General features: G+C 43.5%; 1 protein-coding gene across 4 annotated transcripts; it reads right to left on the minus strand.

The window, feature by feature from the left end:
- Nucleotides 1-25731: 25731 nt before the first annotated feature.
- On the minus strand, nt 25732-108041 carry TNFRSF19 (TNF receptor superfamily member 19). Of its 4 annotated transcripts, none has more exons than XM_075592240.1 (10): nt 107881-108041; nt 100471-100560; nt 94052-94162; nt 71848-72026; nt 64095-64180; nt 40793-40957; nt 40276-40401; nt 38273-38366; nt 36576-36942; nt 25732-30088 (listed from the first exon to the last, which is right to left on the minus strand). In XM_075592240.1, the coding sequence occupies exons 2-10, from the start codon at nt 100552-100554 to the stop codon at nt 30080-30082; spliced, it is 1221 nt and encodes a 406-aa protein (XP_075448355.1). In that variant the 5' UTR covers nt 100555-100560; nt 107881-108041; the 3' UTR covers nt 25732-30079. The 4 variants fall into 4 exon arrangements, with proteins under 4 accessions (XP_075448355.1, XP_075448358.1, XP_075448357.1 ...); XM_075592243.1 differs by lacking the exon at nt 107881-108041 and adding an exon at nt 107717-107810; XM_075592242.1 differs by lacking the exon at nt 107881-108041 and adding an exon at nt 105108-107389.
- Nucleotides 108042-144179: the final 36138 nt, after the last annotated feature.

Genomic DNA, 144179 nt, shown 5'->3' on the forward strand with positions numbered 1-144179 from the left:
GTGAAAACAGCAATGCTCATGGACTTTCACGTCAGGACTGTCCCTCTGAGACTGAGTTCGTTAAGGATGCCAGCAGAGCCCCACTCCCCGTTAGGGCCAGTGGGCCACAGGTCACCCATTAAGAAGGGGAGGTGTAGAGGGAGAGGGGGGTTGGCCCGGTATTAAAGGGGTTGCACCCCATATGGCCACCCCATGACCTCACCAGGGAGGCAAGGGGTTAACTGGACTGCGGTCCAGGAATGTGGCTTACACCTTGTCATGTCAGGAAACTGTATGTTCCCCTGTCCCATGTTTCACTATAATGTCAGTGTCTGCACCACAATGGGGATTTAGTGACAAACTGTGATTTATTTTACAGCGGAGAATTTTGTGTTAAAGTATGAAATGGTTTAAGTGGTATTTGTGTATCTCCGGTTCTGAAGGTCACAGCAGGCTGAAACGTGGATCATATGTTGTCCCAGTTCCGGCATTAAGATCTGGAAAGCTTGGACCTGTTGGACCAAACAGAACCGGATATTTTAATATGTCTGTGTTTTAACTTTAATATTGTATTCCAAGGCGGGGATAAAAACCCGCGCAGATTCCTTCACACAAAGGAATGCAAATGGTCAGGGGGGCGACCCAAAGTCTAGGAACCAAGTACTGATCAAAAGACTCTGCCACTCTAACTGTTTACCTGAGGGTGGAGAAGCATCAAACTGGAGTGGTTTGTAAGTGTTATATCTACACCTACAAACAATGAAGATCCTGCCAGATACTTCATCTGGTAGACTGGTCGTCGCCTCTGATTTAATTATGGGGCTACAGAAATAAGACCCTCAGAGTCCCAGTACGCATGGGCTAACTAGCTGGGGGGCATGGGTTAAACTGTGTTTCCACGTTAGGGATTGGATACAGATAATTGTTCACCAATAGTCTGTATTCAATGTTAAGAATAGGGTTAGAAAGGTATATAAACTGTGTCAACCCTACAGTTCTTGTTCTTCTGATTTCATCTTGAATGTCACCGGATTGCTGGAGAATTGCTAGCTGATACTTCTCCATTCCCCAACCCTAAGTAAGTGTTACCTTCTTGCCTGTTAATTGTACTATATTGCTGTGTTCACCTATTTAAGGAATTAATATATTTTATTATATCTAAGCCTCGTTCAGTTCAACCCAGATATTTGGTGTTTATTATATCTTGTCATAAGTTACCGTGACAGGTTCAACAGGCATTATGGTCATACACATATAAACATTATTTGTCATGGTCTGCAATGTTTGAGGTTTGAAGACTCAAATTTATGCAACTTGCTAAATATCTGATTGGGAGTATTGCCTTTCTATGCTGGTGGATCATAGTTCCACACAGGGGGCTTAATTCTAAATGCATTGAGTGTTACCATAAGCTAGGGCCCTGTCAAGTGGGGGTTAATTGAAAAATTGGATTCAGGGGTCCCAAATTCTCGTGAAGCTATGCCAACTATTCGATGGGAAGCTTGTGAGCTTCTCCGTAGTCATTACGTGCCATATTGTATTTTTGATTCTGTCTATATGTGGAGTATCTAGTTACCTCCAATGTGCCGCCACACAACAGCTGCCATGATTATGTGTTTCATCAGCTTACATGCTCGGTTGGGGAACTTATAAATCAGCTTGTTAATGGATCTGTATGCACCGTTGTTCCTAAGATAGTCATAATTAGCTGAAGGATGCTGGGCCACAACCCTGTCACCCTGGGGCATTCCCAGCATATGTATTTAAGTGTGCCCAACTGTCCACATGCCCTCAAGCTCTTTCGTGCAACCTCTGGGTACATCTTGTGTATCCTCACTGGGGTTAGATACCATCTATGTAGGATTTGATATGCATTTTCTTTTGTGGTGACACATATGGAGCTTGTGTTTGTGGCCTCGCATATGTGTAGCCAGTCATCCATGTCAAGTGATGTACTTAGGTCCCTTTCCCATTGCAGCATGAACCAGCTTTCTGTTTCCCTATTAGGGTTGGATATTATGTGGTATGTTGATTAAATCAGACTGCTACAGCCGGCCCTGTCCTCACACATACTTTCAAAATATGTTGAGTAGGGGGTTGGAGACTGTGATGATATGGGCAAAGAGGCGCTTATAATAACGGTGAAGCCCAGCCATCGCCCTATTGTCTGGATGAATATACAGGGTTGCCCTGTATATAAATCCTATTGTGGCTCATCTGGCCAAATATATTATGTAAATGTATGTATAAACCTTTATTTTCTGTGTATTGTAACTGCAAGCATAAAAATGTGTTTTAAAGCATAGCCAATGTCTCTTTACATGCAGGGCTGAGAAACCCTTTGTTCAGCCCACATGTCTGGATAAATTGCTATTGCTGGGACGAGAGGGGTGGGGTGTGTACTCAGTCCTGGGGAACTGTGACTCTGAGGGCAGGTCATTGTTCAGCTCAGACCGAGTCATCCATCTCCACAGGAGATATCCAGCTGAAACTGGACCCTGAGGTTTTAAGACCCAACTGACTCAGGTCTCAGTGGTTAGTTAGTTTGAATTTCCCACAGCCTTGATTGGCCTATGTATCCCACATAGCATCTGTGCTGTGATTGATCACACACGCAGCATACACTATCTGATTTGTCGCCAGCTTTTCGCCAAGATTTCCTATAGGAGACAGGAATCTAGAAAAGGGGTGACCGATCTCGGTCCACAAATCATTCTTGGACTGGCGTAGAGATTTATTTATAAAATCTTTTACCAGGAAGTAACGAAGGGAAGAAAATCAGGGCTCCACAGATTTGCTCAATAAAATAATTTATTGCCAATGGACTTAACGTTTCGGCCACACAGGCCTTTCTCAAAAGCAGAAATGGCATAATGTGCACAATCACAAACTCAACCCTCTTATAGCCCCAAACCAGGTGTCATGAATAGTCTAATTAGTCCAATTCAGTCCCTCATCATCCAGCGCTGTCGCTTTGTTAAAGTCTCCTTCCTTGCTGACATCATGTGTTGGTATATCCTCCAATAGGAATCTTCTTCTGTATTCACGTGAAAGTTCCTGCACCAAATCTCCTCTCGTAAGATGGAGTGGTGTCAAAAGGGAACTTCCTTGTCATGTGACGTCATTCCGTTGGTGTCCCCATAAGCATCATGACGTCATCGCGTCCGGATCCCTGTGGTGCTCCCGATGTCTTAACTCCATATACAGATTGGCAGAGTAGTCTGCCATGCATCCTGATTGGCGACGTTCTAGCAGAGTGACATCATAGTGTCTGTCTCCTAATGCCATGTCCTTATTGATCCGCTGCCATGGCAACCATTGACTGTAAACAGAGTGAGAGGAATTGAGTACACAGTGTAAATAAAGTCCTGCGGAGTGCTGTCACATGTAATAGATGGATGATGGATTATAGTGCTTAACCCTATTACACCCACTGTAAATAAATAAAATTTAACATTTAACATGCTAACTGAGGCCTGTAGAGTCTGAGATGTAACTCTTGGGGTTTTTTTTGCAATTTCTCTGAGCATTGCACGGTCTGACATTGGGGTGAATTTGCTGGGACGTACACTCCTGGAAGTGGCATTGGGCTTTTTTGTTCTTTGTTTTATGCATTCGCCACGCTCAGTAGAACTCCTTTTTGACACTTATATACATATATATTTTTGTGGGGTCTCAGGGGTTCCCAAAATGAGCTTCTTTGGGTTCTGTGTGTTGTTTAATTTATTGTCAGCTGGTCTCAGCTGTTGGAGTCTAGTGGCTCCTCCCTCCCATGTGTCAAGCTCACCCCTCCCCACTGCCCTAGTTAGCAGGTCTCTTTCATTTTACTGGATATGGATCCAATGTTGGTCCTTCTCCTTCCTAATAGAGGTAAATGAGAATTTTAATCCTAGTATACTGCACCGACACACTTTATTCGAGCAAATACCCAGTATGTACCTGGCAGATACCTGGAATGCGCCGCTCCTCACCTCTTACAAGCCCCGTTGCGTTTGCCTTCCCAGCCTGGGTTCATGCCTGGCTGATGGGCGGCTGATCTGTTAAATGATAATGATTAGGATTTAATAGGCTGCAATGCTTCGCGTGTCTACCAGATGGCATAAATTCATGAATTGTAATGCAGTATATATATATATACTGTGCAGTATTGCAGCCAGCGGGAATAAAATGCTTCAATCCCTGCTTGGAAAATACCTCAATGCACTCGGGCAGAAAACAGTCACAAACCTCAATACACCCGGGTATACCCGAATTCGTGGGACTAGCCGAGCTCGAATAAAGTGTGTCGCCAGTGTAGGTGTATTAGTATTTTATCTGGTAGTGTTAGGACCTGTGAGCAGGGTCTACCTTGATGTGGCTCACAGGCTTACGACGCTTTGGCTAAAGGGTTAAACTAAATTACCCTTTTTCAAGAGAATATATAAGTATTTTACGGTGTATTTTTGTCATATTGGATGTAGCATTGGGCTTTTTTGTTCTTTGTTTTATTTGTGCTTTGTTCAAGTTTTTAAAGGCTGCAGATTCCATACCTGGGGCAAAACTAGGATTCTCGAATAGCGGTACCATCTGGGATTTTGAATTGGTCAGACCGTATTTAATTTTCAACGAGTTCCGTATTTTAAGCGAGTGTGTGATAGATTCCAGCGGAACTATCCGTTTGGATTTGTCCTGTTTAGGTAGCCATAATAACATGTCTATGTTTGAATAGGACATTGTGGCAGATTCTGTTTCCTCACATGCGTTAGTGTTGTTTTGGGCATGCCAATGAATCAGCTGGCAAGATCAACTTTTTATTGGTTCCATATGTAAACAGCAGAAAAAGCACCGTGTCAGTAAAGCATAGGGCTTATGTATCAAGGTAAAAGTGCAGCAATTCTGAGGCAAAATAACTGCCCCATACAGTATGTATCAAAGTCCCATTGAAAACAGTAGGATTTTTTGCTTTGTTACATTTTTGTGCCCCAGATTGGCTCTACTTTTTCCATTATTCATAGACCCCATGGTTGGTACTTTCCCGGCTTCCCATTGTACCCCACCAACGCCACATCCACTGTGGTTTTACAGTTAACAAAAAAAAACAGAGTAAACCAAGTAGAGATGTAAAACGTTGTAGCTGAAATTCACAAATCTGCTGTCATTTGCCTGTTTTCTTTCTTTCTTGCCTCTTTTTTTGCCAAGATAATAAACTTTACAAAAAAAATAAAAATTTTGGCAGAGCATAAAAAGTAAATATGCAAGGTCATGTGTCCCTTTTATATGCTTCCATTTACTACCAGCTTGGTAAAATGCTGAACGATATGAAAATGTTGTGAAGCAAATCGGACGACATTCACACGTCTCTGAAACCAGGGAGAACTTGGGAGGCGAAAAGAGGATTAGGATTTTCATATAACATTACTTGTTGTCATGGAAAGAGCAGATCCTGATTTGAGGCTTACTTTTCCCAAACGTAACATACATCATTATGTAACAATATAACAACAGCCATTCATCCATCAAGTCAATGCATTTGGAAAACTATTCATAGCATAAAGTTAGTGCGGTGATACCAGTTTTTCAATGCCCTCCTCTCATTGGTACACATAATGAAAGCATACAGTAGATCAAAAGAACTGCCGGGCCGCCACCCCTTCCGACCTGCTTTTGAGGGAAAGAAAAGATTTCTATAATAAGCTACTGTACAAAGTCATGGCACACAGGTGACCCCGACCACCCCCCCCCCCCCGAGCTTTGATCTCAACTTCTTGTCTAGGAGAAATTAATCAGCCATATGATTGGGCAGCACAATTAAACAAACACCATGTAACTTAGACAACCTTATTTCCAGCATTAACAAGAAGTTAGGTGCTGGCGTTGCGTCCCAGTTTTCATTAACGCCTCCGTGCATTGCCCCCAGCACTGAAAGGGTTAAGAAATAACAAGTTAAGCAACATCTTTGTTAGTGGCAAAAATGTTAACCCCAAAAGTGTCTCGCAAATGAGCCATTGGTAAAGTTTGCAGCCAGGGATGGACGAGAAATCGTATGGACAGACAGTGTTGTAATGGATCAATTGGAGAGTCTCCTTTCACCGTTTCAGACGGTAAATGAATTAAGCCTGTCTGTAGAGATAGAGGAAACTATTGTGTGCTAATTGCAATGATCTATGATTTATTTTTACTTGAATACTTTTATTCTTTCCCTTTCTAATGATGTTTTTATTTTCTAATTTGCCACTGGACCCCTGACATATCACATAACGTAGCTGATGCCTCTCTGTGTACAGGAAACAGAAGAGGAGGGTGCTCCACTTCCATTTTGATTGGAGCTGTCAGTTCGAGCACTTGCCCATACCGTACTAGGTATGATACACGGGCATTGAAAATGTTAGAGGCAATCGAAGCGGAACATTTTTATTATTTTTTTTACACAAAGGATTGAAGCAGGGGGTCTCTGGAGCTGAACCCTGTTACTTCCAGCTCCGGGGAGCCCCTGCATCCGGAGATGCTTAGCTCTGCAGGGGGCGCCAGTAGCACTATGGGGAGCCCCTGCTTCCGGAGATGCTTAGCTCTGCAGGGGGTGCCGGTAGCACTATAGGGAGCCCCTGCTTCCGGAGATGCTTAGCTCTGCAGGGGGTGCCGGTAGCACTATGGGGAGCCCCTGCTTCCGGAGATGCTTAGATCTGCAGGGGGTGGCGGTAGCACTATGGGGAGCCCCTGCTTCTGGAGATGCTTAGATCTGTACGGGGTGGTAGCACTATGGGGAGCCCCTGCTTCCGGAGATGCTTAGCTCTGCAGGGGGTGCCAGTAGCACTATGGGGAGCCCCTGCTTCCGGAGATGCTTAGCTCTGTAGGGGGTGGTAGCACTATAGGGAGCCCCTGCTTCCGGAGATGCTTAGCTCTGCAGGGGGTGGCGGTAGCACTATAGGGAGCCCCTGCTTCCGGAGATGCATAGCTCTGCAGGGGGCGCCGGTAGCACTATGGGGAGCCCCTGCTTCCGGAGATGCTTAGCTCTGCAGGGGGTGGCGGTAGCACTATGGGGAGCCCCTGCATCCGGAGATGCTGAGATCTGTAGGGTGTGGCGGTAGCACTATAGGGAGCCCCTGCTTCCGGAGATGCTTAGATCTGTAGGGGGTGGCGGTAGCTGCTCTGGCTCACAAGCAGGGATCACGTAATGGCCGCTTTTGAAAGCTCCTGCTCCCTGGTGGTCAATAGGAAGTCGTGATGTCATCCGGTGCGGCTTTCTACTAGCCCACATGATGCGGGAGCTTTAAAAAGCAGAGAGATACCGGCACCTCCCTGAAATGAATGAGGTTCAGCTTCAGAGACCCCCTGCTTCAATCCTATGTAGCCGGGTCCCCATTTCCCTCCCTTACCTCCAATGCAGGAGCAGAGAACAGGGAGGCTACGGCTGCATGGGGCTGAGAGCGCTTCGGTGTCACGGAGCTCCGCGTTGGATGCCCAGGCAGGGCGCCGCCATTTCAAATAGCTGCACATGCATAGAAGACAGCTCGCGCATGCGCAGAGTGTTCCCAGAGTAGTGACGGCCATTTTATGTTAAGCTCCTCAGGGGAACTACACAACCCAGAGTGCTCTGGGGCGGCCCAATCACGTGGGCAGTGTGGCCTGTGGACCACACCACTCACGATATAGACTCTTAAAGGTGAGACCCTCCCACGGAGTTCACCCCACGCAGAGGCGGACGCCTTCGTGGAACGACAATGTTGTTGGATCAGTGGATCCCCGTTTGTTATTCAGCAGTACCTGGGGGCTGGAGCGTCCGGGCAGGTACCACACCTAAGTGCACCAACGATTCACGGAATAGCGCTATTCCATACACTTTCGGGTGGGCCCTGACATTGGGGGCAACGGACATCAGGTATATTGGTGCTGAGCACCCTGTGTACTTTGGGGGACACTCACTTGGTGTATTGGGGTGGTGTGTTATATACTGTGGGGTACAGGTCGCATGTTATGTGCTCAGTATAACCCATTATTACTGTATATACCTGTGTAATGGAGGAGGGGTGCCAAGCGTGTAATAAAGGGGTAACCCCCATTAGGCACCCCCTTCCACCATCTGGGAAGTGAGGGGTTAACCAGAAATGTACGTATAATACATATGTTCCCCTGCTTCATAACCAAAAGGTATGTCCCTTGGTTATCCTATTCCCACATTTAGAGGGAATTAATGTATTTTTATTCCCCTGCCTCATGGCAAACTGTTTTATTTGCTAGATGTGTATATTGGTACAATTATTGGAGTTTGTACCTTTGCAGTGTATGCAGCAACCACATACACTGGGATCTATGCGGGAGGGAAAGGGTTAATGTTAATTTTGTGTTTATGGCCCTTTGTCCTTTTTCCGCCTTTGCAGGCTCCCTTTTGCAGTCTCTCCATAGGTCGCCATTACAGCCCATGTAACCCTATGGAGATTCCGGCGATTTGGGCCTGATATCGTAGAAGACCTGCAGGTGGCGCTCGAGAGGAGGAGCGGCGGTTCCCCATTGAAAGTGAATGGAGTAATGCATTTCAATGAGGATTCCTGGAAGCCGACCTCCGGAGACGAGCTGGCAGCCAGCCAGACCGCAAAACCGCAAGAGCATAAACATTGTCAAAAAAGAGCTTTGATCGCGCAATTGGCATGGGAACTAGGGTCTTGGTCAAGTTTGCGGCCAATTGGCGTGGGAACGTTTGTTCTAGGGCACCCAGAAATAAAATTCCTTTTGCCCCTAGATGCTAGGAACCCCCTCACTCGATCCCAACAGGGTCCGACAATTAATGGCGACGAGAAAGGGTTGCGCCGGCCAGGAGGGTCCTACCATTGACCGTAATGGCGGAGAAAGCCGCGTGGCTTTCAAACACTAAGTGTGAAACAGGGTAAACTGAAAACCCATAACTCCGGTTCCGTGGGGACCAGAGGATTGGGATTTGACAAGGATGTAGTCACTGCTCCGGCATGGCTGCATGGCAATTTCCAGCCCTCTCCCCTCAACCGAACGGGTTAACTGTAAAAAAGTGTGTGTTTCCCATTAACTTCAATGGTAGCGGAGGTCCCATTGAATCCTATGGCGGCGCCGGCCCATGCATTTCCTATGGAGGCGCCGGCCCTATTGATTCTAATGGAGGAAAGCCGCAAGTAAAAACGGCTAAGTCAGAGAGAGCAGAAACATGGAACCTATAACTCCGGTTATATTCAACCTAGAGGGCTGAGATTCGGTCACCATGTAGTCCTAGTTCCGGCAGGATTGCATGGCAAATACCGACCCTCTCAGAGCAACAGAACAGAGTCAGGGTAATTCTAAAGTTTGGGTTTCTGCCATTGACTTGCATGGCAGAAAAAAGCCTCTTTGGAAAATGTGCTTTTAAAACTGTAATTGTGTATCTCCGGTTCGGTGGGTCACAGCAAGCTGAAACTTGGCCACCATGGAGAGTCCCCTCCGGCATGAGGGTCTGGCAAGTTTCAACCTGCTCGGCCCAGCCGAACAGATTATTTTAATATCTGTAGATATTAAAGAATATACTGTTTTGCAAGGCTGGTATAAAAGCCCGGGAAAGTTACTGGCTCTGCTTGATGTTAATGCTCAGGGGGGCGACCCATTGTCTACAACAGACCCCCTGATCAAAGGCTCAACCATTCTGGTTGTATACATTAGGGCGGAGAAACGCAAGGCTTGAGTGGTCTGTATGTGCTGTAATTCACACTTACAGACAAAGGATTTCCTGACCAGATACCAGGCTGGTAGACTTTTAGGCGCCCTGACGTTTGTGTGGGGCTAAAGAAATGAGACCCCAAGGGCCAGAGGTGCGCATGTGCCAGCTAACTCTGGGCATGATCTAACAATGTTCCCACGTTAGCTGGCAAGGAGGGATTGGGTGCAGATAATTGTCATCCAATGTCTTGCACTCAATGCCAGGGTATGGGACTGGAATCCCATATAAACCAGTGTAAACCCTAAACCCATTGTCTTCGTGATGTCTTCATTTATATCCTGTATTGCTGAATGAATTGCCAATCCTGTACCTGATTGCTTCATTGTCCAACCCCTAAGTAAGTGCTATATTTTGTCTGTTATTTGTACCATCTTGTGTGTTCACCTTCTTTAAGGAATAAACTATATTTACTATATCCTAGTCGTGTTCAATTCAACCGAGAGATTTTGATGTATATTATATCCCTTCACAAGCTACCGTGACAACCTGTGTGTGCATTTACTATTTGGTTCCTGTGAGGGGCTTATCTCGCTATGGTGGGATCCCTCGCAGGTGGAGGCGCTGCACTGAGGTGAGCATGAGATCATCCCAGGCTCCCTGTGGGGGAGGCTCAGGCCTTCTGGAAGCCAACAGGTAACGGCAGCACCAGAGGTTCCTTTAGTTACGGGCAAAAGGGCTACACATATGTTTAAAAAAATTTTTAAACGCCAAAAAATGTGCCCGCTTGGATTGCTCCTTTAAGTGGAGGTAAAAACGGAGCTCTCCTCAGAGATCAGGTCAGCCTAAAGGTTACCATGGTAACCTCAGGAACTAGAGATTCGGAAAATCAGGATTTTTATCACAGACAAAAAAAAATGTTTTCTTTGATTAAGAGCAGAACATGCTCAGTTCGCAAGTTGCTAGCATTATATGGGTTAAATTTATTGGCTTCAGGAGAGACTTCTGAATGTTCTACTGTGTGTACACTATATAACATGTGTAGCACTTTGATTAAGGTACAAAGCCGTCTATTCAATATGCTGTGAAATACAGGAGTCCTCCTTTTGCTCAGAAAGATTTCAGCCCCATGCATGTTAAGAGCATATACTTAAATACAAAAATAACAGATTATAGGCGGATACAATGGAGATAAATAAATAAACACTTAGGTTGACACATACTATGCATGTTTTATGTCTTGTTATTTTTTGTTTTATCTTTTAGAGGTTTCATATTTAAAGTAGAGCAAGTGATAAACAGGTTGAGTTACAGGTCTCGTTCTCTTAATTCAATGAGCAAGATAATAATAAGACATTTTTTTTTTATTTGATATTTGAACTATGAAGCACCATGGATGGAATGTGCCATTCCACTATGAAGCAAAATGGATGGATGGGATGGAATGTGCCATTCCACTATGAAGCAAAATGGATGGATGGAAGGTGCCGTTCCACTTGATCCAAAATATATTTATTTGTACAAATTGCTTTTATTTTCAAGATAATACACATCGTTGTGAAATGATTCAGTAGTTTTCTAGTATTTGCTGCTCAAACGTAAAACGTGTTTTCATTATAATTTGTACACACTGTAATTCCCTCCCTATCTTTTTCTACTGTGCTGTGTAATCCTTCCCCAAATCACAGGGCACAGGGTAGATAAAAGGGTCTAAGTAGCGTCATACATTAACACTAAGAAAAAAATCATATGCTGCTACAGATCAATGGAAACTATTTTCGTATGGATATATGTATGATGATACCGAAATCAGGAGCTATAACCCTACACCATGAAACATGACTATAAGGCGTAAAACAAAAAGGTAGTTTCACTGAAAGTATATGGATCCATGTCCTCTTACCTCCCGGTCCGGGGCGCGTGGGGGGAGGCTGCAGGGAGACGACGGGTGTTGCCGGAGTGGCAGGCAGACCCGGCACAGATGCAGGGAGTGCTGTGGTGGGGGCTATCGGATCGCCGGAGTTCCGCTGCGCACCCGACAGCTGGGTCCGCCATTTTGAATGCACGTGCATGCGCACCAGAGACAATGCGCATGCGCAGGACACCCAGAGTTGCGGCGGGCCATTACAAGGCTGTGCAAAGGGACTACAATTCCCAGCAGCCCAAGGGGCTGCTAACCACATGCTAACCACATGTGCAGGACAGCCAATAGGGCTCTGAGGATCTCGGCAGGCTAAGGATACATTTTGGTGCACTAGACACCTCGCGCCGGTAGGAATCCCGTGGCAGAAGAGAGAGGTAGTGTCCAGGGAGCAGTGCTTCCCTGGACTATGCCTAGGTTTGCCCTGTAGGCCCCAGTTAGGCCCTGACCGCATGTAGCTTTTAGCTGCTGCAGGGAAGGCCAATAGGTAGGGATTCTTCCACAGTAGCTTACAGTTGTAGTGCTCCGGTGGAAGACCCTACGCGGTGTGTTTGGCCTGCGGTTTGGGACCAGACCCAGGCATGTATTATCATAGACACTATTATAGGGACACACTCCAGTGGGCGATCCCTCCAGAGGTGGATGCCTAAGGTTCCAGGAAGGTATCGCATCTGCAAGTGCACCAACAGCCATACACACAGTGGGTAGCGCTACTCCACACACACTTTTGGATGGGCCAGGTCTGTGGACATATTGGGTCAAGTGCCCAAGCACCTCAGTACTTTGGGGGTACCAGAGATGGGTATATTGATGACAGCCAGAGAGAGCGCAGTACAAGGCCCAGAAGGGTCCCACTGGAGATAGAGCATTATCAATGCTATACAGCAAAGGGATCGGTTAGGTAACAAATCATGAGACAAGCTATAGTAGCTCCCTAAAGGGCCATGAGTGGGGCAGCTAGGGAAACACATACAGACAGTACAAACCGTGAATATACCAGAGACTGTATATATATATGAAGATGTATATATATATGGAGATGTATGTTCTGATTGAGCACTTATCAATGACGGTTCATAAAGCTCCTGTTTGTATGAATAAAGTTCCTGGCACCCACATTGCAAAACAAACGCCCAGCCTGCATAGATCCAGCATCCTGACAAGGTAGGAAAGTCTGAGCACGCCATGAAAAAAGACACTTGATGGAAACACCTTAGGAGCTAGGCAAGGAAGGCTAGATGTATATGACAAAAAATGTCCAGGCTTAATAAAACAATCACATGATCCAATAATAATCCAATCACATAAAAATGATTTTAATAGGGTAAAATAGAGTAAAACTATAATTGTATAAACTGGTAGAGAAATAGCATTGCCTTTTGCTACTGCAACTACTTGGAGTTTCTATGTGTGAAGTAATACAGTTTTACTAAAGATAGTGGTTAAGCTGGACACTTTTCATGTACATACTGTGTTAATATTTTCAGTAGGGCTACCTTATCTTCTTCTCTCACTAATAGATGTGTGTTCAATAGGACTCTGTTAGTGTCAGTGGAAATATTGGACTTGATATATAGTACAGCCCCATACATGTATTTTTCCATAGAGAGGTACATGAGAATTATACCAGGTAGTGTTAGGACCTACAAATTGGTCATGCCTTGATGTTGGCTGCAGGCTTATAACGCTTTGGTCAAAGGGTTTAACTACTGTATATGACCCTTACTCATGAGCAGATTAGCACTGAAGTATTGTGCTATATGTTGTGTCACTTTGTATGTTGCGCTGGACCTTTCTGTTTTTGTATGTATTTTTCCATGCTTTATTCTTATGATTTTCAGTAAGGTTTTCCATTCTAGATTTGACTTCATTTAATATTAAGCATATCCTATTTTTCAGTGACTCTGTATCATTTTGAGAACAGCATGAGCCTTGCCAAAGACATAGAACTGCCGTGTGATTTTGTACCCTTTCTGTTTTTGTTCTACCCATTCTCAGGGAGCCACAATCAGAATGAACAAGGTGCATTTAATCCGAGGTTCAGGGCAGTGGAGATGGAACCCAGAGAACATGACATCTTGTGATGGCGTTCACATGAGCCTGGAGCAAAACGTCATGTTGCAAGTTCTGCTAAGAGCCATGATACTAAAAGTTTTTTTAATAAAATTGGAACGAGATGTCTCAAGGACTTGAACCACGCTATACTGAGCTCTGGGGACCAACTGTTTTCAAACATGTTTACTTTTTTATGTGCAAATAAAATGAAAGTAAAATCCAAGATGGCTGCCTGGGAGGGAGGTTTGCATTTTATTTTTTTAAGCAGAAAAAGAAGTACCTCACACATTTAAATTCTGCAATTACATGATAAACTTACAATGCAATTTGGTTGAATATAATTAATAATAATTGACTTTTCTTGTACAGCAGCGCTGTACATAGACTTTTTGCAGGCACAAGTCCCTGCTCCATAGAGCTTACAATCTATTTTTTGGTGCCTGAGACACAGGGAGATAAAGGGACTTGCTCAAGGTCACAAGCAGCTGACACCGGGATTGGAACCTTCAGCCTTACATATAATGTAAAGGCCATTTGTTGAAAATAAAAAGCAGAAATGACATGTACCATATTAATGCACCAACTGATCTACGTTACTCCAAAAATGTGGGACTGCTCCTTTAATTTGTTTAACCAGTCAATTTGGTCAAACAATATAGTATTGTTTTATTTGAACTTTAGATAGTGAGGATCAGGACAGAGTGAAGGAGTGAAGGAGGAAGGTTGGTTTATGCGTGTGTTTTTTGATCTCAGATCTCTGGCAGGATATAGAAGGTATAAGTGTAGAGGTTTGGGCTGGAAAATAGCTAGCAGCAATAATGTGGTGAAAAGGTTTAGCAGCCTATGGAGCTCATCAGATTGCTGCCCAATAAATGTTAGTCTTGTGGTGTGAGCACCTGTTATAGGTAACCAGCTGATTATACCTCTTTGTTGAGCCAAACAAAGTAAACCCACTTGAGATAGATCTGTTGTATGTTGAATAGACTGTATGGAAATCTTTTTGACTTTATTATCAAGACTGCCCTCAAAGCCCTTGATGGGATTATCTATCCAAGCACAATGAGAATAAAACAATATTCAAAACATAGGCCATTTGATCTCTGCATGAGAAACCCTTTGAAGTGAAGAGGTTACATTGGCTGTATCAGTAGCTCATCAAACTACATATTTGGTATTCTCTTCAAGAAACCAGGAGTGAGACTAAATGGAGCAATGAATGATTATAGTTATTATAAATATTAGATGTGTTTATTTTAAATTCTGTATTCAAGTGAACTTTTACTTTGTTGACTCTCGTAATATCTTTCTGTGCTACACTTTATATATTTTATTTAGTATCAGACTTTCCACGTGTGGCTGCCACGGTCTGATTCCAGAGTCATAGTGATCGGATATGTAGGAGCCCGCTAGCAATTGTTCCTACATCCATATTCCTGCACTATTTTTGCCACTAATCTTGCCAACGCCTGGTAAGAGGTCTGCTTAAATAAGGTCAAATAGGAACCGAGTTCAAAGCATTAGCGTGAAATAAAGCAAGCCGTCCATAAATTGATCGTTTAGGGAAACGGCATCTATACTGTAAAGGTCAATGTGACAATAAAAGGTTGTCCTCTGAGGGATTAAAAAAAAATACATCTGGGGTATCAATGGGATTTATTTAGCAATTGATGGGAAACCCCCATTCTCACAGGTCTCTTGGAAAAACTGTGCCACTTAATCATGATCCTTAAAGAGACCCAATCAAATGTCCTTGCTATCCGTCTACTATCAGAAAACATTTCCCCTAATCCTGTCATTCAGCATTTATGTGAAAAACAGCAGGATCGCTGGCAAATCCACTTGCCATTGTTTTGTCCCATTGAATTCACTGCATCATGGGACATAATCAAAATGGATCAGATTCACAGGGAAGGCCAAGTGGGTTTTGCCAACACTCATGCCCAAACCAAATATGGATTATATTGCACCCTGCTAGCACAAAGTGTGCTTTGTGCTGCTTTGTTACAAAGCACACAAACCGTGCTCTCAATCTTTGAAAAAAGCAGCATACACTATGTCCTTTGTTTTGTTTAAAAATGAGCCAGTGTATGAATTGGAATGTGCTGCAGGTAGTAATCTAGACTTCAGTCACTGGAGATGGAGGGGGGAGAATAACAGAGAATGAATGTAATGCATAGGAGTTGTTGCTTGGAGATACTTCACAGGGATGTAAAGCCAGGTCTCTAAAAGAGACCACAACAAAGATAAATGTCTCCTGATTGGAACGAACACTGAGAACTGCTGCAAGCATCACCCTCCAAGACAAAGCACCTGTGAGAAATCAATGTCTGTTCTACATGTTACTTCAATTTACTGCCATTCAGAGTCCTTATTTTTTTAAACTATTACTTTATTGAAAGTTTTGATGGGATACAGCGCAAAGACAGGCAGGACCAGGGACAACATAATTATACAGTGTGAAACACCAGCAAGGATTATACATATATACACTCATAACAGTGACAAAGTGATTATTAATCCCAAGCACTCTGATCGAACCCTGAAAGTAATATTTAGTAGGCATGTAACACGAAACGGACGAAAGACACGACTAACATTCAGACAGAAGGGGTGGGCGGATGGTGGTGGTGGTGGTAATATGAACTTAGTCCCTGCCAGATTGCCAGTAATTTTGAAGTGAGTAAATCACCCAGTCCCTCAATGTCTCTGCTGGCTTCAGGGGTGGGAGACGGTGGGGGTCTATGCTGTAGTTAAGTCTGCCACTGGAGCCTGTCTACCCTCAGATCTCAGCCAAGGACCCCAGACTAGCGCATATTTGTTGCATTTTTCTCTTTAAAAGGCTATACATTTGACTATAGCTCTTACATGCCATATGCTACTTTTAATACGTGGCTTCCTTTTTTTTCCATGCTGCTGCGATACAGCACCTCGTTGCAGATATGTGGGTTGTGAGTTGTGAGTTTTAATTGATGTTTGGGTATATCAGGAATTGGTTTGCCCAATGGCGCTATCAATGGGTCCAATGTTGTGATTGAGTTCAAAACCAAATTTACATATCTACAAATTTGTCTCTAGAAAGGGGCTTTCACAGGGTTTGACCACCAAATGTGGGTCAAGGACCTGTTCAGACCAAAACCCTCTAAAGCATGAGGGGTAGTGGGTAGTATATACGGCGTGAAGCCTGAGCGGGCTCAGAAACAATCTTAGGAGCAACTTATATGAGTTTTCTTTATATCCTGACAGTCTTCAATTTCTAGGCGTTTCCCCAACTTTTTGTCATGTAGGCTAACCTCTGGTTTGTCTCTACACATATTAGAGTTTGATAAATGTCTGATAGCAGTCACTTATTTAGATATTCAGTGTTGAACATAATTTTAAAGCCTGTTGAAGAGGGAGGGTCATGATTTAGGTAGAACTGCATGGTGAAATTCTTAATTTGAAAATAACGGAATATTTCCAAAGACGGCAGCTTTATTTTTTTCTTGTAAATCGGAGAATTTTCTAAGACCTGTGATTGATATTATATCCTTGATTCTTAGGATGCCTGCTTTTTTTCAACACCTGAAAGGCTCCGTTGGGCAGCCCAGATGCAAATTTTGGGTTATCAAAGAGTGGGGTCGTGTCTGTTCGTTTTGTAGGAAGCGTGAACTTAAATTTAGATGATCCCATAGGGCCAGAGTTTCTAATCACCGGGTGAGCATGCACCTGAGGGATTCTGTCTGTTTTCACTAACCACAAGAGAGCATCAATGTTGGCTGGGCCCAACTCGTAGCACTCATTCTCAACCCATCCCCTGGCCATTCTTCTGGAGCTCCATAAAAGAATCTCGGCAAGTTGGGAGGTATAATACAGATGCAGCGGCTGTTATCCGAACATTTCACGATTTGTATTCCTGGGCATAACCAGGTCGTGCCGCACGATTTCTTCAAACTTTCCCACGTTAAGACGTGTGTTTACTAGTGCCGGCGCTGGCACATTGCTGGATTGGGATAGGTGTGACTGTTGTGATTGGCGGCATTCACGGCAGAGCTCATGGAAGAATAACGACTGAATGCCACTTGGAATACAGCCGAGTTCATGAAAACGGCTCCGTGAAATGTTCGGATAACGGCTGCTGTATCTGTAGTATTTCATCAGTATTTAATCACCTCCTTATGTAGGTGCAAGTCTAAAGCCATTGACTTAGAATGATTAATTTTGAAACCTGAGACCATCCCATAGGACTCAAGAACTTGATATAAGTTGGGAAGAGATGTCAAGGATTTAGAAATAATCAGGAACATGTACAGTAGTCCACGAGAAGTGATACTTTATAATCATTTTCCCTCACTGTTTTACCCAAAATATCTTGTTTCAGTCTGATGTTAGCTGCGAGTGGCTCGATCGACAGAGCAAATAGTAAGGGAGATATGGGACAACCTTGCCTGGTACCGATTGTTATGTGTACTGCCTTGAAGAGAAGGCCTGCACATCGTACACTAGCTAAGGAAAAGTCATATAAACTACAGGCATACCCCGGTTTAAGGACACTCACTTTAAGTACACTCGCAAGTAATGACATATCGTCCAATAGGCAAACGGCAGCTCACGCATGCGCCTGTCAGCACGTCCTGAACAGCAATACCAGCTCCCTACCTGTACCGAAGCTGTGTGCAAGCGGGGAGACTATAGAGCCTGTTACAAATACGTTATTTACATCAGTTATGCATGTATATGACGATTGCAGTGCAGTACATGCATTGATAAGTGGGGAAAAGATAGTGCTTCACTTTAAGTACATTTTCGCTTTAAATACATGCTCCGGTCCCATTGCGTACGTTAATGCGGGGTATGCCTGTATATACTATATTTAGAAAGCTACCTGAGAATCCCATGGATCTCAGAACTGAAAACTCCAGTCCAGTCTGTCAAAGGCATTCTCAGCGTCCCGTCTGTATTAACTCTGTGAATGAGAGATGTAATTCGACGGACAATGTCCGAGGCATGTCTGATGCTAATAAAACCCACCTCGTCGTGATGTGCTAGAAATGGCATAACCTCGTTCAAGTGATTGGCAAATATTTTTGCGAACATTTTAATGTCAGAATTTATTTGGCCTCCACTGACCATTCATTCTGGGCGACGCTAGGTTTAGGATGTCAATTATAGCGTGGAGCGACCACGTTATACTATGCATGTTGGCTTCTCGTACTTTAGCTATCAAATGTGGATCTATTAGGAGCATGTCTATCTGCAAGTATGACCTGTGCGGGGATGAGTAAGGTCGAGACCGCGCGGAGTGTGCGTGCGGCGCGATCAGTAATATGATCCTCCGTGAGGATGTGTTTAGAGCGCGCATTGCCAGTTACTGTCTTAGACATAGATCACAAAAAGAACCTGAATGTACCACATGGCTTGTCAGCAACCAATGCCCCATGGTCAATCCAGGGAGGCCATGACTGGCCAACGAACTTAATAACTGGAGCAATAATATGCTTATACAGGCAGTCCTTGGTTATCCAACGGAATCCGTTCTGGAAGTAGCGTTGGATAGTGAAACCATTGTAAAGTGAGTCCCATGTTAATCAGTGGCATTGAGCGTTGGATAACGCATTCAGGCGTCGAAAAGGGGCCCTTAGGGTTGCATTGTAAAGTGTTGAATATGCCATTCGTTGTAAAGGGAAATGCTGGATAAAGAGGACCACCTGTACATAGCATAACTACCTGTTTTTTTTTTTTTTTTTACTGTAGCTGTTGGCGAATTGATTGGGCATTTTTTTATGATTTTGAGCCCCTCTTGTAATTTGATAAGGGCCAGGTGAGAAGTCCCAAACAGTAGGTGGATTGCATAATCTTTAATCCCTGACATAGTATTGGGTAAGTTATCCCTGGGGGTGAGGCTATCTAGGAAGGATATTGGTCCAGACTCAAAAAGTTGAAAGTCCATCCGTGAAGCTTAATGTTAGCTAGCCAGCATCCGCGCCGACTCCTTATGCATCCTCCTTAACTGAGAGGTCTCTCAACAGGGGGTCTAAAACAGCCCAATGATGACTGCAGGCCAGTCTAACCTCAAGGGCACGGGGACATGCCCACATAGATGAATAGTAATCTGTCTCCCATACACTGTTTGAGATAATGGAGTAATCTATTTCTTGCTACCAGCAACCACAGATGCTCAGAGTCCCAAACAAAGGTCACAATTGTCCCTCAAAGAAACCAGCTCATCAGGGTTCAATCAGGAGCGCTTCTGGCAGCGATCCCCACTCTGGCGATTCCCAACCTGTGGTTGGGGGTGAGATCGCCAGCGGTTGTGGCTGGCTTTTATTGTGCCCTCTCGGGACCAGTTTGTTTCTTATATCGTCAGACCAGGTTTCTCTCTCCGCGGAGGTGCCTCAGTTGTTGGTTGCAGGCTAATCTGGGTTAGAAAGGAGGAGGCCTCGTCAGGGTTCTTAATTGTGGGCTGGGAGACGTCCTTTTTTTCACAATGAAATCCAGTGTGGAATGGAGCGGGGTCAACTCACTGGTGCAGTATTCCTAGATTTTGCAAAGGCTATTGATACTGTTGATCATGCTATCCTGCTCAACCATCTCCAGAGCTCTGGAATAGGGAAGCATGCTTTAAACTGATTTCAGTCCTACCTATCAGGTAGATCCCAACATGTGTCCATCTCTGGCTCTAACTCTAACCCCATGGATATCACCTGTGGTGTCCCGCAAGGCTCTGTTCTGGGGCCCCTACTCTTCTCAGTGTTCATCAATGATCTTCCCACAGCTTGTCAGGAAGCCTCAATACACATGTATGCAGATGACACAATCCTATATGCACACAGCCATAGCCTCTCTGACCTTCAACACATACTTCAGTCTGACTTTTTCAGACTCGAAAACTGGATTACCCAAAACAAACTGTTTTTAAACACTGACAAGACTGTAACAATGGTGTTTGGGACCAAGACTAAATTTTTAAAGCTTCCAGCGACTGAGCTCCAGATTAGAACCAACACTAACACCACCCTAACTCCTGTTACTAGTTTTAAATACCTGGGCATATGGTTTGACTCCCACTTAACATTCGGGATGCACATTGATACCCTGACAACCAAGACCTATGCCAAATTAGGGGTACTTTACAGGAACAAATCCTCCCTAAGTCTCCTGGTCAGAAAACGTATCGAACAGCAGATGCTAATACCAATTATTGACTATGGAGACATAGTATATGGCTCAGCACCTCAAACCCACCTTGGAAAACTTGACACCCTCTACAATTCAATTTTTCGTTTTGTTCTCCAATGCAACTATAACACACATCACTGTGAAATGCTCAAAGGCGCAAAGTTCACCTTTCCTGTCTTGCCTTCAAATTCTTTATGGGCAAGCTACCCAGCTACCTGAACAAGCTCCTCACCCCTACCACATGCAGCACCTGGTCTGTAACTGTTTCATACGCCCATAATATAAATTATCTTTAACTGTGCATGCAATGTCTTGTATATAATGTATACCCAGCTCATTATGTAACTGTATTTGTAAACATGTATTATTTGTCTTAACTCTGTGCCCAGGACATACTTGAAAACGAGAGGTAACTCTCAATGTATTACTTCCTGATAAAATATTTTATAAATAAATAAATAATGGGAAACCCCATCGGTATTTTAAGCCGGCCTTACGTAGTGTTTCTGTCACAGGTTTTACGTTTCTTCTTTGAAGAGTTGCGGATGACAGGTCCAAGAAAAGCTGTAATTTTGACTCTTCCAATTTGACAACTTCCCGGTTCTAAGCTACCGTCAGAATGTCACCCTTGACTACAATAATGGAGTTTTAAGATTACATCCCTCGTCCAGGTCTGGTTCAGCGTTCGGGGCCTCAACGCTCTATGGTCCCTTTCCAGCAGTAATTGGGAGTTTTGCAGGTCTGGGCATAGAGAGAGGAACAAACACGTGAGGTAGTCCCCCAGATCTTCTACCGCTTCAGGGACCACACGCACTCAGATATTATTCCGGCGAGAGCGGTTGTCTTGATCTTCCTGCCTCACTTAGATTTCTGCAATGTGCTTCTTTATAATAGTTAATTACCAGCGTTGTGGAGTTTTGGGCCTAACTCCACTCCATTACTGGTACCTCCAGGACATTCGTCCTTTCTTCCGGGTGGGTTAGATCACCTCTAATCTCCTTCACCATCTTCTGTACCTCCAGCCGGAAGGCCGATTTGAGCCTGATGTATAAATCCTCTATCTTGTTTAGTTGAGAGTGGTGGGCCTAGCTCTTCCTCGTCATCTGATTTAGAACCCCAGCGTGCAGAGGCGCCATCTTGGTTTTCGTTAGCCGAGGCGAGTTGTTTTCTTGCTCTTTGGGGGGCATTATTGTGATCTGTGGGAGATCCCAAAGTGGAAGGTAGTTTTAAAGTCAGGTACGTTGATAAAAAAAATAAAAATAATCACTGAAAAATTTGAAGGATTGCCACCCTGGATCGGAGCAACATAATCAAACGTCCACCATGATTGGCGCCGCACATGCACCTCCTCTCTGCCATGTCCTTATTAATTTAAGTTGAACACTTACTATAATGGTTATAGAAATTTGAACTTTTGTAAGAGGAAGCATTTAGAGCTTTTTTTCCCCCTCTTCCCCAAACATTTCATGTTGCATTTCCTACAAATTACCTAGCTGCCTTTATCTCAATAATTCAGAGAAATACATTTTGATTGTCCAATTATGACATTGGTGTCGTTCTGTTACGAACCATAACATTATAAATCAATGCCTATTTTTCATGTTGTGTTAATGAATGTAAAGTGCTGTGTGTGTTTGTATTTACTGTAAATGTAACTTTAGAAAATATATTAATTGTACTATCAATTTCTACTTTTATAAGGTATCTTTTCGTGTGTATATACTTAATCCTCTCTTATACACACACCATGTATATAAAGTCTTAGCATTGCAAGCCCAGCTGCTATATTTTGCCTTTTAAGGCAAACAAACCAAGTCGAATGAAATCCCTAATTTCAATAAATCACTCTAGATGGGATCAAGTGTTTAGGATATATTTCAAGTGGTTGTTGGTCTGATATGTTACAAATACCTCAGATAATCCTGTTTTTTTTTTTTTTTACATTTTAAAGCAAATGAAAGGATGTGAACTCTTAAGTTAAGAATGTTTATTAGTTTGAGGAGAGCAGAGAAAGGCTAACCTCATAAAATTAAACAAAAGCTTTAGAGGGAAGCGGTTCAAGGAACTCCAAAAAATAATCTGCAGTTACATAGAAGGAAAAGGCAGAAGGAAAAAAAATGAATCGTATTTCTAGCACCAAATTGCATAAAAAGTACCAAAATTGGTTATTACTTGCTGTTTTGAATATATCTTTTTATTTAGGATTTCTTTCAAATGTATTTGCTGCTCAAAATTTTGCAATTCATTGTAACCCGCAAATATGTGAAAAGGGCCAATGAAATTTCCACTTTAAGAAATTCAATTTTTTTTGAGGCAAACAACGTGTGATTTTTTTTTATATACATAGGATTGAAGGGGGGTCTCTGGAGCTGAACACCATTAATTTCAGCTCCAGTGCCCCCCTGCTTCCGGTGATTTATACCTCCGTAGCAGCGGCCGGTAGCCGCTCTAGCAGGGTTCACATAATGGTGGTGTTTCCAAGCTCCCGCGACCTGCGGGCCAATAGGAAGCCGTGATGTCACCAGGTTTGGCTTCCTATCGGCCTGCATGATGCATTGGAGGCATTTCAGGATGCAGGGGGTCCCCAGAGGAACAAATTAATGGGGTTCAGCTTCGGAGACCCCCTGCTTCAAATATAAATATATACATAAAACATTAAATAAAAGCATGAATTGCACCTTTAAAAGAGCAATTCCTCCAATAAGTGGAATAATGGGAACAGCACATTTAGGGTGTTATTTATAAAGTTCAATTATGAGTTAATGCACCCAAAGGGCAGCTAAGTCCCATTCAAGTCATTTGAAGACGATGCTCGTTTGGGGGTTAACCCGTAACAGAGCTTGATCAATCTGGGAGTTATTAGGATAAATATTAGGTGATTAGCACCTTAGGAGTGCAAGTTACCCCAGCTAGTTTATTTTTCCAGGTTTTAATAATTCCTTGCCCATACAGTACTTTACGTGGTCCAATTCCAACTCACCATCTTATTTCTAATAAATGAGCCAATAACCTGAATTAATATAGCTGCAAAGCCTCTCTCACTTACACTTGGATCCACAAAGCTCCATTATGTCACTTTGTTTATTTTTTTAAGGGAGGGGCAAATATTAATGCAGTTCGGCACCGGTGGAGTTTTTTCAGCTCTGGGAACCCCTGCTACCTGAGATACTTACCAGGGAAGGCGACGCAGGTACTGGTCTCCTCCAGGAGAAACAAAATGGAGGTTTAAATCTCCCGCATCATGTGGGCGAATAGGAAACCGCGACGCATGACATCGCGGCTTCCTATTGGCCCGCGACATGGGGGGCTTTAAACCTCAAGGAAGAACTGCTGGCACGGTCTTCGGTAAGTATCTCTCGGGGAGCAGGGGGTCCCCGGAGCTGCAATTAACACGTCTCAGTTCTGGAGAACCACTTCTTCCTATACATGTACTACAATTAAAAATAAATAAATAATGGGGGTTGGAGCAGAGAGGAACTATTCCTTTAACCTAACTTTGTCACTTTAACACCAACGGTATATTTTCTAAGGACACCAAGTTTACGTTTTGAATAGTGACCAAAACTCACCGACAAGTGGAATTTAACCCAGTAAGGAGCATTTGGGGAGATTCATTCCAGTGCAATAGCCATCATTGGTCTTTTGCTGTTACTGACTCAAATGGCTGTTGACACACAATGGCAGTGCAATCCTGACTATTGTAATTTAATGAATCTCCCCCTTTTTGATAAACTGTAATGAAGTATAAAAGAAGTCTCATCAGTTGGTCATATGGCTGAGAACCTTTTATTTCATTGCGATGTAGTTATACTTTGGACTTCACTTCTTATTTATATTAATAGGACTTTGAATTTATCGCTCTACCCATCTACAGATATTGCCAACGTTATTACAATCCATAGTAAGCCACAACAGTGTGATAGCCCCGCCCCCTTCTTGCTCACGCCGATCCAAAACAATGGCCACTGCAGCGTGCCACTGGTTGCAGTTATATTGGCTACATCTGTAATTAATGATAAAGTTAGAATAAAAAATAATAACCCATGAAATAAGAACACATTTAAAATATGGTTAAGAATTTATTTACATAACACAAAAATATAACAATGATGCACTAATTTACAAATATGTAAAAAAAAACAAAAAAAAACAGTAACAGCTTTTAAATGCTATTTTTTGTATTCAAGTTAGCACTTCAAATAAATTTACTGCGCTAATAAAAAAAATATATACACACACGTTGCATAGGACTCTGCCAGCGATGTAGTTATACTTTGGACTTCACTTCTTATTTATATTAATAGGACTTTGAATTTATCGCTCTACCCATCTACAGATATTGCCAACGTTATTACAATCCATAGTAAGCCACAACAGTGTGATAGCCCCGCCCCCTTCTTGCTCACGCCGATCCAAAACAATGGCCACTGCAGCGTGCCACTGGTTGCAGTTATATTGGCTACATCTGTAATTAATGATAAAGTTAGAATAAAAAATAATAACCCATGAAATAAGAACACATTTAAAATGTGGTTAAGAATTTATTTACATAACACAAAAATATAACAATGATGCACTAATTTACAAATATGTAAAAAAAAAAAAAAAAAAAAAACAGTAACAGCTTTTAAATGCTATTTTTTGTATTCAAGTTAGCACTTCAAATAAATTTACTGCGCTAATAAAAAAAATATATACACACACGTTGCATAGGACTCTGCCAGCGATGTAGTTATACTTTGGACTTCACTTCTTATTTATATTAATAGGACTTTGAATTTATCGCTCTACCCATCTACAGATATTGCCAACGTTATTACAATCCATAGTAAGCCACAACAGTGTGATAGCCCCGCCCCCTTCTTGCTCACGCCGATCCAAAACAATGGCCACTGCAGCGTGCCACTGGTTGCAGTTATATTGGCTACATCTGTAATTAATGATAAAGTTAGAATAAAAAATAATAACCCATGAAATAAGAACACATTTAAAATGTGGTTAAGAATTTATTTACATAACACAAAAATATAACAATGATGCACTAATTTACAAATATGTAAAAAAAAAAAACAGTAACAGCTTTTAAATGCTATTTTTTGTATTCAAGTTAGCACTTCAAATAAATTTACTGCGCTAATAAAAAATATATATACACACACGTTGCATAGGACTCTGCCAGCTGGACTTTTAGATATTGGGAGGAGACCAAAGCAGGCACTGCAGAACACTTAAGTAGCAAAACATGGCCATACTAAAGAAAAGTGTGAAATGGTCCATAAAAATGTTTTATGAATGTGTAACTGGAAAAAAAATTATACAAAAGTGCCCTTAGGGGATGAAATTACAGTTTGTCTGAAACTGTATATTGAAATGTTAACACTGTAGTTTTGAACAAAGATATTTAGTCTAACCTCCTAAATATTAACATTGTTTGCTTCCAGATGGCCATAGCCCCATAGGCACTGAAGGGGTTAAGCAGGTCCACAAAAGTCCCACACTGCTGTGTTGTGAAATTTCCTTAACACATTTGCATGAACATTTAAGTAACACACTGGGAAAACATTGCGCATATCTCACACTGCTTGTAGTGAACGGTTTCCTCTCCTGAGTTTCTTGGCCCTCAGATTCAAGTTATTACTCTACAGATATTCTCAACACAGGGTTTGTTTTTGTTGGATGTCTAGGACACACATCTCGTAATAAAAAAAAGTTAAGGAAGATAAATTAATTTAATCACCCACCCATCAGTACAAATCATGGGTTGAAGAGAAGCCAGTTGGAGTGTGTAACTTCTCACCAAATCCATGCATTTCACAAGCGGGAATTGAGAATCTCTATTCTGTTTCCCAAAAGTACTGTAGCTGTCCAAACAATACTAAGGCTATGCTTATGGCGGCAAGTCGCTGGAAAATCAAATAGAGATGACTTCCAGCGATCGCGACCAATCCGTCGCTCCGTGCTTACTATAAGCGCACGCAACAGCAGCAAGGCATTTGTTTTGCTGCGACGCTGTCGCCGGCACTATAAGCACAGCCTAACTTGTTTTACCCGAGTCTGCAATGTGTGTATTCAGTTTACATGTAGATCACCTAGACCAGGATTAGCCAACTCCAGTCCTCAAGGGCCACCAATAGGTCAGGTTTTAAGGATATCCCTGCTTCAGCTTAGTGTCTCAGTCAATGACTGTGCCACCTGTTCTGAAATGGGGATAGCCTTAAATCCCTGACCTGTTGGTGGCCCTTGAGGAATGGAGTTGGTCACCCCTGACCTAGGCTGTAGCTACAATGAGTCATACCAATTCTCTCCCCTCCTCCTAACATGGATCCAATGTACTCCGAGTCCCGGAAGAGAACACAAGAGTCAGGAAGTGGTGCTATGCTTTTGGATGTATTGGGGCAACTTTATTATGCCAGCACCCATTAAATGCACTCACTGTACATATATGTTTGACATTCTATGTGGATTTTTTGGGGCCCACAACTAAACTCAATCACTACTGACTTCATGCGATACCTTGGGGAAAAATAAACTATTAATCCACCTACAAATTACTCAACAACAATGTGTACAGTGGGGCATTATATTAAGAATGTTGACATTTGCTCCAGAAATCAATGCAGAATAGCTACAGTACAAATATCAGTCTTGCAGTTTTTACATTTATGAAGTAAATCTTTTACATAACTGGTGTTTTATAAATAAACACAGAGAATGTTTAAAAAAAAAAAAAAAAGTGGGACTTGATGTACATCAGGCTGTTATTTTTTTTTCTGTGTCAAGTATTATAAACTTGTCAAATCAAGTATCTTATATTTGACACAGATCTCGTTGCCAATAAACCAGATCTGGCAAATTCTGTTGATGCAAAGAAAAGAGGGGGGAAATGACAGTGCAGACATACAGTACAGAATATGATATCTAGCATTAGGCTGAGTCCCCAGTCTTCACTGTGGCATGCGCGCCCGGCGGGGGGGGGGGCGGTGCGGGCACAGCGATGCACCGCGATAGGCGGTCTGAGGGGAGAGGGAAGGTTTGCGACGGGAGGGGGCGTGCCAGTAGGTTTGCGGGCGCGTGGCCATGACGTCCCGCGGCTGGTTCACCCTTATTGGCTGAACCGCCGGCGGGGGCGTGGCCACGCCTCCGTCGCGGATGCTAATTTCAAATTCCCCTGCCTCCCTAAAAACCTGTCACGCACCGCTGGGGAAAGGTGCGCGACAAGGTAGGGACTGGGACCGGCCGGACTGGGGGGGCGCGGCTTGATAGCACAGCGCACGCCGAGCCGTGCGCTGTAGAAGTGACTGGGGCCGCCCCCTTATAATGCACACTATGCTTACAAACTTGAAAGGTGAAATACCTTCATATTTTTATGCTATACACATTGCACAGATTAATTTTTTGTTATTGTCCGAGTACGTATAGCCCACTATTTCTTAGTTAATTAAGTCCACAACAAAGACACTCCATTTACTCAATACCTTCTTAAAGATTACAGGAAAGTGTAAATAATTTGCACGTGCATATGACTTACAAACAGTCTAATCATCAGAAAAGGACACTTGTAGTCATCAGTGGGTAAAATGAAGGAAAAAAAAAATAGACAACCATTTCAAACATAAGAATGCGATGGTCTTCTCCATAGAAAACATTTTGCATCTAAAAGAAGCATTTACCACTGTAGTTCCTCTATTCATGCTGGAAGAAGGTACTTCCAAGCAATTTCTGTGGAAGTCCCCTAACCTATGCATTTTACCACACAAAACACTTTTTGTTTAATACTGTAGGTACAACTGATCTTACAGTAACCAAAAACATGTAGGGTACCTGTTAAATAGGTACAGTTTGAGGGCGATATTGAATACATAATCTTGTTGAGTTGTAACTTAAAACGTGTCTTAATAGGCCCCAGTGTTTTGGGAGTAAACATAGCAAACCTCCATAGACATTTGAGAATTAGGCGCTATATAATTTCCATAATATAACACGCATTTATCAGGGGGGAAACAGAAACTTCAAATTCTGTTATTCTCCTATTATGTTGTGAAGCCAGTTTCCAGTATTGAAGAATAGCTCAGCTCTATTTGAATGCATTCAACTAAACATTTGTTCCAGAACGGGGAAGCTTATTGAATAAGGCCAGGATTTATCAAGCTGTGAGCTGGGGTATCCACTCGGATCAGTAACTGCTATTCAAATCAATGTCAATATCCAGCTTGATGATTTTCGGTCAAGGTGCCTTTAGGACATGGGAAAATTGGATAAACCTAGACGTAGCGTCTCTTGTGCATACATATTCCATAACCATAACTGTATATGTGGGAATAATGGTTTGTAACCAACACAGAAGAAAAAGAGAATCAGGATAAATAGGCAGGATGTTCTAATTATCCAAAACAAAACTATCCTATTAGGAAAAAGAAAAGTACATGTGCATTAGAAAAATAACACTTTGATAATATCTGTAGTACAATTTTATACACATAAGCTAATACTTCTGACATGACATATTTGGCATCTGCCTTAAGCACATATTTTTAAAAAAAAAAACGTTCATTTGTATGAATCTTCAATATTTTTCAAAAGTGCATTACATCACTAATATGTCACGTGTCATTCTCATTATCGTGCAAATACTTATATACATACACACCGTTTAACTTTTTTTTTTTTTTTTTACAAAAAAGTACTGACAAAAAGGTCTATTTTACGATGTCTTTCCCGTAATATACAAATCCAGACTTCGCAGAAGTCTTTGATGGAGAGCCTATCTATGCACACAACACTAGGACTTAATAAGGTCTAGGCTTTCTTAAATTAGCCAGATAAAGTAGGTCTTCTGTACAATACATTTCATCTTAACAGATGATGGCCTTCACATAAATAGACATTTTTCATTTTTTTTAGTTCAAATTAAACAAAGACATTTGGCAATATAATGAATTATAATTAGACCAAACAATTCCCCAATTTTACCCAGACATTTATTTTGGCAAAAGTAAAAAGTCTGTTGTACAACTCCTGTATTTTAGCAATGTGCCAGAGATCAGTCCAAAGACACGCAATCTTGTATCTTGTAAATATACACATGTAGATTACTTGCAATTTTAATCTACAAATGGTTTACGAAAGTTCCAACATGTAGCGTTTCTTGAAGAAAATGTGGTTTAAAGGCTTTTTCTTGGTTACATTTTAAATACATTCGTAAAAAATGAAAAAACCACGAGAAGTTTGCTTCTTTACTGTAGCTCTTCTGTAGATAGATATAGATACACAGTTTCTACTAAAAGCATCAGCACAGTTCTATTCATAATAGATAACAGAGTACTTCTTGTGGTGAAGATCCTTCAGACTTCCTGCAAATTAAATAAAGACCGTTAATTTTCATTTAAAAAAAAAAAAAAAAAAGTCATTTAAGTTAAGACTATTTTTTATATTGCACATGGTTGCGGCAAAAAAAATCAGGCGCACAAGTCAATCCAGGCGTATATAAAAAATGATTCAAAATAAATAAATAAATAATAATAAAAAAATATATATATATATATTTTGCAATAATTAATAAGAAGAGGTTTGTGAGTGTTTGAAGCAGTGCAGTTATTAGGAGTGACCAACTCCATGCTGAATCCGGACACCTAAATAATGGCGTTCGTCATGGATCACTCACTAGGGTCGTCTCAATCAACGCTCATCCCTTCCTCCGTTAACACACGAGAACACGTATCTGCTCACGGGATCACAGGCCTAGGTTTGAATCACGCATGTACGATATTGCACACGGTGTCTGCAAATGCTTGGTTTGTGGCCAAACTTTAGTAACTCAGAGTGAAAGCTATTTTGTTAGATTAGTAGATGAAACACTACCTTCTGTTCCAGGTTTGCCATTTTGTTACACTATAATTGATATTTCAATACTACTGCCAGAACTAAAAACGTGGACGTGGAGTATGTGACGGTAGGGGTAAATGTGGCCGCTTTTAATAAAGGTCAAGCCCTTCATTACCTTAACCTGTCAGTAATACATTTGTATGATGTTGTATGTGTATATGCACTCAGTAACCTGGTTCCAGCACTTCAGGGACCAGGGGTTAGTTTTGTTTTCAGCTGGACTGTTGTAAAGTGGGCTGTGATCTTCCCAAGTAACTGTGTTTGTTGTTGTTGCACTCCCTCCCCCCCCCCTCCCTTTCCCACCAATCAGGGGCTGGTTCATATTGCAAACACCTAGCTAGATGAGACAAGATCAGCTATTTGTTAGCTGTGAGGTCAGTGTTTTAGTTGTTGAAGGGAATTCTTAAGAAGCAGCAGTTTGGGAAGAAGCAACTGGGACAAGCTGCAGCGGATGCTGCAGGAGGAAAAACAGGATAAGTCTCTTTAGGGAGGTCTCTGTAACCTAAGTTTATAGGGTATCCCAGTTGTAAGTATAACACACACACACACACACACACACACACACACACACACACACACACACACACACACACACACACACACACACACACACACACACACACACACACACACACACACACACACACCTTTTCCCAATAAATACATTTTAGAAACGTTGCGTTTGTCTGGCGAATTGATCCCTGGTGTGGTAGTCCTGGTCTCCCATCACAGGAAATCTTTTTGGGAACACCTTAAATCTTTTTACCAAGTAAAAGTCACATTTATGTCAAAAGGGGGAACCCCTTCAAAGGATGTTTATAGGGAAAAACTGGAGGAAATCTAGGCACCAAAATCATAAAACGGATAAACAAAATATTAGCTAGATGAAATAAACATAAACATGTAATTTTAGTACTAAAAAGTAGTATAAACCTCCTAAAAATGTGCGGTGTGTGTGCAAAGGCATCATACATAAGACATCATCTGTGGGTTGAAATTGAGGGGTGGGGTAGAGTTTTTTGGGGGGCACGGCAAATGACTTTTTTTGGGGGCGAGTGTTTTTTTTTTTTTTTTTTTTAATTTGTCGAGACCTGACTATAATGAATTATTAAGACTCCAAGAAAAAAGTTAAGTGGATTTCTAATTGCATCACCTCCATCACTACCACTTCTTGCGAACACCTATACAACATAAGAAAAATGTGTCCATTCATTTCTCTCTCCTTGGCTTTTCATCCACTCCCTCATCATCTTTCTCTACTACTGTAACTCCCTTCTCCTGGGTTTCCCTCTGTACTCGTCCATACCCCTCCATGAACCTCCTACTCACCCCCTCCTCCACCATACCCGCCCAACGCCCATGATCTCCCTTACCCCAACCCCTTCCTAAAGTCTCTCCAAAATCCTCCAAAGTCACCCACCTCACCGATCCAATCACCTCCACTGTCCCTATTGTCAGACCCATCACCATGCCACTTGAAAGGCTAAATCCTGAGACCTGACCCCAATCCGTCCACTAACCAAGCAAATTTCACCAAGTAATGTACTTTTATATAGCGTCTTATCCAGGGCTCTATATAAAATGTAATACATAAAGTCGCATTCTCATTACCATGGAGAAGCTAATGCCCAGAGAATTCAGGACCAGAAATCAACCCACCATTGTTCGTAACCTTATTTTTGTCAAAATTGGAACAGTAACCTGAATAAGGCTGCGTCCATAGAGTGGGGAGCAGTGCTGAAGCGCGCCGACGCCCGCCTGCTGAAGCCTGTGCGATTTCATGCACATGCAGGCGAGCCAGCGTGCGCAATCGGGAAACGGGGCAGTGACGTCGCTGGGCCATTAGCCCACGACGCACCAACGTCAACGCTGCTGTGCTGTGATTGAAGGTTCTCAGCACACAGCGCGCTGAAAAACAGCTTTGGCTGTCGGCTGAATAATCCAACTCCTCAGCACGCCTGCGGACGCTCGCGTGAGTCCCCTCTAAAGACAGCTTTATTGAGAATGCTGGGGCTCAGCGCGGAGCGTCTGCACGGCTGAGCGCTGCCTGTCCTTCCATGGACGCAACTTAAGTGTTCTTTGGATTTGATACTTCGTCATTAAACAGTCTAGCAAAGAACTTGATCAGATTAAAATAGGAACCATAGACACCAAATACAAACAGACCCTTATTATCGACACTAGCACGGATTGGTTTAACAAACTGCAAAAGACTATAAGGACAGTGTCTCAACATGCAAAAAGGACAAATTAAAATGTGTCACCAACTATTACAAGAAACATTGGGTATACAGCTGGTTGCCAAGTAAAGCAGACACCTGCCCTGACCGTACCTATACAATACAGCCAGTCCTGTACAAGCAATATGGATTTCTCAGACATAGGACAGTACACCAAACCGTTTTTTTTGTAGACAGCAATAGTTAGATAACCGCTCCTACAAAAAAACTCCACTAGGGCAAATATAGGAGGGGAGGTATGAAACACATGGTTCCTGGGAAACAGGCGGGGCATCAGACAAAGGGTGAGCAAACCGTAATCTATAATCTTTAAACTGAAACGTTAACTACCGAAGAGATGTCTATTAGGACAAAGGAGAGACATTTACTAAGTAAACATAATGCATTTGACTGAAAAAAAATCTCTATATAGACTGCCTCAACAATTAGAATGAAAGGATTTTTTCAGTAAAAATCCTTGTATGAACCCCTACTACTACTACCCAACCTACTACCCTTTAGAACTGCCACCACATATCATCCCACAGGCACCAATGCCAAGATTAGCACATGCAAGAGATTACTCACACTTGATACCAAATCCCTTATGAAAAAGCACAAAATTAGTTGTCAAAATATTACCCAGAAAGAAATAAAATGCTATTAAAACATTGGTAAATAATAATTACTTATTCAGGATGCAGAAAAAGGTGGGGGAAATGTTATTATGAATTACATGTACATAGAGGACATTTCAGGCCAACTGAGTGATGCCACCTTCTATAAAAAGAATAGATTCTGATCCCACTAGGAAGTACAAGATCGAAATTGATGGAATCATTAACTTGGGTCTTAAAAAATGGCTGGACTTCAGAAGAGACAAAAACAGTGTTTGATACAAACACCCCCCATTAGTCCGATCCCATATAAACTCCAAGGTTAATAAAGGGGTAACCCCTTCTCCGGGTAGACCAACTATTTCAGGCCAGGGTTCTTTTTGCCCGCTGATATTACAATATGTACATTATTATCTACAACTCTTGGTGACCAATGAGAGTATCTACTGTACATCAAGGATTCGACAGATTTCATTAATTCATTCAAACCCATTCATGAATAAACCTTCCTTTTAATGTTGGACATAGCAAACCTGAATATAACAATTCCACACAAACTAAGCAAAGAGGCAATATATAGGCATAGCAGTAAGGATAGCTCACATATTGGCCCGCATTGGGATTACTTACTCTTACGGGTAGATCTGATCCCAAAAAAGAACTACAGATTAGAGGTACAGCGATCGGGTCCGCATGGCTAATCTGTTTATGGATTATTACGAACATCTGTATTTAGTTGCCAACTATCAATATTCCAGACAATTCTATGAATGTTTTATAGACGATATAAACATATTATGCAGTGAAGTGAACAGCCGCAAGCTAAATGGATCTGAAAACTGCAACACATTGGGCACTACAGAAAGGTGGTTTCCCCTACAGCAGCAGATATGCTTATTTGGCACAGCTGCGGGAATGACGAGCCCGTTTCGCTTTTCTCTCTAACCATGTCGCCCTGATTCAGCATTATTGGACATTGCATGAAGTCATTTCCGTGATCGATACAGGACTTCCTATTTGTGATAGCCATGCCGATGGGAGATGCACCAGCCCCCGGAGTAACGTGGCACTTATACATTTAAAACCTATTTGTATACCAGCTTAGTAACTACAGCAGAAAATAATCTGGTCTGGTGGATCGATCTATATCCTTTAATGAACAATTTTCTCAATATCTATAAGTCTATATTTAAAATCTTGTACGGTCCCCAATCTTGATTACCTGGGGTCTCGCAATAATGTTCTTAGGATGTGGGGTGATAGGGAAAGTATCATTTCCATAGCTTTCAGTCTGTTATGTACAGTAGGTACACATGCATGTAAGAGGGCTGGTGTGTGTGTGCACGCACTGCAGCATATATTCCGTGAGGCTTTTCTAGTTGGGTATGGTGTGTGTGTGTGTGTGTGTGTGTGTATACATGCATACGGTACATATTTTTTTATTTAATTACATCTTTCCAGTGATATTTGTATTTTCTTTTTGCCAGTTTTCATACACCCTCCCCCACCACCCCAAATATGGCGGTGGACTACAAACATGGGCACCACTGGACACCAATAGAAAAGCAAAAGTTGTGGCTTTTCTATATTGCCAGATGAACCCCCTCTGGTCCACCCCAGGCTCGTCACTCTGGAAGCCATGGCGTCCACCGATGTTGGGAGACCACCGGCGAGTTCCCAGGTTCAGGCTACAAATAAATCTTTATACCAGGAATTGCCGCTTTAACTGCACTTTATTAACTACAAATACAATAATTGCTATTTTATTCTGTGTATATAGCAATGTTCTATTTTCCCTTTACAAGAGGCATCACTCAGTACTATGTCTGAGAACAAGAAGAAATATGGCAGAAACTGGAAGAGTTTGATACAGAGCAAATACATTAAGTGGGTTAACTGGGAAAAAAAACCATGAAGAAAAATGATCTGTTCTGAGCGTGTTTAGACTAGAACCAAGAAGATTAAGGGGAGATACAGCAGGATATAGGATTTTAGAAGCGAACAGGACCAATCTGATTTATTTATGTGATGTCAAGTGGGATTAGGGGACCCTAAATTAAGAGGTCACACAGTAAGAACACAGTTTATAGCCCTTCAACTGTGTGAGCTAAAGTTCTTCTGAGTTCCATGTGAATTATTGTAAATTAGAGAGAAGAGAATATTTAAAAAAATTCAAATGAAAATGACAGAAAAAAAATGCAAATAAATGTGAAACTTGTGCATCGTGGTGTAGACCGTGCCGATTTGTGATTCAATATGTCAATATGTTATATGTTAATAAATAAGTGAGCATATACATCAAAAATTTAAGGAAAATTAGAGCTCTTTTGTACTTTATTGTTCTACTACATATTATGCATTTGCTATTAACTTTGCATGTCAGAGAAGAATCTAATTAATATACTAATTTTAGCTGTGGTGCTCTTGAAGAAAGGTAAAAACAAACAGTACAAGAACCTGAATAGCCAAAGAAAATTGAGAAAACAATATCCATTACACCTACAAATGTGAAGACCTTAAACACACACACACACACACACACACACACACACACACACACACACACACACACACACACACACACACACACACACACACACACACACACACACGTCTTTAATCTGGTAGTGTTAGGACCTGTGAACAGGGACTGCCTTGTCGTGGCTCACAGGCTTAAGGGTTAAACTAAATGACCCTTTTTCAAGAGAATATACAAGTATTTTACTGTGTATTTTTATCATATTGGATGAAGCATTGGGCTTCTCTGTTGCTTGTTGAATTCTTCTTTGTCAATAATACAAAACAGAGACAAGATAGAACAAATCCCAGATATAGTACTTGACCTCAGTAGGTACCACATAGTTATAATGTCTACTCACTTGAATAGAGGTTACATCAGTGGTCCTACCGTGCAGTCTAAAACTTAATGACCTTTTCAAAAAGAAAACGGGTATAGGTACACAACATTATGTTGGAAATTATTTTGCGTGAAACTGGCTTATTGCATACTAGTTTAACTTGTTGGGAATATGACATTAGGTTTTATCCAATTGGTTATCTTATTGTAAATGTAAAGAGATTCATGCAGGAATCCCAAATTATTATGATGGTTATCTCACCTGTTTATCTCCAGTGATGCTAGAGCCCTCATTTTGCTCTGACGGTTTCCCATCAGTTTGCTGATCGGCAGGACTTTGTAATAATTCCAGATGTTTAGAAGATTGCATATTTTGAGACTGCTTTTCATAGACTTCTCCACTTATATTGTGGTCCCTATGCGTGTACAAAATACTTGGCTTCTCGGTTTCTAAATTCAAAGAGTTTGTATCTCCTTCTGTAGGCTCCGGATATGGCTCACAGACTGAGATGGTATCTCTGCCAGAAGGTGTTTGCATTAGAGGCCAAGTTTCTGCAAGCTCTCTACAGGCTGAATTTGAACTGGATCCAAGAAACGATGGAATCATTTCTGCCACAGAATCTGCATTCCTGAAAAAACAAACGAAATTCGAAAATGGTTAAGAAAATAAAAATGCTAAAAGATAGTGTGTTTCTGTAATTATATCTTCTATGGTTATTAAAGCATGACATGCATGTCTATGTGATGCATGAGATTATTATTATTTTTTATATACTAATAATTTTAGCAATAAAAAAAAAAAAATCAAGATATTTGGGTGAAAAACAGGGTAAAGTTCTGAAACGTATGCTGATGAACTTAAGAGAAACAAAATACAGTATTGGCTTATTTGTTATAAATATTGTTTGGAATTATGAGCATCAACAATGTAATCAAGGTAAACTAACAGCTACTGTAGCTGTGCTGTGAAAAGGTAAGAAAGCCAATAACGACCGACTGCCAATTATAAAACAATAACAATAACTAGTAGCAATTATCACAGAATATATCATTCGTGTTAACTTAATTAGGATGGCCCGGTAGCTAAATATATTACATTAATATAGACCAGGGGTGCGCAAACTTCTTGAGCTGTGCACCCCTGCCCAGCAGCCGCAGCGTTCGCGTGCCCCCATTTCCAAGAACTTGGCGTCAAATGACGCCGCGGGTCATGTCACGTGACTCCGCCGTGTCATTTGACGCCGCATTGCCATGGCGACGCATCACCCAAGACCCGGCAGAGAGAAGGTACGGGAGTTACAGAGGCCTCACCGGCATTTAATTAAAATGCTGTGGGGAAGAGCGCGGGGCCTCTGTAACTGCTCGCGCCCCCCTAGAAATTATCACGCCCCCCAGTTTGCGCAGCGCTGATATAGACTACCAACAACCAGCAAGTAAAAATGTACTTTATTATACACACATCAATTATAATTGGTTCACTTGACTTTCGGGCCCCAGAGAAACCTTCCTCAGACCCGAGTAAAGTCCATTATTCAGGTATGCATAATAAATTAGCGTATTGTTAAAGTGCTGGTCACTAGTGGTCTCTCGTGTAACAAACTATTTATCTAATGGACTGTGCACATCTACATCCATATGACATTTTTTATCTTTGCAGTTTGTTATATTAAATTAATGTTGATATTTAATAAAAGATTGAGTTTTTATATAAAAAAAAGATAACTTTGGACTGGGTGACTGGTTCTGATCCTTTAAGGGCAACATCTGAAGCTATTCCTTGTCACGAAGATCAGTTGCAACAGGGTAGACTGGTTGGGGCGCTGGTGAAGTCTCACCCTGCAGGGGTGGTCTGTAGCTTTTGGGCAGTGAGCTGCCCATCACTGTTCAACAAGCAGCTATAATGAACCACTGATGGTATGACATTATTCTAGAGAGAGCGTCTATTAAATAATAAGTTACCCCTCGTGAAGAGTGCTATGAGAGCGGAATATGCAGCTGTGCTCCAGGCTGTATGTTTCATCACAACACATAGATGGAATCAAATGAACAGGCCCTAGGGGGGGAAAATAAAAAAATAAAAAATAAATCAGTAACGTTTTAAAAACACGTGTATGCTAGTTTTACATAAAAACCAATATAAAAACGTAGATTATTTATTATTTTATTTTTTTTAAGCTTTGCTTTTTAAAGCAAAAGTAATGGGAAATGTACAAATTGATAACTAATCTAAAGTTCTCTCTAGGGAGCAGTTAGCGATTGGGTCGTTAACTGTTTTTCATTATCAGCAGTTACCTGCAGATTTTAGGGCGATTTGGCAGACAAGTTACACTTCAGTTTTGTGGAATCTATTCAAGCTATGTTATTAGACCTTTCTGCCCTGAGGCGCATTGGAAAGCGCATCTGCATAACTCCATAACCCTCTAAGGCAGTCAAAAGCAACGTATTGTAATAAGATATAGTTTCCAATCATAACGGTCACAGATGAAAAGGCTATTCTCCAATGTTCTGCAGGTTCCTGGCACTGCAAAGAACTTAGAGAATCCAAGCTCTAAAGCACAGTCAGATACGATCTTCGCTAATTGGCACTTTATTACAAGACCTATTTTTAGGACAAACCAAAGATGGAAGCATTTAAAATGTTTTACAATGAGTTTCTTATCCTGTAAGCTGCACTGCCTTGTACTTCTAAGGCTAAGGCCCCGCTCCCTCCGTCAGCGCTCCCGCACTGCAGACAGGCGGTGCGCTGACACTACACAGACCGCGATATGCGGTCTGTAGGGAGCCGGAGCGGGAGGTGGGCGGGAGTGGAGGTTTGACAGGGAGGGGGGGCGTGCCTTGAGCGGAGGGACCCGCTACTCTCCCCCCCTCCCTCCACGGACTCGGGCTGGAGCTGCTGAGGGTAAGTAAAACACACACACACACACAGGCACTCATATACACACACACACACACACACACACACACACACACACACACACACACACACACACACACACACACACACACACACACACACAGACAGAGGCAGGCACTCACGCACTCAGGCACACACACAGACAGGCACTCACCTGCTTTCACTCCACACTCCTCCCCGCTCCCCGAAGCCTCTCCTCCTCCCGAAGCCTCCCCTCCCATTGGCTCACAGCCACACCACGTGACGCGTCAACGCTAGGGAACACCATTTTCTTGTGTCCCATAGCGGCTGACGCGCCACAGCGTGTAGTCAGCTGTGCCGCCAGGGGGGACCGGGACCGGCTCGCGAGGATTCCCCTGCTGGTGGGGAACTCACGACATGGCCGCCCGCGCCAACGAGCGCAGCGGGACCGAGGCCTAAAGCTGCGCTTACAGTGCCGGTGACAGCAACGGGACGTTGCAGCAAATCAAATGCATTGCCGCCGTCGCGTGCGCTTATAGTAAGCGTGACGGATTGGTCGCGATCGCTGGAAGTCATCTCTATTTGATTTTCCAGCGACCGACGCGGGCACTATAAGCGTAGCCTAAGGCTGCCTGCAGTGCCTCTCCTTCACTTCTCCTCCCTCCCCCCCCAACAAAATACATTAAATAAACCCTGTACCCTTGTACAAAAGTACAAAAATGAAGGAAAGGAGGAGCACACAGGAGACTTGATTTAAGTTTTGAAAAACTTCAATAAGGTGTTCACAGCATCAGAGCTTTAGTACAGATAACGTTTCAGGACTGAGGAAGGGACACATTAGTCCTGAAACGTTATCTGTACTAAAGCTCTGATGCTGTGAACACCTTATTGAAGTTTTTCAAAACTCAAATTAAGTCTCCTGTGTGCTCCTCCTTTCCTTCATTTTTGTGCCATTATCAGGTCCAGCCTTGAGACGCCGGGACCATTGGGAGGTAAGCACCAGAAGCAGAATTATACTTGCATGTCTTTATTAACAGTGGTGTGCCATTTATTTCTATGATTGCTCTTGTACAAAAGTATAACTTACCACAAGCCTGTGTTGGGTCTTGCTGGCACTGACAACATGCTCTGGGAGTGTGTTCAGTAATTCGTTGTCTGTCGAAACAGGACAGTTCTGAACCCGTGTACTGGAGATCTTGTGATCTGTTGGACCCTTTGAGCAAGAGGGATAAGAATATATTGGTTACACTCCCTTTCTTTCTGTCCTAACAGCAATTGAAAAATATGTTTTGTAATCTGTCACTTCACGAAGAAACTCTGTATTTAAAGAAAAAAAGAAATGATGATTGTTAATTTCTTCAATATTTTTTTATTGTACATTGGACTGAAGAATTACATTTTTTTTGGACGCAGACAATTCGTACCCTTGTAATACTGAAGCACAATAGAGTCCTTCACACAAAATTCAGCATTTAGTGTCGGTTTACCAGTCGTCATTATGCATTTTTAGGAAAATTGTTAAATACATAGATTATTGCATTAAAAATTGGAATAAATTAGCACAATGAATTGTGAAAAACTTAAATATTTAAAAAAAAACTTACAACTTGGCTTCTTTTCCATGAACTGTCTTTTACAGTAGATAACAGAGAGGATGAGCAGAGCTAAGAGCACGGTGGCCAATGCACTGCATATAACAGCCGCCAGGGCAGTATCTCGGGGACTAGACGCAGTAGAAGGAATTCTCACAAGATTAACTTTTGTGTTACCTGCAAACAATAGCAAAGGAAAGTTACAACAACATACAAAGCCATCTTGCATCTATAACTGATTAATATATTTATATATACATATACACATACACACATACACCTTGTTTACAGAGCTCTTATCCTATATTGTATTGATATATATTCAACAAAAAATTACAAGGATGATATGAGCCAATATAAGAAGAATTCAAGACCCCAATAATCAAACGATTAACCCTTTTGGGTGCCCTTGTAACATCTGCTGGACATTGACAGGGCGGGCAGCCCCCTTGCCGGTCCTTGTGATGTCCAATTAAAGCCATCACCATTATGCTCGCTACAGAGAAGATCACATGTGGAGTGGTGACCGTAATCAGAAAGGAAATGACGAACCCTCTCCCTTACGATCGGGCAATTGGGGTTGCATCACAATCACATTATTGCTACCAAGTGATCACATAGTCACGACTTTCTGTAAGGGTTAATAGAGTGCCAACAAAATATATAGTTCAATATAAACAAGAAAAACAAAATGGCATAATAAAGCAAATAAAAAAGTAAACTGTAATAAGCAGATCCCAGGCAGTATGGTGGGATCCTGAGCCCATGTGGGGAAAACGAAAGGCCCGAAACGGCATCTTAACTTGGGTGGTATAACTGTCAATTAGAACAGGAGCTTCCAAAGTCGCTCCCCACAATGCTTTGCATCCACAGCAGCAAGGCATTGTTAAAGCTCACGTAGTAATTGACAGCTACACCACCCATGCTGTCTGTACACACTGAAGGTGCAGTTTGGGGCCTTATTAAGCACAGGACAGTATATACTTACGGTGACCAGACGTCCCAGTATTTAGTGAGCTGTCCCGGTGCCCCCAAAATTGTGAAAATGTCCCGGTTTAGCTGGGACAGTCCCGGTTATTAGTGTGGTGTCCTACCAGTTTGGGTGGGTACGAGGAGAATGGAGGTTGGAGGAGATCAGAAGAGGATGCCGGCAGCAGAGTGCCGAGCCGATCAGATAAGAACAGCTGCAGCCGGAGTAGGGAGGAGGAGAGAAGGGTTTTGTTGGCTGCTACAGCTTCTGGGCAATAGGTGGCGCTGCAGAGCACTCCTGCTTTGAGCTGCTCCTCTATAGATCTCCTGGTTCCGTGTGTGTGTGTGTGTGTGTGTGTGTGTGTGTGTGTGTGTGTGTGTGTGTGTGTGTGTGTGTGTGTGTGTGTGTGTGTGTAAATCAATGTGTGTGTTGGTAGGTGTGTTTTGGCAAGTGTGTGCGTTGGTAATGCATATGTGTTTTTCATGCATTATGTGCATGTATATGTTGTATAGTGAGTGTTTGTATATGTTGAATATAAATGTGTATTTGTAGATGGTATGTGTGTTAAACTAAAGTTGCATGTTTGGTATGTGTGTATATGGTTTTGTGTTTGTGTGTATATATGGGGGGATAGAGGATGGAGAGGAAGTGGAGTGGGGGGTAGAGAGAGGAGGCAGTGGGAGTGGGGAAGAGAGAGGAGAGAGCAGAAGGGAGAGAGTGAGAGAGGGAGAGAGTGAGAGAGTGAGAGAGTGAGAAAAAAGCAATTAATTTGTTTTATATTTTTTTTTAATGTGTCCCGGTTTTTACATTTAAAAATCTGGTCATCCTAAATATACTGCCTGGGATCGGTCACAGTTCTGTTAGCAATAGTCTGTGTAGGCAATAAGAGAAAATATTTGTTCTGTGAACCCCTAATTAATATCAGGGGGTGCACAACGTAAAAAAAAAAAAAAAGAAACACTGGTAAAGAGTCGGTGAGAGTACAATAAAGAGACAAAACTAGTCTGACACAAAGGCACTTACTCTGAAACTGCGATAGTGCTGATCCGGATCTATCTCAACAAAAAGCCCCATTTACATTGGACCAGCGCTATCGCAGTTTATAGAATGTGGACTCGTGATGCAGGAGAAGGGAAGTTACTGAATACAGTAACTGTTTGAAAAGAAAGTGGGCATGTCTAGTTGAAGTATATGTTTAACGAGAATAGGTTAGTACATTATGATGGAAACCAAATATGTGCTGGAAAACCTAGCAAAGAAGACAGTAAACAAGTTCTCCATGCAGTGCTTAAAAGTACCCACAATACAGTATGTAGTACTTCAACTAGAACCTCTACACCTGCTGTCTTAGAACCCCAATCAATAGCAGTAAATAAGATGTTAGTTCCATTTATTTGAAGTGAAGGGAATCCCTCCCCCAGTGCTGGGAAGCAACTTCCCATTCCTCCCCACTCCCCTCAGCCAGTCAGGCCCCACTCCCCATCCCTCGCTCAACCGATCAAGCCCCACTCCCCATCCCTCACTCAATCGGTCAGGCCCCACTCCCCATCCCTCGCTCAACCGGTCAGGTCCCACTCTCCATCCCTCCCTCAACCGGTCAGGCCCCACTCCCCTTCCCTCGCTCAACCGGTCAGGCCCCTTTTCAGCACTGCATGAAGTTTACTGTCTTACTTACTACTTTGTGTAACACAATTCTGAAACATGAAGGAATGGTGATACAATATGCAAGCAAAATGCATAGTAAACACTAACAGATGCTATCCTGAAAAGCTTACAATCTAACAAGCTGGATGGGAGATCTACAAAAACCGTAGGGGAAAAAAATGCTTGCATGATACAGATGATCAGCAAAGTATAATTGTGCATATAGCAAGATGTATGTTCATCTGGCCAGATCAGCATTTTCAAAAAGGTGAAGTGGGCTGTGAATCTGATCGTTATGTCGGTATATATTCTGAGCTTTGATACAAAAGTTGTTACTTTAATTTCACATTTGTAGCTGGATTTGATTTCCACTGACATTTAGAGTTTTTATTCACCGCATAACAAGTAGGTTTGCTGAGAGAGACACAATCTCTAACATGTGCAATCAGATACATATTTTCAGCTGTGGCCAAAAGCCAAAAGAGTTTATGGGCAAACCACAGTATTTTTAAATGTGCTCCAAAAGTGGACTATAAAAATAAGCGGCACACCACCGTAGAGACCAAACCGTGTGCTCTAAAATTCTGTACCAAGTAAGCACATTTTCATACGTTTTTATTTTTAACTTCTTAAGTAACGGAGTGAGCCGTAGCAAATTAATTCACAATTCACTGCAAGAACCTTATGCACTTGCCAAAAGCAAGAACTTCCAAACAGCATGACGGACATAAAAGATCGGATTTCTTTGCAGAAACTCATTTGACAAGTATGTCTGCCATTTGTTCCACATGAATTTATTTTTTAATTTACTTAGTTTTGGTTCAGTTATATGTACATACAGCCTGCCTTATGACAAACTTTTCTTAACAATAACACTACTTCTCCTCACTCATCAACACTCACAAATCCAATCCATGCTGTCTTCTCTCTGTATTAGACTCCCTCCTCATCTCACTTTCCTTCCTTCTTTCACTTCTCAAGCCTTTGCCAACCTATTTAAAGGCAAGGTGGATGCTATGTGGATGTTATCCACAAGGATATTCCTTCTGTCCCTTCTTCCTCCTCTCTGCTTCTACCTATATCTCCTCCTTCCATTCTTGACGCCTTTTCTCCTGTTACAGAGTTGGAAGTTTCTAAGCGGATTTTCTCGTCTCCCTCTACCACATGCCCTCTCGGTCCTATCCCCTCACACAAATAGTAGAACTCTTGCTCCGATCTTCGTTCCCACAATCACCTATATCTTCAATTCCTCCCTGTCCTCTGGCACTTTCCCCTCCAAGCATGCGTTGGTCACACCTATTCTCAAAAACATCCTAGACCCTATATACCTTATTTATTACCACCCTGTACCTCTTCTGCCTCAAAACTGCTAGAACATCTCGTGTTCTCCCGCATGATCAACCTTAATTTTTCCCGACTTATCCTCCTCAATTGCTCTGCCGCCTTCGATACTAGTGATCTCTCTTCTCATTCATATTCTAAACTTTCTTGATATCTGCAACAAAGCCCTATCCTGGTTCTCATCATGCCTCTCCCATCTCACATTTTCAGTTACTGATGCTAACATGTCTTCATCTCCTGTATATCTGTCTGTTGGTGTACCTCTGGGCTCTGTTCTGGGACCTCTCCTTTTCTCTTTCTACACACTATCACTTGGTGGCATCAAGTCTTTTAGCCTTAGGTATTAGCTCTATGCAAATATACCTATCCACCCTTACCCTCACACCTTCAATCCAGTACCACGTGTCTGATTGCTGCCTGGCTATATCCTCGTGGGTGTTGCTCTGCTGCCTTAAAAACGTAGGCAATACAAGCAGTTAAAAAATAAAAATTAAATGTTTGTTTTAATATATGAAGAATTTGATTACCTTTATTGAAAACCAATTACCAAGCTGCCAATCGATTGGTCCTTCCGTGATATCAGCAACATTCGGTTTCCCAGGGTTCACTAAATGGCTGCATTTCAGTTTCAAATCAATCCTTCAGCCAGTGTAACTCAGCAGCTACAATGTATTCTTATATTACTACAGTAACATTATTTATGGTTACAGTTTACAGCTCAAACTGCTGGGAATATTGGCAACAAATTATCACACACAGGAAAGTGTTACAAAGATCTTGCACTGCTGGGGAGGTGTGCAAAAACCGGCTATAGAAATCAAAGGCTGCTCAGTATATTAAAACTCATTAAAAAAATGGCATTAATAGTTGAATTTTAAAATTAAAATAAATAAACAAACATGTAGGATATTGCTTGGATTGCTCCTTTAATAGGTCTAGAAATGAGCTCCTCATATTTTCCCCTAGACCTGGCCTAATATACCCTTTTCTACCACAGTAAATAGTTGTACCATCTATCCTGTCACAAAAACATGTTTAATGTTTAGCCTAGGAGTGACAATTGACTACCCTTTTATTGTCCATTCAAAGCATGGCTAACATTTTTCGCTTCTTCCTCCGAAATATTGCCATTCGCCATTTGCTCTATTAATCTACTGCTAAAACGCTATGCATGTCCTTATAATCTCCAGCCTGGATTCTTGTAATTTACTACTAAACAGGCTGCCCTGCCTCACAACTTTCTTCTATGCAATCTACCCCAAATTCTTTTACTAGAATCATTTTACATTCTCTTCCCATCAAATTTCAGATCACCTACAACCTCCTTACCGTCAAGACTCTCTACTCATCTGCTACTCCCGACATATCAGCTCTGATCTCTTGCTTTGCCCCTGCTAGTCTCCTGCGCTCCACCCATAACTGTCTTTTTGTCTCACTTTCACCTCTACAGTTCTTTCGCCATAAAACTTTTCCCCCTCACTGTCCCTTACCTGTGAAACTCCCGCACATTCCGTATACGCCAAGCACCTTCTCTCCCCACATTTTAGTCAAACCTTAAAACTCGCCTCTTAAATGAAATATTTCAATAACATAGACCCATGGCTACTGTCCCACACCCACAGTCACTTACCAAGCATTGTGGCCAAGCACTGCCATCTACTGCACTTATTCCCTCACCTGCAGTCTCGAAGTCTCCCAATATACCACTTAGATTGTAAGCTCTCCGGGGCAGCAAGTTCCTTTGCTATTGTCTGATTGTCCGATTGTCTGCTGCACCCATTGTATTAAAATTTGCTAAACTGTATTGTGTGTTTTGTATAGCGCTGAGTACACTGTGGTCGCGATAAAGCAACAAAGATGCACATACATACAAGAAATCAATCCACTATAGTTCTACCAAACACTCCTGGGCCTCCTAGAATCAGGCTGCTCTAGGATGGAGGAAGACCGAGGCAGAGAGAAAACAAGCATTGGGCTCCGAGTAACGATATTTGAGTCAGAATGCAATGTTCAACTCAAGGTGAAAAAAGTATACATAAATGTTGTCAATATTAGACAAACTTATTTTTGTGGTAGCAGCGATCCGATGTGTATCCTGGGAAATAAATTACACTACATGGTGTGCCATTATTTCAGATTTACACCGAATTTGGTAAAAGTTACGATACCTTTTACCGCATAAACATGAGATCCATGTAAACGTGTATGACGAGCACTCCCAACCTCAGAGGTCTCACGGCTCATACTGCCAATAAATCACATGAACCCTGTGCTCACCACAATTACATTTGAATAAATCCTGCACAAGAGCACTTCAATCATATGCAGGAAAAATGGTGTGGGGATTCCTGCCCTGCTTCTGAGACATTCACTAATAACATCGGTAATGCATTGATGTGCATTATACTTGTGCGTTTTCAACAAAACTTGGCATATTAATTCAATAAGCTGGACTGTAACCTCCGAGAGTCAATCATTGCATTGCTCTGCTTAACTCTAGCAATAAAGGAATGATACTCCACAGATGTAATAACCTTGAGTCTACCAATGAGTGAGGTAATAAGGACTTGAACAATGAAAGGCCACATGCAGCAGCTAAGAAAAAACTGTTCTATGTTGGACCTATTCTAGATTTCTTTTCTTACTCTAGACTGACTAAAATAGTTCTCTGGTCATATCTAGAAATGAATATAAATGGTGCTGACAGTTTTATGTATCTTTTCTTTCCGGCCTGGGATCTGTGATGGTACCGCCAAATATCTATGCAGTTCTGTGTAGGAAATAACGCTGCCAATAGCTAAAATGATGCATTTTTGTTTGCCACAATTCTCTTCTTTTCCTGGGCTACAATAAAAAGAATAAAGTGCGCATTGTCATCGTTATGGCCCTGCCCTGTTCAAGCCTGAAAAAGGGGTTCTCGTTTGGCGCAATACAGCATGAAATCCTACTTTGCTCTAATTCTTGTGGAAAATCTAACAATGAAGAACAGCTGCCCGGACTGCATGGGGAGGCATATTTTTTTTTTTTCATTTAAAAATGTATTAAATGAAAATCAGTACTTGGATTAGGAACACTTGTTTTCAAAACAATTACATTGCGTGGTTTGAAAGCTTATTGGCTGCACTAGGAACTAGGTTAAGACTTTTTTTCCCGTACATTAAAGAAGTGGCATTTTGCAGAGATTGCTAGAAGCATGGGAGTGTATTTTTCATGTATTCATTTACTAGCTAAAAGTACCCGGCTCTTCCCCTCTTTACACCCCCTCCCTCTTATAGAACGTTTGCGCTGTCAATGAGAGCTAGCGTCACACTCGGAGGATTGAGTTCATTTATAGGGTCAGAGCATGCAATTATAAACCCTCTGGTGTACACCACTAGGTTCCCCTTAATAAACGCCCAGGGTCCCCTTAGTATGCATGTAAAGTTTCAGGCCTCTAGGTTGGATGGACTTGAAGCTATGGGTCTGAGACACACACAGGCTCTTATTATTGTACATTAATCGGTGCTGGTAGTATGTTGTATGTTCTCAGCGGTATGGACACAGGATCTTAGCACCTTGTCTGCAGGACAAAGTACACGACCACTATGGAGGACCGGGTGAGTGCAAGTTCTATTTCCTTTTTTATTTTATGTTCAGAACTCATCAATGACACATCCTACCCACAAAGGAAAACATGGAATTCTTCTCTTGCAATAAAGGTGATAAGCTTAGCATACACAATAAGGTAATAGTCTGTATAAAAAGTGAGAGGAAAAAAAAACTCACTGGAGAAGTGCTTAAGAGTGAATTTACATATTGGTGGATAGTGCTAAATATTAAAAAAAAAAGACTCAGCTTATCAGTTAAAAAAATTTTTTTAAAATTATTTTTATCTGGTATGATGGTTCTTTTGGCCCTACTAAATGAATGCTTATCAGTTACTTACAGTATATTTATGTTTTCCTAATGATAGCATTATACTGTACAGTAATTACTTTCCAAACAAATGAAACAAATTGAACACGTAGATCTGAAGATTAAACAATAGCTGGAGATCGGGTAAAGGTGTAAAAGACCTGCCAGAGCTTTTGGTTGCAATAGAAACACAAAGTATTAAAATAGAAGTCTTTGAAAAATAAAAGCGCCAATCCGTTGCATTTAATCTATTAAACATGTCCCTTCCATTAGTTCACTATGGTGGAAGACAAGAATGCCCCTTCTACACATTTGAGCTGGGCAACTATTCCCTAATACAGCTCAACCACGTTGTAACGCGATCCGTTACGCAAATACGCTTACAGCGCGATGCAAGCGTGGCTCCCAATTTTCGTATTTATGAATACTTTACAACACTATTATTGGCATCTTAAATACTTTATTGTACAGTGCATCAATTGTACATTATTTCTAACGCGATCCCCTTATAACGCGATGTGATTCTTTGGACCCCAAGCACAGCGTTATAAGGGGGTTGAGCTGCAAATAGAAACAATACCGTATTTCCTCGATTCTAATATGCCATGGATTCTAAGACGCACTATTAATTTAATAAAAAATTTGGGGGAAGAAAAGGAAACACTACATTACATGTTTTCATCCATCAGAGCTTTTTACAACCAAGGCCATAAAAAGTAGCCGATTTTTAACAATAGTATTTTCTTTGATTTTATTTGTAATTGTATAAAGTTACAAGAAACTACATTAATATCCTGCAGGACAGATACTGTATTTAAAGAAACCGCAGCCATCGTATACAATTTTTTGCTACAAATATAAAAAATATAGTTGTGGGAAAATACCTTGAAAGACATTGAAATACCTTGAAAGACATTGAAGAAAAGCAATGCATGTGGAAAGGGATGTACTCCTTGCTATAAGAAATAATGCAACTGCATATAATACATACTGGATACATTAAGAAGTGTATAGAGAATGGCACACCAGTTTGTTATACAGGTAAAGCTCAAGTATTTTAAAAAAGGTAGATAGCAACCGGTCCCGTTAACAAAGAGTCGCGGGGTGGGGGTGAGGGTGGGGGTGGGGGGGTGAGGACTTAACGGCCGTGGTCAGAGCTGCTGAACTGCCGAGCGCTGGAAACCCTTTCAGCCTCGGCCTTTTTTTTTTTTTAAACATCGACTCTAAGACGCACCCCAATTTCAGACATGTGAAAATGGGAAAAAAGGTCTTACAATCGAGAAAATACGGTAATTATTGCATTCCATACATAACTCAATCTTACTAACCACAGAATTATTAGTTTAATCAGTGAGCTATACACAATAGCAAAGATAAGGTGTTGTTGATGCTAGATTAGTGATTTATAATAGGGTCAAGAGAGGATGTATGGTATTGCAAGTTTATACACTTTAGATAAGGGTTCAGTTTCAACAAATATTGATTCTGGCTAAAGCATCTTACCTTTTAATTTAAAATTTAAATCATTGTTCAATGTGTACATAAAACAAATATAATCACTGCGCTTCTCCGTATAAGGAGCATGCAGCTAGTGAAGGAATTGGCCATACAAATGTGCAAAACAGAAAGAGAATCCCTTTACACCATACATATACATACATACTTACATACGTACATACGTACATACACACACACCCCATTGATTGCTATACCAAAGGGAGAAGCGCAGGGATTCTCTTTCTGTTTTGCACAATGTGTACATAATCCAAACAAATGTCAACTAACTATGTTTTATACATTTTATCCTTGCACTTTGATATTTGTACTTCCACCTAAATATTAAACACTGAAGTCTTCTGATACACTGGCTTTCATTCACAAAAAAAAGGTAGGAATGTTTTAATGACTTTAATAAATTAATATTACAGCAGCAACCCATTTAACACACTTTTTTTTTTTAATTAAAAGCGTGGGGGTTCCCCAGAGCTGAACTACGTTACTCTTAAGAGTCAAAGGGTATTCAATCCACGCTCTTGCTCCCTAAGACAGTTTTAGGGCAAGTTCTCTCTCTCCTCTTGCAGCTCCTGTAGCGTGGAGATTTTCCCCTACTTCACAAACGTCTACCGCTGGAAACCTCCGTCGGTGGATCAAACACCAACAAAAAAGAAGCACAGGAGCGCACCAAGGTAAGAAAATGTGTATTAACCAAATACAAATAGCAAGCTGGTTGTCACTTACATGTGAATAAAATTCAGTCCAATCAATGAATTAATTAGACTGAATTTTATTCACATGTAAGTGACAACTTACTTGTTATTTGTATTTGGTTAATACACATTTTCTTACCTTGGTGCGCTCCTGTGCTTCTTTTTTCTTCACGTTACTCTTAAGTTTGGGGATTCCACAGCGCAAGATATTTCGCTTTTTGTATGTTGGTAAAATAAAAGTAAAAACAAAGATGGCTGCCGTCCAATAGCAAGCCAGAATATCAAGCTCTAAGGACATTGCAACTTCATATTGGCCAGTGGAAGTTAGGCAGTGGTTAGTGACCCTATTAATTTTCCAAAAAGGCACCAGAAGCACCAGCATACTGTACAAGAAGATAAATATATCCTCGAGATCATAGGGGTAGGAAGTAGAGCTATGAAATAACAGGATTCAGGCACAGAGAGGAGTCCTCTGATCTGATTCCGTGATAAAAATAAATTAAAAAACCTTGAAGGTAGTATCACTGCTTCAAACATTCTCGCTTTTACCAGTACTTCATATTAAAACAAAGCAAGCATTAAGGTACATATTTATTAAGTGGTGTTATGCCATAAGACTCATTACAGCCCATTCTCGGTTGTTTGTGATAAATTTTCTAGTGGACAGACAAACCCACAGTATATTAGCAAGCTTTCAACGGCTAAACTTCTATTCAAGTCAGAAATTATAATCATATACTGGAGATTCTTTGTATTTGGTTGAAAACATGAGAAAAAATCCATTTAACAGTTTGTGCATGTCACTTAAACATGTCTGCTGCTTAACCACTGTTGCACATAAGATTAGTGTAGGTGAATGAGTCAGGCCTGAAGAAGACATGCAGGTATATTCATGAGCATTTTTTGTTCTAGTCACACTTTGGGGTTTTCTGACATAGGTACAATTAACAGCGATTTAAAGCATACAAAGACTTGCAACAGTATTTTTGCATTCAGGATTGCATCTTTAAAGTAGCCAAAATGAGTGGGCAGGTGGAATCGTTGAATGTAATTGGAAGGAACCTGTGAAGCGCACGAGCATCTCCCATTTTGTGTACTAAAACACACACACACACACGATTTGAAACAGGGGCAGTCTCAGGTCTCTATTAGCACTTTATGATCCACTAAAGGCAAATGTGTAGGGTTCTTTAAAAAAAACAAAACCAATACTAGACTATAAAATAGTGATCACTACTATAGCAAAACAAGTACAATAGAATAATTTCTGAGACATTGTAATACTATTTAATTGTAATACTATTGCCATTTACTTTCTCAATAGCCACAGAGATTAGCCAAAAATAACACAGTATATTTAATTTCCACAACTGGCAAATATATTATAAAACATTTAAAGCTGCAGTTCAGTCAATATCCTGCATGTGTGTTTTTTTTTTTAATAAATCAGTTCTGTAGTCAGAAAAAATACTTTTAGCATTTTCTGTTTTTAAAAAAACAACTTTGAAAGACCAATTTTCTTGTATTCTATTTTAACAACCATTTGCTAAGGCACTGCCCCTTCCTGTCCTGTCACAAGCTCTGGCACACCCCTTTGTCAGCCCTGCCCTCCCTCTAGCACATGTCAGTGCAGGAGTGCTCATGGGTATTCATGAGATTCTACTGAGTGACAGAAGCAGAAGAAAAACATATGCCAGCTCTAATGATGTCACCAAATTTCGCCGATCAATACATGGAGAACGAATTGACCGGCAGCTATACAGTTCTTTAGGTAATTAGAGATTGCCCACGTGAAACTATTGAAGTAAAAAAAATTAATTAAAAAAAAAAAAAAGACTGAACTGCAGCTTTTAGTGTTATCTACTGGAAGCATAATGCCAGCAGACTTGTATCTCAGGAACTGTTGCTTGGTAACAGTCAAGTGCAGAAGATAAAAAAGGTACCTTGAAGAACAACCCAGCTTTTTGTGAATGCAGAGTCCCCACTTGCCAAACAAACATAACAAACCCATGACAGAGACAGGCAGACATACAGAGAGACAGACAGACATACAGAGAGACAAAATGGGCTGTACCAGGGCATGTAATAGCTGAAGTCCCACTTGTCTACCTCCTAAAAGCACAATGCCACAAAGTCTATTGGAGGCTCATGCAAGTCTAAGGCTAGGTCCCCAGTGGCTGCTGCGGCGCGTGCTACATACAGCGTGCGCGCTACACACAAGGCAGAGCCCTCTATGGGGCAGGCCCCAGTCGGCATGTGTGCATGCGCAAGCCACGATTCGCTACCGCCTTGGACAAAAAGACAAGATTTTTGTCTTTTGGTGCGGCGGCCTAGCATTGCCCACGTCACAGCGGCAGTTCAGTCAATGAGGGTGAACCAGCCATGTGATGTCATGGTGGCGCCCCCTCCACGCCCCAGTCGCGAGTGATCTGAAGTCCATCAGATCGCTCGGCTGGAGGAGAGCAGCAACCGGGAGGTGCTTTGTCGTGCGCGCACTGTGTCCGTAGCCTAAGGCCTCGTCCAGGGTGGGAGGGCGCTCTAGCGCCATGACGTCAGGCGATTCCTGGCTAGCTAGTTGCGCGCTCGGAGGGGACGTGGCTATGATGTCATGGAGCCGGTTCGCCATCATTGGACGAATGCTCACGTGACGCGCCAGCGAGCGGGAAAATCAAATTGATTGGTCTCGCCAAGCAGCTGAGCGCAGTGCGCTCACATGCAGCTTAAACACAACAATTTACTTTAATTGTTGTAAATCGTGCGCCTGGAGGAGGCCTAAGGAAGAAGGCAGGCGCAATTGCAAAGCTGCTAGGCTCATTTATCAAAGTAAAACTGAAGCATAACCAGCAGTCATGTGCAGATTTGGGTAGATGTATTAGACCTTCTGAAAGAGCGTATTAACAAAATGCAAACTACACTCAACACTGTGCTAGATCCTTTCTACATCTGCGCAGTAGGATAAACAAGGACTGAACTGCTTGTGTGTGTTAAATGTACGTTTCCACAAGACATGGCTGACAGCTGGGAGAAAAAAAACAAAGATATCAATTTGGGCCTCTGCCCTTCCTATTGCTATACACAGAGTCCTAAGTGTCCATATGCCAGAGACGCAACCTTTCTTCCCCAAAAACTCTGATCCCGGTGGCTGCTGTAACATTATAATTTTTTTAAAATTAATTACAAAATACAATGTTACCAAAAGCCAAGACAAAGGGATATAAGCTAGGAAATGCAGAGGTTTTGATTTCTGAAATGAGACTTCCCAATAAAGTATCTCTTTTTGGGGGTGGGGCAAGGTGTGTTTGACCTAACCTGGAACATTGTTCTAGTGTTGTCGATATTGCTATGATAATATTGTTTGCGGAGGCTGGAGCAGGTTATTTGTGCCTGGAATATGAATGTCTATAACTGCTGCAATTGGAGGCCCCCAGTGGCAGAATGGGACCTTTGGCTGCTACCAAATTGCCACCGGTGCTCCATCGCCAGAACTATTTGCCACAGGAGTAGTCGCCACAGGTCACCTCACCGTCACCGCCTCTCCCGCAACATGCCCTCAGCGCCTCTCCCAGCTGCAGGGCACCACCGCAGCACCACCGCCGCTCCACCAGCAGCGGGAAATTTAAAAAAAAGTGTCCTGCCTGCTGGCGGCCGCACAGAGCATCCTGCATGTCGGAGGTGCCCGGCTGGGAGAGGCACTGTGTACATGCTGCGGCGGAGGTGCCCGGCTGGGAGAGGCACTGTGTACATGCTGCGGCGGAGGTGCCCGGCTGGGAGAGGCACTGTGTACATGCTGCGGCGGAGGTGCCCGGCTGGGAGAGGCGCTGTGTACATGCTGCGGCGGAGGTGCGCGGCTGGGAGAGGCGCTGAGGACATGCTACGGTGAAGATGCCCTGCAGGTCGGAGAGGCGCTGAGGACATGCTGCAGTGGAGGTGCCCGGCTGGGAGAAGCACTGGCTGTGACCTGTGGTGACTCGCCTTGTGGTCAGTTATGGCGGCGGAGCGCCAGTGGCAATTTGGTCACGGCCAAACATCCTAGACCGCACAGTGGTACTGTAAGTGCAGAGAAGTTCACTCCATTTTCAGATCATGTATATGAAAAAGATCTGAACTCCAGAGGCTTGTTCATTGGTACAGTAGCTTTTATTAATCATTAACATTTAACTCTTCGTGACAGACCTATTCACCTTGAAAAAGATCCATGATGCCATTTGGTTTTTTGGCCATGCCGCTGGGGGCAGGCAGGTCTTCCTACATCTGTAAATGTAACGGTTTTAGCAATACCAACATTTAGCCTGATCATCTGTGGCTCCTTTACAATCGGACAAATTCTGATTTTTTTTTGTTTTTGTATAAAAATGGACAAAAGACAAAAAGCTTCAGTGCTTCATCCAACATGACAAATTATATAGTTAAATACTGATCTGTTTATCTTCTCATAAGAGAGGGTCATTTAGTTCAATCCTCTGGCTGAAGTGTTCCAAGTCTGCAAACCATGTCACGGTATCCCCTCTTCTGCAAGTGTGTGTGTATGTGTGTGTGTGTGTGTGTGTGTGTATCTATTTTAAAATCTTTTAATTAAGCTTGAACTCACTAAAATTTGTATTAAAACGGAGGAGGAATGTCATTCTTTCCCTTGTAAAAAGAAACAAAAGGCAAACTATGTCCAAGCTAAAGTTATGTCCAAGCCCTGTTTTTGTAAACACTTTGGACATTTGTCTGTGCAACATTATTGCTTTGTCGCTTTTCTGGTGCAGTCAACATTAAAATGTGGGAAAGTTCAATGGTGTTTGTGCTTTGGAGAGTGACTTTGCTCCGAGTCATCAAAATGCTTATTTTGAGCCATAACAATTCTCCAGAAAAGCCCTGAAGGTGAGAAACACATTTAATATGCAGAGCTGTTCCTACAGCATGTTCAGTGAACGAGCCAAATAGCCTGCAATTAAATATACATCCGTTTTATTCTCCCTCATGCACAATTTTCCCTAATGGTAAAATCTAAATTAGACAGCGGAGGCGGATGAGGATTTCTGTTATATTGTTGGAGTCAAAGCGCAATTATTTGGTACGAAAAACAGGCTTAGTCATAATTATTCTTTATTTTAACTCTATAATTGCAGATGTCAGGCTGATCTGAATAGTTATACATGCAGTACTAGCCGCAGGGCTCCTGATATCGTGCTAATGTATGCATTATTGCAATAATACACATTTATTCAAAAAGGACACAAACAAGATGCACAAATACTCTGCTAAATGTCCATTTACCAACATGTGTATGTTGTGTATGTTGTGTATGGGCAGCAAAACGTTGTCACATATCATTTCACTTAATCCCAGTGCACTTCAACCGCCGACAATTCCCAATTTGCTTGTAATTTTTGAAAGCGCTGTATACATTGTTGGCGCGATATGAATACAATTATACATACACTGCCAAATCATAAACAGCACAAATTGTTGCCTTAAAAATAAAATATATCCCCTCAAAAATGTTTTGCTCTGAAGCAATACCGCTCCTGCGGTTGCTCTGCATACATGGGAAAGCAACTCCAATACGCAACACATACTTTGTTCCCTGAAACACCATGGAAACAGTCAGACGTTGCTACACTCAAATATGTGCTATAAAAAATTAAAAAAAGCCCCCTCCTACCTATCTGCAAGTTATGAATGCTTGGCACACACATTGTTTAGCTTGACATTACATTTATGCCTTTTGTAATTAGATAAATACACACAGCTGAACGGGTCATGTAGGCACAAAGAAGCTATTTAAACATTTTCTCTCTCAACAAAGAATACGCCAATTGTTTTAGACTCAGGAGAAGAGATCAGCAATGAAACGTAATGCGATTCCCTAAATGCAAGATAGAGAAACACTGCGACGTACTTCATGCAAAATGTGAGCACATGAAATACAGTCAAGCAGCTTTGTTGTGTTTAATGTACAAAATGATCAAGTGGAAGATTGAGGGTTAGAAAGAACAAAAGACATTTTTCACTGCTCAGCAACTGCTGCTGAGGAATTCAGAGGCAGAGTGATTGGTGTTGTGATCAATATCTGTCTCCTCTTTACATCTACTGGCAGTGAAGACCGCACGTCAGAGACATAAATAAAATGTAAGAAAAAAAAAAAATATATATGTTATGCTACATCAGAGCTGGTTTTTGCAGAACACAAAATGTTATGTTTTGAATTTTTACTTTGCAAAGAGGTGACTCAAATAAGTTTTCCATTTAATACATCTCAATTCATTGTAAAGGTAAAAAAGCAGCAATCCCGCTTTCCCTAGCGTTATAGGTTTGAAGCAGGGGGTCTCCGGAGCTGAACTGTGTTAATTTCACCCCCGGGGGACCACTTGCTTCCCGAGATAACTCTGTAGGGGCAGCCGGTAGCCCCACAGCATCCAGCCCGAAGCGCTATCGAAATGATTTAAAGCTCTCGCATCATCCCGTGCGGCTTCCTATTTTCAAACCTAATTTATTTTTATTTTGTAAATATTAAAGGTTCCCCTTAACGGTGTGTGTATACACACACACACACACACACACGCACACACACACACGCGATCTCTCCAAGTACTGCAAGGTAAAGAATACAAAAAAAAAAAAAAGAGAAAGAAAAAGGCGATCAGCGCAGACTGCTATTATCATTCACGCGGTAAACCCCAATAATGTGATATAAATGTAACTTAAACATTTTTATTTTAGGAAAGTGTCAGCTTGCTTTAAATACTAATTGTTTTATTCAAATTTCGAAGTCAGATATTGATTTTATTTCCAATTGCGTTAAGTTTACCAATTATTATGGTCATTTAATTGTAAGATTTTGATGTCACAAAGTATTTTAAACTAATTAAGCCTCAATTAACTGCTAATTCCAGACATTTCACAATAGTTCAGTAAGCAAATCGGATGAACTTTTTATATGATCTGGAGAACTGTCCACAAGCAAAACTTTAAACATATACTTGTGTATGCACTCCAACTACACCTATTTATAGGTTACTGCACCTATTCAATACAGATGTACCCATCTCTGCTTATGAGAGAGCATTGGAGAGCTGCACTGCCTGTCTCCCATTGGTTGAAGCTCAGAACCTTCAGTTAATTATAGCAGCTTGAGGATCGATGACTGGAAATACCGGTGTTCAAAGCATGAAATGACTTTTGCATATAATAAATTGCATGGGTTCCTTTATAGGAAGTTCTTACTTGCTTCTAAGATGCTGTATTCCACATTGACTAAGGAACAAAGGTGTACTTATTTTCATATGCCCAATGTTGGGCTGGAGGTGCCATATTAGTTGGTCGCCCCACTTTGCGCTACATAGCCGAATCTTTTTAATTTATTTTAAATAGGAAGGTGCCTTCAGATGAATAATTTTATGGGAACCACTGCTAACCTCGTCTATGCAAGAAGGGCTTGTAATGCATACACAAGGGGTACCTTCTGCTCCTTTGTTGCCAGAGGGGTAGGAAACACATCGGTTTACAGCTCCCAGCAACAAACAAGACAAAACATGTCCAGTTTGGAAGAGAATAGGGACAATATGATAACTTAGAAATACAACAAGGGTATCAAAGTATAGGAGGGAAGCATATTTCAGAGAAGGAGAAATTCTAGAAGAGGTCATGCTCTTACAACTGGAGGGTGGCAGGCTCAGGGGAAATTAGAGGAATTTAAAGTAGTGGTGGATTCATGGAATAGTCTCCCAACAGACGTGGTAAAGGATAACACATCAAGGGAATTTGCAACTGCTTGGGAAAGGGTATCTAAGGGTATTCCAAATATGAAAGAAAACAGAGGATCTTATTTGGCCGGAGGTTTTCCAAGCAGACCAGGTGGGCAGAGTGATTCCTATCTAACATCAATTTCGGTTTCTAAAATGGATTTCCCCTCTTCTGCCTCAAATAATACTTTAGCATAAACATTTTAAAACGATCTCTGCAAAGTCTAAGGCTACGCTTATAGTGCTGGCGAAGGCAGGCTGCGGTCTCTGGAAAAATCAAATTGAGGTGACTTCCAGCGATCGCGACAAAGCCGTCGCGCTGACTATAAGCACACGCGACGGCAATGCATGTTTTGACGCGACGTCGTGTCGCTGTCGCCATCACTATAAGCGCAGTCTTATTCAGCACGGTGACATCAGTCAAAAAAGGAAGTAGTAAGAGGAAACCAAACTCCTCAGCTCGCCATGTTAACAAACATAACGTAAACATTTTGATTTCCAAAAAGGCATTAGTCGCCCAGCCGTAACTCCTTAAATATGTCATTATAGAGAAAGTCGTACATGCCATCAAAACCTGAACAAGGCCCCAGGTCCAGATGGGTTTGCAAATTCATATTACAATAAATTCAGCACACCATGTATTAGTTTTATTTAACAAGATTTTAGATGCAGCCCAATTTCCACCTCCCACGCTAGAAACTAAAATGATTTTAATCCCCAAAGGTAAAGATCCTGCCTGCTGTAAGAGTTATACATTAATATATGTGGATTTAAAAAATATTTTCCAAAATTCTGGCAACAAGGCTGAATACTTTCCTACTGGATTTAATTAATCTGGATCAAGTAGGCTTTATTCCGGGGATGTCAGCTAATAACACTCACAGGGCTATAAACCTCATTCAAATAGCTAGCAGTCGGTGGGGTACTACAATGTTATCCCTAGATGCAGAAAAAGCCTTTGACCACACTGGGCTTATATGTTTGAGGTTCTCTGAGCTTTTGGTCTTAGAGAGAAAATGTTTCCAAGTGGTCTCTGCCTTATACAAACAACCATCAGCTACAGCTGGCTACCAAAATATGTCCTCAGAATCTACATCTATTCAGAATGGTACTCGCCCGGGATGCCCTCTTCCGCCGCTTCTTTTCGCCCTAGCTGTAGAACCCTCTGTGCCACACATTAAATTCGATAATAACATTAAAGGAATCCAAATGAAAGACAAAATCTGCAAACCCTGTTGCAGAGGACATCCTGCTAACCATCTCGCATCCACTGACATCCCTCCTGAACCTTTTTGCCTTCATTAACTCTTTCCAAGCTATGTCAGGCTTTAAGACCAACAATGATGAGCCTGAAGCGGTAAATATAAATATACACCATGTAAAACTTATTTTTCTGAATGAAAGCCGTGTATCTTTCTTACACACTCCCCAGGGACCATCTATGAAGTCAACTACCCATGATTACAAAGTTAATAAAAGATTTGGAAGAAAGGTCTAGGTATCAGATCTCATTGGTAGGTCATGTCAATTTGGTAAAAATTGACCACCTGTATAGAATACTGTACCTATTTCACACACAACAACCTGTACCAGTTAAATGCAGTGATACCCAAGCTTTACAAAAAAAGATATGTCAAAATGAATCTGGAATAAAAAAAACAATAGTTAAAAACACCTTGCTACATCAACCCACCACTTGTGGAGGACTGGTGGTATCGGATTTAATGTCTTATTACAGAGCGGCACTTCCAAGTTAGCTAGTCTATCAATCACTAAACTGCAAGTGCTGAGTAGATAGAATTCATGTCCCTACCGCGCAAAGCCTTGGGCATGCTTCTTTGGCTACCCAACAAAGAACAACCATGAAATTCCCCCTGTCTACAATGAGTCACTAAAGACCTGGGACGCTGTCAAGCTAAATAACGCACAACCAAAAACTCCCCTATGCTGCCACTATATAATACATATTTTGTGCAGTCTCTCTCCTAGTGAATTTGGGAAATGGAGCCAAGGGACGATATAGAGAATTCCACACTCTGAATTCTTTAGGTTCCTTCAGCTAAGAGCGTTTGCGAACTCAAAAGCCCTTTTTAAGATTTAACACAGTTTGAGGATGTGTATGGACCCTGGAAGGGGCCAATTTCCCAAGTGTACAAGCACAGGCTGACTCAACTGTCACACCACACTTTATATCTAGATGTAATATCTAGATGATTTAGGGATAAAATTAGAGTCCTTTTAGGTAGAGATACCTTTGAGACAGTAGTGAAAATCGCAATCTGTGTGGCTATTAAAGAAAATGCTTCAACATCAGTGGTATGTTACACACCCCCCCCCCCCCCCCTCAAATTATCGTTTTTTTTACTGTACATCTAAATGTACCAGAGGATTTGGACAAGTGGGCTCCCTCCACCATTTGTGGTGGCAATGTGTAGGATAGTGCACAACATGTTACAAAATATCTTGGATGACAGCTGGATACCTGGTCGGCCTGGTTATGTAGACCCAATGCCATGCTTAAGAAATAGAATAAAGAGAATAAATGTATGGTCCATATCTACTCAGCCACCAGATGAGATAGCGGTGAAATGGAAGAAGCTTAATCCCCCATCTATGACCCAAATTTAGAGCTAGGATATAGAGAGTTTTTGTAATGGGAACAAAAAACAGACTAGCATATAAATGGGTTCTTTAGATACATTTGAAGAGATTTGGGAACCATGGTGAGTCTATATACTGTAGGTGTAGCCAATTTCCCCCAAAATTTGTTCCAAATGTAATTTCGAGTCGTGGAGGGCATCACCCAGCCTTTCAATTGTCAGTAAAGCTTGGACGTGCAGTTTTTGTAGTTGTTGGCAAGTGCATGTTGCATTTGGCTCTGGTCTACGAGGGGAGGGCAATATGTATGAACCGTTTGGTCAGACCACGTGAGACCTTAAATGTAATGTGTTTCCCTTTGTGTATTATTCCCTTTTTTACCTTCTGTAGGCCTTTTAATGTCTTTAGTTTCATATAAACAATAAAAATGAAGATTAAAAAAAAAAGTGCGTCATTTTGGTCTAAATAGGGACGGACCCTTTAAGGAACATTATTTTATCATTATAGGAGAAATGCCATTGTACTTTTGATTTTCCAATTGATTATCCTACTTATTCTTGTGAAACAAATGAGCAAACAGACATGGAAAGTTAGCTGGTTATTCCACATATCTGACTCCATCTCAACTTTACAAACTTGCTCATAACCCCAGCTTTCTGCTCCAACAAAAAGGTTTACTTTGTCTCTGCAGTGGTTTTTTGACAATCTACATAAAATAAATGTTTAAACCAATTTCTGTTTTCATATATCTGAAACAGGCAGTGGATAAAAGAGAGGAGGGAGATTTATTGCCAGCTGGGTAATAATCAACTGCTACTAGTTCTTAGAATTTCTGATCAAAGTCTTAATATACTTGTTACACTCTATAAGCCTTTAGCACAGGAAGTTCATGCCCCTTACAAGTGTTCACAGGCAAACAAAACACTTGCCAAAGTATCTCAATGTTACAAAAGACATTGTTAATTTATGGGGGCCCACAGGCATTGACACTTCTCCCTTCCCCACTAAAGCACTTCAATAGAGGCAACTGCATACAAATATGTCTTTCTACTTTTTTTTTATATGGATAAAGGGCTGAGACTGAAATAGAATATGTTTGCACTGTCCAGCAATATGTACACAACTGCTGGTTATATGTTAGACATTCCACAAAAGGGACCTGCTTAGTTTGTTCATTCGGCTATTAATGTCTAAGAAAGCTATATCTTCACAAGTAACAACACTGAAGCAGCCGAGTACAGGGTGTGGAGAATTTATCACGTTTAGGCATAGCTCTGCAGGCCAGGGCTGTCTGCTTTTATTTCACAAGGGGCTGTACTTGGTTCACACAGGAGTCAAACATCAGGTTTAGCAAAAATAATGTTTGTTGGTACTTTGCAAACTGAACTGCAGAATATATTATTCCCAAAACAAGGATGAATATTTCATAACACAAGTCTTTTAATTGTTACTTGTTTACTACTTTTGTCCACACAAGATATGATGTTAGCTTATCTTTTTCCAGGTACCATTTGACTTTTTGGAGTGAATAAGATAAGAATAAGGTATACATAGATGTATACTGAAAACACAAACGAGAGGCCAAATGAAAATATTTTTTTTTCCGTGTGAATTAAAAGTGGAAACTAGTCTGCTTTATATGCTGCCAAGATAATAAAAATACAATTGTCTAGATAGTCTTTTCTATTAGCCGCCAAGAAATACTTTGTTCTAACCTTACAGTAACCAATAATTTATATAATCCATCACCCATTAAAACCTTGGGGGTCCTGTGACGCTGAATGAGTTCACAAAGGATTCCATGGTGTCTTGGCACTAAGCGCTTCCAATGGCTAATGCAAGGCTGTGGGGTGAGGTTAGTCTAGGGTTACTACCATTGTCCTTCTGTCATAGATCACGTCTATTGAGACCTGAATTAACACCTACCGCACTGCTCAGTTCCAGACTTACTACGGACAGTCAGTAAAAAAGTCTGTTCTGTTTAAGTGTGGCATCTTCTGTGTGAGAAGTCACTACATTCGGTTAAACAATTGTTAGAGCTTCCCCTTAGCAACATTTACTGTAAGTCCAATAAAAATAAAGCGCTCAGCCGTATAACGTCTGTACAAGACGACACCAAAAACAGTATGACGGAATATACAATACACATTACTTGCATTGTTCAGTGATAAACGTTGCATTCCAAAATGATTATTTAAAAATCCATAACTTTGGCAAATCTTGAAAATGCCCTAAAAACATTTCCCTAAAAATAGAAACCTACTCGATGATTTCACATGAAATATGTGAAAAACAAACATCTGGATCAAATATGTTGTACAGCACATAAAAATACCACTTGTGAGCACATTCACACGTCTCAGACAGGCCCACAAACTCGCCTTTCCCCATAATCACTCAGCATACAATGCTTCCACTGCATGGGGTTCTGGGTACGGACATGCAAATGAGCACTTAAGAGTGATCAAAGATGTTGGAATATATCTTTAAAGCAGTAATCCCAGAAGCCTACGTGTTAAAAATTGTGATTTTCTTACTCTCTAGGTATAGGTTAATGTGATCTATAGATTGAAATATTAAGTGTTTGGGAGGTTGCAAACGTTTATATCTCCTGAGTGGAGCATCACATTTAAAAAAACAGAAACCACGTTAGAGAGTTTAGGAAGATATCTCTAAAAGCAAGTAAAATTCCCAAATCAATAAAAACACCGACTGCTATATTAACAGAAACAAAATAACAATCACGTAGAGATTTGCACAAGGGCGAGTTACACTGGAAAAATTAAGGTTTTGTTTTTGTAATAGTAGTTATGCTTTCAATTAAATGGATGTATGCCAGCAGAACATTGTTGGTGCCTTGTTATTGTGGGCAGGAAAGTATGAAGCTATGGCAAAGTGCAATTAATACATACGTATGAGTGTGTACTCACAGTGAGGTTCATAAGGTGGAGGCGGATCTCCACATGGGACACACTCCATATCTTGAAAGCCACCAAGCTTAGTCTTTCTGTAAAAACTGGAAAAAAAAAAAAAAGGATTGAGATTCAACAAGGGAAAGAGACATAGTTTATAACAAATCAAAGTTAGTCCACGTATTGCTATACAGTCTGAAAAATGACAGCCTGTAAAACAAATTAAAGTTTTTTTTGTTATCTTGAGTAGTGTTTTATGTTTGTACTGCGAATCCCCTTCCCGTTTCTTTCCTACAACGATATCTTATTGCAGGGGTGGCCAAGTCCAGTGCTCAAGGGCCTCCAGCAAGTCAGGTTTTAAGGATATCCCTGCTTCAGCACAGGTGGCTCAGTCAATGACGGATTAAGCCACCTGTGCTGAAGCAGGGATATCCTTAAAACCTGACCTGTTGGTGGCCCTTGAGCTTTGGACTTGGCCACCCCTGACTTTTCCCCGTGCGCACCCCTCCCTCCCCTCCCCCAATTTACTAAACATGGCTCCTATTTCTTCTTACAGGAAATAGTGGATTTTCTTATAAAAGCTGCAGTTCAAGCAATATCTTACGTGTGTGTGTGTGTGTTTTTATAAATAAATCAGTTCTCTACTGTGGAGAAAATACTTGTAGCATTTAAAAAAAAAACATTTTTAAAGACATGTTAATGTATTCTAATGTAACAAGCATTTTTGTTTCTATTGCAACCATTTACAAAGTCACATCCCCTTCCTTTTCTGACAGGCTCTGGCTCGAGCCCCGCCCTCTCTCTAGCAGTGCACCAACTATATCTAGTCACATGATCTTCCACACAGAACTTTGCATCTTGGGTACTTCTGTAGCACTAAGATTTAATGAACCCCCGAGACGAATCTTTTCCGATCGATCACAGGAGAACGGATTGGCAACTTAGCTAATCACTTGTCAGTGTGCAGATTGTATTAATGCACATATTGAATGGTTTTTAAAATGGCAGCTTGCACATCGACTTTAATGGACATACTTTATAGGATATTACATGGAGTGGTTATCTGCACTGCTGACACTTGGTTTCTGTTAATAATGTATATTTTTTTCCAGCAGTTTCCTTTTTAATTATGCGTGCCACAATTCTTTAACGCTAGAGGGGCTAGAATACAGTACCCTAAAAAGGGGTAAATTACAAAAGGTCATACCAAATGGCCAAGTCATACTTCTTCAGAAAATATCTTGAGGCACATTATTGCATAATAAATTATGTTCTTTACATTGAAAAATAAAGTGTGAGGCTTCAAATGGAATAGTATAAAATGTAAAGAAGGGCAAAAAAAAAAACTAGTGATATGCACTAACATTTCTCAACTTGCCTCTTCTGTTATCTGAAAATGCACTTACTTGATCTTAAACAGACAAAAGAGAAATCTACAAATTATAGTCCCGTCCCCCTCTCCCCTGGTTCGGTAACATGTATAAACATTTTGCTGGATTTCCTACAAATGGATGTTGTGATTTTCCAAGACTGGGTTTAGAACACAGCCCTGGACACTGCAAATTTAGATTCCCAACCACATGCTTTCTTTAGAGCGTGTATGGGCAGCTAAGATATACCCATATATACACCTGCATTGCAGGCCTCTTTTAGCTAAAGGGTTATAATTAAGCTTTGGGTCAGAATACATTCATTTAATAATTGTAGACATTTTTATATATTGTTTAGTGTTTGCACTATAGCAATTCTAATATGTGGGTAAGTGAAAGTGTACTTTTAACCGAGTTAACGCATGCAGCTGTTTAATCCTTTTTTTCCTATTGTAAAATACACTAAGTAGTTATACAAATATAGACTTAAGAGCTTATTTCTGAACAGCAAAAGGCTACATGGAGTCTCATACCACAAAACAAGAAAAACGTGCAGCCGTCATTCCAAAGTAGTGATCCGGGTATTTCTTCAGAAGTCCTTACAGGAACATATGCTCCACAAAAAAAATGTTTTATCCCCCTAGGTGGGAAGCAGGGTGTTTCGGGAGCCGAACTCCATTCATTTCAGCTCCTGGGTCCCCCTGCTTCCAGAGATACACAACTCCGTACAGGGTGCTGGTAGCAGCTCCGCAGGTTTAAATCTCCCGGTCACGCAGGCCAATAGGAAGTCGCAAGGGATGATGTCAAGGCTTCCTATTGGCACCGCGGGAGCTTAAAAAGGCGCCATTTTGAAAGCCCTACGTAGCAGCATCTCCTACGCAGGTAAGTATCTAGGGATGCAGGGGTCCCCGGAGCTGAAATTCCCGCATCTCAGCACCGGGGACCCCCTGCTTCAAACCTAGAACTATTTAAAAAAAACAAAGAAAGGAAAGCAGGATTGCTGCTTTTTGAAACATTTATTAATGACTGTTTCTCTATGCACAACCAATGACAGAAAGAATTACCGGCAAAGTGTTTGAACAGGATGAAGAATAGAAAGTAAAGAAACTTTCCACCGTAAGAGGCCAGAGAAAGCATTAGGGCACCAATACACAAAACAAAGAACACATGTCTTGTTTTTGAGTTTTAAGGATGGATCTTGTTTAATTTATTTGTTCAGCTACAGTGAAGTTATTCACATGGTGTATTGAACAATATGTAATGTAGCTTACAGTTTGAATTGTAGCAATAACACAAGTTTAGTTCATTCTCGACTGATTTTATAAGGAAACTGTTTTCTTAGCGTCGGCTTTCATTTTTGTAATGAGGCATACAATGTTTTTTTTGTTTGTGAAAACAAGTCATTACTTGGGAATGAATACTTCCAATTCAAATCAGATGTTACAAAAGAGGCAGAGTATTTAACTTAAAATTGTGGCTTTCTAGTAGCATAACCTACACTTATACGGCAATTGATTTGCTGTACAGACTTCATAAGAATGTAACTTTTTGGTATTTGCAAATCACATTCAAATCTCATCTTTAGTTAACTCCTCACCTTCTTCTACGTGTCACATGAACACTGACCGACCGGTATGACACGAATTATAGGTTAAATATCTGAAAGTTGATTGGCTAATTTCCGGGTGTTATTCTCCCAGTAATGGCTGGAAACATGGACACCTTTTGAATTAGTCATGCCCTCAATGTTCTCTTACACACCGTTACCCATTCCAATGAATTTATTGTGATCCTAGAAGGATTGTTTTCTTCTATGATAAATCCCTGACCACGAATTTTTATTAAATAACTTGCTGGTTTGACTGGCACCTACAAAGGAGTCCTCCTGGTCTGAGCTCATGTACCCGTCACTGCCCTCTCTTTGTTAAGGACTTGCCCCAGCACAATGGATAGGAGCAGCAACCGGTATATGAGCTCAGACCAGGACTCCTCTTCTGTAGATCAAGGTTTGCAACACTCAAAATAACAGTGTTAAAGGCTCCTCCGGACATTACTGGACTAATAATGAATGACCTGTTTTTGTGGGATTATTACTTAAATACAATAAGTACCAGTGCTTGTTAGTAGAAAGCAGTAGTTTACAACCTACATTTTAGGTAAAAGGACAAAGGGCATAAAAATGTTTCATGATACCACCTGTTTTGTGAGTAAATATAAATAATATAATATATACTTTTGGGGACTTTTTATAATATACTGGCAGAGTCCCGGAAAATCCCCCAATACAGAGAAGTCACTCATAGCAATAAAAGGGACCGGATCATGTTGTACAAGTACAAACATTTCTGAAAATCAGTGTGACATTCCACAAAGCTCTAATTTCCTCACAATTTGGATACCAACGAAAAGTAGGTGGGGGAGGTCATTATTGAAAATTTGACAAGTATAAGTATTTTTATATCAGTTTTGACATTTAATTTAAAACAGTCTGATTGCTGGAAATGGGTTACGATGTTTGAAAACACTGTCTGGCAAATGCTTTAAAACAATAGGCACCCCAAGTTTTAACCAATTATACATATCATGGTGATTGTTCCATTTGGTCCTAGGTGGGACTGCACTTATAACCCCTTCAGCACTGGGATGACCCTCTGCAACACACTGCCTGGCTCTTGTCAATAAGGAAACTAAAAACTGGAATATGTTGCTCTGTTCCACAACCATTTTAAACAAAATTATTTTATTAAGGTTTACTTTTGTGTCATCTCATGTCCATAATAAATGACAATACAAAAAAAAGTCAAGATCACGCTTACTGACTGGTACTTTCCAATCTGTGGCCATTTCAAGCTCCAGAAAATTTGCATCTTTCAAGATCATCATCATTTACAAAACATATTCTCAATAGAGAAGATGGAAATAATAACATACAACAATATTACATTTAAACAAATGGGTACAACAGGTAGAGAAGTCCATGTTCCAAGAAGCTTAAAAAAAAAAAGGAAGAGTGAAAACACAAGGTGGGGGGAGAGAGAACTTGCTTGTGTGGAGTTGCTGCTCAATGGTGTGTCTAGTACATGTTTTGCTCTTCCTTGGGTATTTAGTAACAGGTGTCATGGTGTTGACTACAGGAGGTGTAAGTATATCAAGAAGAAGTTGGCTTAAAAAAAAAAGCGTGTTTATGAAACTTTTAAGTGTGCAAAGAGGGGGGGGGGGGGTGAGAATCTGATGTTTTTGCAGGGTATGGAATAAAATAGTTAAGGAGTAGCTCTTCAAATATCTTGAGGCATGGGTGAGAAAGTATTATGGAAGAAGAGGGAAGGAGGTCGTAAACAGACGTGGCGATATTTGGCGACGAGGTGAAAGGTATAAAGATGTACAGTGTCTTGAAGAGCTTTCTTGGCAAGGACAAAAATAAATAAATTGGTTCTGGGTGAGTATGGCAGCCAATCTAGGGACTTGCACATGAACGCAGCAGAGAAGGAGCAGTGTCTGCTTTTAGTAGGGAGTGAAAACGCAAGTATAGGAATGAAATTAAAGGGAGGCGAAATTAGACATTCCATTTTGGACATGTCGAGTTTGAGGTAGCAGTGTTACACCAACATGGAGATGGAGATTGCATTAAGACAGACACGCACTTGGAGAAAGGGAGAAACGTGGGAATCAACAGAATACTGCATGTGATTAATATGTGATTTCAACAGAGGTGTGTTTTTTGACCAAACATGTGATTTCTCATGTCTCTGTCAGGAATCGGCGTTCTCCTCGCTCCCCACACAGAGCACTCCCTCCCCGCAGGGAGCCCCTGGACACACAAAACAATCCTGCCTCACCGGCCTCCACGGCTCCTCGCGAGGTCGCGGGATCACTCCCCTCGGCGATTCCTCTGCTCAGCGCCGGGCGCGCCCACGCCCTCCTGCACGCACACCTGCACCATCCACTGGCTCGGTTCACACGCGTACATGAGTTACGGAGCACGCTCAGTCTGCACACTCTTATTCCCGTCCCCCGGACCTCAGGCTCCGCCCCCGCACACTGCACGGGCATACTCAGGTTACTAAAGAGACTCACCTGGCTTGTTATGCCTGCACCAATCTGCAGTGTCTCCCTCTAGCTCTTCCTGTCCCGCCTCCGTTCCTAATTGGACCTTCCTGCTTTATCTAGCTCCTCTCTGCTCTCAGTCTTTGCTCGACATAGTCTCTGTATGGAAGTACTTCTGGATTCTCTCAGTGTTTTCACAGGTTCTGACGCAGCTCGTACGACTACCCCCTCTGGCTCTCGATCTCGGCACTCCTTGGACAACGCTCACTCTGGTAACCCCTTGAACACGGCTTGGACTACGACCTATCTCCACTCTCTGACTTCGGCGAGGCATCATTCACTCTATCTCTACAACTGGTACCGGCAAGTATTGTCTACCTTACTACACCCGGCCTGGCAACGCTTCATACCACACTCCGGACACGCTCCCTTTGCTGTGGGTGCGTGTATTACCACTTACCCCTTCAGCTCAGGGGACGGGTCTGGTCTGCGGGCAGCACCGGCGTAACAGTCTCCAGTGACCTCTCAGAGGAAAGCTATGACATTTGGTAATGTACTGTACATGGATTTCTATTTTATGTTTTACTCTGTTATTTTAAGAAACTGTCCTGCATTTACTATACTTGTATGTTCTTGTAACACTTTCTGTAATCAAAGCACTGTATTTTTATATAAAATGAAAACATTTAATAAGTGATGTTTGGGCTCTTAATGAACCGATTGCACGCTCTGGAGAGAGTATTTACATTTTCTGACATTTTGCTACAACAGATTGCATGTTAAGTGCATAGTTTTTCTATCAAACAGGGACCCGAGACCACGGCAAATGTATTAATTTAGCATATTTTATTTGCATTTCTCGGGTGGTGGAAGCATATACAGTAGATATGATTGCAATTGTTTAAGGGGTTAATATTAACTAATTTAAGGTACTATGCGCAGGTGAAAGGTGAGTTGGCTAGAGTAGCCGTGTGTATTAACCCTGGTTGCATAAATCACGTGTTCACTTGTGTACTGTTCGTGACAGATGGTACATGGGGGCAGATTGAGGGACCTTTGCAAAGGTGAAGAGTGGGACAGCTTGCGAGCAGAGTATTAGGCTGCCGCCAGGCATAGAAAAGGCGCTCGTGCGCTGCACCCTGCTCGTCCGGGCGATTCGTGGCTAGCTAGGCGTGCGCTCCTGGGGGCACGGCCATGACGTCACAGAGCTGGTTCGCCCTCATTGGGCGAACCGCTCATGTGACCCGCTTGCGAGCAGAAAAATCACATTTGCTTGCTCCAAGCGCCGATCGGGCGCAGGCGTTTGCTCACGCAGGCCACACACATTGCCGCAATGCGTTTCATCACGGCCAGCGTGAGCGCGCCCGCCCGCTCAGCACCACCCTGGAGGAGGCCTTAACACTTGTCCCAAATGCAGGTCACGTGCTCACATGTATGCCATACCTGACAAGTGGAGATAGATATACAGAATATATATATAACTCTGTGCCAGGACATACTTGAAAATGAGAAGTAACTCAATGTATTAATTCCTAGTAAAACATTTTATAAATAAATATGTGCAGTGAAAAAAACAAGATAGTGTTCTGGTGCAAAAGAATGTCTAAATTAAAACAAACATGATTGAATAGGCTTGCTGCTTTCATTCAGCTTTCTTTTTTTTTAAATGTCTAAGAATAAATCATGCCACACAAGAGTACAGGGGAGACAATTTAAAGGAGTATTTCCATTCCGTATGTTTAGTTCATTTACCATGAAGGAACTAGTGAAATAATCCATTCACAAACAAAGGGTTAATGAGCAGCAAGGAAGCCTGTCTAAGCTGTATTTAATTGATCTCCATTTGTTTGAATGGAACACAGCATTCTTTACAGCGGAGAACCCGGAATGCATCATTCAAAGCAGTCGCTTTATACTGGACAAGCATAGGTTTAATAAACAGATCCTGAAATCACTGAATTAACATGGTCCAGAATTTAAGGGTGCCGATTTATCCAATAAAAACCTATTTTGATATTTTACAAATCATATTATATTACATTTAAAGGTTAGGAATGCAAGTGTTTTTATAAATACCTAGATAAATAAACCAGTATTCCCAAAGTAAATTAAATTGGTGTACAACGTAACCTGGTCATTTGAGGACAGTTTCCTATAATATTTCCTTTGGTCAATGAAAATGATGGTGTCTCTTACCCAAGTCATTTAAAATCAATAAATATTCCCTATAGAATTTATTTTCAAACTTTTACAAAAATAAAATATACATCCATGTGCATGGATGAACACCATGTAATATAAGAACCATATTTTACAGAGACCATTTGAAACAGAAATTAAGCCATAGAAATACTCACCCGGGTAAACAATCTCCACACATTGCATTATTGTTGGCTGTACAGTTGGCTTTCTGGAAGCGGTTAACTGTAGCACAATCCAAACAAGGTCTGCACTTTTGAAAGCCCCAGTCCTCCTTGAATCTGTTAGGCCTACACGGCAAACACTGCGCGTCCTCTCCAAGTCCGAAGCCGCATTCCTGTAAACAAAAATTAAAAAGCAAAAAGCCTGTCAGTGGTCACCAAGCAATCTCGTCACATCTTCAAGTTTCAATAGATACCCCTGTCATAATGGTATTTACAGTATTTTACACCTGGGGTACAGAGCGAAAAGGGACTTTTCCAAGGTCCCAAGGAACTCAAATACAAAACACGTTCTCCCAAAGACCATGTCATTGCCATTGAGCTTCCCCTTGAATACAATGTTCTGAAATGAGTCCTACTTGGTTTAGCCATTTTACCAATACGATTTCATGCTTTTTACTTAATTTGGCCCCTGCTTGTATTGATCACACCACTGAGTCCATCTCTCAATTTCTTACCGGTATTCTATACATCTGTATCTTTTATACACCCATGATTTATTTAAAAATGTTTATCATATGCTCTTGATTCCGTAGTGCGTAGACCACTGCCTTCTCAACAATAACCTAGCCAATGACAATCTAGGCCAGTAGTCTCCAAACTTTTCAGTACTAGGGACACATTGTATATTCTACACATTTTAGTGTGCCAAAGAAATGATTTTTAAATTATATATTTTTTATATTTTATAAATGAATTAAGTTTTATTTGAATCTTTTTGGGATAATCAGCATCATATGATTCAGAACAAAAGAGAAATGTGACAATTACAAAGAAAGGATGCTGTGCGTACACTGGGAAATATGAGCAAAAATATATATATTTCAAGTTGCTGCCGGACGGATAAAATCTTGTGGGGGGCCTGATGTGTCCCCCGGGCTTAGTTTGGAGACCCCTGATCTAGGCTAATGGCAAATGCCTTCTTTATGGAATTTCTCCAATGGGAACCAGCACTCATGGTATAGGACAACCACTGTCCTATTCAAGGAGAAACCCGTCCTACATATTTTGGACGACTGCCTTGCAGAAATACTAATGATCGCACCCCAATGTCTTCAAATATATCATGCACATTTGTAATACATTATTTTATTCTGTTATTGTGTATGCCCTACAATAACAAATAGATATTTTTCCAAGGATTTGCCTTACCGAGCATTTACTTTTATATCTGAAAACACACCTCTAAGGATACTCAACACCCCCTCCACACGAAGCTATCCTCAGTTTTACAATGAGCAGCCACTCATACCTTTGGTTTCCACATTGACCCTTATTCCCTCTAGACCAAGCTCTCATGAGCAAGGCTCCCAATCCTTACTGTATCGGTTTGCATTGATTTGTTCTTATCCTGTGTCATTCTGTTTATGTAACTACTGTTCCTACATTGTAGCGCGCAGCGGAATAACTCAGCGCTTTATAAACAAAAGGTTAATAAACTCTGGTGCTCTTACCCATCTCCTTGAGTAGGTAAAGACCCTGTCTTACAGTGACGTAAAAACACAGAGCCATAGCCTCAATAAGGTTTCAGCTGTTTCAAATGTCATGTTGCATAAGGTTAGCTCCAATGACGCACAATAACTGTACTAAAAAGGGCATATTTGCAAGATCATTGTTATTTTGACTCATTGGAGCCAACTGCATGCAGCATGAAATCCTATCTGTACCATGTCTCTGAAGGCTAAATCCTATCAGCAACATCCCTTCTTCAGTGCTCACAATGCTGCAGTAACTGGGACATATTCATAATGAATACTGGAGAAATCAGATATTTTAAACTAGCCTTGTACATTTTATATCATATTTAGCAGGAACAGAGAGTCATTGTTTTATTGTCAAAAAAATATGTATCCCATTTATGTGAACAGTAAAAACCAATTGGAAGCAAAAGAAATGAACAAATACACTTTTTTTGGATCAAGTAAGTAGGACCAGTGCTTTAATGATCACGGGGCTTATTGAAAACAAAAAGCAGCTCTTTCAGCAGGCTCAGATGTTTTTCCCAGTGCTAATAATCTCCCTTACTTCTGTAGGCAACAGCTAGTCATCCACTTTATTCGAGAAACCCCCAAGCATTTGAATGATAAAAGGTTTTCAAGGACTCCCACTGCTGCATTATTACAAGCTTATGGTAGAATTCTGTGAGGCATCTGTTTTCTAATTAAGCCAGGCATGTGAACGTTCAGAAGCTAGAGAGAAGCGTATACAGTGGTTTTCCACTTGTATGAATATAAAACCATACCTTTTACATTCATCACTTGTCTGTTGCCAAATGAGCCTATTGCAGTACTGTACATGCCCCTTGCAGTAAAGGTGTTAAAGCACTATATCATCTCCACTTAACATAGGTATACTACAATGAAAAACAACGCTGGGGATGATTACAGCTTCTTTTGGACAAGAAAAAAAAAAGTGGTGTTTCTGCACTAATTACGATCAAAAGTTGCCTGTCTCTACACTTTCTAAATCTTTACAAACACCCAGAAAAAGCATGCAATGCCCTTTCCCTACAGGTTTCCATGGTAGCACACGCTATGGGACGACTTCCTATAGATGGAGACCAGTCACATTGTGTAGGCAGAGGGTAAACCCTCCTACCTACAGTTTTAATTATTCCCTTGGCTGACCTACTGTAGAGAAATTAAAACAGAGACAAATATTGCATGCTATGATGGTTATTATGGACTAAATGCATACAAATTCAGAGCATTTTGAAATACCTGGTCTCCGATTGGACACATTTCTGGGCATTAGTAGTTAGTAATGCCCAGAATTTTTGGCACCTTGCCAAAATCAGAAAGCATGGATTTAATTAATTATGTTGCTGGTGCGTGTAGGTGGAAAGTCCGTAGACGGTCTAGGGAAGTGGGTGGTAGTCCGGTTTGGAAGGGGAGATCAACCAGTAGGAAGGAGGGAGTGGAGATCATCTGGGAGGCTGGGTGTGAGATTCTCATGGGGGGATGAGAGGGGGGGGGGGAGGGTTTGGCATTAGTGGCCAGGTAATGTCTTGTTCTTCATGGATTATTACTTCATTCAGAAACACCAAAAAGGGAACTTTCATAATTGGGAGGGAATCATGTGTCGGAAGCCGACAGGAACAGAGTAATTTCTCTTTTTTTCCTGGGTGTCTTCCAATGGCAGCACATGCCATGGGAATTACCGTAGCAATATAAACAAAGTGCATACATTCTTTGCAGTTACATCACTGCTGCTTGCAGAACATTTCTCCCAAATGTGGCCCCTGCAGAAGCTTGTACATCACTAATTTAATATGTTATGAAAATGTGAAGCGCCCAGCAAACAGCAGGTGCTCGTGTGATACCCACTGGGACTGCCTTACATGCTTGTTGGAAAGCTTCTCGAACGCATTCTGTAATGTATCCCGAAATCGCAGATTGACGATTGAAATCCTTTTCTTGGACAACGAAATAGGACAAACAAATTATCTGTCTGAATTATTCTCCATTTTGTAGATAACATTTAAGTGCCCTTAGGAGATCTAGGTTATGACGCACGGATACTTTCTTGTTGCACTCTGTGGCCATGAGGTCGAGATCTGGCGTATTTCACTGGTGACAAACCTGAGCGATAACATCCTGATCGAGGAGTCCCTGCACTCCAGGCAGGATTTCGTAACAACTTAAAAAACTGCTTTGATATTTATTTGCCCTGGAATATACTCCGCAAAGATAGCTTCCAGGTTATTTTCTGCCTGAACAAGGACGCCAATAAAAGGGGAAAAGAAACAAGCGCAAAAAGACTGAGTTTAAAAGGATACGATAAGAGTCCATAAATAATGGTTTCTTTTGATGGGTGCCGCACCGGATAGCAAATGGGTTCGTTCTAAGCCACTTGAGTAGTTGAAGGGGGTTTCCAATGCACACAGTCTCATCAAAGTATAAAAAAAAAGGGAAACCTCTTACTGTTTGAAATGATAATTGATTTCAGTTTAAAATCTGATGCCCTGTTCTGAGACCACATAAGATTACGCTCATCTCCTGCAGATTTATAGGCAAGCTGCCCTGAAATGCTGCCCACTGACCTTGGGCTACAACTGTGTAGTTCCCAACCAGCCTGCCTTGCATCCATAGAGACTCCGTATTTGTCTTCTAGAGGCACCGCTGCTGAACCCTGCTCACCTGGTTAAATGCATTACTTCCCCTGATGAGATATTCTTTTGGTACTGTTCAAATTGCCATCCTAGGTTTTCAAAAATGTGTTTTAAGCAGGAAGCATGTACAACCTTGCACACTGCACTGTTTATAGCCATGGACATGAAACCCTGGAGCCTCATACCCCTATGTTTACTTTTTATGTGCTATACATAGTGTATTCTCATTCTTTGTGACACAAAGAATACATACTTGCTGCTATGAAAATGGCAGAAACGCACTAATCAGTACAAAGTACATGTCCAGAAATAGGAAAAGAGGGGGTTACATTTTAAATGAAACACTGCTTTAGAAAAGGCTATAGCGGTTATACGTAGCTGGAGGTTTGATTCCTGTCTCTGCAAATAGTCATCTGTGTAATTCTTAGGCTATCATCTTCCATCTAGACAGAGCTAGAAATGTGCTTCTACATTCTACCCTGGTAGTAAATGCATGCACGCCTCGGAGGTACACTCTACCCTGGTAGTAAATTCATGCACGCCTCGGAGGTACACTCTACCCTGGTAGTAAATTCATGCGCGCCTCGGAGGTACACTCTACCCTGGTAGTAAATTCATGCACGCCTCTGAGGTACACTCTACCCTGGTAGTAAATGCATGCACGCCTCGGAGGTACTTTCTACCCTGGTAGTAAATGCATGCACGCCTCGGAGGTACTTTCTACCCTGGTAGTAAATGCATGCACGCCTCGGAGGTACTTTCTACCCTGGTAGTAAATGCATGCACGCCTCGGAGGTACTTTCTACCCTGGTAGTAAATGCATGCACGCCTCGGAGGTACACTCTACCCTGGTAGTAAATGCATGCACGCCTCGGAGGTACACTCTACCCTGGTAATAAATGCATGCACGCCTCGGAGGTGCACTCTACCCTGGTAATAAATGCATGCATGCCTCGGAGGTACACTCTACCCTGGTAATAAATGCATGCACGCCTCGGAGGTACGTTCTACCCTGGTAATAAATGCATGCACGCCTCGGAGGTACGTTCTACCCTGGTAGTAAATGCATGCACGCCTCGGAGGTACACTCTACCCTGGTAGTAAATGCATGCACGCCTCGGAGGTACACTCTACCCTGGTAATAAATGCATGCACGCCTCGGAGGTGCACTCTACCCTGGTAATAAATGCATGCATGCCTCGGAGGTACACTCTACCCTGGTAATAAATGCATGCACGCCTCGGAGGTACGTTCTACCCTGGTAATAAATGCATGCACGCCTCGGAGGTACGTTCTACCCTGGTAGTAAATGCATGCACGCCTCGGAGGTACTTTCTACCCTGGTAGTAAATGCATGCACGCCTCGGAGGTACTTTCTACCCTGGTAGTAAATGCATGCACGCCTCGGAGGTACTTTCTACCCTGGTAGTAAATGCATGCACGCCTCGGAGGTACTTTCTACCCTGGTAGTAAATGCATGCATGCCTTGGAGGTACACTCTACCCTGGTAGTAAATGCATGCACGCCTCGGAGGTACTTTCTACCCTGGTAGTAAATGCATGCACGCCTCGGAGGTACTTTCTACCCTGGTAGTAAATGCATGCACGCCTCGGAGGTACTTTCTACCCTGGTAGTAAATGCATGCACGCCTCGGAGGTACTTCTACCCTGGTAGTAAATGCATGCACGCCTCGTAGGTACTTTCTACCCTCGTAGTAAATGCATGCACGCCTCGGAGGTACTTTCTACCCTGGTAGTAAATGCATGCACGCCTCGGAGGTACTTTTTACCCTGGTAGTAAATGCATGCACGCCTAGGAGGTACTTTCTACCCTGGTAGTAAATGCATGCACGCCTCGGAGGTACACTCTACCCTGGTAGTAAATGCATGCACGCCTCGGAGGTACTTTCTACCCTGGTAGTAAATGCATGCATGCCTCGGAGGTACTTTCTACCCTGGTAGTAAATGCATGCACGCCTCGGAGGTACTTTCTACCCTGGTAGTAAATGCATGCACGCCTCGGAGGTACTTTCTACCCTGGTAGTAAATGCATGCACGCCTCGGAGGTACTTTCTACCCTGGTAGTAAATGCATGCACGCCTCGGAGGTACTTTCTACCCTGGTAGTAAATGCATGCACGCCTCGGAGATACTTTCTACCCTGGTAGTAAATGCATGCACGCCTCGGAGGTACTTTCTACCCTGGTAGTAAATGCATGCACGCCTCGGAGGTACACTCTACCCTGGTAGTAAATGCATGCACGCCTCGGAGGTACACTCTACCCTGGTAATAAATGCATGCACGCCTCGGAGGTACACTCTACCCTGGTAGTAAATGCATGCACGCCTCGGAGGTACACTCTACCCTGGTAATAAATGCATGCACGCCTCGGAGGTACGTTCTACCCTGGTAATAAATGCATGCACGCCTCGGAGGTACGTTCTACCCTGGTAGTAAATGCATGCACGCCTCGGAGGTACTTTCTACCCTGGTAGTAAATGCATGCACGCCTCGGAGGTACTTTCTACCCTGGTAGTAAATGCATGCACGCCTCGGAGGTACTTTCTACCCTGGTAGTAAATGCATGCACGCCTCGGAGGTACACTCTACCCTGGTAATAAATGCATGCACGCCTCGGAGGTGCAGTCTACCCTGGTAGTAAATGCATGCATGCCTCGGAGGTACACTCTACCCTGGTAGTAAATGCATGCACGCCTCGGAGGTACGTTCTACCCTGGTAATAAATGCATGCACGCCTCGGAGGTACGTTCTACCCTGGTAGTAAATGCATGCACGCCTCGGAGGTACTTTCTACCCTGGTAGTAAATGCATGCACGCCTCGGAGGTACACTCTACCCTGGTAATAAATGCATGCACGCCTCGGAGGTACACTCTACCCTGGTAATAAATGCATGCACGCCTCGGAGGTACGTTCTACCCTGGTAATAAATGCATGCACGCCTCGGAGGTACGTTCTACCCTGGTAGTAAATGCATGCACGCCTCGGAGGTACTTTCTACCCTGGTAGTAAATGCATGCACGCCTCGGAGGTACGTTCTACCCTGGTAGTAAATGCATGCACGCCTCGGAGGTACTTTCTACCCTGGTAGTAAATGCATGCACGCCTCAGAGGTACTTTCTACCCTGGTAGTAAATGCATGCACGCCTTGGAGGTACACTCTACCCTGGTAGTAAATGCATGCACGCCTCGGAGGTACTTTCTACCCTGGTAGTAAATGCATGCACGCCTCGGAGGTACTTTCTACCCTGGTAGTAAATGCATGCACGCCTCGGAGGTACTTTCTACCCTGGTAGTAAATGCATGCACGCCTCGGAGGTACTTCTACCCTGGTAGTAAATGCATGCACGCCTCGTAGGTACTTTCTACCCTCGTAGTAAATGCATGCACGCCTCGGAGGTACTTTCTACCCTGGTAGTAAATGCATGCACGCCTCGGAGGTACTTTTTACCCTGGTAGTAAATGCATGCACGCCTAGGAGGTACTTTCTACCCTGGTAGTAAATGCATGCACGCCTCGGAGGTACACTCTACCCTGGTAGTAAATGTATGCATGCCTCGGAGGTACTTTCTACCCTGGTAGTAAATGCATGCACGCCTCGGAGGTACTTTCTACCCTGGTAGTAAATGCATGCACGCCTCGGAGGTACTTTCTACCCTGGTAGTAAATGCATGCACGCCTCGGAGGTACTTTCTACCCTGGTAGTAAATGCATGCACGCCTCGGAGGTACTTTCTACCCTGGTAGTAAATGCATGCACGCCTCGGAGGTACTTTCTACCCTGGTAGTAAATGCATGCACGCCTCGGAGATACTTTCTACCCTGGTAGTAAATGCATGCACGCCTCGGAGGTACTTTCTACCCTGGTAGTAAATGCATGCACGCCTCGGAGGTACACTCTACCCTGGTAGTAAATGCATGCACGCCTCGGAGGTACACTCTACCCTGGTAATAAATGCATGCACGCCTCGGAGGTACACTCTACCCTGGTAGTAAATGCATGCACGCCTCGGAGGTACACTCTACCCTGGTAATAAATGCATGCACGCCTCGGAGGTACGTTCTACCCTGGTAATAAATGCATGCACGCCTCGGAGGTACGTTCTACCCTGGTAGTAAATGCATGCACGCCTCGGAGGTACTTTCTACCCTGGTAGTAAATGCATGCACGCCTCGGAGGTACTTTCTACCCTGGTAGTAAATGCATGCACGCCTCGGAGGTACTTTCTACCCTGGTAGTAAATGCATGCACGCCTCAGAGGTACTTTCTACCCTGGTAGTAAATGCATGCACGCCTTGGAGGTACACTCTACCCTGGTAGAAAATGCATGCACGCCTCGGAGGTACTTTCTACCCTGGTAGTAAATGCATGCACGCCTCGGAGGTACTTTCTACCCTGGTAGTAAATGCATGCACGCCTCGGAGGTACTTCTACCCTGGTAGTAAATGCATGCACGCCTCGTAGGTACTTTCTACCCTGGTAGTAAATGCATGCACGCCTCGGAGGTACACTCTACCCTGGTAGTAAATGCATGCACGCCTCGGAGGTACTTTCTACCCTGGTAGTAAATGCATGCACGCCTCGGAGGTACTTTCTACCCTGGTAGTAAATGCATGCACGCCTCGGAGGTACTTTTTACCCTGGTAGTAAATGCATGCACGCCTAGGAGGTACTTTCTACCCTGGTAGTAAATGCATGCACGCCTCGGAGGTACACTCTACCCTGGTAGTAAATGTATGCATGCCTCGGAGGTACTTTCTACCCTGGTAGTAAATGCATGCACGCCTCGGAGGTACACTCTACCCTGGTAGTAAATGCATGCACGCCTCGGAGGTACTTTCTACCCTGGTAGTAAATGCATGCACGCCTCGGAGGTACTTTCTACCCTGGTAGTAAATGCATGCACGCCTCGGAGGTACTTTTTACCCTGGTAGTAAATGCATGCACGCCTAGGAGGTACTTTCTACCCTGGTAGTAAATGCATGCACGCCTCGGAGGTACACTCTACCCTGGTAGTAAATGCATGCACGCCTCGGAGGTACACTCTACCCTGGTAATAAATGCATGCACGCCTCGGAGGTACACTCTACCCTGGTAGTAAATGCATGCACGCCTCGGAGGTACTTTCTACCCTGGTAGTAAATGCATGCACGCCTCGGAGGTACACTCTACCCTGGTAGTAAATGCATGCACGCCTCGGAGGTACACTCTACCCTGGTAATAAATGCATGCACGCCTCGGAGGTACACTCTACCCTGGTAGTAAATGCATGCACGCCTCGGAGGTACACTCTACCCTGGTAATAAATGCATGCACGCCTCGGAGGTACGTTCTACCCTGGTAATAAATGCATGCACGCCTCGGAGGTACGTTCTACCCTGGTAGTAAATGCATGCACGCCTCGGAGGTACTTTCTACCCTGGTAGTAAATGCATGCACGCCTCGGAGGTACTTTCTACCCTGGTAGTAAATGCATGCACGCCTCGGAGGTACTTTCTACCCTGGTAGTAAATGCATGCACGCCTCAGAGGTACTTTCTACCCTGGTAGTAAATGCATGCACGCCTTGGAGGTACACTCTACCCTGGTAGAAAATGCATGCACGCCTCGGAGGTACTTTCTACCCTGGTAGTAAATGCATGCACGCCTCGGAGGTACTTTCTACCCTGGTAGTAAATGCATGCACGCCTCGGAGGTACTTCTACCCTGGTAGTAAATGCATGCACGCCTCGTAGGTACTTTCTACCCTGGTAGTAAATGCATGCACGCCTCGGAGGTACACTCTACCCTGGTAGTAAATGCATGCACGCCTCGGAGGTACTTTCTACCCTGGTAGTAAATGCATGCACGCCTCGGAGGTACTTTCTACCCTGGTAGTAAATGCATGCACGCCTCGGAGGTACTTTTTACCCTGGTAGTAAATGCATGCACGCCTAGGAGGTACTTTCTACCCTGGTAGTAAATGCATGCACGCCTCGGAGGTACACTCTACCCTGGTAGTAAATGTATGCATGCCTCGGAGGTACTTTCTACCCTGGTAGTAAATGCATGCACGCCTCGGAGGTACTTTCTACCCTGGTAGTAAATGCATGCACGCCTCGGAGGTACTTTCTACCCTGGTAGTAAATGCATGCACGCCTCGGAGGTACTTTCTACCCTGGTAGTAAATGCATGCACGCCTTGGAGGTACTTTCTACCCTGGTAGTAAATGCATGCACGCCTCGGAGATACTTTGAAGTGTTTTATCATTGAAAATCCCCGTGTAGATTATCATACATTGCTAAATCCAAAATGTCATTTGATAAGATATTAGGTGAAAATCACTATAGGATATTGCATGGATTGCGCCTTTAAATTGCTTTAATGCAGTAGGACACCAGATATGCAGCACTCTTTACAGTCCTGGACAGCACTAAATAAATTAATAACATTGCCACATATACATATGTAAAATGTAGCATGTAGTATCTTGCATATGCAAACAAAACTTTACCAATAAAGCTTGGTTTGAGTTAATGGTTTCCTAAAAAGACGGTTGTGTTTGCAATTTACAGAGCATGGAGCACTTCCGTTTGCAAATAAAAGAATGTTGTTTTCAAAAGTCTATTTTGCAGATTAAGAAAAAAAAATACAATAATTGGTTCAAAGGGCCGACTTTGATATGTGTGCCAAGGACTCAGGGTCTAAATGTTTAAAGTACTTTGTGCAAAAAGCCAATTTCCTGGTTTACTGCTGAGAGAAGATCATGTTAAAAGCAAAGCACTGGCATTCTGACCTAAAATGAGATATGGAGTGTAATGAGGCGAACATGTCTTAATAAAGAAAGGACACTGAGCCAGACACAGATATCCTATCCCTGGGAAATGTGTGGCTTGTATTTTAAAGCATCACTCATGATAACAGGCAAAAAAAAAAAAAGTTATTTTTTTACCCTTATACTAAAAAAATTGAAACAAAATAAATGTTCCTCAATTCTTATATCTATTTTTCACAATTGAAGAGAGAAATCCACATAGAATTAAAAAGGATAAGGAATGTACCCAACAATTTCCTCTCCAGCAGTCTAAACCATACAGCAGCTAGTCAACTCCAGTCCTCAGCGGCCCCCAACAAGCCAGGTATTGGGAATATCCCTGCTTCAGCACGTGGCTAAATCAGTGGCTCAGTCATTCTGACTGGAGCTACCTGTACTGAAGTAGGGATATCCTTAAAACCTGGCCTGTTTGCTGCCCCTTGAGGACTGGCATTGGCCATCCATGCCCTAGAGCAGGGGTGGGGAACCTTTTTTCTGCCAAGGGCCATTTGGATATTTATAACATTGTTCGCAGGCCATACAGACACAGACAGGCAGGCACACAGCAGGCATGTAGGCACACAGAATCCTGGCCCCCTACCTCTGGTAGTTGCTGCTGCTGGGGGGATCGTGTAGGGCGGATGCTGGGGTAAGTGCAGGGGGAACTGCTGGAGAAGCATGGGGGAAGGCTGCAGGGACTGCTGCGGGGGAAGTACGGTGGCTGCTGGGGGATTGCTGGGGCTAGTACGGTGGCTGCTGGGGATCGTGTAGGGCTGCCGGCGCCTCACACCACCTCCTCCCGATCGGGCGCGCGGCGGCCATTTAAAAAAAAAAACATTAGCGCGACCCCGGTTATAGCAGTTGCTTTAGCAGGGCCAGACCAAATGATTTCGAGGGCCTTATACGGCCCTCAGGCCCGAGGTTCCCCACCCCTGCCCTAGAGCATAGTAGTTGTAACACAAAAGGTGGAATACTTTCCTTCATAAATCGTAGAGGGCAGCGCAGTAAGGGGGTTTCCATTTAGGATGAAGTGTGTCTTTCATAGAATCAGATCTTTGCACTGATAACGTTTCACGTTAACGATCTTAAAAAATAAATAAATAAAAAAGCCACCACGACGTCTGAGCTTTGATTCCAATTCCTAAGTAAAATCGAAAAGGGACGGTCTCTGTAAGGGGGCCTAAGCAAATTAAACACATATTTAATGCAACAATAGTCTTTTGAAGCCATTTTACATTGAGCAAGATCTGCCCTACCTTTCCACAAGCAGCAGAGTATCTTCCCTCTGTTATCCTACTTCTGCTAGGAAGAGGATCATGCCCAATTATGATGACATCATCACTGGCCAAGGCCAACCTAACCCAAAGGGCTAATTTATTCAAGAAAATAACGCTTGTGATTACTGATCAAAGTCTCTGCAGAAAAAGACAACTGGACACTCATGAGCACAGTTGTGTAGAGTTTATTACAAAGGTCAGTATTTCAGTCCCACCCAGAAACCTTCAAGGCAACCTCACCTTGATAAACATCACTGGAGTGACTGAAACGTTGGCTATGTCGATAAATTTTTCACAGACACATTAATGCCTGCGATGTCCACTGGGAGAACTCCTGGCTGGGGACAACAGTGGTATCGGGTGGCAGGGCACTTTTTTTTGAAGTCCATATCTTGCAAACTCTTAAGAGAACGGACAAGGCGACGCCTTTCTTCATACTGTACCTTCCTTGTCCCTCTGAACATCCCACAAGGCTGTTAGTAAACAGAATATATACATACCATACATACGAATACTAGTTTGCTCTTTATTCAGGACAACTGTCTAATCAGATTAAATGAGGCTATACTGTACCCTACAAACTGTGGAAAGCCCTGATGAATGAAACATACTTGCATACAAAAGCATGATAAGTAAACTCATAGAAGATAAATGTAAAAGTGAAAGAAGATAAATGGGCAGTCTTTAAAACATTGTTAGAAAAGCACCCTTGGGTAATAAGTATAAAAGAAATAAGTCAAAACCAATGTGGCTAAATAAACAGGTAGGGGAGGAAATGGACAAGAAGAAGAAGGCGTTTAGATTTTTTAAGTCAGAAGGGACAGAGATATCATATCAGAATTATAAGGAATGTAACAAAAATTGCAAAAGGGCAATCAAATTAGCAAAAATGGATAATGAAAAAAAGATTGCAATAGAAAGTAAGGTCAACCCTAAAAAGTTCTTTAAGTACCTTAAAAACAAAAAAATGAGAAAAGAAAATATAGGACCCTTTCAGTGTGAGATGGTTAGGCAGATTATTGGAGATAAGGAAAAAGCTGAGGTATTAAACAAATTCTTTGCCTCTGTGTTTACCAGGGAAGAATCAAGTTCAATAGTAGTGCCACAGGAGGAAGCCACAACCTCCATATTAATGAACAATTGGTTAACTGAGGAAGAAGTTCATAAGCGACTTGAAAAAAATTAAGTAAATAAGGCACCTGACCTCGATGGCATACATCCAAGAGTTCAAGGAGTTAAGCTCAGTAATAGCCAAACCATTATATTTAATATTCAAGGACTCCATTTCCACAGGCTCAGTACCACAAGATTGGCGTAAAGCAGATGTGGTGCCTATATTTAAAAAGGGAGCTAGATCACAACCGGTAAATTACAGACCTGTAAGCCTGACTTCAATAGTACGGAAACTACTTGAAGGTTTAATACGGGATAATATTCAGGAATACCTAATGGAAAACAAAATTATTAGTAATAGTCAGCATGGATTTATGAAGGATAGATCTTGCCAAACTAACCTTATTTGTTTCTTTGAGGAGGTAAGTAGGAATCTAGACCAGGGTAATGCAGTTGATGTGGTCTACTTAGATTTTGCAAAGGCTTTTGATACGGTTTCACACAAGAGGTTGGTGTACAAAATAAAGAAAATTGGACTCAGTAATAATATATGCACTTGGATTGAAAATTGGTTAAAGGATAGACAACAGAGGGTTGTCATAAATGGAACTTTTTCAGGTTGGGCTAAAGTCGTGAGTGGAGTACCTCAGGGATAGGTACTGGGACCCCTGCTTTTTAACGTGTTTACTAATGACCTTGAGGTTGGGATCGAGAGCAAAGTCTCCATCTTTGCTGATGATACTAAATTGTGTAAGGTAGTAGAATCAGAGCAGGATGTAATTTCTCTTCAGAAGGACTTGGAGAGACTGGAAACGTGGGCAGGTAAATGCCAGATGAGTTTTAATACAGATAAATGTAAGGTTATGCATTTGGGATTCAAGAATAAAAAGGCGACTTACAAATTAAATGGAGCTATATTGGGGGAATCCTTGATGGACAAGTATTTAGGAGTGCTTGTAGACAGCAGGCTTAGCAATAGTGCCCAATGTCATGCAGTAGCTGCAAAGGCAAACAAGATCTTATCTTGCATTAAACGGGCAATGGATGGAAGGGAAGTAAACATAATTTGCCCCTTTACAAAGCATTAGCAAGACCACACCTTGAATATGGAGTACAATTTTGGGCACCAATCCTAGGAAAAGACATTATGGAACTAGAGAGAGTGCAGAAAAGATCCACCAAATTAATAAAGGGGATGGACATTCTAATTTATGAGGAGAGGCTAGCTAAATTAGATTTATTTACATTAGAAAAGAGGCGTCTAAGAGGGGATATGATAACTATATACAAATATATTCAGGGACAATACAAGGAGCTTTCAAAAGAACTATTCATCCCACGGGCAGTACAAAGGACTCGGGGCCATCCCTTAAGGTTGGAGGAAAGGAAATTTCACCAGCAACAAAGGAAAGGGTTCTTTACAGTAAGGGCAGTTAAAATGTGGAATTCATTACCCATGGAGACTGTGATGGCTGATACAATAGATTTGTTCAAAAAAAGGTTGGACATCTTTTTAGATTGGAAAGGTATACAGGGATATACCAAATAAGTATACATGGGAAGGATGTTGATCCAGGGATTAATCCGATTACCAATTCTTGGAGTCAGGAAGGAATTAATTTTTCCCCTTAATGGGGTTTTTTGCTTGCCTTCCTCTGGATCGATAAGTAAGTATAGATATAGGATAAAGTATCTGTTGTCTAAATTTAGCATAGGTTGAACTTGATGGACCTGCGTCTTTTTTCAACCTCATCTACTATGTAACTCCTTCACTTGGTTGCATATTCCAAAGTAGCACTTCTGCTCTAAAAAAGTTTCCTTGTGTAAATATCCAACTAAAATATTTCCTGAAATTGTACTTGTTTAAATCCTTGTGTTTTTAATAAAGTACAGAGCTCATATAAAATAAAGCAGCGCTCCATTTCACAGCGTGCTTTTATCTACCAAAAAGAATGCTGCGGTTTCCTGAGGAGGACGTGATAACGATCGTGTGCTTTTGTGGTGACAGTTGCTACCCCTTCTCTGCCAACTAAGTTTAGAATCAACTGCAGGTTACTCCAGAAGTGACAGCATTACCATCCTTCTGCGTCTTATACTGCCAGAAGCACACGTGTACTAAATGGAGTCATGTCCTTAAAATGTGGAGGATAGTGCAAGAAGTGCAATATTCCATTCAGTAAATGACATGCAAACATCATGTAACACAGCGGTGCGCAAACTGGGGGGCGCAAGATTAGTTAAGGGGGGCGCGGTGGTTACAGAGGTCCCGCGCCCTTCCCCATGGCATTTAAATTAAAAGCCAGGGGAGGTGCGAGGCTTCTGTAACACACTTACCTGCTGCCAGCCGAGGTCATGTGACGTGACGTTGCCGGTACGCGGCGTCAAATGACGCAACATCACATGACTCGCGACGTCAATTGACGCCAGGTTCAGTCCGAAAGGGGGGGTGGGGGACTTTGCGCACACCGGATTTAATAGCTGAAGGCAGGAAAAATGAAGAACAAGGCTGTAACCCGATGTAGTTACCTTTACAAACAGGTCACAGATATTATGATGGGGAAAAATGTTTACATATATTTTTACATGAAGTGGCTCCATGTTTTGTCAACAAAAACTCAAACTTGAAGTTGGAAAAAAACAAAAACAAACAAAAAAACAGGAAGTTCTCAATAGGGCATCTACACAGCTTGAACAGGTTCAACCAGGACATTAGATTTACAATATGTTACTCAGCAGAACTGCACATTTAACACCTTTTATAATAGGCTTAGAATTGCACATTTAAAGCCTGTATATTAATAATAATATTAATATTGTATCATTGTTCTCTTTAGAGACTTTCATAATAATAATAAACCACGGATAAGGCAAGAAGGAGGTTCTATCCCAGTTACAGTGTTACTTGATAACTTTCCCCCCCCCCCATTAATAATGTACTAGTCAAATTTATGGTCTGAAATCCAATTAGGGAAAATGAGAATGATAAAGGAGAGAGGAGGCAGAGATAAAAGCATTAAACCTACACTAAACTTCAAGGGACCAGGATTACCAACATTTAAAAAAATGAAAAATAACTAAAAACCTTCTGCTTGCCTGATATTTTTAGATCACCTACTATTAAATATAGTTACTGTCTACAGCGATGATCCACAAAAAAAATGCCCCAGTTCCTTAATACTTGGGGTCCATGGATCAGACCACAGGGCCTGGGCCTCCACTAGGCCCAAACAACACAGAAAAAGGCAAGCGCGGAAGTTGGAGACCCCCCCCCGCCTGTTCGTAAAACCTCCCTCCCCCCCTCCCCCACTTTTTCCCCTCCCTTCTTTACCCTCTACAAGAAAACCCTATTAGTCATCACAGTATTTTATTTAACTAAACTTGTTACTATGCGTTTATGATATTACTGTACCCATACCTGTATGTGATTGTTACCAACAATAAAAAAGATTGATTTAAAAAAATATATAGTTACTGTCATTAGGTAAATTAGTTCCATGTGGGATTGAATCTTAAAGTAGCAATCCCTCCCTTTTTTCTACATTGAATCTTGTTTAAAAAAAAAAAAAAAATCAAATTGGCCCGCGGTAATTTCTGTTCTGTGACCCAACAGTTCCAGAGATATATAACGGTTAAGTTATGAGTGTTGAAGCAGGAGATTTAAATGGCCACCCAAAGGGAAGCCACAAACTAGGATGTTGCAGACACCCATTTATCTGGGGCACCTGCAAGATTTGACTGGCCATTTTGTTTCCCATGGAGGGGTTTCAACACTGGAAATTTCACCAGGAACCTTAGGACCAACTGGTTTGTGAGGCAGGATACCAGCTTAAAAAAAAAAAAAATCTATATAGTACACTATATTAATGTAGTGTAGACAGAATATATTGCACATGGGCATACACGGAACACTTGTGTTAACACTAGTTTACACTGTGGCTGAAACCAGCTGTAAAATTGGGGCATAGTCTGTTTTAGTCCACAATAATTAAAATAAATAAAATCGATCTCTTGCGATTAAATTATTTTAGTAATTCAATTCTGTGGCAAACAGAAATAACAGAGACATAACATAAAACACAGACAAAGCTCAGTGCACATCCAGAAAAACTTATATACGGTACAGTGCCTAAATATACATGTATAAATAACTAATAAATAAAATGGTCTTTTAGTTTAACATTTTGGCCAAATTGTTGTAAGCCCTTGAGCCAAACTTCACGGCAGACCACGTTTCAAGGGTCCCTACACTAATATAAATTCTTAATAACCTGTGCATTGCCAGGAAGAATGATTTATAATAAATCTGTCAATATAAGTTGCAAAATGTTCTAAGTCTGATTGAAGCTTTTATTAACCTGTACATTACCAGGAAAAGCACTGTAATAGATTTGTCACAATCACACTGCATGCAGGCAAGTTCCCCTGATAGTTGGAGATGCCATGGAGTGAGCTTTTAACCATTTAAATGTGGGAGGGAGTGAGCTTCAATTGGATAGGAGGTTGCCACCCTCCAAAACAGCCAAGACTAGCTGCACAAGAATTATAAAACATACAGAACACCTACAAGCTCAAATTGAACCTCCATGGCATCTCCAACTATCAGGGGAACTTGCCTGCATGCAGTGTGATTGTGACAAATCTATTACAGAGTGCTTTTCCTGGTAATGTACAGGTTAATAAAAGCTTCAATCAGACTTAGAACTTCCTGGCAATGCACAGGTTATTAAGAATTTATATTAGTGTAGGGACCCTTGAAACGTGGTCTGCCGTGAAGTTTGGCTCAAGGGCTTACAACAATTTGGCCAAAATGTTAAACTAAAAGACCATTTTATTTATTAGTTATTTATACATGTATATTTAGGCACTGTACCGTATATAAGTTTTTCTGGATGTGCACTGAGCTTTGTCTGTGTTTTATGTTATGTCTCTGGTTTTAAATACATATTGCCATGCTCAGTAGCACTCCTCTGTGAAACTTATATGCTTATATATATGTTGTGGGTATTTTGGGGGTTCAATTTGAGCTTGTAGGTGTTCTGTATGTTTTAAACAGAAATAACAGCCCAACTTTAACATGTCTCCTATAAAAACGTAACACAATTATCCTCAAAAAGCATTACTTTTTTGACTCACAAACTTTCCACTTCCACAGAGTAATAAAATAAAAGCATGACAAGCCATGAAACATTTTGTTCTAATCTGCACTGATGTAGGATTTACAATATATGAGTTAGTAGACTGGACAAAACTCAAAATTCAGTGATTGATACAAATATATGATATTAATTAAATCCACATAAGTCCTTTTACTTAAAGTAGTTGACGGTGTTTTTCCTTTTGAGTATATATTTTTACATTACCCACATACCACAATCTTTTCCTAAAACGCAATGGCAACATTTTGCTGAATAGGCAAATAAAAATCCCCAGGAAAATCAATTGTGGCCGATTAGCAAGGGGAAAATAAACCTACTACAGTATATAGAATATAGCAGCGGTGCGCAAACAGGGGGGCGCAGGGTTTACAGAGGCCCCACGCGCTTCCCGAAGGCACTTAAATTAAGTGCCAAGGGAGCAGCAGGGCCTCTGTAAACCTTTACTTACCTAGGCTCCGGCGGCTTCCTTCCTGCGTCGCCATGGCAACGTGGCGTCACAATGACGCCGCGAGGTCATGTGCCGTCACGTTGCCTTGACGCCGGAGCGCAGGTAAGTGGGGCCGCGGGAGTGAGGGGACCGCCGGCAGGGGGGCGCAGGGAAAAAAGTTTGCGTCCCCCTGGAATAGAGCATCTGTCGTCTAAATTTGGCATAGCTTGAGCTTGATGGATGTATGTCTTTTTTCAACCTCATCTATGTAACCATGCAAGAGCCATCAATTCATTGCACAGCCATTTAACTAAGGTCTCTCGAAAATCCAAGAGTAAAAGGTAAGAGTTCCACCAAGTAAAATATATTGGAGATGCAATACCATGAAAGCATGGACTCATGCAATACATTCACTGCAATCTACTGTATTAGCGCTACCCTTTTTTAACAGCGATTTCTACTTAATTCAGGAGTTTAACAAAAGATGTAAAAACCAAGATAACAAAATCGGCAGATGAGGTAGAGTGAGAATGGTAATTGAACAGACAAGGCAATAGACGAATGAAAGGGATAGTTGCAAGTAGGACCAGACATCCATCAGCAGTGTGAGGGGGGAGGGAAAGAAGGGGGCAAATTGTACAATTAACAGAGAGGCAGGGAGAAACATTACAGACAATTCTGATGTGTAAGAAACCCCATATCAGGTTTAGGTCCTCTTTTTTTGTTGTCAAAGAGCATTATCGTTTTGGGTTCAAATGTTTTCCGTTATTTACCATTCCCTCTGCCAGTCCCTCTCCATCTCATCTGTCTTAGATTGTTATCTTGTATTTTACATCTGTGTTAAACTCGTGGAATATGTTGTAAATTTGTATTGCTCGACCCGAGAAACACAGAAGTCTTGAAAACGTGTCCTAAAATATTAGTGGTTACTCCAAATAAAAAAATATCACCTAATACTAAACTACACTCGATATTTCTGCAAATTAAAAATGCTGGAGAATTTTATAATGAAATATGATAAAATAAGAGGAAATCTAAAAAGCTACTCAATTAATCTTCAGTTAGTGAATACACTTAAGAATAGTAGAAAGGGTGTAGCATAGTATGTTGCCATACAAGTGGTAAAATTACAGGTCGCTATACTTTTTAATGTAAACGGAGGAATATATTTGTGCCATTTTAAACAGTTAACAACTTGTCAAGGAAAACTAAGGTTATTAAATGCCTCCCACAGCACAAAAGTAATTTAATGCGTATCCCCTCTGGGTGAAATGTAGTAAGTATCATTTTTATTTGGATATACTGGTTTCTTAGCCAGACTATTATGATTTCAGTTTGATGTAGCCTTATTCTAAATTAGGGGAGAACAATTACAGCAAATGAGAGAAAGCCTGACATATGCCATTTTCTTATGTTTAAGTTCTCCCCTAGCTCCAAACTCAATACAACCACATCCAATACTGCTTGCTGCCGAAACCAACCAAATCCAACACTTGCAACTCTATACATGACGTAGAGGGACACATTCTACATTACTTTTTAATTCAGGGTCAGGCTAGGTTGAAGGCTCACAGGTGAAAACAGAATGTCTGATATTACTGTGGTGCTACAGACAAAAAAAAAAAGTTATAATACATATATAGGCTCAGAAATGCATTCACTCATGGATACATACACTCAGACTGGCCAAGTCTCCCAGAATGACCGGTAGACTCCTGAAAAGCAGGGCAGTCTCCCGGCAGACTGGCCAATTTCTCACAATCCATGACCTTGGAGAGAGTAGGAGAAGTCTTTAGAATATGGCTGCTGATCAACTGTGGGTCACTCCTGCTTTATAACAATAGACCAAGACCCAATGCTAAATCCAATATGACAAATTATTTCGTTCATTACTATCTGTTTTTTCTCTCAGTTTATTAGTTTCATAAATATGAGTAAGAGTTCAATCCTTTGGCCAAAACATTTCAAGCCTGCAACTACATCAAGATAGACATCATCTGCAGGTCCTACACTACCAATTTTATAGTAGTAGTAGTAGTACCTGCTAATAGTGTCTACCTTCACATGGTTACAGGCTTGAAATGTTTTGGCCAAAGGATTGAACTAAATGATCAATACTTATGAGGAGAAGAATACAGAGAAAAAACAGATAGTAATGGACTAAATAAGTTGTCATATTGGATGTAGGATTGGGGCTTTTGTCTATTGATGTATACTTGGTCACTCCAAATGACACAAATATATACATATATAATGCAGTGGGTTTTGGTTTTGAGCTTACGAAGACTGGATATGTCCCTTCCTGCTATACTAGTGTGACTTTCCATACCCTGTGTGGAAAGCGGAATACACGCAGGAGAAGAATAAAGCAAAGGGGTGGCCGGGAGCAGTTCCCACAAGAGAGGAGGTACGGCAGGAAGCAATTATGTTATTATGGAATTATGTAAAATTAGGAAAATTAGGCAAACACCATGCATACGCATACATTTAGTGATAGAAGCAAAGCAAACTGACTTAAACACATACATTTACCAACAGACAGAGAGCACAGACTGTCTGCGGTTGCACTCACAGACTGTCATGGGAGATTTGACCAAAATGGAACTTGAGGCCCCAGCTGATGCTGGGAGCCCCTCTGGGATTTTCCCAGGTACCCAGTAGGCCCGTACAAAGAAGTCCTTTCACACTTTGTTTCTTCACCCAGTATTTATTTTTTATTTCACAAAGTAACAAAAAGTAATTCAAGTATCTTGGCTTACATAGGACTGCCACAGTTTGCAGAAGTCTGTACATCAGCACAAATATATCTTGCATACTGTAACTACCAACATCACTAGTTTTTTTTTTTTAAGTCACAGACCTTTCCCAATTGAGCCTTCCAGAAATGTGGTAACTGGACAGCAGTAAAGAGGACACGTCTGTAATGTTCAATAAGAGCCATAACCCAGCTGATTGTAGTTCGACATTTATGTTTTTCCAACATTGCAGATGTTTTCCCCCAAAATACTCCCACGTTAGCGCCCATCGTACAATTTGTATGCAGAAATTACAAAATTAAATGCTGAACATTAAGAGTACTCCGACTTTCTCAAAGACTTTTTTTTACACGGTAGACAATGAAAACCTTTTTGGTTACCCAGCACATACCCAGAATGTAACCAGGCTAGTTTAAGGCAAGCTTTAGAACACTCGTGGTCTCGTCTGTAGGTTACAGCCCATGTAAATAATTGGGTTAGCTATATTGTACCTTAGACAGCTCCTTTCCTGGGCCACACTGCTTGCAGGGTATACAATTCCCAGCACTGTCCGCAAATTCTTGTTCCCTGCAGTCCACAACGTTACAAAACGCTCTGCCCGTCTAGAGGAAAAACAAAAATAAATGATTAGCAATAAAGGAAAAATAGACAAGAATGTGAAAGTTAAGAAATGCAAGACTATACATTCTTTAAAAGTTTACTTTCATGAAACATTAATATATTTATTCTTTAAGTTCGTGACAGTGTCTCTGATGGCATAAAAGTTTCTGGAATTAGAAGCGAACATTGACCAGGTGAAATGTCCCTGGGGCAGCCCACAGAGCAGTTGTATAGTAGTAGAAAATGTTTTGTTTATTTAAAAAAAGTACATTTATTAATTAACCAATTAATGTATTCTAGAAACATGTAAGCAATAATAATGCTGCAAACATGAAAAAGGGCTCCTATTTCGTTTTCTTAATAAATATAAGTAGAATTGGAAGTTTGCAAATAAAACATTTTTAAAAAAAAGTGATGACACAAAGTGTGTAAATAGAAAGCCTGGACCATCACACTTACTACTGGTCTAAGCTTAAGATTTAGATGCCCACGGTCTTGGGTTCAAATCTCACATGACTTAATATTAAATACAATCAAAGAACTCCAGGAAGCTTAACACAGGCAAGGGAACTCTATGGATGTAGGAAATACAAAATAAAAAAAGAAGGAAGAGTCTATTACTTTTGTAGCAAGTAGGGATTTGGCAGCTAACTTTTATTTATTTGGAAAATGTTTTACCAGGAAGTAGTACAGTACATTGAAAGTTGCCTCTCGTTTTCAAGTATAACCAGGGCAGAGAGTTAAGGTGGCAAATACATAAACATAGGCTCAATTACCTGTACTTGCAGCCAATGTCTTTTTCAATATAGCTTACGTTTGCTCCACCCTTGTAGAACTAAAATTAATATATTTACACAGCAAATGTTGAATTCTTTGTCAGTTTTACAGTAGCAGAAAGTCTTGCCTGTTAATGACACTGACAGAGACACTTCAGTGCTCAATTCCTGTGCCTATCACAAGGTTTAATATGAGAATTAAAGGAGGAGACTAAAAGGATTTTTTGGAACTCAACAGGATTAAATAAACAGGTTATGAATTAAAGAACAGAACAAATAAAGAAAAAAAAAGTGTCATTTTTATGACTTGCTATATTTACTGCTAGTTTTCAGTTTCTTTAAACTAATTTTGCCTTGTTTGCATAATACTTTTAAGAGGCAGCCGCATATGCACAAAAAAACAACCACATACGTTGATTCAATTCAACCCACAGAGCAGAAAACATTTAACACGAAACTTGGTTTCACTGCTTGGGGGACCAACGACCCATTGCAGAGCTTTGCATGGCTGGCCCCTGTGCTAAGAAGCAAGGATTGTGCTGCTTTTGTTACAGTGGACATTTCATTTCTTAGGGTACTTTTAATGGGGGAGTGTTTTCAGCCATAGGAAATCAAACCAGTCACAAAGTCTCAGCTAAGGTAAAAAAAAAAAAAAAATTAAGTGTGAGACAGACACACACACACACACACACACACACACACACACACACACACACACACACACACACACACACACACACACACACACACACACACACAATCACCCAGATGTAACCCCTAAAAACGTGTCACTGCCATTAGTTCACTTTAGTTCTAGGATTGACTGCCCCTTTGAAAAAGATGAAAGGTTACGCAAACCAAAATCAACCATGGTGGTCCATTAGGAGGTGCAAGTTTGTCTATTTTATGATATACAAAAGGATTGTAGTATTTAAGACGGCTAAATTAAGAATGTTGGAAGATCAAGGAAAGGCGATAACATTCCTAGTACTCTAAATATTTAGTACTCTTTACAGATTCGATGAGGAACTTCCAAGAACGGAAAACCATTATTTCGATTACATTCTAAATAATGTTTAAAATTAAGATTTTAGATTTGATTTACACAAGATTATTCATATAGTCTTCTGCTATTCTGATGGTTTGTTATTTTACAGATTGTGAATTCTATTTCATTATTAATTTCCTACTTGAATTGATCCTTTCTGAACATATTTATGGCATAACACTGAACTATTACACCTCTAATTGATTAAGTTGTTCTTCATAACAGGAATATGTTCAACTGGGATTGTAGTACAATAGAGTTGGCAATTTTTGGCGGGGCAGAACAGCCGGTTCCTTTGGTCCATTTCAGCAGATCAATCTCAAAAAAGGGCGATTAGCGACTTGCGAATTTTATTATTATTGCCAATACACTCAACGGATTCCGCAGCCCCATGACAGATCTTTAAGAATTTGCCAACGAGTTGCTGAATCTGCGGATTGGATTCCACAAATCCGTCAACGTATTGTATCCAATGGCTGTTTTTGTTGAATCCCCGCGGATTAAAAACAGCCAAATCCGTTTGTGGATTTGACACTGCGAAACAGATTTTGAGAGGAAAATGCAAGAACATCTGGGCAGATTCGCTCATGGCTTTTAAAAACGTATGAAGAAGGGGCCGTGTCTCCGAAACGTTATTGCAGCTCTGCCTATTACAATGCAGTAAAACTCAGCACGCTTTTCCAGTACTACGTGTGTCGCCATCCTTTTTCCAACTATTTAAAAGATAGAAGGCCCATACTTACAAAAGCGGTCCAATACATAAGACATCTTTCTGGGCCAGAAGGTATCTTGCGGACATGTATAAAAGATTTACCAAAATATAAATAATCTAAATATTTTTATGATACTTTAATAAATGGGACCATACAGTCACAGAAGTGATCTACCACAACCCCCCGCCCCCCCGAATAGCAGAGTTAAGAGGTTTGTGAGAAGGTGGAGCACAGAAAGCAAAGTGAAGCTGCTAACTATGAATCTTAGGCTAAGGCCCCGCTCCCAAAGTCAGCGCGCCCGCACTGCAGACAGGCGGGGCGCTGACATACACAGACCGCGATATGCGGTCTGTAGGGAGCGGGAGCCGGAGCGGGAGGTGGCCGGGAGTGGGAGGCTTGAGCGGGAGGGGGGGCGTGGCTTGAGCGGAGGGACCCGCTAATCCCCCCCCCCTCCACGGCTCGGGCTGCTGATTGAAGGTAAGTAAAGCAACACACACACACACACACACACACACACATACAGACACACACACACTCAGACAGAGGCAGGCACTCACGCACTCAGGCACACACATACACACACACACACACACACACACACAGACAGGCATGCACGCTGCTTTCAGTCCACACTCCTCCCCGCTCCCCTAAGCCTCTCCTACTCCCGAAGCCTCCCCTCCCCATTGGCTCACAGCCACACCACGTGACGCGTCAACGCTAGGGATCACCATTCTCTTGTATCCCATAGCGGCTGGCTGTGCAGCCAGGGGGGATCGGGACCGGCTCCGCAGGATTCCCCTGCTGGTGGGGAACTCGCGTGGGACCGAGGCCTTAGGATCCCAGACCTGCTTCAGAAAATATAGATCTTTTTCTGGAAAGTGAAGGCACCTTTACACATTGGCCCCCTATTAGCTGCTTTACCATGTCCGGGAACATTTTAGCCTTATTCATTTGAACGAGGCTATAAAAATTCCCTGACAAGGAGACAGCTGTTTTACAGCATAATGAATACAGGCCATTGTGTTTGCCTTTTTGAATTCTGCCTTTGAACTATGAAACGCAGTTCCCTGTGCTCCTTTATTTTTTTACATATATTTATTCACCATACTAGACAAATAGGGCAGGGGTGGCCAACTGCAGTCCTCAAAGGCCACCAACAGGTCTTCAGGATATCCCTGCTTCAGCACAGGTGGCTCAATCAATGACAGTCACCTGTGCTGAAGCTGGGATATCTTTAAAACCTGACCTGCTGGTGACCCTTGAAGACTGGAGTTTGCCACTACAGCAATAGGGTATCTGTCGCTATTTCATTCTCTGCACACCGATTTTAATTTAGGCTCAAAAGTGTAACTCTAAAAACACACTCCAGGGGATGTTCAACACATTCTTCTGTAAGGGGCCAGTGACTGGGTCATATCTAAGTGATGTACACATGCTGCAGGCATTTCAAACTCAGCCATTTTGAGGGCCTGGACGTGCTTTCAAAATTCACAATGCTGCAGACCCGAGGTACTATTTTACATCCATGTCTCCCTGAAAGTGAAAACTGCTTTAGGATTTTTCAGTCAAGTATATGATTAGGGGTTGGGGGGTGGAAGAAAAAAAAAAAAAAAAAAGTGTATAGGAAATATTTTAAAAAAAAATCTCTTTTTTTAAATCTAAGTGGGACTGGGATTTTAATTCAATAAAACTACACACATGTATAGTATTATTCAGCTTCAGAATATACCTGAATACCTGCAGAGTGGAATAGTTATTTTTCTCCCTCAGGACATCAATTGTTGCCTTCAAATACCATTTGAAATGCCATTTTAAAAATGATGCATTCATGCATGACATTCAAATTCAAACCAGAAGACTGGCGCAGACTTATAACAACACAACGTGAAACAGTCTGCACTCCATCTAGTTAGCTAAAGAAAAAGATGTAATAAATCATCTTTATTTTATTAGCAGTGTACAAAACCGTGAAACATATTTTGGTTGTTATAACCCCTTTTGTCAGGTGTGGGGGATGTTTAAGGGTCTCGCTAAATCTATGTTGAAAAAAATATGTTTGACTGACTGACTTTCTTTCCCCAAATCAATTTTTAGGTGATTGAGTGCACAGTAAGGGAATTCAGCAGTGCTCAAGAAAATATGCATTTATTACAGGTGTGTCACATCTCACCGATTTGGAGTTAATCTCATTAATATTTTGCATCGGGAATCAATAAAGTTCCATTTAAAAAACACTGAACTTTTTCCATTAAACTGCCATTTTTGGGGCCAATCTCCCTGATTTGGATCTTTGCAGATAGACAATAATAAGAATGGAATACTGTGTCAAAGAATACACTGAAACTTTCCCCAGAATTACACAACATATCATTTGAAAAGCCAAGGAAAGAATTTAGCAGAACTTCCAAAGTTGTGGTAATCAAAGCTTATACCGGTTCACTTTAGGAACTAAAAAAAAAAAAAAATTTTAAAAAAGAGGGGCTGTTTAAGAGCTTTAAAAGGATAATTGGTCATTAATTGTGTTTTCAAAATATGAGTCATAAACATGGCCCCTCATGAGACGTTATTGCTTATTCTGATGACATAAATGATCATTATGAGCCATCTTCGACTCAGCCACCTGTGCTGAAGCAGGAATATCCTTATAACCTGACCTGGTAGAGGCCCTTGAGGACTGGCATTGGTCACCCCTGTCAAATGCGCTGCTGAGCCCCTGGCACATCCTTCAAAATGGACTGCTGACCCCGAGCACCTTCCCCTAACTTCCTGTAAGCACTTCCAAAAGTGATCTTGTGAGACAGAAGGCAGATTGAAGAGGTGCTCTCTAAATGGCATATGCTATTCATTCTTGAAAAAGGCCTACTGAGGCAAAAACGTTGATCTACTGGCAATAAATCCACTTTATATAAATCTGAAGTGCCTTGCTTCTTGCATTTATCTAGACTTCCTTAGAAATTAGTGCTTTGTGAAAGATGAATATATTTTTTTCCTTTCCCGTCTGTAGTTCGAGCTGGTCACATATTTCTTGCCCAAGCAATTTACATGCAGAATCTATTTTTTTTTTAAATTAAGATAAATAGACAGTCTTTTTATTTGCAAAATTATGGTGAAGAAAAAAAAAAAAAAAAAACTAATATTGCAAAGCAAGTATAAACCACCCTCACACTGATGAGACCAAATAAGGTTGAAACATGTCTGTGAGTGGTTTGACTTGCTTTGCTAGTCCCATGCTGTGGTTAAAAGCTGTGTGAACGGCAATGCATTTGCTTAAAAAAAACACACACACACACACACACACACACACACACACACACACACACACACACACACACACACACACACACACACACACACACACACACACACACACACACTTACTTGGGAGAAAAACTTGTAGCATTATGATATATTTGGAAACTTATTTTGCTTGGTGTGTCCATGCAACTTCTACAGGTCATGTTTGTACGTTTGTTTAATTCATTTTCATGTTTTTGCAGAGAAACACTGCAGGCAATAAGAAACCATACAGAAGGACTACTCAGGAGTGTTCTATTCTCTCTAAGATACAGATATACCACAGATATGTATTGCATGCTGGAACAAGAAGGCATGTTCCAATTCCTTGTCTACTGTTAGACAGAATTCTGTAATGCACTATATTCTGTTTGGGAAGATGCGAACCACTCTGCGGTGAGTTGAAGGACCCTCCAGTGCTAAAGAGAGCTAAAAACAATTGGAAGTAAAATGCGGAAAACTGTTCCCAGACTACTTACCAAGCATGCCAGGATAAGCAATAACATCTTGAACAAATAATCTTTCTTCTGTGATACTGCACAGTCCATTTCTTCACACAGCATGCAATTCTTGATGGAGAGATAAGCATAAGAAAGAGAAAATTATTTAAAGAAATAAAATGTGAAAAATAGAAGCTATTGATATTTGCAGAGATCTAACTTGTGTCCGGTTGGGTATGACAAAGCTATTGTATGTTCCTCAACAACAACAAAAAAATTATAATAAAAACATGCAATACATCTCGACAGATCTAACAACTACTGTTCATACCTCAACTTTCATCTTGAATGTACCAACAACACAAAATGACACTTTTTATTCAGCAGCAAATTGTATTTTCTACAGAAAGAATTTGCACACAAAGACACACTCACATCTACATACTTAGATAATTGCAAGGTCAAAATTCAAAGGACCCAAGGTTCAAGCTTCTGAGCACAGTGTCAGGACCTGCTGCTAAAAATATTCCCCTGCTGGCTGTATCATCTGAATGTTCTCAGCCTCTTTTCATTCAGTTCATGATGATCACTTTCATCTCACATCCCCAGGCTACTGGAACAGCGGCCCTTGACATGGAGTCCGGAGGCTTCAAGAACAGGTATTTCTTTTTAAGTTCAGAAGTTCCCTCCCCACAAAATTAAATGCACTATAAAATAAACAGTCTATGCCATGTTTTTTTTATATTTTAAATAGACAGTACCACAGGGTGAACCTTATTTTTTTCTTCTAAATCACTCTTAAAAATAAATGTGTTACCCCTTTGGAGCCCGTGAAATAGTAATGTTTTTATTTTTACGGTCTCCTCTGAATTCCTAAACGTTTATGGCGATAATGGCTTAATAATTATTTTACAAAGTAAAGAAAAAATAACCTGTAGGTCCCAATTGCCTGCACGTGACCTATCAAAACATGCCACTTCAATTAAATCACTTTGGTACTGGGAAGGACTGCCCCCTTACCCTTTTGCTGCTAGAATTATGAAAAGGGTATTTAAAAATGTAAAAAAATAAATCTAACAGTCTAAACTCTGATACGTTGACAGTATATGCTTCAAAGCAGATGAAAATAAAGTATAGTAGTTGTACTAATTATTTTTTAGATAGAAATCTTATGATAAAGAATCCAGATAATAAATCAGAAAATTGACAACATTTGAGACCTTCAATTATTCTAAGTTTTTAGCTATCTTCATCGTTAATATCACAATGGCAGCCTCAAGGTGAGATCTAGATCAAGCACAGACATCTTTTTAAATCCTCAGTCACTATACAGTAGACTTTGCCATACCAACAATAAAAATAAAAAATAAAAATTAAAAATTTAATCCTAAATCACTGGAATTTTGGAAACAGAAAAAAAAGAATAATAAATGGAATGCAAAATAAGTATTAAAGGTTTGGATCTGTGGATTTGAACAGTGACTTATTGCCACTCAAACATTGTTGTAGCTTCTCAATATATATATATATATATTGCTTAAAATATGCTCAAAATACATCACAGTTCCTTTGTAAAGGGATTTTTCTTTATAGTACATACCAGGTTTAGATGAAATAGTTTGAGTTAATCAAACTGTGAAAGAATAAGAATATCTCCAACTCAACTTCACTTTAAGGAAAATGTTGACATTCCACTATAATAAAAGTTTGATTTGTGGTATCATACTGGATGAATGTACATTTAGTTTGGAGCAAACCAGTGAAAGTTTAGTTAAGAAGAACACTGTGCCTCTGATTTTAGGGATGAAGACTACATGTAATTTCCAAGACAAAATCAGCTAAAATTATATGGGGAATGAAACACTGAAGAAAATAAATACAAATTAAGGGTGCCAATTCCTGGTGTGGTTTAATAGGTTTGAATAAAAAATTGCATACAGCTAGAGAAGGCTAGTTCTAGTATGCTCAGCTTATTACAGTACTCGACTACAGGGCTTTGCAACTACTTTTAGTTCTCCAAGGGGGCCAAATCAGTAAACAATTAGGTGTAGAAGGGCCACAAGCATATTGTAATATCATTTTAGATACATTTAAAGACCTGAAAAATGTTTATAGTTCAACATTTTGCAAGCAGTTAGAACATCTGTTCCACATATATTTACATTACCTTAACTTACAAGCGAGTTTAGTGTGCCAAATTGCATTTACAGTAGCTAGTATGAAATTAGCAGAGTCCAAGGGTAAGATCAAAGTTGAACATCACTGTTCTACCATGTTATAATATTGGACATTAAAAAAACTAAATTCCACTGCAACAAAAGGACCAGCATGTGAATTACTTATACATGTCTTTTAAACACCACAAAAGAATCTTTGCCCTTCTGCAGACAAAAACGCAAAACTTGAATTCCATTACCCACCAATATCTGAAATACATTCTATAAAAGCGACTTTAATAGTAAACAGCCATCGCACACAGGTTAAATTGTACTGCCACCGCTGTAAAGCTTCTTTTATTCCCACATCAGTGCAGGTTAGTTAATATTAACCCTGTGTGCAGTTACCGTTTACTATTAAATTGGTTCTACAAATGTGCATGTTTGCGGGACATAGCGAGGAACTTACACCAGCAACAGCAAGTGGTGCAAACAAGATAAACGGAGTGGACCAGTATACTATCTACAGACATCCTACACCAACACAGTCATTCATTAATACACACACACACACACACACACACACACACACACACACACACACACACACACACACACACACACACACACACCTTGTAGTGATATAACATGTCTGGTACAGTGCCAAACATAGAAAACTATACAAGCAATACACGATGAAACATAGAAGCTGTTCAAAATAAACTACATCACGCCAAAAATACATTTTTGCAATTATATTTTGAGTCAGAAGGCAAACATGTTTTGCATGGACTTCATGACTGAGCTTTCTGTATGTTTTGGGGTTAATAAAAGTACAATAAAATGCACATTAGTGATATGAACAATTCTAATAAGCTAGATTCAGTTAAAAAACAGATTTCATTTTTTTTTTTACAGTAAGCTTTATTAAGGAATCACTGCCAAGCTTATAACACAGAGCACATGGTAAAATAATCTTCTTGACTCACACAATACCTTTTAAACATCTATATAAACAAATCAGATTTAACTCAGCAGCACTCATGAATCTCAAATAAAAAAAAAAAAAGATCACAAACAATAAGCAAATTAAAAAAATAATGTAACTGGCAGTGATAATCATGTCTTCTTAATGAATGAACGTTGCACACAAGCTCCCTCATGCAGCCAACAAAAGGAATGGATTTCAATAAAGCTGGAAGAGTTAACATACCGTAGATCTGCCAGCTTACAAGGCCTTTGTTGTATCGCACAACCAATTATAAACGTATCAAGACAGAAAAATTTAATTCATCTGGACAGCTGGCTGAGTGTTATCATATCTGCCTCTATGAACTAGTCACAAGATTGTACAAGTGTTGCCAAATTATATTGTGTTCAACCTTCCCCTTTGTTAAAAGGAGCAGAAACCATAGTTTGTATATACTGTATATACAGTATATACACACACACACACACACACACACACACACACACACACACATTATTATTTTTTCTCCATCACTGAAGTCTTCCATAATTACACATTTTGATGCACCATTGGTCAGCTCTTATGTTGTTGAGCTTGCTACATTTATATTAAAAATGTCAGATTAAAAGTCTTAATATTGCTCCAAAAAAAGGTTCATCATTCAACCCGAAGAACCATTTGTTCAATGTCGTTTGCGTGTAATTCTGTGATGGCAACATTAAAGTTTAATATATAGGTTTTCAAAAGTTGCACATAGCCAAGTGATAAACTGCAGTGGTTGGGTTACCATATCATATAATAATCAGATATTTGATGGTGACTTATTTAGGGGTAAGCACGTCCTTAAAACGAATGTTCATGCAAGATCAGTTAATTATAACTGGTAAAATCATAAAGAACTAAATATCTAGAGGCTCAATCCTTGGGTGTCTCTTTAATATAAACCCATTGGATCCTTCGAAAACATGTCAATAAGCAGCAGCACAATAGTGTGTTCAATATTAATCTACTGTATATCGGTCATAATTAGCTCATTGAACAAGCAGTATTTGTTGAGGAATTACTGTATTGTAGGTCCAGCAGCATCCAACCTAACCCTTACAGTGCTGGAATAAAGTTCACGATATGCCACCCTTGCATCTGATGCTTAACAAAGAAAAGGAAAAAAAAAAAAAAACACTAGCTACCTTACCAACGCCTACTGTAGATGGTCTCAATTGCATTTCCTTAAGAAATAATTGCAATAATTATTTTATATAATCTTTATTTTTATATAATTGTACAATAGCTATGCCAATATAAGCATACATTGTAATTTTTCTGCATGTAAGGCACACAAAGAACTTGCTTCTTTCAACTAGTTCCTTCCATTAGCAAAAAATAGCCACAAAGCACACTACGTTATATAAACATCCTTTATCCTAGAGCTCTTACTAACCTGAAAACCTGATCATGTCAAGTCTGATAGTCCACAACACTTTGTACTTCCAAGCTTTAGTCCAGCTTTTCTGCCATGGTAAAATAACCACCAAGAGTTGGCAGATACATACCGAGTGAAATCACTTGCTGGTAACAATATCCCAGTTTTCTTTATTGTAATGCAAATCTGATATGAGCACAGAAACACCTCCTCTCTCTCAGACTGTTCCAATTGCAGAAACAGTGAAATGTAATATAAATGAGACACGTTTAAGACTGTCAGCTCTTCAGGGCGGGGCTTGTCTCTCGCTACATTGTATGTTCTTATCAACATGTTGCAATATACTCCAAGTCCCAACAATTAGAAGGTGCAGTGTTTGCATTTATTCTTTATGGGCTTATGACACAAAGTGAAATAACCATATAGAATAGTGAGCACCTATGTTTAATTAACTTAGCAATATAATTCCAGTGTATTTTATTGAGTCTCTGCCGATATTACGGTCATGAAGAATACGTGGTTGATACTGTTAAAACATAATAGTGCTCCAGACAGAGTAAAAGGTTTTAGGAACATAAAATTGGTTACTTAATCATAGAGTTCACAGCAAACAAAGCCCGCAGACACCATTCTGCCCCTTATAAAAATTGTCTGGAGTTGTATAATTATAGTGACCAAGCACCGTAAAGTTTTCGCTTGTATGGGAGACAACAAAATGCAGTTACAAACTCTTCTTCTATATTTCCCTCTGTCTCACACTGCTCCATACAGTCTCCTCTGTCACTGTTAGTAATCATCCTTTCATTGCAGATCCATCCAGCAAAGAATGGTTAAAATTATATAGGAGTTCTTGAAACCACCCTTTCATCTATGACTTCCTCTATAGCACAGATTTTTTTTAAAGAAAAGAACAAAATAGGGATTTATCTGCCGGTTCTGAAAACGGGATAAAATCCATGCCAGTCTCATGGACATGCTTTTGCAATGTGTTCTCTGTGACAGTGATGGAGTTAGGAAAATAAAACAACCCAGAGACCCAACCTTTCCAAGACTGACCTATCTACATAAAAATTTTCAAAAAGAAAAAACAAAGCCCTCACATCTATCTAAGACAGAAGGAGGAAGATACCCTCACAATGTCTGTTGGACTTCTCATTTACGCTCATAGGCTTCAATAAAAGAAATCACATTCATATGTGAACGGTTAGGGCTGGAAGCAAAACAGATAACCGCATCAGGAGTAAAAAGTAAGCAATACCATGCTTTTATCCTACCGCAAAATCAGTACCAAAATATAACGTTTCCAGCGTGCTGGTGGCTGCCCCACGCAGTAATGCAATCACATGGCTGCAGATGATTAAGGGGGCCACCATTAGGTCTTGTTAGATACCACACACCCAAACATCCCAGGAAAAAACATGCTGGCGTTTGGAATAAAAGCTCTTGAACCAGAGCAAGCTTATTGGGATCCTTATCATGTACAGCACCCGGGTCACCTTTAACCCTATCGCTGCCAAGCATCCTTACAGCACAATTAACTTAATGATTTCTGTCAGGAAAGGGGTAACACACAGACAATACTGTATGTCACCAGTAGCCCACTGGAAATGAGAAGTCCCCAAAGGTTATAATCCTGATAGCAACATCCTTCTAGTACAACAACCCATGCCCCCCTACTTAGGCACAGGAAATATTCGTAAATGCAGAAAAATGACAGTATTGCAGAATACAGAGCCTTATCAAAATAAACACATGTAGCACACAGGTACAATCGTAGGTACCAGTGAATCCTTCATGGAATTGTTGACAGGCTACAAAGAAGTTATCTGTAGAACAGACTTAGAAAAATACATGCTCACTTAAGTGTATGAAGGACTGTCAGTGTTCACAAGTACAGAAACAGCTCAAGGCAGTGGACCACCAACTAAGTCCTCCAGGACCACCAGTTGTACCCAACCAACTCACAAGTGGGAAACTACAGTAGTGCATTTGTACAGCAACAATACTGGGATTGTACCTACCACTGAATGCATTGTGCATTTCACCTTGGTAAAGATCCTATAGAAAACCAATAAATCAGAGAGTGCCAGGAGATATTAACTACTACTAACTGCAATAAGCACATATAACCTTTATCTTCAAGCCACAAATATATTCCTATCGTATCAAACACAAATCCATACAAATATATGTTTAACAAAGATGCACATCCTCAAGCTGCACTGGAGGCAAACACAGGTGTCACTACCATTTCAATGGCACATCATCTGCTGATAACAGATACGCTTTTGGTTTGAACTCCCCTAGAAATGTTGATCCAGCTGCAGCTCTGACACAAAATGAGCAGATGCAGACATGTTAACCCAACAGAAACTCATCTTCATTGCAAAGAAAAACCATCACCATGTCCCTACACACACCACAGGCTCCAACAGGACCCCCCTCTGCAACATTAAGAGCCCCCCAAAATCTTCAATGGGACCCCCTCTAAAAATACACATTCCCCCACCAATAAAAGAGGAGGTGCTCCCACAGACTTCATGCCATTACACTATATTTAAAGGAAAATCTATACACGTTTATGGGATTGGCTCATGTTTTGGGGAGATCCCAGAAAAGTCTATGGGATGACCCTTTGTAAACCTTTAGGTACTCACATTATATTCTCATCACATCACTCCCATAGACTTTAATAGGACCTCTAGCAAAACATTGGGTAGGTCTTCAAATGGGACCCACCCGTTTACAGCATTAAGATCAGCTCTTCCCAAGCTCTACACAGAGGATCTCCCTCCAGCCAACGTGACATGTCCCCCACATGAGCTGACACCCGCTGGGGCAGCGTCAGATCCGCCGCCGGTGTGCAGTGTACATGTCCATCTATCAGCCGCCGGCGCCCGTACCTGTACAGGCAGAAGCCTCCCCCTGCTCCTGAGCCTCAGCTCCCCGGGGACGCCTGCCCGTGCTGTTGTGCTAGAGACTGGAAGTCACCGCAGCCTCCCCACTGCCCATCAGCTCGCGCGCGGCCGCCCGGAGCAGTGACACAGCTGCCAAGGCAGCGGAGAGCTCGGGGGGCTCTGACGTCTCCTAGGATACAGGCCCCTCCCCCTTGCGCACGCCCCCTCCCCCTTGCGCACGCCCCCTCCCCTTTGCGCACGCCCCCTCCCCCTTGCGCACGCCCAATGCCATATTCTCAGGACCAGGGAGGTGGGGGGGAAGAGAGGGGGCTGGGTATCCCAACCAATCAGGAGGCGTTCCTTCATGTCACGTGGGGGGGGACAGCGGCCTATCAGCGTGCAGCGCGGGAGTAGGCGTGGGTCCTGCTGCATTGAGAAGAGTGTTATTATGTGGGTAATAAGTTATTATGAGGGGAATATAACCAGATATCTTCATGAGAAAAAAATATATCTTATTGTAGTGGTCGAAGTGACTTCAATAAAGCAGGAGTACTGTGCGTAATTAAAGTAAAATCTAAATGTATTAAACACTGGCAGTGCTCTTTGTGTTTTATTTTGTAGTGATTTATACACGTAATAATATTATTATCTTATCTAGCACTAACTACACAGTGCAGTACATAGACTTGTGCAGACATAATTAGTGTCTGTCCCACAGAGCTTACAATCTAATTTGGGGCGTGAGACACTGAGATAAAGTTAATTGACTGCAGTCACAAGCTAACTCTGGGAGTTAACCCTTTGGATGCTCTATAGCAGGAGTGGCCAACTCCAGTCCTCAAAGTCCACCAACAGGTCAAGTTTTAAGGATATCTCTGCTTCAGCACAGGTGGCTGAATCAATGACTGAGCCACCTGTGCTGAAGCAGAGATATCCTTAAAACCTGACCTGTTGGTTGAGGACTGAAGTTGTCTACCCCTGCTCTATAGCTTCGACGTCATTGGGTCTAGCTCTCCAGGGTCCCCGAGGCATAGTAGCTATGTCATAATCTTACTGCTTCTTCTTGTAGGGTAGTTTGTGTTCTGCGCGATCTATGAGGGGGTGGACCGTACGAGATGGACTCTTAAGTTATCAGTGACGGAGCGATCACATGATTACGAGTACCAGTGGGGTCCCTCCAGCAAGCTCTGCCGACTGATTTCACGGAGCCACACTGCGCATGCGCGCCTCTCTCCAAGATAGCCGCCCCCTGCCAACTCCCCGATCGCGCAGAACTCCGCCGATCAGCCGAGCAGCTACCCCTCACCGGAGGTAAGTAGGGGGACTCTGCTACACTTACAACACTACCTCCCCCAAATACATACTACCAACACTACCCCCCAAATACATACACTACTCCCCCCCCCCCACCCCCAAATACATACTTACACTACCAGTGCAACTGAGACATGATACCTGCTCGACCTTGAATTTACAATGGAGGTTAGGGTCGGTGAACTAGGGGAAACATAATTGAGGCAAAATAAACCCTGTCAAAGAGGTGTCTCCTATGGTGGGGAGATAGGCAGGAAAGCGCCAGATTGTGCGCACTCAGTTACCCAAACTTCAATAATTAATCATCAATTATAGATAGGCTGAGTTAATGTGTCAGGAGACTGTATAGGGTAATGGGTTGCCCTAAGGCTAGGAGGCAGATTGTCCCCGGTGGGTAATGAATAGATAAATTAACAAATATAAAAACAGTATTTAATGATAATCAGCAGATAAAATAAATTGGGGACAGTCCACAATGGCAGGTCCGTGAATGAGTAATATCAGTATATAAGTACTCAACACACATGGAAGTTCAGGGTATTCTACATGGGAAAAAAGGGCAATGGTAAAAAAACTTATCTGTCGTGGTGCTAAGCAGTGCAACCAGACTCACCATCCAGCAGCAAACATATACAAAGCAGAGATCCAAAGAGTCCGCAGCACTCACAGAATGTTGTCAAAATGCAAAAAGATTTAATGGAACATCACAAGCATCAGGGGTGAAAACAGAAAAATGGAGCGACGTGTCGGACCTCACGGTCCTTTCTAGGGGCTTGAGAAAGGACCGTGAGGTCCGACACGTCGCTCCATTTTTCTGTTTTCACCCCTGATGCTTGTGATGTTCCATTAAATCTTTTTGCATTTTGACAACATTCTGTGAGTGCTGCGGACTCTTTGGATCTCTGTTCAGTATATAAGTACTCCATATATGATCAGATCGCGAAGGGTCCAAATATGACTTCTAACGGGTATCTATAAGGGTATCACAATTTTAAAGTCAATATATGACTAGTGTGAAAAGGACATGGCTGTCGGGTGTCTTAGAGATTTACCCAATACGTGGTGCCAGGACTGTGCTACAGTTTATCACTGAAAACCACTGATGGCAAATGTGCCCTGTAAATGCCACCTATAGATGCAGCCAGCTTTATCTCCAATCTGCACCATCACATGTGCTGGTGAACCGCAGACCAAGAGGCTGCAGCGCGTGAGGCACCAGGTAAAGAGAATAGTGTCTAATGGTGGTACACACACTGCAGACAACCAATAGGTTTCCTGCTCTGGATGTTAAATGAAAGGGGCGCAGGGTCACTTGTAATTACAACTGCTGCCTAGCAAAAACCCCTCTAGATGAGCCGTATCTTACATAAAGTCAGCTCTGTTAGGATACGGCTCCAGTCCTCCCTGCTGCACGCGTGCCTGGCGGCATGGCGGCGCATGCAGAGTCTCCAGCCGCGATCGGCGGTCTGTAGGGGAGTGCGGGGGCGGGGCCATGACAGGGAGCGCGGTCATGATGGGGCATATCTGCCCTGCCATTGGCTGCGTGCCGACCACGTGACCGCATCATGGCAAGATTAAATTCTTGTCTTCCCTGCTAGTGTACACGTCACAGCGCTTTGTGCGCCCACACACACAGTCACTGGGGCCTGCCCCGTAGAGGGATGTGCTGTGTGGCGCACATGCTGTAGCGCGCACCGCTGTGACCACCGGGGACTCGGCCTTAAGGGAGACATCTCGTAGTAAGGCGACTTCAAGTGTCCGAGACTGAATAGTTAAATCAAATAACTTGCCCTACATACATAACCCATACATACATACTGTAGTAAAAGGGAAGGTGGGGGCAGGGGGAAGGGAAAGGTAGAGTAGAAATAACTTAATCTGAATTGTCTCTAGGTACGATCCTGACACCACTGAGAACCTGGTGCTAGAGAGAGTTGCAAACAGGAGTCAGAGGTGCTGTAATGCCGCCTGTATGTATCAGTACCGACTCCCAGTGTCTGCCATCGAAAGAGTGCGTGTCGCACAATGCGTGACGCCATGTGTCGTCTACCCTGACGTATGTTTCGCCTGTTGCTTTCTCAGAAGGTAACACTACACCCCCCAAATACATACACTACCACCCCAAATACATACTTACACTACCCCCCAAATACATACTTACACTATCCCCCAAATACATACTTACACTACGCCCCACAAATACATACTTACACTACCCCCCAAATAAATACTTACACTACGCCCAACAAATACATACTTACACTACCCCTCAAATACATACTTACACTACCTCCCCCAAATACATACTTACATTATCCCCCAAATATATATTTATACTACCTCCCCCAAATACATACTTACACTACCGCCCCAAATATATACTTACACTACCCCCCAAATACATACTTACACTAACTCGCCCAAATACATACTTACACTACCTCCCCCAAATACATACTTACACTACCCCTCCAAATACATTCTTACACTACCCCCCAAATACATTCTTACACTACCCTCCAAATACATACTTACACTACGCCCCACAAATACATACTTACAGTACCCCCCAAATACATACTTACACTACCCCTCCAAATACATACATACACTATGCACCACAAATACATACTTACACTACCCCTCCAAATATATACTTACACTACCCCCCAAATACATACTTATACTACCTCCCCCAAATACATACTTACACTACCCCTCCAAATACATACTTACACTACCCCCCAAATACATACTTACACTACCTCCCCCAAATACATACTTACATTATCCCCAAATATATATTTACACTACCTCCCCCAAATACATACTTACACTACCGCCCCAAATATATACTTACACTACCCCCCAAATACATACTTACACTACCTCCCCCAAATACAGACTTACACTACCTCCCCCAAATACATACTTACACTACCCCTCCAAATACATACTTACACTACGCCCCACAAATACATACTTACAGTACCCCCCAAATACATACTTACACTACGCCCCACAAATACATACTTACACTACCCCTCCAAATACATACTTACACTACGCCCTAAATACATACTTATACTACCTCCCCAAATATATACTTACACTACCTCCCCCAAATACATACTTACACTACGCCCCACAAATACATACTTACAGTACCCCCCAAATATATACATACACTACGCCCCACAAATACATACTTACAGTACTCCCCAAATACATACTTACAGTACCCCCTCTGCCCCCAAATATATACTTACACTTACCTTGAGCATGGTTTTCGGGCCCCTGGTTCTCCCTAGCTGCTATGGGCCTGCCTCTCTCTTCCACGCTGCTGCTGGCCTCCCTCACTCTCCCGCGTCAGGCCTCTCTCCTACCGGTAGCCGGGCTACCTTCCAGCTCCGGCCGTGCCCCCCGCAGCCACCGGGTCTCTCCCCCCTGTCGGTGGCCCTGCCTCCAGCACTCAAAGTGTTAAACTGCATTCCTCTGCTTTAAAGTCAGTGTCATTGGTTTCAGAGTCAGCACCTTTATTCAACTTCATCCCCTACATTATGTATGCTATTGTAGCCCTGCTTCCTAGCGAACACAGGCCACTACCATATGCTGTATTACCTGTAGGCTCACAGGGTCTGAGCCTCTGCCACGGAGAGCCTGGGGTACACCCAGTACCTATAACTTGGTGCAGCGCCTCCACCTGCGACAGCTTTCGCCCGAGGGGAAGTCGGTCTTCGCAGGACTTATGTATATAACACACACACACACAGCAATATCCCTTAACCAATTAACTTTACTTGCAGTAACCATATATGTTATACCAACAGGTGTCCCTCCCTAGAGGAGACACTATACTCTGCGTCTCGCCAAACGCTCACCCTCCCTTTTCCCTTCACCAGGTGATCCCACCCCGTGTCCAGTTCCCCTTGGGAATAGTTCTCCCACCCTCAAGTGAGTCAATGAATGTGTATGAGTGTGACTGCGCAGCCACTGTGTCCTGAATGAATGATGGTACCGTTGGTGCACTTTAGAATGACCTGCCGGGCACTGCAGTACCCGGTGCAGCTACAATCTTCACAAAGGATCAGCGAGGTGTAGATGACGTCACCCGTAGATGTCTAGGGCGATCCCACCCAGACACGCTGCGGCTTGATAGCGGGGTCTGCGCCCAGACCTCCCGCCAACTTAGAACTGTCCCGGTGGTGATAGTGTGGCAATAAAAGGGACCGGAAACTGACTATGGCCAGTCCCTAGCTCTGCTGGTCTCTATGGGGACTCAGGGCCTAACTGGGCCTGGGGCATGCGGCCTAGGTAGGGGGCGGTCTGCCTCCCCACACCGAAGCTCCTCCTCTCCAACCAACTCTGACCTCACGTGCACGCAACCACTTCCTTTTCCTCCTGGCCTCGCACCTCATTGGTCCAGGCGCATCACAGGGACCCGCGGGGGCTGCTGGGACCCGTCGTGCTCTACCTCCTTCGCGGGCTTTTTCTGACCCTCGCTCTGCGCATGCGCAACCTCTGCTAGGCTAAGTCTGCGCTGATGCCAACCACAACATGGCTGCTCCCTTATGCGGAACCTCCGTTATCGGAGTGTACCCTAACTGCAGCATACCCACCGATAACAACAAAAAGGGTGGAAAGAGGGTCCCGGCTACATCATGTAAATAGGTATTATACCGAAACATTCTTTTGGAAAGTGTTTGAAAACAGAAGATACATCTCAATGTATTAAAGCTGCAGTTCAAGCTGTGGTTTTAAAAAAAAAAATTTACTTTAAAAAAAGCTTTTTTTAAGAAAATTCAATATGTGCATCATGACAATCCTGTAATCAGTCGCTGAAATTTGGCTGAGGGTTCACTAAATGCATCTTGGTTAATCTTCTGTGCACTGACAGCCACAATTCTGTGAGGAAGATCATGTGACCAGGCAGGCACTAGATTCAATTGGTTCACTGCTAGAGAGGGCAGGGCTCAAAAAGGTGATGCTGTTTCAGAAAGGGAAGAGATTGTGACTTTGTATATGGTTGCTATAGGAACAAAAATGCCTGTTACATTAGAATACATGAAAAATTTCTTTAAATTATTATTATTATTTTTTTAATGCTATTTTAAAATAGTATTTTCTCATAGTACAGAACTGATTTATTTATAAAAAAAAATACACGTTGGATATTGCTTGAACTTCATCAGGACGAAGCATTGGTGAATGCGAAACGCGTTGTTCCTAGCTGGAACGTGGAGCTAATTTGTCCGTCATCGGCCACCGTAGCTCTCTAGAGCGCCCTGTTTACAGTCCCACTGACGGACGCGGAAGTGGGAACTAACTGCATCGAGGTGTACTGTGAAGCTGTGTGTAACCGAGACGTATGTTTTTAAATGTGAGTTAATATGAAAAATGGCAAATGCTACATAGCAAATAAAGAATAAATATAATGTAATTACCGGTGCTCCTACGTCTGGATAAGAGCCTGCAGCAAGCAGATCCAACAGTACAAGAAGAGAGGCTACGCAAGGCACAACGGATTTTCCAAATAATCTAATTTTTTAAGCCAAACAAACACAACGTTTTGACCTAATGGTCTTTTTCAAGTGAGGCATAATGGCATAATGAATAAAGTCAATAGTGAGTCCTTAAATACCCCTCACCAACCCACAACACAATGTGTTGAGATCAGTGATAATGAACACAGGGTGTTGTGGGTTGGTGAGGGGTATCTAAGGACTCACTATTGACTTTATTCACTATGCCATTATACGTCACTTGAAAAAGACCATTAGGTCGAATCGTTGTGTTTCTGTTTCGCTTAATAAATGAGATTATTTGGAAAATCCATTGTGCCTTGCGTAGCCTCTCTTCTTTTAAATGTGAGTTAAGAGATACTCTATTTGTTTCTAATAAATTGCACCTTTTGTCGTCCAATTGTGGTATATTGAAAGGACACTGGGGGTCTACACATACAACATATTGAGGTGTAGGAAACCAGAGGATCAGAAAATAATACAGCGGGGCCATAAAGACAACTTTGATGTGAACTATACTCACACATGGCCGTGTGAGTGTGATATTGATTTATTTTCAATCAACCATCAGCACAATCCCCCTCCCATTCTCCCTTCTCTCCCCCTCTCCTTCCCCCTGCCTTCTTATCCTTATACTGTGAGTGCTGATCTATTGTGATTAGTATTATTAGTATCCTTTTTGCATGAACATTTCCTGTGCATATTCCTTCTTTTTGCGCTCACCGTACTTTCCATTATTCCTTTAATATGTTAGAAAATAAGTAGTTCTACTTTTGACCTTTTAAATAAAAAGGTTACGGTTCTCCTCCCACCCAGCCCTGTACCATCACAGTGGGTAATCCAATATATGCCAAAAATCCACATTGAAATCTATAGGGATTTTCCCTAACGCACAGCTTCAGCATACAGTATATTGAATTAGCCTCTTAGACTACTGAGATTATGCTGCATTTAACACAACGTTCCTGGTTCTTCATCCCTTAAACGGATGAAAGAGTTTGGCACTTAAGAGTTAAACACAGACTTATTCTTCAGAGGAGCCATCAATGCCTAGCACAGTGTATGTTTACACAAGAAAAGTGGTAGTTTGCATTACCAGTGACCTGTACATAGTTCTTTTCTAAATTAGGTGTGAAGTAATGTCTCATTTTGACAGACTCCTAATAGGTTTTATTATCTGGCCTCTGCTTTAAAATCCTTTCCAAAGAAATACAATAAGTGTTTTAGTTATAATGCCGGTGCTTGGTCTGCATACTACAAAAGTAAAACGAGGGACATATAGGCAATTAGACAGTAAGCAAACTACACTAACAAAATGTTAAGAACATGTTTTTTTGGTTGTTTTTTTGTTTTTTAAATGCACATAATAAGTCTTAACAAATATGTTCACATAATGTTTGTTGGTAGTACAAGCATAAAATAGAGCAGCTCTGTACATTTTCTATTGTGTAAAGTTTGGCCACTCAGGTTTTGAATATATACAGTATGACCAATTTCAAAATGTTTAGCAAACGAGACACATTCACGACGTAGATTTTATTAAACATATTGTGAAATGTAAATGTATTGAGCCAATTTGTTGTTTTTATACTAGAGTTGTGGTAGATTTGCACACATAAACCTTACGTAATTTACTAGTTGAAATATCAATAGCAATGTGGGGAGCAAAAGATTGTTACATGCAGTACTCGATAACAAACTTATAATGGATAGATTATCCTTTGAGAAGCGTAAAACGTAATGAGTAGCAAATGGAATCTCCAGTGGGACTTCCAGCAGATTTATTTAATCCAATGGTAATTCAACCTTGCTTTTGTTTACAATGTGACCAGGGCTGCCGACAGGGGGAAAAGGCAGGACAACTGTCCTGGGCCCAGCGTCTGTGGAGGGACAGCTGCCGCCGGAAGTTGGGCCTCTCTCCCCTGCTGCGGCCCAGATTTCCGTGTAGGCCCAACTCCTGGTTGCGCACTGGAAGTTGGGCCCGCCCAGAAGTCAGGAACAACTGATCAGCGTGGCACGGAGGCCTCCCCCTAAGGTGTGTGTATGGGGGTTTATTATATGCTTGGGCGGGGGGGGGAGGGGTTATTATTTGTATGGGAGGAAAGGTGGTTATGTGTATGGGGGAGGGGGGTTATGTGTATTGAGACAGTTATGTGTATTAGGGAAGGGGGGGTATGTGTATTGGGGAAGGGAGGTTAATATATGTATTGGGGAGGGCGGTTATGTGTATTGAGATGGTTATGTGTATTGGGGGAGAGGGGTATGTGTATTGGGGAGGGAGGAATGTGTATAGGGGAGGTTATTATATGCATAGGTGGAGGGGGGTTATTATGTGTATTGGGGATGGGGGGTTGTTATGTGTATTGGAAGGAGGAGGGGGTGTGGAAGAGAGATAGGTGGGGGTATGTGATAGAGAGTTGGGGGGGTGAGAGAGATGGGAGTGTGGGAGAGAGGTGGTGGTGTGGAAGAGAGAGAGGGGGTGGGGGGTGGGAGAAAGGGAGAATGAAGTGGAGGCATGGGTCAGAGAAAAGAGGGCATGGGAGAGACAGGTGAGAGAGAGGTTTGGGTTAGGAAGAGAGGTGGGGACATGAGGGAGAGACGTGGGGGTGTGAGAGAGAAAGGTGCGAGGGAGAGAGAGAGGAGTGGTGGTGTGGGAGAGAGAGGTGAGGTGTGTGAGGGAGAGAGGAAGGCATGGGGGCATGAAGTGGGAGAGAGAGAGGCCTGGGGGCATAAGAGAGAGGCATGTGAGAATGAGGGGGAGAGCGGTGAGGGGGAGTAAGAGACGTGGGGACATGAGGGGGAGAGAGAGAGGCGTGGAGGTATGAAGCAGAGAGGTAGTCATGGGGGAGTCAGGGAGAGAGAGAGCCATGAGGGCATGAAGGAGAGAGACGTGTGTGTATCGGAGAGGTGGAGGTATGAGGGAGAGAGAGATGGGCATGAGGGAGAGAGATGTGGGGACGTGGGAGAGAGTGGTGGAGATGTGAGAGATTGAGACGTGGGGCATGAGGGAGAGAGAAAGGCGTAGGTGTGTGAGGGAGAGAGAGGCATGGGGGCATAAAGGAGAGAGAGAGACGTGGGCGTGTGAGGTAGAGAGGCAAGGGGGAGTGAGAGAGGCATGGGGGCTTGAGGGAGAGAGGTGGGGCATGAGGGTGAAAGAGAGGTGGGTATGTGTGAGAGATGGAGGAGGGAGAGGATGAGAGGGAGGGGAGAGATGGTGGTGTGAGAAATAGAGGGAAGTCTCGAAAGGCCACGGACACTGGGATGGGAGCCCAGTTGAGACTCTTGTGCTTGGCCCCAGGAAAGCTGTCTGCGGCCCTGAATGTGACTGAAAATACAACTGAAATGAAAGGCAGGCAGTAGCCTGTAAACAAATATTCCACATTTCACAGCCACTCTCGTTAGAGGCAGGCAGGGCAAAAAAAAAAACAGCTTTCACATTGAAGAGGTATAGATTATGTTCTGGTTGTGACACATTTAAATGGACCAACCTGAGAACCTTAGATTCCATTTTAGTGTACTGAGATTTCAGAACCTCACACATGTCTTTTCTTTATGTGTACAATGAAGTCAAAATAGGACTAATACACTACTAGAATTTTGAACTCTTGGGGAAAGGTAGAAATATGATGAATACCCGACCTGGCCAGTCCTGCGCTTCTGGGCTGACACTTTGGGCTTTAGCCAATTTCAGAAATCCTTGCATACTTCAGAGGAGCAGAGCCTGCTTTGTGACCCACCTTTGACGTTATGTTTACACACGTAAAGTGCTAAGTGACATTATCAGTGTCCTTTAGATAGTCACTACCCCAGAAATATAGGTATCAGTACATCTGCACCTCATGTTTCCTGCTGCAGACAGAATATGCCACCTCTAACGTTACATCGCCTGCATTGGGTTACGCAGCTCGTTCTTTTGTCGTTTGCAAGTTTACCTATTTATTGGAGTATCAATACTCGTGAGTAATTACTCTGTGAAGGAATAGAAAGCATGGATCATTTCTGTAGTGTTAGCACAGCCAGCATTGATAGGGAATGGCCCGCACTGTGAGAAGGATTCTTAAGACCATGGCTCGCTGTGAGATTTATAGATGTACCAGAACTTTATTTCCTCCGACTGCATGCACCATGCTGAAAAGGTACAAATCCTAAGGCGGGTGCGCAGCAAACATGGTGAATAAAGCACTTGGCGTAATGTATCTGTCATCATAACTCTGTGCCCAGGACATACTTAAAAACGAGAGGTAACTCTCAATGTATTACTTCCTGGTAAAACATTTTATAAATAAATATATAATAAATAAATCAGCAGTAGAAAAAAAGGGTTCATTTAGGCATAAAAAGCACACATCTCTGGCTAAAAAAGTCCTCGTACGTGTTTCGTACCTGTGAAGGTACTTTATCGGAGAGTTACTGGATATGATAAAAGGAATTCCTTTATAGCGGTTTCATGGCGGGAAAATGGACCGGAAATAATCAGGTGAAAGGTAAAGTTCTCCACCTGGAGGCAGATGCAGGCATTGTGTATAGTCAGTGCAGGGAACCGCTAGTCAGGGATACCACTTGAACAAAATACAGAGTATCAACAACTTCAAAATATTTACTGATAACATTGTGGCAAAACATGCAATGAATGCCACACTACAAAGACATTTAGAAACAACCCATACTGTACGTAGGATTGATAATATTTATACAATAAACCTGGAGGTGCATGAAGACAGTGATACATTATTGATCATAATATAAATAATGATAATAATTAATTATATATATATATATCTATATATATAAAACTCAAAAGTGTTTGATTGTTAGTAGATGTGGGAAATCTCATTGGTCCGTCGGTCCGCCCGCCCCCCACCCCACGCCTCTTATTGGGCATGAGGTATGCTGACATCACGGACACACCTACTCCACTATGACACACACAGACACACACACATATTGCCACAGACTCCCACCCCTGCAGACTCACCATACCCCCTGAGACTGTCACCCGAGACTCTGAAACCTAAACTGAGCCCTCAGCATAGCCTCTGAGACTCTCTCCCTGCGGACTCACCCTACCCCCCTGGTATCACCCCTGCGGAGTCACCCACCGACCTAGGTAAGTCTAACCCACTTTCCAACCCTCTCTCTCCCTGTGCCCTTTACTACCTCTCCACCTCCTCAATCATCACACACCTCACTTTCAAGCCCTCTCTCCACCTCTCTACCTCCTTCAACATCACACACCATCAATATAACTGCCTCTGCTGTACACCCCCCTCTTACCCGTCCACGCCACCGCTGTACACCCCTCACAAATCACGACCTCCACTGTGCAGACCCCACTGCGCCTCCGCTCAGCAGGCCTGACAAATGGCCGACTACACCCCACCCCGGCACCGCTCAGCAGTTCCACTAACAATCACCCTCTCGCCGGCACCGCTATATACAGCCGCTCCCCGCTTAGTGTCTCAAAATGGTCGCCTTCCCGGCCGGTCCGCTATCATGCTCACCATCCCAGCTTTGCACCCCACCTTCCCGCCCGCTCCTCTATGTCCCCGCTTACCCCTACAAAATATGCCCGACAACATCACGCTCACGTCTCCGCTTTGCAGCCAATGCCCGAATACACCCCACCGCGCCTCTGTCTCTGTGTGTGTGTGACACTGTGTGAGTGTGTGTGTGTGTGACACTGTGTGTGTGTCTCACTGTGTGTGACACTGTGTGTGTCTCACTATGTGTGTGACACTGTGTGTGTCTCATTGTGTGTGAGACACTGTGTGTGTGTGTGACGTGTGTGTGTGTCGAGGGACATGCAGGAGGGGGCCACCCCCACCACCCCTGGAAAATCTCACGCGCCCCAGTTTGCGCACCCCTGAGATAAAGGACAGGGTCCTAAGGTAGATATATGTATATAAATGTATATTCAGGGGATGAACTCTATTAAATCAGAGACACTAGTCAGGTGACGTGCAAGGGGGGGAGAGTGATGTGACGTGCAAGGGGGGAGACTCATGTGATGTGCAAGGGGGGGGCAATGATGTGACGTGCAAGTGGGGAGAGTGATGTGACGTGCAAGGGGGGGGAGAGTTAGATGACGTGCAAGGCGGGGGACAGTGATCTGGGGGCCAGGAGGGAGGGAGAGTGATGTGGGGGAAGGGGGGGTGGAGAGTGATGTGGGGGGCAGGGAGGGGAGACCGCAGCTTTGAAGGAGGAAGGGGGGAGCTGTGAAGAGGGGGGGGGACGAAGCTGGGAAGGGGAACAGAGTTGTGAACGTGGGGCCCAGCCAGCTGTGAAGAGGGGTACATCCCGGGAAACGCCAGGTCTCTCAGCTAGTATATAAATATATATATATATATATATTCATACATATATATACATATGATATACATACATATATACATATATACATATATATATATATATAGTATCTGCTCTTTAATGAGTCAGCAGGTACTGCATGTAACATATATTAATGAACACTCAGGGCAGCAGATGTAATACATAATATGAACTGTGGAAGACAAAGTACATTTGAAAACATAAAATATGTCAGTGTGAGATACAGCAGGGGTGCACAATCTTTTGTTGCTGCGCCCCCCGGCCTGCTCTCCCATGGTGCTCGCGCCTTTCTCCCCCTTACCTTAGTGCGGCATCAAATGATACTGCGGGGTCATGTGATGTCATGTCACGTGACCCACTACGTCATTTGATGCCGTGTGTTCATGGCAATGTGGCATCAAATGGCACCGCAGGGTCATGTGATGTGACGTCACATGACCCCACGGCGTCACTTGACATCACGTTGCCATGGAGACGCGTCCCGAAGCTGGCTGTATCTAGGTAAGTAGAGGTTGCAGAGGCTTCGCACGGTCCCCCGGCATTTAATTTAAATGCCTTGGGGAAGAGTGTGGGGCCTCTGCAACCACCGCCAACCCACCCCCCCAGGAAAATCTCACGCGCCCCAGTTTGCGCACCCCTGAGATAAAGGACAGGGTCCTAAGGTAGATATATGTATATAAATGTATATTCAGGGGATGAACTCCATTAAATCAGAGACACTAGTTAAAACATTTGAACATGTATCAGACAATAACATTGTTTGGTATTTCAGAAGATGAAGAAAAGGACATTTTTGTGCCAAAAAGTACAGCTCTCATGAGCAGGGCCCTCATTACCTCTTTGTATCCGTTTGTGCATGTTTGTCCTTATATATATATGGAGCTGGTTATGTAATTATCAAATAGCTGTACCCAATTGTACCGCGCTACGAAATATGTTGGCGCTTTACAAATAAACGATAACAATAACCTGTTGGAAAAGACATAAAGAACAATATTGTGCTTGTTTTGTTTCATTAACACTAGAAACTACAGTATTTGAGTTCTTAGGCACATTGGCCCAGATCCACACAGTTATGTTAAGTGAGTTATCATGACGTCAACCTACAGTAAGTTAACATCACGTTACACACTAAGGCATATCTTCAAAAGCTCAATAACGTTAGGTTAAGTCATGTTTTCCTCTGAAAAGGCCATAACTTTAAGTATAATGGCCATTAGTGCTAACAATATACAAAAGAGGCCTTCTCCCTAATAACACCTATTCAAAAATGTCTGCTACAATTAACGTAGAGATTTAAGATGACATTAGTTAAGTGATACCTTAAGGTACTCCCAAAAAGAACAAAAAAGTGGAACCGGGCGCTTCTAACTATGAAATAACTAATGTGGATTAGTGATAAAAAAACAATAACGGTGAATCTAAAAAACCAAATAAGTATATATATACAATGATTGCTGACGAAGCAACAAGCGAAACGCGTAGAATCAGCTGTTGGAGGATACTGAGAACTGGGGAAAATAACACAGGGAGGTGCTGGCAAGTCACAGAGACTGAATTACCAGGCAGCTTCTTCCGCCCTGATCAGAACCGTCACAGGAAGTGACATAGGCGGATGTGACATATGCGGAAGTTCTCCGGTGACTGAATACACCGGCGCCCTTCCACGAGTCACCAGCTGTTCTCTCCAACGAATTATCTTTAATGCAAAAATGTGAGTGCATTACCTACATACTATTTTTGTGCAATATATACCCTTATCATACTATACTATTGTGCGCTCTCTCCTTTCTTTCTCCATATTCCTTGGGAGGTATACTGAGTTTTATGATTTCATCACACGTCAAGCTTACCAGACCAACAGTTATAAGGCTTCCATCACTAGAGGGCCTCCAAATAAAGGGCTCCCATCAGAGAGAGATGGATCCTGATACGTCTGATATATCTGAATTAATTTGTGAGTAACACTAACACAGAGACTTTTTTATTTCATTTATCAATACCATCTGCACTATTATACTATTTCTTTATTTTTCACATATCTTGAGAACCACAGCGCAACTCCTACCTGGAAGACAACGCAAGACTCCCACCAAGAGCCTGAAATATGGGTCTTGCTGGAGAGAGAGTTCCTTTGGTATGAAAGCATTTCTGTGAAGACCAGCAAGCAGATGCCGTTCAACTTTCACACAATGGGGGCAAACCAAAAATAGCCTAGACACATGACACATGCACCACACCTGAAATATGTTACATATGCATACACACTGTCACATGCCACATACATACACCAGATTTACACATATACATACCACATAAATGCACCTCACACATACACATTTTCACCTGTAGGGCCTTCTGTACAAGCCTGGACAGACAGTGTGGAAAAAAAAGCCATAGTGAGGTTAGCAGCTCCCTCCAATTGGCTAAATTAGCAGGTGATACACCATAGTTCCTGACTGAGTTTTCATTACTTGCAGACAGCAGACAATACTCTGGGTCTTTTGTCTCTCTTCACCTCAGTCAGACTGTATACCTGTCCATGAAAAGGAAATGTCCCCTATTATGTTTATCTGTAACATTAGATGATCAGTCCTTCCAAGTCAATGTGAAAGGTAATGAGGATAAAGGTTTTAAAGGCTATTAAACTATTACACCCCTTTTGTCAATTTAGTTGGAGGGGGGTCATTTCACTTCAAGTGCTAGAAATAATTGACTATACGGTAGCTACTCAATAATTTATTCAAAGGCTAATGTAATACGTTCACATACAAGAACATTGTGATAATGTCTGCCTTATGTAGACATCTATGCCATCTATGGCTACTAATCTGCTTTTCCTCCTGGCAGTAAGTCCTGGTAAAAGCAGGCCTTGCCAGTAGTTTCATGGGTTTTCCCCCTCCTTGATGCTGCACTTGAGTGACATCAGGCGGTGACATCAGGCTTGGGCATGACCAATCATGAGACAGACCTGGTGCACTCCTCCTGGCTGTACTTAAGGGCAGTGCCGCCCCAAATTCAGTAGTGCCTCTACCCACTGTAGAGGGGCAGGTCACACAGCCAAGATCCTTCTGTGGTCCTCTTCCCCTTGTGTGTACCATACTTCTGCCCCTGATAGAGGGCAGAGAAGGGCTGGGACTGCTGCGGGTGCCCTTGACCTGTAGTGAAGGTCCAGGGACCATCCGTCAGTGAGTAGCTGACAGTTGCTGTATTGGGCAGAACCCTGCCTTGTACTGTGCTGCACAGAGAGAATCAGTAAACCGTTCCTGTTATTATACCTCTGGCCTGGTGTGTAATCTTACTGGGGGGGAGAGGTAATCGGTTCTACCGTGGGAGATCATCTTCAGTTCCCTGGAGCCTACGGCAGATGGAGGCGCTGCACTGCTAAAGTTATGTGGGTAATGTACCCCAGAAACCTGATCCTGTGTCCCCACAACCATCGGCAGACGACTCAGCCCTCCTGTTTACCAGCAGATATCAAGCACTACATACGTAGTAATGGCCAAATCTCCCACCGGGTGGGGGAAACACTGTTACACTTACTCTATAAATAACACTCATCACAATGCCAGTAGTAAGTTTAATGGTATCTTAGCATTCATATGTTTGTGAAAGTAGTAGTAGGTATAAATGGCACACCACTGTTTGTAAATAATATATAAATATAATTTTGCTTCTGGTGCTTACCTTCCAATGGTCCCGGCGTCTCAAAGCTGGACCTGATAATAGGCACAAAATAGAAGAAAAGAAGGAGCACACAGGAGACTTGTTTTGAGTTTGAAAAACTTCAATAAAGTATTCACAGCATCAGAGCTAATAAAGGGAACGTTTCAGGACTAATGTGTCTCTTCCTCAGACCCAGCAGGTAGCTCACCACAAACGAAGCGCGACCGCGGTGCTGAGGTAGGGAATTAAGTAACGCCAACCCAAAGCCACGCGGACGCACCTAGGATGTAGATTGGTCGTGCAAGCCAGGTCAGGATTAGAGATGAGAGAATAGTAGATGGTACTTGCCAAATCAGGAGTGGAGAGTTGCGGATCGTCGTAGTGCGTAGCCAAGTTCAGGATTGGAGAGTAGCGGATCGTCGGGGTACGTAGCCAGGTTCAGGATAGGAGAGATGCGGAGTCCAAAGGGAGAAGCAAGGTCAGGCAACAAGAGGTTAACAGGCAAGGCAAGGTCACAGGAACTAGAATGCAGCAAGGCATGGCATCACACTAGACTATGCTGAGCAATGAGAGTCAGGAACAAGAGGGTATATAAAGGCAGATCCTCCAATCGCAAGCCAGGGCGGAACCAGGAAACAGAATCCCACAGGCTGCTGGTGCACACAGGTGTGCCCTATGATGCAGCCTGATCAGGAAGGGAGGCGGGACCGAGGGCACGGCGACCCGCGGGCGTCACGGAGGTCAGGGGGTGGAGTCTGGTGCGCAAGTCACTGCCACGCCGGTCCTGTCCATCAGCAGAGCAGGGGCAGAGACCGGGGCATGCCACAAAGTAGAGACTGGATGAGCGCAAGTGCCGAGCGCCAGAACAGGGGACGGGGCCAGGGCCCGCTAACGGAGAGGTAGTCCACGCAAGATCCACGCGCGCGTAGCAGGAACGCGCGACTTTGCTTCCAGGGAGTCTGATACTGCCACAGGTCTGAGGTGAGGAGATGGTCTTCGGCCGCCAGGATGGCGAATCCTCAAACAGACATATCTGAGCCCCATGGATAAAAGGATTACTGTAGGTTTCAAACAGTGATAATTGAAAACAAGCCACTGCCTCTAGACAAAATTGTGCTGTATACATACACATTTTAGACCAGCTCCTCCAGCCTCTCTTTATGGTTATATGACAATATTATTTATTTATTTATAAAATATTTTACCAGGAAGTAATACAGTACCGGCAGCTTTTATTTAAACACTTCCCGCACGGCAGGATGCGTGCGGGAAGCGTGGTGACGCGGCTTGTCGTGGCGTCAATGTGACGTCACAGTCACGTGCGCGCCCGGCTTCCCCGGATTCCCCGGCTTCCCCGACACCCCTGGAGTTAAAGTGAGGTAAGCGGGGGTGCGGGGAAGCAGAGGGGCAGAGCAGGAGCCGGGTTCGGGGTCGGGAAGAGGGGCTACAATGCGCGCGAAGTGGAGGGGGGTGCGCGGGCAACACGCAGCGGCGCGCGGTCTAGACCGGGCGCCAGCTGGAGTAGATCCCGCAGTGCCGCCGGTAAATGTTTAAATAAAAGCTGCCGCTACTGTACATTGAGAGTTACCTCTCGTTTTCAAGTATGTCCTGGGCACAGAGTAAAACAAATAATACATGGTTACAAGTACAGTTACATAAATGCATATGCATTTTTGAAGAAATGTGATTACATTTGGATGAATTGTTTAAATTACTCAAGTGTTTTTTTAAACTATAATTAGTACTAACAGTATGTACAACACTACCGTGTTCACCATTCACAAACTGTTCATGAAGATCAAGAGGTTGATTCTACAACAATGGTTTATGCCACCGTAAAGATACTTGTAAAGTCATAATTTGGATGGATGTCTTAAAATAAATAAATAAGTTGTGAGTACAGTATGTCTACAAAACATACATTTTTCTTAACTGTCCTAATTGCACATTCAAGTCAACCTTAATAGAACATTGTTTTCAATTTTTAGGTACAGTATATCAGGTGTGTAGCATCAAAATATTTACATTTACATGACTGCATTGAGACACCTTTGTACTTTGATAACAAGAGAGAAGGATTTTATTAGTCTCAAGCTCTCTCTCTCTCTCTCTCTCTCTCTCTCTCTCTCTCTCTCTCTCTCTCTCTCTCTCTCTCTCTCTCTCTCTCTCTCTCTCTCTCTCTCTCTCTCTCTCTCTCTCTCTCTCTCTCTCTCTCTCTCTCTCTCTCTCTCTCTCATATATATGCAGAATAAATGAGTTCTTCAGTATTAGGTGATACCTTTTTTATTGGACTAACAATTTATGTCATAGGACAAGCTTTCGAGAGTTCTCCTCTCTCCCTCAGGTCAGGTCTCTGTCAAGAGAGGATAACTCTCGAAAGCTTGTCCTATGACATAAATTGTTAGTCCAATAAAAAAGGTATCACCTAATACTGAAGAACTCATTTACTCTGTACTATCGCAACTGGACTAACACGGCTATTTTCTGCTTTATATATATATATATATATTCCAAAAAGAAGAAAGAAAAGTGGTCCCTCTAAAAGCATTGAAGAAAACATGAATTACACAAAATAATATTAAAACAGTCCCCAAGGAACCCCTGCAGCAAGGACTCTAACCTGGGCACAAGGTAGAAATACTATAATGTAATATGGTCTAAAGATGACATGTGAACCATATATATTGTATATACAGAGCAGGAGAAACAATAATTAAACCTACTCAGTAAAATAAAGACCGGCCGGTCAATATAAGTGTAGCCAGGTCCCCCTTGCCATACTGACCCCCCTCCTTCCGCTGCGCAGGGCCGTCGAGGACGAGGGAGTGAGGGGTACTGGTGCGCGAGCCGCGCGTTACCTAGAGTTGCGGCCGGTTGCCAGGGACGCGATCGGCCCGGTTGCCGGGGACGCGATCGGGCCGTTGTTAAGGCCGCGGTCGCGTTGCTGCGGCCCCGGCGGCTCGCGGAGCATGGCGCCGCCATTGTTATGTCCATGAGCCTCTGGAGCGGCCCCATGATGCCAGGGAGCCAATAGGGCTGCAGGAGCTCTGCTTGCAACAAAGTGATACATTTCGTGGGCTTGAAGCACGCTAGGCAGTTGGTGACCGGAGCAGCTAGGGGAAGGAGGTAGGGTGCAGGAGTCAGTGACTCTCTGCACTAGGCCAGCAATCCCCTAGGCCCCAGATAGCCCTGAGTCATCCTAGCTGAGTATTGTAGGGACAGGCCCTAGGTTAGGGACTCTGCCCCATTATCTATTTGTTAGTAGTGAACAAAGAATATTGATTGGTTGCTGGGAGAGAGCTGGACTGTTTCCAGAAGGGGATCGCCCCTGCTGGATCCTTCGGTAGTGGATCCGGGTATCGTGCAGGAGTTCGCCTGGATCCTTTGTGAAGTTCGCTGCAGGTCCGAGCACTGGAGTGCTCGGCAGGTAACCCATAACCTCACGTGCACCAACAAGGCCTATCACCAGACATAGTGGCTGCGCAGTCACACACACACACTTGTATATGATTTGGGAGTGCGAGACATTGGGTTGGGTTTACTGGACACGGGGTGGGATCACTCTGTGGAGGTGTTAGCGTCCGCCGTGACGCATAAAGGTTAGCGTCCGCCGTGACCCATAACATGTTTGCGTCCGCCGTGGCGCCTAAGGTGTTAGCGTCCGCCGTGATGCATAAAGTGTGGGCATCCGCCGTGGTGCAAGTTAGCGTTAGCGTCCTGCGAGACGCCGTAGTCAGGTTGCCCTTAGCGAGGGACACTTGTTGCTATGTGTTGATGTTACATGTCTTCTATGCACGTTAGTAAAGGTATTAGTTATTATCCAATCTGTTGTACGTGGTTATTGTGTATTGTCCTGCGAGGAACCACTCCCCCTCTGGTGGGAGCCATCGCAGGTGGAGGCGCTGTACCGAGTACGCGGTTACTCATAGTATCCTATAATTGCCCCAGGTTTCCCTCAGCGGAAGCTCAGTCCTCCTGTGAGCCAACAGGTACCGCACCACACATCTATGGTAACGTTGTATGTTTCTCCGCTTCCACAGTATAATCTGCGATTGGGGGGGGAAAACCCGTTACATTTGGAGGCGCTGCTGAGATCGCTGCCTGGGGTGCCCTGTTTCTTTTTGTAGTCCGATTCAACCACCACCATGTCTGTGCCGTCAAAGCAAGACGTCCATGACTGGGCCTTAGCGCGCTGCGTGTCCCCAAGGCACGTGGTTGCAGTGGCGGGAGTACCCACCAACACGGACTGTTACATTGTACGCACCCAAGTATGGGACTGCCCGGGACTAGCCACTGCCCGGCTGATAGACTTTAAACTGAAGGTCGGTGGCCGAAAAACCACCTACCTTATGGCCACCACCCATGACATATGTTCAGAGACTGTCCCGCATGTATTGAACCTACCCGAGCCCTCTGCAGAGGACTGTATCATGATCTATCCTGACACCCAGGCTCCTGACGATGCGCCCGCACCTACTGGACCAAGCGCGAGCCACTCGGCCGCCAGTACTCCTCAATGGACTGGCCCCCCCAAGGTCCCCTTCACCCCGAGCGGTATCGGGGGGAACAGCAGCTGGGCGGGAAGCCCACCCACCTCACTTACTCCTGATAGATGGTCCGGTGGCGGGCCTTCAAACATGCCTAGTGTAGGAGCTGGACACAGCAGTGGCAACCTTTCCTTGAATCTGATCGCCTCCCAACTAGTAGAAGCTGTCACCATCTCGACCCAAGCCCAGCACTACCGGAAACTAAAAGCTTTTTCTGGGATTCTGCCGACTCCAGCGGGAGAAGAAGGGATCGAGGCCTGGAGGGAACATACGCTCCCCGCCATAGCGGAGTGGTCGTGTTCTGAAGCCAGCAAAAGACAAAGGCTGGTCGAGTGCCTCCGAGGCCCCGCCGCCCGGCTGGTACGGACTCACCGAAGCGTGGAGGGAGAAGTTACTGCCCAGGAACTAGTAGAAATGCTGATCCAGTCCTTTGCCCGAAAAGACGACGAGGATGAACTAATGGCTCAGTTCAAAGCTCTTCGCCAAAAGGAAGGACAGGATTTTTCGGCCTTCGTTTGCGATCTACAGCTATCCCTGGGGACTCTTCTGGACAAACATATCATTTCCGCGGCCGAGGCGGATCGATACCGACTCAAACAGTTACTCAAGGGATCGCTACCGGATCACAACATAGCTATAATGATGCGGGCTGCACCGACCGCTGTAATACCCCCAAGTACGGAGAATTAATGGAGTACATCCGAGGACATGAAGTGCAGCGACATTTCCATGAACCAAAGAAATCCAAAGCTACCATCAAGGGTGACCCCGTGGTTCCCGCTGCCCCAAAGGGTAAGAAATCTTCCGCCCCAGAGGAAGAAGCGACTCACAAGCCGCCTGCCAGGGAAAGTCGTGTCCCTGAGAGGTCATCCTCTGCGTACAAGGGGCGTCCTGAGCGTCGCAAAGTAGTTTGCTACAACTGCGGGAAAAAGGGCCACGTCTCTTACAACTGTCCGGAGAGGGAGGACTCTCCAGAAGAAAAACCGCTCGACAGAAGAAACCCAGCCCGGTCGATGGTATGCCTAGTACAAACTGCCGAGTCGGGCCCGGAAACCCCTTCGGGAGCCACCGATGTCCCTGCTGACGCCAGCACCGGGGATGATGCCTACACCCGGGAAGCTCTTAGCCAAGTAGGCCCCGCAGCTATAGTATGGGTGTTACTGGAAGGGATCTATGCGGCGGCACTACTGGACACGGGATCACAAGTGACTATCATATACCGCCTGTTCTATGACCAGCACCTCAGACACTGCCCCCTGAGAGCGGCCGATCATGTAAAGGTACGGGGGCTAAGCAATGAAGACTACCCTATCGATGGGATTGTAACGGTTGAAATAAAAATATCCCAGCTGAACACCGGCAAGAGACACCCCATCCGTGTAGAGGCCCTGGTATGTCCGGAGCCCCAAGACCAGTACAAGTACCCGATCATCTTGGGCACCAACGCTGATATAGTACAAGCGGTGATCAGAGCGTATCTGAAAGAGACTAACGAGTTGCCGCTAGCCACCTCTCTCTTAGATCCGGTCCTATGAGAAGAGTGCAAACGGGTATATACCCTGGAATGCCACGGGGATCTCTACAGCCGCCAACGCGGACTGACGACCATATAACCAGGGGGAGTGCAAAAGATGGCCGTCTGGTGTTGTTATCCCGAACGAGATGAGAGCGACCAGCTGTTCTCCCTGAAGAGTACGCCTGAAGAAGAAGAGTTTCAGAGAGGGTATAGGGTACTACCTGAAGTGAGGGAGTGGATGGCTAAGATCCCTCTACGAACCCACGTGTATGTGAAGAATCTCTCCCCCTTCCCGATGGAATTTGATGCCGACCAGAAGTTAGGTTGCATATATCCAGTCAGCCCTGTAGAAACCACGCCTCAGGTGAAGGCGGCGGCCGTGGAGGAGCGGTTAGTCGATCTGGATTTCGACTTCGGTGTGTCAACGCTGTCCAGCAAGTGGAAAGAACGGCTGACAACCCAGCTGCTCCAACGACGACGTGTTCTCCACGAGTGAGATGGATGTGGGGTGCAGTCGCAGTGCCCAACATACCATTCGACTGAGCGATGCCACTCTGTTCCGGGAACGCTCGCGTCGCATTGCCCCGCATGATGTGGATGATGTGAGGAACGCCATACAAGACATGGAGACCGCTGCGATTGTGACGGAGTCCCGGGGACCCTATGCATCCCCCATAGTGGTGGTGCGGAAAAAGGACGGGTCCGTGCGACTGTGTGTCGACTATCGAACTCTGAACAATCGTACGATACCGGATCAGTACAACCTTCCGCGCATTGAAGAGATCCTGAATGCGCTGAATGGAAGTCAATGGTTTAGCGTGCTCGACCTCCGATCCGGGTACTATCAGGTGCCTATGACTGCGGAAGACCAGGAGAAAACAGCTTTCGTCTGCCCCTTGGGATTCTACCAGTTTACACGTATGCCCCAAGGTATATGTGGGGCGCCTGCTACCTTCCAAAGGCTGATGGAGAAGACTATCGGAGACATGAGCCCGCGGGAGTGTCTTGTATACCTGGATGACATCATTGTCTTCGGAAGAACTCTAGAAGAGCACGAAGAGCGGTTACTTAAAGTGATAGACCGTCTGGGGAATGAAGGGCTGAAATTGTCCCTAGACAAGTGCCGGTTTTGCCATACTTCAGTGACCTACGTGGGACACATCGTGTCCGCCCAAGGGATCGCCACCGACCCCACCAAGGTAGAAGCAGTCGTGAACTGGCCTCGTCCCGAGAATGTCACGGAGCTGCGATCCTTCCTGGGATTCTGCGGGTACTACCATCGGTTCGTGGAAGGGTACTCTAGTAGGGCAAAACCCCTGAACAATCTGTTGAAGATATACCCCGAAGAAACCGGGAGGAAGACTGTATCTGATCGCCAACCGTTTGGCGATAAATGGACGTCTGAGTGCGAACAGGCCTTCTCGAAATTGAAGAAATGTCTGACCGAAGCACCGGTGCTTGCGTATGCTGATCCCGAACAACCATACGTTCTGCATGTGGATGCCAGTCTCAATGGACTGGGCACCGTCCTGCACCAGAAGCACCCCGAGGGCCTTCGGCCTGTCGCCTACATCAGTCGCAGTCTGACCCCCAGTGAACAGAGGTACCCTGTCCACAAGTTGGAGTTTCTGGCTCTCAAGTGGGCTATCACCGAGAAGCTCCACGATTACCTGTACGGTGTTGCCTTCGAGGTAAGGACGGATAACAATCCCCTCACATACGTCAACACCTCAGCCAAATTGGACGCCGCCGGACACCGCTGGCTGGCCGCCCTAAGCAACTACAGTTTCTCCATGAAGTATAAACCGGGACCTTTGAATATAGGGGCTGACACTCTATCCAGACGACCCGGGTTAAGTGCTATTCCGGACGATGAGGAATGGGAGGAACTCCAAGGACCCGAGTGCGAGCTATGTGCAGCATGGCCGCCATCGTCCACGACCAAGTGGCCTTTTCAGAATTAAGAGTGGCCGACTCATTGGGATGCCGGTCGCAGGCTGTCCCAGCCACCTACTGCGACCCAAAAGGGATGAACATCACGCATGACAAGGTGTTACGGTGGAAAGATCTGGTAGACTATCAAATACGAGATCCTGTTGTCAGTATCATCCGACAAGCCGTTGCCCGGAGGAATCCAACCCTTCTGAAGCGTGCACCAAATGACTTAGTGGCCTTGCTCATGCGGGAATGGGACAAATTCGAAATAGACAATGGCTTACTATATCGGGTGGTGCAATACCACAACCACCCGGATAGGCGACAACTAGTTCTCCCTAAGAACTTACAATACCTGGTGTTGAGATCCCTACATGATGATCATGGACATCTTGGGATAGAAAAGACCTTTGGGTTGGTCAGAGATCGCTTTTTCTGGCCCAATATGCGAGAGGCCATGGAACGACACTGTCACCGTTGTACCAGGTGCATACAGCGCAAGACCCTGCCTACTCGAGCAGCCCCCATGGGCCATCTAAAAAGTTCTGGCCCCATGGACCTTGTGTGTATGGACTTTCTGTGCATTGAGCCTGATAGCCGGGGAATATGCAACGTGTTGGTCATCACGGACCATTACACCCGATATGCCCAGGCCTTCCCCACGAAAGATCAGAAAGCCATCACAGTTGCAAAAATATTATGGGAGAAGTACTTCGTGCACTATGGTCTCCCCAACCGCCTTCACTCTGACCAAGGGCGGGACTTTGAGAGCACCTTGATCAGAGAACTACTCAAAATGCTGAGCATCACCAAGTCACGAACGACCCCGTACCACCCCGAAGGAGATGCACTGCCCGAGCGTTTTAATCGAATCTTACTGGACATTCTCGGAACTCTGCAGAGTGCTCAGAAAACCGAATTGAGTCGACATGTGGAGGCCTTGGTGCATGCGTATAACTGTACCAGACATGAGTCAACTGGATTCTCCCCATACTTCCTCATGTTTGGGCGAGAGGCGAGACTGCCAGTGGATGTGCGCCTTCGCGTCTCGACAGATGGGATACACAACGCTACCCATTTCAAATACGTGCAAAGGCTCAAAGACAGCTTGCAGCAGGCCTATCAACAGGCTGAGAAGTCTACAGCTAAGCTGAACGCTGACAATAAAAGGCGATACGATCATAAGGTCAAATATGGGGAACCTCTTCCTGGGGATGCTGTGTTGCTTCGCAATCTCGGAGTCCCGGGAAAACACAAATTGGCCGACCGATGGAGAGACGGAGTGTATGAAATAGAATCCCAGATGCCTGGCTTCCCGGTCTATCGCATCAAAGACACTGACGGCCGGGTAAAGGTATGGCACCGTAATCATCTTCTCCCCATTCCACAAGTGGAAGATGAAGAGACAGAGATACTGGCCACACCGCTCAACGGTGAGCCCGACGTATCAGAGCTGGGTCAAGAGACTGTCGATAACGAGACCCACTCTGAAACTCCTGAAGATCCTATGGAAGGACCCTCTCAAAGGGACTGCTCCACAGAAGGGGCATCTCCCGGAGGAGCTACGGGTAAAGGGCCCCATAGGCCAACGCCTACTAAGGTGGCACCAACAGGCCAGCCTTTGGATCCACAGAGCCCGAGCTTTGTGCCTAACAGAGACTGTGCAGAGACATTTCTCCCCTCAAGGGAAGAGGCTGAGCCTCAGGACTGTGTTTATTACTCCCCCGAGGGAGTTGCAGAAGAACAGCTCCGACGGAGCCAAAGAGTCAGGTACCCTCCAACTCGGGTAACCTATGATCAAATGGGGGCACCCCATTATGAGGCTCAGCAGTGCTCTCGAAGCAAGATCCAATCTGTGATTGTGATGATCACAGAATTGTGCAATATCGTGTAGAGCCATGCATGTGCTAAGTTATGTTTTCAAATGCATTTTCATTATATAACTTCTGTATATAGTTACATTGAGTTGTGTCCCAAGCGAGGACGTTGGGGATTTTACCAGGGGGAGGATGTAGCCAGGTCCCCCTTGCCATACTGACCCCCTCCTTCCACTGCGCAGGGCCGCCGAGGACGAGGGAGTGAGGGGTACTGGTGCGCGAGCCGCGCGTTACCTAGAGTTGCGGCCGGTTGCCAGGGACGCGATCGGGCCGGTTGCCGGGGACGCGATCGGGCCGTTGTTAAGGCCGCGGTCGCGTTGCTGCGGCCCCGGCGGCTCGCGGAGCAGGGCGCCGCCATTGTTAGGTGCGTTGCGCATGCGCAGGGACTAGGAGCGCCGGGAGGACTCCAGGGAGTTTGCGCATGCGCAGGGAAGAGCCAGTAAAGCCCGCGAAGCCCTGGCCAATGAGAGGAGGGCTCTGTAAGGGGACATCAAGTCCCATGAGCCTCTGGAGCGGCCCCATGACGCCAGGGAGCCAATAGGGCTGCAGGAGCTCTGCTTGCAACAAAGTGATACATTTCGCGGGCCTGAAGCATGCTAGGCAGTTGGTGACCGGAGCAGCTAGGGGAAGGAGGTAGGGTGCAGGAGTCAGTGACTCTCTGCACTAGGCCAGCACAAGATCAGAAAGCCATCACAGTTGCAAAAATATTATGGGAGAAGTACTTCGTGCACTATGGTCTCCCCAACCGCCTTCACTCTGACCAAGGGCGGGACTTTGAGAGCACCTTGATCAGAGAACTACTCAAAATGCTGAGCATCACCAAGTCACGAACGACCCCGTACCACCCCGAAGGAGATGCACTGCCCGAGCGTTTTAATCGAATCTTACTGGACATTCTCGGAACTCTGCAGAGTGCTCAGAAAACCGAATTGAGTCGACATGTGGAGGCCTTGGTGCATGCGTATAACTGTACCAGACATGAGTCAACTGGATTCTCCCCATACTTCCTCATGTTTGGGCGAGAGGCGAGACTGCCAGTGGATGTGCGCCTTCGCGTCTCGACAGATGGGATACACAACGCTACCCATTTCAAATACGTGCAAAGGCTCAAAGACAGCTTGCAGCAGGCCTATCAACAGGCTGAGAAGTCTACAGCTAAGCTGAACGCTGACAATAAAAGGCGATACGATCATAAGGTCAAATATGGGGAACCTCTTCCTGGGGATGCTGTGTTGCTTCGCAATCTCGGAGTCCCGGGAAAACACAAATTGGCCGACCGATGGAGAGACGGAGTGTATGAAATAGAATCCCAGATGCCTGGCTTCCCGGTCTATCGCATCAAAGACACTGACGGCCGGGTAAAGGTATGGCACCGTAATCATCTTCTCCCCATTCCACAAGTGGAAGATGAAGAGACAGAGATACTGGCCACACCGCTCAACGGTGAGCCCGACGTATCAGAGCTGGGTCAAGAGACTGTCGATAACGAGACCCACTCTGAAACTCCTGAAGATCCTATGGAAGGACCCTCTCAAAGGGACTGCTCCACAGAAGGGGCATCTCCCGGAGGAGATCTACCTAGGCCCCAGATAGCCCTGAGTCATCCTAGCTGAGTATTGTAGGGACAGGCCCTAGGTTAGGGACTCTGCCCTATTATCTATTTGTTAGTAGTGATATAATAATATTGATTGGTTGCTGGGAGAGAGCTGGACTGTTTCCAGAAGGGGATCGCCCCTGTTGGATCCTCCGGTGGTGGATCCGGGTATCGTGCAGGAGTTCGCCTGGATCCTTTGTGAAGTTCGCTGCAGGTCCGAGCACTGGAGTGCTCGGCAGGTAACCCATAACCTCACGTGCACCAACAAGGCCTATCACCAGACATAGTGGCTGCGCAGTCACACACACACACTTGTATATGATTTGGGAGTGCGAGACATTGGGTTGGGTTTATTGGACACGGGGTGGGATCACTCTGTGGAGGTGTTAGCGTCCACCGTGACGCATAAAGGTTAGCGTCCGCCGTGACGCATAAAGGTTAGCGTCCACCGTGACGCATAACGTGTTATCGTCCGCCGTGGCGCCTAAGGTGTTAGCGTCCGCCGTGATGCATAAAGTGTGGGCATCCGCCGTGGTGCAAGTTAGCGTTAGCGTCCTGCGAGACGCCGTAGTCAGGTTGACCTTAGCGAGGGACACTTGTTGCTATGTGTTGATGTTACATGTCTTCTATGCACGTTAGTAAAGGTATTAGTTATTATCCAATCTGTTGTACGTGGTTATTGTGTATTGTCCTGCGAGGAACCACTCCCCCTCTGGTGGGAGCCATCGCAGGTGGAGGCGCTGTACCGAGTACGCGGTTACTCATAGTATCCTATAATTGCCCCAGGTTTCCCTCAGCGGAAGCTCAGCCCTCCTGTGAGCCAACAGGTACCGCACCACACATCTATGGTAACGTTGTATGTTTCTCCGCTCCCACAGTATAATCTGAGATTGGGGGGGGGGGGGGGAAACCTGTTACATAAGATTCTATACTTGATAGCTGTGAGCTGTACCTATATACTGCTGTAACTAATAATAGCTACTAATGCAGTACCACTCAATCACCAACAATGAGGCATGACATATATTGGTAGCCACAATTGGAAACCAAATGCAGAGTATACTTGCAAGTCACCATTGAGTAAAAAGCATATGAGTCCTCAGAAAGGGTCCTATAGTGGCATAAATTGCAAAAATAGATGTCCAGGAGAGGTCCACAGCAAAGTATGGGGGCTCCCTGGGAAGTGCAGACAAACACACCCTGATGAAGGTCCCTCTGGGTGACCGAAACGTTGGTTGCAGTGCCCTGTGATTCAATACAGTTTTTTGTCTAAAGACTACATGCAGTGTGCTGTCTCTTTTTTTGCTGGACCCCAATCTGGTAAATATACATATATATGTAACGGGTTTTGTGAACTGGCCTGACCCCCCCAATCTCATATTGGCCCCTGTGGTCTAACCAGTCCCCATTACAGTGTGAGTGTGTCTGGTGGTGCACCTGTTGGCTACAGGACTCCTGAGTCTCCCGCATGATGGTGTATGGGGATGACCCGTCCAGACAGGCAGCTGAGGTAGTGGGCAGAGTCCTACCTATATCCAGTGCAGCGCCTCCACCTCATCAGGATCCCAGCGTGAGCTTGTGGATGGTCCTGGTGAGGAACTCCTCTGTGGTGCCCCTCCCTGTGCAATAACTTCAGACTTGCACACGAGAGTGTAGTTATTCAGGAACATCTTTATTGCACGGTGGGCAAGACTGCCCTCCACAATGGGGTGAAATCAGCCCTCCATCGTTCACCGCACTTCCCTTTGAAAGGTAATGGTCTCCTGATAATAGGGATTCCCTATCCCCGCAGGGATATCTTATTCTGCGCCAGGTCCCTGGACACAGTCTCCTCATTCAGCTACTATATCATAACTCTTAACTGCTCCTTCTCTTACTCCTCCTCCAGCTACAACTAACTTTTGGACACAGTGCTGTGCCTTATGTATTCTTTGGGGCTGGCACAACTCTGACATCACTAACCATGGAGTCAGAACCTGTGACCACTCCCATCCATACATAGGGCACCTCACCAGGGTGTGAGGGCAAACCTCCATGATTACTGCTGGCATGCCCATAACTTACCAGGCCTTGCTGCCAGCAGGAGAGATGACTGCAACCATTTTATAGCATGGTTACATTCTCCCCCTGGTGAACTCCAACGCCCCCGGCTGGGACCTAAATTTGAAGTACCTTTCTCCAGGAAGCACTGTAAAATGGAACACACACATCATTAGTGAATACAACATTATTCAACAGGTTATTATTACGCCAAACCCGCCCCGTCCAGCAGCCGCGAGCTCGCACAACAATATATGTGTCCTGTACCTCCTAAAAGTAGTGACTAGGGTCAGGCTTTCTGACTTCCCGACCACCCATGTCTAGCACAGTGACATGATAGTGACGCGGCAATCCCCTCTCAGGTCTATAGGTCACCCTGTGCTTGTGGATATTCCGCCCAATACTCCACACCCTCATCAGGTGATCTATTCGGTCCTCAGCCTTTTTCCCAACAATTGCACTCCCTTTATTTATCATATATTTTTCTATTGTTTCTCTTAACCACCTATCCCTATTCTCCTCAATCTCCTCCATGAGGGGTTCTGGGACATACGGGTACTCCAACCCGTGGGACGCCTTGTACTTGGTGACAATGGCCCTCTCAGCCCTGCTTATACTGGTCAGCTCTGCATTCCCTGCTCTCCCAGGCAGCACCCATGATAGGGGTTCATCGGGGTCTACGGGGTCTGATATAATATCAGGTCCCATGGGCTCTATTTCCCTGCGCTCAATCTTGAACCACTTCTCCTGTAGTTCCTTATCCCTCTGCACAGGTGTAAATTCCCCCTCTGCCCACCAGTAATCAACCACATCTTCCCTGCGAATGAGAAACCGCGTGCGGTCCATCCACGCCACATATCCCTCAAATAAGGGAGCCCACCACCGGGTCTCCTTGAACCTGTCCGAGTCCACGGAGTCACCTTCCTCCGCATCCCCCCATGAAAACACCCCCGATGTCCTCTCAGATCGCGGTTTGGACCACCGAGATGATCCTGGGGCCTTCCCTTCAGATTTCGCGGGTACGTGGGGCACCCATCGGTCCACCGCTGCTTTGCCTAATTGCCCACCACCCCTGGAAATACCCTCCGACGCGCAACTGCTTAGTCTCTCCCCAGTCCGTTCCTCATCCACCCCCAAGGACACCTCCACCAGCTCCAAACTAGGCGGGGACCCCCGGGGACAAGTGATTGGGGCAGGGGCTTTATCTAGGGCGTGGGGTTGGGCGTAGGGGAAAGCAATAGGCCGCCACGGGGTTACGACCCGTTCCCGGCTGTCAGTGGACTGTTCTAGGGATGAGACCTCACCCTCCGCAGTCTGCTGCTCAGCTGGCCCGCTCCTGAGTCTCTGTGGTGATCGGGAACCATCACCCGATCGCCGAAGCGTTGCTTCTCCTTTGCCAACCGTTCCGCTGTTTCTGCCGGACGTGACGTCCTCACCGGATCCGGATGTGCCGCCATCTTGGGTGGGACCCCCATGCGGGATCTCTTCCTCCACTACGACATCCGGAAGCTCTTCCGCCGCCTCCGCATGTGCTGTCCTGGCCTGGCATGGCCTCTCCTCCGTTACGCCTGCGACCGGAGCTAGGTAAGTACAAGGGCTGTTCTTACCATTCCGCAGGCGATTAGGCGTGTCTCGGCCGTTGCCGCTGGATCCGCCGATCCCGGGGACGGATGGACTCCATCTCTCCACCCGCCGATCTGCGGTTGACGCCCGACTCTCCCTTCCGCTACTCACAGCGAGTGGTGTCATTCTCCCCTTCTCCTTACCGGAGGCCGCCTTGATCTCCGATAGCTCGCGGAGATCCTCATCAGAGGAGTCTCCTTTCCCCGGCTTAGGGGGCATCGACCGGGGCGACCGCCTCTTGGTTTCTCGGTCAGTGTACTGACCGACTGGTTCGCTCACTCCAGACCCAGCCGATTTGATCGGCTTCGATCCCTGTTCTCCGGGACCTGCACTGCCAAGCCACAGTGCACCAGGGGACTCGGCGGACAGCCTAGCCGTATCCCCCGGGGGGTCATTAAATTGGATGGGCACAAACGTAGGCATTGGCCAAAGGTATAGAGTCCCACAGTGTGGACAGCGCGCGGCCGTGTTTACAGTACTTCCGGGCAGCCTGCACTGTAGGCAGAGCCCTACCACAGTCTCTGTGTTGGCCACCCGGACCACCAGTACCCCGCCAGGCACCGCGTAAGGTTGCGTATGTTACCATGGTGGTCGCAGTCGTGGAGCAGGCCATGTTTTTAGTGGGAGCCACTCGTTGCACCGGTCTGTCCTTGGAGCTGGTTCCTCGCGACTGACTAGTAGAAGTAGCAGGGCCAGCCACTCCCTGGTTCGGCTCCTCCTTGCTCTGACACAGTTGAAACCCGCCCCCAATGGTCGCGATTATGGGCGGGTCCCACAAGGGAATAGGATGTCCCTTAATTAAGGCCGCGCCCCCCTCAGTCCTAATGGGCGCGGTCAGCGTTTTCGCGCCCTTGTCTCCAACAGGGTGGGGCTCTTCTTTTGCCGCCAACTCCTGCCTTTTTCTTGCAGCTGCTTTGCGTGCAAAATATCCCTCCTTTTTGCAAGTTACCTCCGCGACGGGAACTACTGCAGGTAGTTGCACCGTCCGTAACTCAGTCCCTGGGCCCAATGGTTGCATGCCCACAGGCCATAGCGGAAAGCCACTCCCCCTGGTGGAAATCAGGGGAGGGTCCCATAAACTCGTCGGTTGACTCAGCACTGGAGCTGAGTGAGTTACTGTCCTTGTAGGCGCGGCCATGGCTTTCGCGCCATACCCCCCATGCGGGCGGGGCTCTCCTGTAAGTCCTGAACTAGCAGAATTTTCTGCAACTGTCCCACGCGGGCTCCCAGGGAAGTGGGAGCCGCCATTTTGGGTAGCACTGTCAATCCGATCCATAAATGAGGTAGCGTTCATCTGGTTGCAAGTCCACTGACACTCACTCTCACTGTGTTGTTCCCCAGTTACCACAATGTCCTCAACACATTCCTCCAGGGTGGCACCTCGGTGTCCTAGGCAGGACCAAAACGGGGCGGCCACAGCTTTCGCTCCACTCCAGAGCAAGCTTGTAAGGGACATGTCTGCAACAGCTTGCTCTTCAGTGGGGCGCACACCACGTGTGCTTTCCCCATCAGCCTTTGATCGCCAATTTGGACTATCCGCACCACGCGGATCCTCCACTGTTGGGGTCGACATTCTCTCGCTATATTTAACAGTATTGTACATGGGGCTCCGTTCTGCGGGGCAGCCACCACACCGGTACAATAAAGATTGCCCTGATGCACCACCACATGTACCTAATGTAGGCTGGACTCATGTTGCACTACCTCAGGCTAGGTTCACTCTCTCAGTGTCTGCTGTGACTCCTTCCTCCCAGTCTGTGCTCCCTATGGTAAGTGATCTGGAATGGGCTAGAGTACTCTGGGGCTTCCATGCAGTACTTGGGCGTCTACCTGTCTTGGTTAGCCTAGCGCAGACCCTCTCCAGGATTCCTGACCTCGGTAACAGGCTATCCCTTTAGGCATCCTACCAACTAGCACTACCTCAAGGTGACTCGGTCAGCTATAGCCCGGCTCCAAACCCCTCACTCCTTTCCAGCCCCTAGGTCGTTCCTGAGAACTGACATACACCATCAGCCCCCTGACAACCCCTAGGCACCGTCCCAACGCAGCACAAAGTGGCAGCAGACACTTCTCCCTGTTTCCCAGTGACCTAGCTAAAAGCCTGTCCTGTTGACAGGTCTGGCATCTCAGCAGCGCCTCCAAATGTAACGGGTTTTGTGAACTGGCCTGACCCCCCCAATCTCATATTGGCCCCTGTGGTCTAACCAGTCCCCATTACAGTGTGAGTGTGAATGGTGGTGCACCTGTTGGCTACAGGACTCCTGAGTCTCCCGCATGATGGTGTATGGGGATGACCCGTCCAGACAGGCAGCTGAGGTAGTGGGCAGAGTCCTACCTATATCCAGTGCAGCGCCTCCATCTCATCAGGATCCCAGCGTGAGCTTGTGGATGGTCCTGGTGAGGAACTCCTCTGTGGTGCCCCTCCCTGTGCAATAACTTCAGACTTGCACACGAGAGTGTAGTTATTCAGGAACATCTTTATTGCACGGTGGGCAAGACTGCCCTCCACAATGGGGTGAAATCAGCCCTCCATCGTTCACCGCACTTCCCTTTGAAAGGTAATGGTCTCCTGATAATAGGGATTCCCTATCCCCACAGGGATATCTTATTCTGCGCCAGGTCCCTGGACACAGTCTCCTCATTCAGCTACTATATCATAACTCTTAACTGCTCCTTCTCTTACTCCTCCTCCAGCTACAACTAACTTTTGGACACAGTGCTGTGCCTTATGTATTCTTTGGAGCTGGCACAACTCTGACATCACTAACCATGGAGTCAGAACCTGTGACCACTCCCATCCATACATAGGGCACCTCACCAGGGTGTGAGGGCAAACCTCCATGATTACTGCTGGCATGCCCATAACTTACCAGGCCTTGCTGCCAGCAGGAGAGATGACTGCAACCATTTTACAGCATGGTTACATATATATATATATACACAGCTCAACCCCATTATAGCGTGATCCGCTTATAACACTGTGTCAGCGTGGCTCCCGTTTATATATCAGTTCTTTGACTCAATCTCCTAAGGTAAACTAATCCATTTCAGAAAAAGAACTAAACATATACAATTAGTGGATCGTTAGAATACATTGATTACACTCTACCTTGCATCCTAATTTCTGCCTGAAAGCTCAAGTTAAATATGAATAACTTGCCAGTTATCTTACTGCCTTCATGTGTTATCTAAGCTCTGTGATACAGCTTGGGATGGCAAGAGCCCCGTTTGTTAAGGCTACGGCCTCGCTGCCTATGACTGCGCGCCCACACTACAAACAGGCGGCGCATGAAAGTCACTGCACCGCGATCTGCGGTCTGCAGCTGACTTTTTTTTGGCACGGGGGGCGTGATCAAAGCGGGACGTGGGGTTGGGGGAGGAAACGCTGTTCGCAAACCCTCGCACCCCTCTCCTTCAACCGAGGGCAGGAGGGGGAGGCGGTGCCATGCGGAAGCCCCGCACGCCAACAAGCTGGACACTTCACAACTCCCCCGGGGGGATCGGGGGCTTGTGGACACCTCCACGCGCTACCCACTGAACCACCAATGCAGTGCCAGTCTCTCCCCAGCTTCCCCCCCCTCCGCACGCTCAATCTGCCCAGAGCGGGCAAGTATGGTGCCAGCCACGCTCCCCCCGCTTACCTCCTGCCTGGGCAGCAGCCGCGGGGATCGGGGGAAGGGGGGGACCCGGGCAGCAAAAAGTGAAAATAAATGAGGGAGGTGGAGAGGGGCTGTAAGAAACACACACAACACACAATATATATATACTCATCCATACACACATCCATACACACACACTTCCCCGCCCCCCACGAAGCTCTGACAGCTCCAGACCCGGCACTGATTGGCTCACAGCCACACCACGTGACGTGTCACCGCTCGGGATATCAATTTTCTTGCATCCCCTGGCGGCTGACGCGTCCCAGCGTGTAGTGAGCCGTGCAGGGAGGAGGGACTGGGACCTGCTCGGGAGGATACCAGGTGATGGTGAGTAACGCGCAAGCGGCCGAGCGTGCCGCCGGACGCAGCGGGACCAAAGCCTAACAGATCCATTTGGAGAAGACCTTTAAAAATGAGGTTAACTAAAGATTATTATGTAAACAACCCTATCTAGTAATATTGGATATATTCACAAACGTAGTTTACGAGATAAAACTGCAATGACACATGAACATTAGGCAAAAGGTAATTTTATAGGATTACAATTGTGTTTCCTATTTAAAACAAGAGGATATTGATTTTCACCTACACAAATAAAATAGGCAACTAAATCACACTTTATATGTCATCCATTGCTGCTGCATATGTTTACAGTTGGGTTTCTAGAAGTCATCTCAATTTA

The sequence above is a fragment of the Ascaphus truei genome, chromosome 3, assembly GCF_040206685.1.
Source record: "Ascaphus truei isolate aAscTru1 chromosome 3, aAscTru1.hap1, whole genome shotgun sequence".
NCBI classification, from domain to species: domain Eukaryota; kingdom Metazoa; phylum Chordata; class Amphibia; order Anura; family Ascaphidae; genus Ascaphus; species Ascaphus truei.

Bases quoted from the DNA above. Each gene is read 5' to 3' on its own strand.
- TNFRSF19 (XM_075592240.1), bottom strand. From the start codon at position 100,554: ATGCTGTGTGAAGAAATGGACTGTGCAGTATCACAGAAGAAAGATTAT. The intron at 40,958-64,094 runs GTGAGTACACAC...TATTGTTTGCAG, and splicing joins TCCACCTTATGAACCTCACT to GTAACACAAAAGTTAATCTT. The intron at 40,402-40,792 runs GTAAGTTTTTTT...TCTTGCTCAAAG, and splicing joins CATGGAAAAGAAGCCAAGTT to GGTCCAACAGATCACAAGAT.